The sequence below is a fragment of the Cygnus olor genome, chromosome Z (assembly GCF_009769625.2).
Source record: "Cygnus olor isolate bCygOlo1 chromosome Z, bCygOlo1.pri.v2, whole genome shotgun sequence".
Lineage (NCBI taxonomy): Eukaryota > Metazoa > Chordata > Aves > Anseriformes > Anatidae > Cygnus > Cygnus olor.
The window spans coordinates 62,866,446-63,010,624 of record NC_049198.1 but is presented as its reverse complement, the minus strand read 5'-3'; the positions used below and the strand labels follow the sequence as shown (position 1 = coordinate 63,010,624).

The following is a 144,179-nucleotide window of genomic DNA, read 5'->3' as shown; positions in this document are numbered from 1 at the left end:
TTTCTAGCCCTTATCAAGAAAGCTTTTATTTTTTTCTTCATCTATTTATGGAGAGGGTGGGAGTGAGGGTGTCGTAGCAGAGGGGGAGGGTAGTCTAGTAGGAAAGCATGCATTATTTTATTCTTCCTGATAAGCAAGCAAGTCTTTGCTGTTTCCCAGCTCTTAGTTTGCCTACCTGACTAATTGCTGAGACACTGAAAAGATCTTCAGACAAACTGACTGCCAACATACTTGGAAGACACTGAAATTGGAAAGAGAAAAGGAGGCAGAATCTGCTTTCGATTTCTGGTACTAAAGGAAGAGTTCAGGAAAATAACAGAGAAATTTATGACTTTGAATTCTCTTGAGATGCAGTGTATTTTATTTTATTTTTTAATGAAACTTATTGTAAGAAGAAATTTCCATTTTTTAGTCACATTAATTGAAAATTTTAAAGTTACTTACACCTCTAACTTCAATGTTAATTAGCTTTCTCAACATATAAGAACTTATCTGGAGATATTAATTTATTTTTAAAATATCTATGTATCTTTTAAAATTGGCCCAGTTACACATGTTAGTGTGTATTATTCCTTGATATTTAGAATGCTTTGAGGTACCATACATACATTAATTGGCTGTCTGTTCATCAGTGTGATTAAACTTTCATATTATGCTCATGGTATTAGATTTCTGAGGAACACAAAGCACTGTGACAGCAAACATCAAAAACAATGTATGGGATGCTGCTGATATGACAAAGTGTTTGAAGGGATCAGGCTTGACAGGAGCCATTAATAATGGTCTGGAAAGGTGCCAGCTGCTACTGATGGAAAACTAGCTAATGAAATGTACCCCCTCACTCTGTGTAAAAGCAAGGAAGAGATTAACATATTCTGTTCATAAATTGAGTCAAATAATAATCATATTCTAAAGTTACTGTAAGGGAGAAGAGAGAGGTATTATGGAAGGTGTAAATCTAAGTGGGACTGTTGGAAGAAGCTGGGCTTTGTGGCGTTGCCAGATCAATGCTGATATGATGGAAAGTTACCTGAAGCTGGAACATATGACATGAAATGTTAACATAAAGGTTACTAAGATTATGGGGAAAAAATATTATGCCTGGAAAGCTTTTAAAATCCTTCTCTGAGTGAACAAAGAGCTAGCAGGTCAAAGCCAGGATTCAAAGAGCAGGGGGATGAAAGAAGATACCTGTTCCGGGGACATCAGCAGAAGCCACAAAAAATGGCTTTCATTTTAATTCCAGAAACTTCTCAGCATCACAACTGATGGTTGCTGTGCCACAAAGTTTCACCAACCTTCCTTCCATAATGTGTTAGATGGACTTCTGAGGAACACAGACATTAACTAAAGCTGCCAAGTGGAAAATCCCATGGAATAAAAACAAAGGCAGGGGCAGTACAGTTCCCCTTTGTTCTGTGTGGTGCCACTACAAGATCTGCAGCACAGCTTAAACTAGACGTTGGGAACATTACTTGGTAAGGATGAAACATGTTGCTGAAAACAAATTCGCAGTTCTCCCCTTAGGAAAACATACGTGTTCACACACAGAGGCATGTGATTAAAGCAGAGGGTTGGGATTTATTTATTTATTATTAATAATAATTAATTAATCAATTATTTATTTTTACTGGAACTGTTAAACTTTTTGGGAATTTTAAAATACTTGCTGTCTTCCTTCCACTCCTAGTGCTTTCAATCCCTCCCTGAATTTTGTGGTCACAATGATGCCATTATGCTAGATTCCAGTAAGTATGACACACAGTTCTAATTAAGTCATTTAAAACAACAGTTTTATTGCAAACATATGTGAAGCCAAATGTGTTCTTAAATTATTTTTCCACTGCTCTTTTGTGCAAATTCGATGGTTTCAGTCATTGCAAGTGTGATTTAGGAAAGTTGGAGTTGATGGAACCCGCTGTTTTGTGATAAGAGGATACATTCCTTGTTTACTGAAATATATGCAAAGTTAATAGGTGTTTACAAGGAATATATTCAGTTTCTTAAAGTTTAATTCAAATAAATAAATATTACGAAATACTTCTTCAAGCAGATAACCTGTTATTTTCAAATATAAAAGATCTTGCTTTGTTAATTCAAGAATTAACCTTGGATGGAGCAATGCCAGGCACAGGTACAGACTGGGAGGTGAGTGGCTGGGGAGCAGCCCTGCAGAAAGGGGCCTGGGAGTGCTGGTGACAGCAGGCTCAGGGTGAGCAGGCAGCAAGTCCTGGAAGCCTAGAGGGCAAACGACATTGTGGGGTGTGTTAAACACAGCACAGCCAGCTGGTCCAAAGAGGTGATCCTCCTGTTTTTAGCATTGGTGCAGCCTCACCCTGAATACTGCATACAGTTCTGGGCTCTAAAATACACAAAAGGTATTAAGTTCCTTGAATGTGTTCAGAAGAGGGCAACAAAGCTGGTGAAACATTTGCTATAAGGACAGGCTGAGGCCACTTGGGTTGTCTTGTCTGGAGAAAAGGAGACGAAAAGGTGACCTCCGTGTTCTCTACAACTTCCTGAGGAGGGGAAGTGGAGAGGGAGGTGCCGGTGTCTTCTCCCTGGTAAGTGATGACAGGAGGCATGGGAATAGCACAGAGCTGCACCAGGGGGTGTTCAGACTGGGCATTAGGAAAAATTTCTTCACCATGAGGGTAATCAGACACTGGAACAAGCTTCCTAGAGAGGTAAGTGATGCCCCAAGCATGTCAGTGTTCATTTGTACAATGCTCTCAATAGCATGCTTTCACTTTTGGTTAGAGAGAAGTGGTCAGGCTTGAAGTTGGACCTAAGGATCTTTGTAGGTCTCTTGCAACCTATTCTATTCTATTCTATTCTATTCTATTCTATTCTATTCTATTCTATTCTATTCTATTCTATTCTATTCTATTCTATTCTTATCCTATCCTATCCTATCCTATCCTATCCTATCCTATCCTATCCTAACCTATCCTATCCTATCCTAATTAACAAGATTAATTAAACTGATATTTATGTATTTATGACACAACTATTTATATTATGACACAGCTACTTAAGTATTACCTCAAAGACCTACTAGTACTTTTAGTATTATATATGTTAATACTTTTTTTTTTTTAATATTTAACCATTTAAATTTGAGATGAACTTTCAAAAGCTGTTTAGTAAATATTTTGTTTCTCTAAGCACAATATTTGATGATATAGCTGTCTGAAACCAAGATTCTACACATAAAAAACAAGGTTTTAACAAAACAAAACAAACAAACAAACAAAAAGCTTGTTTAAGTATGAAGCTGAAGCTCAGGTGTAGGTCTGCAAGATGATTTAACCTCAGCATGGCAGCAATGAACTGAAGGCTCCTAAATGCTGTAGAAACTATTGTTCTGTGTTCAGTGTTCAAACTCTCAATTCAGTATTTGGGGACAGGTGAGTATTTGTGAGGCTGGTCATCAACAGTTCGTTTGCTAAATAGGGAGATAGTCTTCATCTCTGCTTCTCCTTCTGAATTCAATGACTTGCTCCAGGCAACACGCCTCTCAAAAAGGAATTTCAAATCTGAACACTTTTTGGAAGAAAGGCATACATGCAAGCCACTTATCCCACTGTAACTCACCCAGAGACATGGGAAGCCTCTATCATTAAAACTGTCTCTGTCTGAGGACATATAAAACTAATCTGTCTTTCTAGAGCTTCTGTTGGAAGTCAGGTCTTTCCAATTCTTGAGTGAATGATCCTTGTGTTGGATTTTAAAAGACTTAAAGAGCAGTTATGTTCTCAAATACCCAGTTGAAATTAGTCAAATTTTGTATGATATGAACAGAACTGGCATAGTTTCCTTCTCTAAAGTCAGAATTGTAATGAATGAAGGATATTAGTGACAAGAAAGAGGAAGAAATCTTATTTGTTATGTGTTCTTACCTTAAAGTGATCCACCACTTTATTATTTGCAGCTCTAGAAATAGCTGTACTTGTTTTCCCAAAGCTGCTCTATCAGGACTCATATCAGTCTTTATCCCTACTCTCCTTAACACTCACATCAGGGTAAGTGCAGCACCCTATCCTGCTTTAAGCCCTGAAGTACAAAGTACAAATTTCCACTGGAAGCCACCAGGGCTTCCAAGAGCAACCTCACAGCTGCTGTTTGCAGAAACAAAGCATGAGGATCCAGTACAGGCCTTTAGATCCTCTCATCTTCGTTGCAAGCACATTCACCGTCTAATGGCATTTACTGCCGGTTTCTCCTTGGCCACTGAGATCAACTGAGCCAGCTTTTTAACCTGCAACATCATGTCCTTATCGGCTGTTCCCATAGAAACTAAATGTTATCTCTGTTTCTGGCAAGAAAACTCAGACACCAGCTCTGCTTGTTAAAACCTGTCAGAGGGCAAAGAACAAGGATATACCTAAAAACGTACATCATCTTAAAAACATCTAAATGGTCTTGTGTTTGTTGAAAATAAGACTATCTTTAGAAAGGTTGTGAACCACTAGTAATTCAAGCATATCTTCACTTTTACATTTTTATACTACATATCACAGTATTCAATGCACATACACCATGATTTCACTAAGGGCAAATAATGCCTGACAAATCTAATGGCCCGCTGTGATAAGGTTACAGCAATAGTGCATAGGGGTAGAACAACTGAAAAGCATTTGTGTCCTGGTTTCAGTTAGGACAGAGTTAATTTTCCTCCTAGTAGCTGGTAGGGTGCTATGTTTTGGATTAGAACGAGAAGAGCGCTGATAACATGCTGATGTTTTAATTGTTGTAGAGCAGTGCTTACACCAAGCCAAGGACTTTTCAGCTTCTCGCTCTGTCCTGCTAGCGAGCAGGCTAGGGATGCAGCAGGAGCTGGGAGGGGACAGACCCAGGACAGCTGACCCAAACTGGCCAAAGGGGTATTCCATACCATCTGACGTCATGCTGAACAATATATAGGGGTGGCTAGCCGGGGTGGAGGGGGGGGCCGGCTGCTCGGGGATAGGCTGGGCATCGGTCAACGGGTGGTGAGCAATTGCATTGTGCATCACTTATTTCGTACACATTATTATTATTATTATTATTATTGTTATTATTATTTTCCCTGTCTTAATAAACTGTCTTTATCTCAACTCACAGGCTTCACTTTCCCGTTTCTCTCCCCCATCCCAGAGAGGGAGGGGGGAGGGTGAGCGAACAGCTGTGTGGTGTTTAGCTGCCAGCCGGGCTAAACCACAACAATTTGATACTGTCCCACACAATATCCTTGTCTCTTAATTGGAGAGACATGGATTTAATGGATGGACCACTTGGTGGGCAAGGAAATGGGTGGATGGTCGCACTCAGAGAATTGTGGTCAATGGTTTGATGTCCAAGTGGACATCAGTAATGAGTGGTATTCCTCAGGGACACTGGTATTGGGACTGACGCTGTTTAAAATCCTTGTTGGTGACATGGGTTATATGGGGGAGATTGAGTGTGCCCTCAGAAAGTTTGCCAATAACACTAAGCAGTGTGGTGCAGTCGACATGCTGAAAGGAAGGGATGCCATCCAGAGGGACTGGGACAGGCTTGAGAGGTGGGCCTGTGAGAACCTCATGAAGTTGAACAATGCCAAGTGCAAGGTCCTGCACCTGGGTCAGGGCAATCCCAAGCACAAATACAGGCTGGGTGGAGAATAGATTGAGAGCAGCCCTGAGAAGAAGGGCCTGGGGGTGTTGGTTAATGAGAAGCTCAACATGAGCCATCAGTGTGAGCTTGCAGCCCAGAAAGCCAACTGTATCCTGGACTGCATCGAAAGAAGCGTGGCCACCAGGGTGAGGGAGGTGATTCTCCCCCCCTACTCTGCTCTTGCAAGACTCCACCTGGAGCACTGCATTCAACTTTGGAACCCCTTGCATAGGAAAGACATGGACCTATTAGAACAAGTCCAGAGGAGGACCACGAAAATGACCAGAGGGCTGGAGCACCTCTCCTATGAAGGCAGCCTGAGGGAGCTGCAGTTGTTCAGCCTGGATAAAAGAAGGCTCCAGGGAGACATTACAACAGCCTTCCAGTACCTAAAGGGGTCCTACAGGAAAACTGGGGAGGGACTCTGTCAGGGGATGTAATGACAGGACAAGGGGGAATGGCTTTAAAGTAAAAAAGTGTAGGTTTGGATTAGATATAACTAAGAAATTATTTACTCAGAGGGTGGTGAGGCATTAGAACAGGTTGCCCAGAGAAGCTGTGGATGCCCCATCCCTGGAAGTGTTCAAGGCCGGGTAGGATGGGGCTTTGGGGAACCTGTCTATTAGGATGTGTCCCTGCCCATGGTGGAGTGGGTGGAATTAGATGATATGCCCCTTCCAAACCAAGCCATTCTATTATTCTATAATTCTACGATATGTAACATATTAGAAAAATAACTTTAAATCACCTGCTAACTTAACTTTCTCATGGTTTGTTTCTTTAAATGCTGGGTGTGGCCTAAATATACCTACTTACATCAATTGTGTGTAAATGAACAGTTACAGCAATTGAGTGTGTAGAAGAGGAGACCTGTGTTCAAGTCCTGCCTAGTTAGCAATAACACTTCTAATGTTAGAAAAGAGTAGCAGATGCTTCTCTGCAAATGCATGCTGTAATCATAATGCCACATGTGACTCAGTCTTGGATTTTCTCTGTAGATAACAAATATAATTACCATAATTGTTCAAACAGTTTTAACAGAAAAAAAGAGTGAAATCACAGCATGATTTCCAAAAGTTTCTAAGATCAGTATTAGGCAGGGTCCACCTGCAAAACATTACATACAATTCCCAGGCATGGACAGAGGTAAACTGCAGAGGCAACTTCTCTGGCAGCAGCAGCTCATTTCCGTCTGCTTTCCATCCTGGAAACAATTGGGTTTATCCCTTCACTCAGTGACGCAACTTATGTCTTGTGACTGTTGTGCATTTCTGGAGCATTGTTTAATATCTATACTCATCTAAGGGCTTGGCCAAAACATCAACCAAAGTAGGTGCTATACCACTATGGCTGACAGATCTTTTGCAGAATAGTCCAACAAAGTGAAGAGGATGGTACAAGCTATGTGACAGACAACAGGAGTAATGCAATTATTAAAATACTTGTAATTAATACATACTTGGAAGAAAGCTATAATACATGAACATCTATATCAGAGTGCAGGTGCAATCTAACACACAATTTTTTGAAAATTAGCTCAAGACAAAGGAAGTCAAAAATACTTTGTATTGATCTAGAGTTGCATTATGGAGGTGACTGACCACAGGTTTGTATTTATTAAACCCTGTCAAAACATGTATGTTAACATCATGCCTTGTGGATAATAAACTTGTCTCAGACCTTTCTATCCAATCAAATCTTACAAGAATTTTTTGAGGTAAGATTAGCACATAAGCATTCAAACTTCAGATACAGTTAAACCAGACCATCTGGGTTTACAACACTGACAATATTACATAGAATAATAGCACACAACAATTATTATTATGGGAAATGATTCATGAAGCCTGAAACAAGATGGAAGATAGGAACAAGCTACCAGAAGCACAAAAATTTCTCTGATTTGCAGCCTGTCTAGAGCTCATATCTATGAAAGAAATAGACCAAAAATGGTAATCCCTAATTGTTCTATCTGTAACAGTTGACTAGTGAGGGTCTTTGACTGTGGGCATGGATGTACAAAAAAAATGTATTTGGTTGTATCAGGTGGAGTGAGAAGTGTTGGATAATTTGCATATGCAGAGCATCATTGTTTCCTCATGTGCAGTACACTTGGTCTGTATCCTAAAGGAAAAGATCTACTGTCTGCTTGGTCCACAAATCTATCCCTGAAACATCCCTGTTGTTTGAAATGGAAGAAAACCTGAGGACCACTGCCATTCCTTGATTAAGGAATTCTCCACGAAGGTGCAGATTCAAGTCTTCTCAGACACCGATTCCATATCGTGTCAGAAATTTTCATGTACGCTCAGCAGTGAAGTGTCTAATTAACCCTAACAGTAGGAAGCCAGGCAAATGTGCAACCACAGCTGTTTCTCTCAAGATCTTCTGATGCTCTAACACCAGACCTGCAACTTCATCTGTGAGTAACAGCCATCAGGTTATATGATACATATACATACGCATATACATATAAATATATGATATGATACGTATCATGACATATATGATGACATATATGATACAGATACATATATGACATTTGACATATATGATACAGATACATGTACATAAGAGATATATGATATGATGAGATTTTAATATCTTGGTTGGGAACCTTGCTCTGTCCAGACAGATTCCAAAGGCATTCCTGGTCTTTTCTCATCTGATACGGATAGTGAGCAGAGTTCAGGTCAGAAAAACTATTCTAGTAATGATAGCTTGTACTCAGCTGCTATCTTCCTCCAGGTCCTATCACAACAGAATAGCGATATCCAGTGACGCAGCTAAAGGTGTCTAACTCCAGAGAAAAATGTGAACAAAGCTTTGAGCATTGTGACATCAACTCTAAGATACCTGACCTGTGGAGAGGAGGCCAGAAACCGCTGTGAGGTGAAGGGAGGGCTCTTTTTTTGTTGCTCATAGAAAAAGTACACAACCAAAATAGAGTATGCTACCAGAAGAACTGCTTAGGACTAACCAAAAGGACATACTAAGGAAAGTGCTGCATCTTAAATCCCATTATTCCTGGGAAACTAGCTGTTTTTCTGAGAATAACCAAGAGGAGTTCTCATTTGCTGGAGAATCACTCCAGAAGGTATGCTATTGTGTCATTTCTTCCAAAAGCAATGCAGGATTATTAGAATTTAACCCAATGCTTAGGTGGTAAGCTGTGGCACATTTTGGCTATAAGTGATCAGATAATTCATTAAGGATTTTGGAGACCCTAGAATCTTCTTGACTTAATTCAGATATACATCTTTTGCCTCACATGTAAGTGTCCTATGAAACCAGAGATGGAAGGTGTGACATAATACAAGATTCATAAGGAGGTGGTAATAGTATGAATTTATAGCCTGAAGAGTAAGGCAATGACTCACTATTTGTCAAAGGACTATCTCTGTATATTATCCAATATTTGAAATAGTATGTTTATCAATTGCCATTAATTTTGATTTAAAGTATATGCTTTTATTCAATAAAGTTTTTTAATATTATAGTTTAGTCATTGTGGATGTATGAATTCAATTTTTAGTGTAGATAAAAATTAATACTTGTGATCACTCATTTTTTTTCTTGATGTGTTATCTGCTCTCAGGTGAAGATAATGTACAAAAGGTCTCCAAAATCATATATCACATATTATATATCAGTTTACAACCTGAAGGTTTAGTATACTCCATAAGCAATGAAAATTCCATCTGAAAAAGAGTAAAGCCAAAAGTAACAAAAATAGATGAATAAAATAAGTTTGGGAGATACTGGTGTAAAAGCTAAAAAAACTACGTCTGATGCAAGAAAACTTTGTACACTTACTGAATAAAACTTTTCAGGTCTTGACTGTGGCAGGAGTAAGTTACATGCCAGTTGGAATAAAATACATAAGTATTTTGGACATCATCCGAACAGTTACATGCCAGGATATGGAAAGCTTCAAGAATCCTATCTTGTCACACAATAGAGCCAACATGTTTTTCCCCTAAAGTCACTGTTTTGTATTTAAAGAAATAGAAGTGTAAAAAGGGAAATGAGCCTGGTCTTAGCCAAAAGTCAGTGAGTGACGACTGTTTAGGTCCTCATATGGTTTGCATCACTTAGTACTAAGAATGTCATCCAAATATATAAGAATATTGGTTGACAAACTTTTTTTGCACGTTAGAGACTATTCCTCTCATCATTCAAACCTACCAGTGTGACAATAGTATCTGAAATGCTTGTCATATGACAAAAATACAGACTATATCTTTAGTTATTTACGACTCCAATCTCTAATTATAAAGTTTTACAAACAAAACCATTTCTGAACGATGCTTCCTCTTCCTCCCTGTATGAATTTAAAAGTAGCTAGGTCTTTAAAAGACAAATTCAGTAATTTTGAACTTGTGCATAACCAACAAATTTAAAACACAACATTTCAGAAATTTCTTCCACTGAAGCTAACGGAAAAGAGATTAACAAGGTAAACACTTGCTTCCAGCACTTTTGTCAGAAGCCACATTAATCTCTAAAATTCTTACTTGCAAAAACTAGGAATCCATATGCCTCCTTTTAAGAATGCTCAGAAGCCCAGATCCAAAATGAGGAATTGGTATCGTTAGGTGCCTTCTCTTTGCTGAAGTGCCTGCCTTCAAGTACAACACATCTCCTGGGGCTGACATACATGTATCAATGGAGGACTATGTTCCTTCTCTTCTCTGGTGGCCTAGGACAGGCTTAGATCACAGTAAAGGTGCTAGATTCAATCCTCTTTTCTGTCTCAGTGGATTCAGTACAGTGTGACATTCATCTGTGTGACAAGGCCTATCCATAAATCAGAGGCTAATTTTCAGTACATTGGGGTAGTGAGACTTAAGCAGTCTTGAAACTTTGGAAATATCAGTTTGCAGTTCATAAACTTCAGTGAAATCATCAGTAAGAGCTTGTGTGAGTTTGATCCTATAACTCTAAGTCTCTTGCTAGGAGTGCAAAATCTAGGCTGCAATCCCTGCTCTTGTGTCTAATTGCCATAGGAACAATTTGTGCAATGTTTAAAATACAGTTACAATATTAAATATTTTCACAATTACTAAGAAAAAGCAACAGCAAATCTACAAACTTAAAACTCTGAATCTGATGGCTTGTCATGTGCATCTTTTGTTAAGATAAAAAGTAAACAGACACTGACTTACCAAGCCTCCTAATGTCTGATTTGGCAGTGCTGTGGAAAAGCAAACCTGAGTCACTTTACCCCAAAAGGCATAAAGGAGCCATGGCAGTCAGTTCTGCACAGACCTCTTTTATATTATGGTTTGAGATTCTTGCCTTTGTAACTTCGCATGTATGAAGTCCTGCCTATGACAAAGATAAAATCAAATAGATTGTTTTATTTACCTCCAATTATAGTACAGTTCATATCTTCTACTCCTCAGCTGAGTGAGTGTAATGATTTGGATTTCTGACATGCAAAAAGCATTTCAAATATAGTAAACTGATGTATAGCAACACCGGATCTTAAGTAGTCAGAAAGTCAACTAACTTCACGTAAAAGCATCACATAAAAGCAGAGGTTTGATAAAAATTTCACCACTTCAGAATCATTGGAGATGGTCCTAGAAATGGGGATGAATTTTTGCCCATTTCTTGAATAAGCATCATCAATAATTACATTTGTTTCCCATTGCAGAAAGTGGAATTGAATGTAAAAAACTCTTAAATGATCCAAGAATTATAATTTTCTGTTTCTCACTCTACTGATTGAAATTCATGTGAATGAATTAAGTCTCTTATGCAACCTGCGCAACTGTAAAAGAACTTGTCTTGGCTTGGGTGTGCTCTGTGAGAACAAAGTCATATTTACGTATGTCCCTTCTATAAATCTGGACAAAGGATGCTTCATCTGATGAACCTTGGGAGCTCAGGGAAGCCTTTGGATCCTGAATAAATAGGATTGAGCATAAACCCCCTCCCTTTTTAAATAAATTTTTCTCTTTAACAGGGATTAGTTGCTTTCTGCAGTAGCAAATGATTAAGAAACCACTAGAAGTTTGGATCCCAAAATCACAAATGCAGGTAATCAGCCCTGCAATCTCTGTAAAATTTGGACTTACACATAAATTTAGGGGAGGTGTAATTCCATGGAAATTTAGGAATGAGGTTAAAGATTCTAATGTCTGTCAAAGCAAGAAAATATCTCCCTTGAACCTTAAAGAGAAGGAAGAGAGGCTTTCAGTAGTAGTCTGAGTCAGGCCAAACTAGCTATAAACTGGCTAAATGGTTGGCTTGATATGATATTTTGTCAGATGATACAGTTTTAGGATTGTGTTTGCTTTCAGGGACTCTAGTTCAAGCAACTTCCAGAAGTTGCAGAACGTTGGTGCTCTCAGATATTTATGGAAGTTTTAGTCAATACTTCACTGCAAACAATGTGCAAAATTGAGTAGAATTTTAAGATGTTTCTAAAATCTTTTGTAGCTCTACTTTTTTATTGCTGTTGTTTTTGTTTGTTTGTTTAATTCAAATGCAAACTTGTCATAGTCACAAACTTACACAGGTAAGTTATGCTAAATGGGGCAATTCTGCATACTGCTGTAGTACAAAGAACAGAACAAAGAACAGAAATTATCAGAAATAAGTGAATATGTTTCTATCAAGTCTTTTAATCTTTACCACGTTAGGTGAAATTTGAACCGGTGTAAGAAATTTAGAAATTATGTTAAAAAATAAAACAAACAAGGTATCTTGTTTGTGTTAAGTGCTTGAGCAGTGGCAAGAGCCAAAGAAAATTTAAATTGCTCTTTCTTTACTTGTCTCTTGATACCAGAGCAAAGTAAGTGTGCTCTTCCTATATACAACTAATGTACATTTTAATAAAAAGTACGTTTTTCCCATCTTTTAGACTGTAAATGATATGTGTGAATTTCTTCTCAGTCACTTCACTTACACTTTTTAAAGTTCTTTTCATAGTAGATTTATTCTGTGTAAAATTTTTTAGAACAAGAAAATTCAATGCTAATTGAACTTAGCATTTTTCAATGCTAAAAAAAATAGCAATATGGGAGATTTATACGGCAGCTTACTAAATATGGTACTTGACATCTGCAGTGAAAGAAATTTAGGTATAGTTACTGGCTGCATGGAAGTATTCAGTAAGACAAAAAGATAAACACATAAAGAGTAAAGTAGAACTGCCTTCTGCTGTTTCATTTCTCATTTCTCCTGTTGCTTACTAAAAAGATCAGAAACCATTCCACAGTTTGGAAACAAAACACATATTCTTGGTTATGAAGAAGTTAAAGCTCTGTCACGGTGTTGTTTTTGTGTTTTTCAGCTGGGATTACAGCTGGGGTTATCCACAGTGCACAGGCTATAGAGCCCATTTTTGTGAATTTTTATCTCAACCCTTGAGCCCTTTTCATCGTATTTTCTCCCTGTTCCTCTTTGAGGAGGGGGAGTGAGAGAGCGGTTGTGGTGGAGCTCAGCCGCCCACCCGAGTAAAACCAATACACACAGCTGCAGAGAATTACAAAATCTCCAGAACAAATTCAGAGCTGAGGTAAATGAGTATGGTCACTTTGAATGACTGGTGGATGAGACTTTTGGACATGCGCCGGACATATTACTTGCTTGAAAATAACTGTCACTGTTTTTCAAAGATGCATTTGATAAAATGTACATACTAGTATTCAGCACTGTAAAACTTATACTTTAAAGACAGGCCATAGGTCCTGAGAGACTGCTAGAAATGATGTGACTTCCATGGAAATTCATTGTAGGACTCTGAAAGGTGATTGTTTTATAGAAAATATCGTTAAAAATAAAAAACATAGTGGAAAATCATTAATGGCCACATTAATAACAGCTAATATTAACATTATATAATAATTAATGGACAATGAATAATGGAAAGATCACGTTTTCATTTAAAACTGACTGAATTTAGAAGTAGAATATAGGAATACTTTCCATTGCATGGAAAATTTTTACTGATGCCCCTTGGTGCTTGAGTCTGTCATATTACGGGTCCAGTTTAGTAAGGCATGGACAGAACAAATATGTACTCATGCCATGGCTTGGAGAACAGTCAGTACCTCAAGGGACTACTTGGCACTCATGCAATCCAGTCTTATGTTTGTCAGTGAGTAATGGATCCTTCCCATTTACGTTTCTGGCTTCTCTCTCCTAGTTTGTGCCATGGCTTTTAATATAATTTGAGTCTGAGGAATAGGGGAGGAATTGGCAGAGATTCATTGTCTGTCGATAGATAATTCATCAATCTAAAACGAAAGCCTTGAATATGTGAACGTTCACCTTTGCTTTACTGCATATGACATAGAAAAAATAGTTTTTTAATCACAGAACCTGGAGTGGCCTTTGAGATGGAGACTGTCTATATCCACTGTAGATTTGCAAATTAAAGAATTTCATGGTTTACTTTTTTATTCTTGCAACTCACTTTTCTGTGTTTGAGTTAGTCATTTAATTTGCCATTTCTGTTGCTTGGACTATTCTGATTACGGTGCTTGAGGACAGAATCCAGACTGTATTTTTCTGCATGCTCCAGGTGTTTGCAATAATGTACTACTGAAGTGAATGCCAGTGGTAAAGGGATATTCTTCCACAGGAAATACTTTGCATTTGACACCAACCAATAGCTCCTTAGGAAAAAAAAAAGGTACAAATTTGTTAGTTGACAGTTAACCAGTAATAAATATATAAATAAATAGAACCTTCAGTACTTCCAGTAAATGATTTTGAAAAACAAGTACAAGAAATGACTAACAAAAAATACTGCTCTAGGACTGCTGTATTGCTGCTTCAACAAAGAAAAAGAAAAAAAAAAAAAAAAGATTTCATCTTGCATTATTCCTATACTTTGGAAACATTAGGATACATCCTTGCCAAAGAGATGCAATAAGCATGGTATAAGCATGTTTTTCGTTACCTTATCCATTTCCTAATTATTTTATATATATATATCTCTGTATTGGTTAGCATTAAGTCAGAGATTTTTGTTAATTCTCTCCACTAGAAGAATGGACATCGAAATGAGCATTTATTGGAGAGCAAAAATATATTCCTGCATCTTTCAAGGGAGCATATGCAGATAGTTCAGTTGTCTTATTCTTCCAGATTAATAGTTTTTTTTTCTTTGTCTATCCTTTGGCTCATTGTTGAATCAAAGCATTGCACAGAGAATTATTTATGCAAGGTTAGAAGACACTTATAATTTCTATAGTACCAACAGACAATGTTCGTAACACTTGGAAAAGTTCATATTATCACATCAGCTTTAGGTACCATATTCTGACTGAATTGGTTTTATACTCATGTCTTATTCCATATACAGTACTCTGTTGAATTTTACATTGAAAAGCAGATCTTCATTATATTAAAGAACTCATAATTGATACATGCTTTTTTGATAAGATACTCTATTTCTTTATCTAGGTACTGAAAGACTGAATTGCAAGTAACAAGTCATTTAAAACCTTTCTTTTGTGTACTTCTCAGAGTGTTTGATTTTTTTAGAGAAATATCAGTAGTAGTTGAAATTTGGCCGTAAGAAGCCCACAGCAATTTAGTGCCTGGGGAATATCCCAGGTGGAGGATGGTTGGCTTGCTATGATTGTTTTACAGCTCACCCAGGAAGCTTGATAGAACTCTAGTCCTCCAAAGAGGACTTAGTTTCAGTAAGCTTATCTTACAACTGCGTAGTATTTCTTACTTCTCTGTTGAAGACGCAATAAATCTTGGGTGAGAGGAGTAAGGCAAGAACTTGGTGCAAACAGTGAAATTACCATTAATCTGACTTCTCTTATGTTTGCTAATTATTAACTGGAAATGAGCCAACTTAATTCAGAATTGTGTACTTTATTTTGTGATCCAGACTTTCTTTCTAAGGGATTTTTTTGTTTGTTTGTTTTTAAAGAAGTTAAATAATATAACAGTGTTCACTTATACAACACATCAGAAAGTACATTTAATTTTTTCACTTTAACTGAAGGCAATCACAAAATCACAGAATTGTAGGGGTTGGAAGGGACCTCAAGAGATCATTGGGTCCAACCCCCCTGCCAAAGCAGGTTTCCTAGAGCAGGTTGCCCAGGTAGGTGTCCAGACGGGCCTTGAATATCTCCAGAGGAGACTCAACAGCCCCTCTGGGCAGCTTGTTCCAGTTCTCTGTCACCCTCACCATGAAGAAGTTCTTTCACATGTTGGTGCGGAACTTCCTGTGCTCCATTTTTTGATCATTGCCCCTTGTCCTGTCCCCACAAACCACTGAAAAGAGGTGGGCCAAATCCCACTGTCTCCCACACTTAAGATATTTGTAAACATTGATAAGATCCCCTCTCAGTCTTCTTTTCTCCAGGCTGAACAGACCCAGGTCTCTCAGTCTTTCCTCACAGGGAAGATGTTCCAGACCCCGTATCATCTTTGTTGCCCTTTGCTGGACTCTTTCCAGAAGATCCCTGTCTTTTTTGTACCGGGGAGCCCAGAACTGGACACAGTACTCCAGGTGAGGCCTGACCAGGGCAGAGTAGAGGGGGAGGATCACCTCCCTTGATGTGCTGGCCACGCTCCTTTTTATGTATGCCGGGATCCCATTGGCCTTCTTGGCCACCAGTGCACACCGCTGGCTCATGGTCAACCTGTCGTCCACCAGGACCCCCAGGTCCCTCTCCTCAGAGCTCCTCTCCAGCAGGTCGTCCCCCAGCCTCTACTGACATGTGCAGTTGTTCCTTCCCAGGTGCAGGACTCTACACTTGCTCTTATTAAACCTCATTTGGTTTCTTCCTGCCCATCTCTCCAGCCTGTCCAGGTCTCGCTGAATGGCAACACAGCCTTCTGGCGTGTCAGCCACTCCTCCCAGCTTTGTGTCATCAGCGTACTTGCTGAGGGCAGACACTATTCCCTCATCAAGGTCATCGATGAAGATGTTGAACAGGACCGGACCCAGCACCAACCCCTGGGGAACACTGCTAGTCACAGGTCTCCAGCCGGACTCTGCGCCACCGATCACCACCCTCTGAGCTCGGCCAGTCAACCAGTTCTCAACCCACCTTACTGTCCACTCCTCTATCCCACACTTTCTCAGCTTTGCTATCAGGATGTCGTGAGAGACAGTATCAAAAGCCTTGCTAAAGTCAAGGTAGATGACATCCACTGCTCTCCCCGCATCTACCCAGCTGGTGATGACATTATAGAAGGCTACGAGGTTGGTTGAACACAACTTCCCCTTTGTTAATCCATGCTGACTACTCCTCCTAACCTTCTTCTCTTCCAATTGCTTGGAGATGGCATCCAGAACAAGCTGTTCCAACACGTTTCCAGGGACAGAGGTGAGACTAACTGGCCTGTAGTTTCCTGGATCCTCCTTCTTGCCCTTCTTGAAGACCGGAGTGACATTGGCTATCCTCCAGTCTTCAGGCACCTCTCCTGTTCTCCAGGACCTTTCAAAGATGATAGAGAGTGGTTCGGTGATCACCTCCACTAACTCCCTCAGCACACGTGGATGCATACCATCTGGACCCATGGATTTTTGTGCGTTGAGCCCACTCAGATGCTCCCAAACCACCCTCTTGTCAACCAGCAGTAAGATCTCCACCTCCCAGACTCTTTTTCCTCCCTCCAGGGTCCAGGAGTCCTGGGGGGGAGTCTTTGAAGACAAGACCGAAGCAAAGAAGGCATTCAGTATCTCCACCTTCTCAGTGTCCCCCATTACCAGGATACCCCCCTCGTTCAGCAGGGGACCCACATTATCTCTAGTCTTTCTTTTACTGTTTACATACTTAAAAAAAAAAAAAAACAAAAAACAACAACAAAAAAAACTTATTATCATTTGTCTCTTTTGCAAGCTTCACCTCCAGGTGGGCTTTAGCCTTCCTTGTCATGTCCCTGCAGGCCCTGACTACATTCCTATACTCCTCCCCAGAGGACAGGCCCTTTTTCCACATTTCGTAGACCTTCCTCTTCCTTTTGATCTTGTTGATGAGCTCCTTGCTCATCCATGCAGGTCTCCTGCCCCCCCTTCCCCGATTTCCTACTCTTTGGGATACACCGATCCTGAGCTTGGAAGAAGTGTTTAAATGTTTCCCAGCTCTCACAAGCACCCGTGACTTCTAGTAATCTAGCCCATGAGATACCCCCAAGTAGGTCCCAGAAGAGGACGAAGTTGGCTCTCTGAAAATCCAGGGCAGCAATCCTACTTTTTGCCTTACTTCTTCCACCAAGTTCCATCTTGAACACCACCATCTCATGGTCACTGCATCCCAAGCTAACCCCAACCTTCACATCCCTAACAAGCCCATCCTTGTTGGTAAGAACAAGGTTCAGAAGCACTCCCAGCCTCGTCGGTTCCTCCACCACCTGCGTCAGAAAATTATCTTCAATGCATTGAAGGAACCGTTTGGACTCTGTGTGACTGGCCAAGTTGCTTACCCAACAGATGTCTGGATAATTGAAGTCCCCCATGAGAACCAGCGCCCGGGATCGCAAGGCTACTTCCAGCTGCTTGTAGAAGTCCTCGTCGACCTCCTCCTTATATGGTGATCTGTAGTACACCCCCACAACAGTGTCACCCATACCAGCCTAACCCTTAATTCTCACCCACAAGTTCTCCACTCATTCTTCACCCTCCCCCATGTGGAGCTGGGTACATTCTAATTGCTCCCTCACAATATTTTAGTCTCTACCAAAATGAAGAATAACTTTGTAGTCTGTAATGTAAAACAACCACTGTGACTTCTTCAGCATAATCATCAAAGAATTGTGTAATAATAATAATAGCAATAATAACAATAATAAAAGACAACCACATCCAGTTAAATATGGCAGCCTTTTGGAAAGAGATTAGAATATGGCAGCCTTTTGGAAAGAGATTAGCCCACTACTCTTTTTGGACAGGAAAGGTAAAAGATCAAAAACGGTGGTTAACTTGCATTTGGAATGCAAGTGACATTGTACTATAGTTTAACCTCTTGTTTTACTATAGTGTAGTATAAGCTATTGTACTATAGTTTAACATATGACTAATATTGAAGCTTTAAATGAATATTATAATCAGCACATGTCTAATATGCATGCCTGTGGCAACTGAATGAAGCTTTCTGCCATGATTTTGTTTAGGATTAAAAATACAGGCTTAATGCTTCAGTACTTCCCTATTTTGTATATGGAATATTTCCTCTAGGGACAAAAGAGGGATATAAAATAAATCAAGGTTTCATTTATCATATTCAAAACTAGTTAGTTTGCCTAGGTAGCTTTTTGTCTGGTAAATTCTTTAATTTTATTTGGAAAGTGTGAAAATGTTTAAAATAAATTAGAACATACAGATATAAAAAGTTTTGTTTGATACAGAAGACTTTCAACTTTTAGCTTTGGTAAATGGTACAAAACTCAAACAAAATACCTTCAACAGGCAACAGGAAATTCATTTTTAATTCATCTGAAACACTGATGACTTGGGGAAAGTTCTATATGTACATTGTTCTACATATACAGAATACACGTATACATATTCACATATGTGATATATATGAAGTTCTCTCTGTATAATTTGCAAAGTGCTCATTTGGTTTATATTCTTCTATACAAATAAGTATGAAAGTTTTATGGTAGTGTATCTGCTTCTCCCAGATGGTTAAACACTTGGGGTGCTTGTTTTTATTTTTTTTCCCTCTCGTTTTTTTTTTTTTTTTGTTTTGTTTTGTTTTTTTGTTTTTAAGAGAAAAGTGACTAAATTTAAAGTAATTACATTTCTGTACTTCTCATATGACTGGTCTGGCTGATTATCTTGAAAAATGATTTCTGTGATTCATGTACGTTTTACAATTACTCGTGATTTCCTGCATAGTTTCCAACCCTCTTTGTGACTCCACACATTAAAATAAACAACATAAATAAAACAGCATGATCAGATTACTGCTTTTGTGTGGGTGCTCAGTTCACTCTATTTGTAATACTGGATTATAGGATTTTTATTATTTTTTTTTCCAAAATGAAAAGTGCCATCTACTGAATCACCAATATCAAACTTTGCAACATCTTGAGATATTTTCCTGAGAGATGTCCTTTCCAATTACTGATCAGGCCAAGCCTTACTCAACTTGTGAGCTTTAATGAGATCACAGCTTGCAATGGTGCAGCTGAGCGCCACATTGCTTCACTAAGTATTCATTTAATGTGTGTTTTGTTTTTGTTTGGGTGTTCTTTTCTGGATTAAAAAGTGTTAGTGGAGGGTCAGTGAACTGCACTTTGAAGGTCCAAAAGAACTTCTACTTCCAAAATAACTTCATCCCCCAAGAGTTTTGTAGAGAATTCTTGTGCATCCTCTTCATTTTGCCAAGGGCCTACAGAGGTCAGTAAGAAAATCATTGTAAGATATTAGCCTTTTTTTCCTGATTATCCACTTCAGATGCGATGAGGATACAACCAGAAAGACTTCAAAAAGAAGAAACTGACAGTACACAGATAAATAGCATTTACTTGCAGAGATAGAAACAAAAGAAATCAAGGAATAAGAAATCATGTAACTTTGCTCTGGGACACTGCCTATTGCTAACTGAAACACAGCTTAGCATGTTACAGAATTTATTAAAAAAAAAAAAAACAAAAACTTAAAATTACTCTCAGGGCTTTACTCAGGGTAAAATTACTTTAGTCAGGTCTTAGGACTGTGAATTTTGTTCGTTTGTTTGTTCTCCCTCAGTGACAAACAGCAGTTACTTGGATGAACACAAAATATCAGTCATTATATACACCTGCATAGCTCATAGAAGAATGCCACTACTGAAGTGGAGAGATTGGTGAGGTGGGCACAATTTATATCTTCAAAAGTTTGGAAAGTCTCCAGACATGGTCACAGGATTAAGGAAACCAAGTGATTATGGGTAAAGTCTTCTCATGACTTCAACTAATGTGATAGAAATATTCTGTTGTTAAAGTAAAAATATTTAGCAGTAGGAGTTGCCAAAGCGTTGTACTGAAAACATAAACAGTAAGTCACTGTGTAGGAAAAATATGTCTAATCATGAATGTTCAGTTAGGTTAGACAAAATTTATCTGTAGGAAATCTGTTATCAGTTTTGTCACAATGCTGATGATTTCTACTACAGAAATGTAGCAGAAATGAACCCTTATCTATTTAAACCTTGTTGCATATAGGTGTATACAGTATACTATTACACAGTATCCTTAATTTCTGTCAGAAAATAGACTGCCTTCTCTAATTATAAACTGGATGTGTGCTAGCTTCTACAGAGATAATTTCACTAGTAGCTTTTCATATGTTTTTTCCTGCTAAAACAATGCCTTTGAGGAATAGTATTCAAACAAATTAATAACTTTAAATTCACTCAACAACTTGTGCGTTGTTTTCTTCTCAGCTTAGTGGTGGCTTGTCTGGAGATTCAGACAGCATTTCTTTGCTAGCTTCCAAAATCATATGATATTGTTGCTCATACAGAAACTGTTAAGCAAAAATAACCAGCACTGATGCTTTTGAAAGTCACTGTTAGTAGAGCTTTTGCTATGGTGAGATGAAAATAATTTACCATGAGACTTGAGGGAATTCAAAAGGAAAGAGTATTATTGAAAATGGCCTTCTTAAAATTGTTTAAAAGTTCGGAGAGACACCAAAGGAAAAAAATATTTTCTAATATATGTTCACTAACAAATGATTTCAGCCTAATGCTGCAGGTTTTGTAGTGGTAAAAGAAGTGAAAAGATAATTACAAGTAAACCAAGACAGTAAGAGTTGCTGTCAGCCCCTGTTTATTCATATCCCAGTCCCACACCCTTCCCAGAGACAAACCGTTCATCACCACGTGAGATTTTGTACCATGTGCAGACACACTGCTCTGGGCAAGGTTTCTGCTTTTCCCTGTCTTGCTTAGCTAGGCTGAAACATCTGAGGTTGCCCAAACTCTCAGAAGCATTTACAGCATAAAATTCAGTTGCAGTCATGCAGGGTGATCCTCAAAGCTGGACTTGGCTGCATGCCCTCTTCTTTAGGGCAGTGAGGCACTGTCACAGGCTGCTCAGAGAAGCTGTGGATGCCCCATCCCTGGAGGTGTTCAAGGCCAGGTTGGTTGGGGCCTTGGCCAAAGTGGTCTAGTGGGTGGCATCCCTGCCTATGGCGGGAGGGTTGGGACTGGTGATCCTTAAGGCCCCTTCCAACCCAAGCCATTCTATTGATTCCATGGTCCTGTTCATAGCTAGTGAGGTACAAAATACCTAAACCAATTCTTCTTGCCTGAACATGACACCTTTTTGTAGTAAGACGGAAAAACACTAGAGGTGAGGGTTTTCTAACAATCTCTTCCATTTGCACCACAGACAGATCTCTGAATGACACTGGAAAGAGCATGTTCTCAAAAACTGCCTGGGCCTCAACACTGGAGAGAGGCAGGCAGCATACTGGGCAGCATCCCAGAGCTGTTCTGCCTCGTGCACGTCTTTATTTCTGTCTGATGAGATGGACAACCTTTACTTCCCGACTAAAACAGGGTCTCGTGTGTGTTTGCTGGGCAGTAAATATTGGCGGGCACAGACTGAATGACTTACTAGTTCGGCGGCACTCACAAAACACCTTCCTTCTTGCAGCCACCTTACAGCAGCTATCGGGAAGCCCAAAACACCCTGAGGAGCCAGGACGGTCCCATCCCCGGGCAGAGGTGTGGCACCTCCGGGTGTGTGGCATCCCCAGGCTGCGGCACCTCGGAGTGCTGCCTTTTCGCCCCCCAAAAACGGGCACTGTTGTTGCAATTGAACTGCCCTTCAATTCCTCCGGACAGGAACTGAATTCTGCGCCGAGCCAGCTTCCAGAAGCGTCCCAATTCGGGGTGGTGGCGGTGGTACGGGGTGTTTTGGCCGTCACCGATTTTCGGCCGGGCAGCCCGTGTGGGGTCGGGCGGCCGATGCAGCACCGTGCCCTCACCCAGCCGTGCCGAGCGGAGCCGGGCCGGGCAGGCAGCGCCTCCCGCGGAGCACCCTCACTGCCTCCCCCTCCCGCCGGGAGCACGGTGGGGGCGACACCGCGGGCGGCGGCGGCCGCTCCTCCCCCGGTCCCTTCTCTCCCGGGCCGGAGCCGGAGCCGGGGAACGGGGCTGGGGGCCGGAGCGGAGCCGAGCCGGGGGCGGGCGGGGCGAGGCGCAGGCGCGGCGCACGGCGGGCTGCAGCCGGGCCCCCGCGCCGCTCCCGGGAGCCGATGGCAGCTGCACAGCGCGGCCGCCCGGCAGAGCGCGGCGCGGCGCGGCGCCCCCGGCGCGGGATGCGCGGGCGGGCAGGCGGCGGCGGCGGCGGTGGTGGCGGCGGCGGTGGTGGCAGCGGCTGCGACAGCTCCGGGAGTCGGAGGGACGGCGCCGGGCGGCTGGCGGCCGCCTTGCTCGCCTGACCTGCGTGCCCCCCCCGTGTCCGCGCCGGGCTGCCCCGAAGGATGTCCGCCCAGTCCAAGGGGACCGCATCCTCGTCCTCGTCGCCGTCCGAGGGGCCGCCGGCTGCCTCCAAAGCCAAGGTGAAGGAGCAGATCAAGATCATCGTGGAGGATTTGGAATTAGTGCTGGGGGACCTGAAAGACGTGGCCAAGGAACTTAAGGAGGTGAGAAGCGCCGGCAGCGGGGAGCACAGCTAACGGACCGACGGTCTGCCCCCGTCCCCCCGGGGCTCTGCCGCCGCTGCCCCGGGCTCCTTTCGCCACTTCTTCGCGGCGGTCCCAGCAACTAGTGGCCGGGCCGGGCCGGGCTGGTGTGGCCCCCGGCCGTGCCCCGGGGGGTGGCGGTGCCCCGGGGGTGTCCATGCCCCGGGGGGGATGTCCGTGTCCCTGGGGTGTCCGTACCCCGCTGCGGCGCCCGGCGCTGCGGGACGGGGCGGGCGCGGCTGGAGCCCCGGCGTTCCCCCCGCAGCTGCCAGGCGGCACTTCCCGGGGACTTCCCACCCTTTTCAGCCGGGAGGCCGGGGGTGCCCTGCGGGGTCCCCGCGGGGCGAGGAGGGTGCCCAGGGAGGAATGGGGGGGCTGCAGGACCTCAGCTTCTCGGCGGATGGAGAGGCGGCAGGAGCAGATCTCCTCCCGCCCCAGCGCGTTTAACTTTTGGCCGCCCGGTGTAAGTCCGTGTGCACCCCCAGGCTGCGGCCCAGTGCCGCTCCGCCGGCTGCTGAGGGTTGGGGAGTCCCTGCTGGGGACCCCCGCAGCCGGCGCCCTGGACTGGTCGGGGTCCCTACCCGGCCCGGTGGCCGCGGTGCGGCGGGTCTGCCGCTGCCTCTGCAGGCTGCACCGGGAGCCCTGTTCGTCTTGTCGATCTGGCAAGATTGCCTTTGTAATCTTTCCCTTTGCCCGTGGCGAGTGTCTTCTCCCCTAGGTTAATCTGCAGGCGGGGTGCGATTACCGCAGGGATGTTCGTAAGCAGCGAAATGTTGTAGCAGGAGAAAAACAATTTGGCTGTCCTTTTGGAGATGTGCACGTTATCTTGATTTTGCTACACAACTAGTCGACAGATGGTTGGATTATGCACCAAAATTCAAGTCCAGAATCTCTGTGCGTTGCTTTATAATCCTGGATTTGACATTTATAAGAGGCCGTGTCTTTTGCTATCAAATATTAGTTTTCTATTTTAACAACATTGTCAACAAGTTTTATACAACAGACTTTTGCCATCCGAGGCAGGCTGAAATTCACCCAGTGCTTCATATGATGTTGGCAGATACATAAACACACGGCTCACTAATCACAGCTGTTAGACTTATTCCCACCCACAACTCCAGATTTCTCTTCTTTTTTTCGAAAATATAATTTCTTAACGTGCAGCTGTCTGCACTGCTTTTATATACATATATATATATTAAAGTGGAAGTAAACATTGTTTATAGAGCAGTTCTTTAAATGTTCTAAAGTCTGATCGAGTAAGCTGGCTTCTGTTGCTGCAGAAGCACATTTTTTGGGACCTGGAATTCCCTGCACATAATCACTCCCAGCTTTCCTCTAGTGAGCAAACAAGATCTCTGTAGGTGGAGGTCATGTGTCATCGTTTACTGTGGCATGTTTTATCTAAGCAAACTGGTTGACTGCATCTGTGAGAGAGAACTGGGTTTACCTCTGCTTGATGGGGAAACGGCTTGTCTGGAACTTTTTTTCCCAAGCAGAAGTGAAATGTAAAAAGGAAGTTGTAGAAAAACAGTGCTGGAACTCTATGAAGTCGTATGTATGTGTTGAAGGGTGGTTGGATTGCCGAGAGCATCTGTTTTGAGAGCAAATAGAAATATTTCTATAAAAGGGGACTTAACTCCTGTTTGTAATCACACATGAGTTTCTGAGTTACAATTTCTTTATATATTACACAAAGGTGATACCCGTGATATTGTGACCAGTGAGGGTTGCATGCTATCTGCTTGTTTGCAACATTATCATTATGTATTACATACACTTTGTATGACATTTATGATCTGCTGGAGTTTGCCATATGAGTACCCCCAGCTGTCAGCCTTTTATAGTACGGACTAATCCTGTACAGGGCTTCTTGATGCATCTGAAATGTGTACCTTTTAATGTGGAAGTGAGGCAATTGATGATATTATAAATTACTAATCATGCTTTTTTTGTAGTTTTTTGTAGGTGTTAGAATGCATTTGCAAATGTTTCATTAAAACATGCAGGAAGAGTTGGTCTATCGTTGGTTTTGGTGTATTATACACAGAAGTAAATCTGTCCTATTTCTGTGGTTCTGTACTGTAGGACCAGGCAAGGTGGTAAACTCACCCAAATTGTGTACTTCTCAAAATATTTAGGCTATACTTTTTCTTCATGGTATGTTTGCTGCAGTCAGGCTTTTGTACTACCTCTTCAGTTTTTTTTTTTTTTTTCTTTTCCTATTAGGAATACAGTATTCTGAAAATGGCCTTTCCTTCTTTTTAAATTGCTATTATGTTAAAGAGACTTACATTCTGTTTTACTGGTAGGTTATGGGGTAGGGTTATAATTATTATTATTATTATTATTATTATTATTATTGTTGTTGTTGTTGCATGTAGTTGCAGTAATACTTAGTTGTGATATTGAAAATGCATCATTTATAGAACTTTTTTTCTGATTCTGTTTACCTGTTTTTTACTCTTAATTACCAATTATTTATTATGCAACACTTAATATATCACTTCAGGCATTGGGATAAACTGGATGTCCTCTCCCAGTGTCTTTTAGCCTTCATTTGTTAAGTTTTATACTCAAAGTACCATCAAATTGTAAGGTAGTTTTATTGCTTTAGAGTGAACAGTTTTATAACAGTAAGGAGTATGGCTTACACGACTTGTATGTCATTACATTTAGCTTGTTATTGTTTACTCATGTTAATGTTTTTGCATCTGTCGTTTGTTCCAGAGCTTTTTTTCTGATGGCTGCTGCAACCAGCTTTTGTGTTTAAATAGATGCTGGGGAGGGGAAGTGGGGGGAGGACAGACTGTTAAATTCAGAGGCCTGAAGTTTAGAAATTTTCTGTAAATACATATGACAGAATCATGTGGATTAAAACAAATGCGTGCTAAGAGTTCTCACGTCTGAGAAGTGGAACATCTGCCTCTTCTCCTTGTTCTTATTGGTCTGCTTAATCTGAGGTGCCCACAAAGACTGGAGGTGGAGAAGTGATGACTGAGGGGCATGTTAGATGTAGGGGGGCTAAGTGCAGAGTTTGAGTTCATGTATGGCTAGTCCATAACTGTACTCTCTAGGGTGCTGTTAACTATGGAGAGACTCAACCACTTCTGTCTCCTTGCTAAAAAGAAACACAGGGTGGAAAAGAAACACATACCAACAGTGGGATGTGCTTTTGTGCTGGAAGAAATTACTGTTCAAAATGGATTTGAGTAGCCATTATTTGAAAAATACTCCAAAGAAAAATCAAAGAAGTGCCAGATAATTGAGTAACACTGAATGTTTCTTTAGTCCAGGCTATTTCAACATTAAGTTGGTGAAGCCTACTCCGGAGTATTGGATAAAAGACCTTTTTTTTTTTTTTTCTTTTTTTTTTTTCTTTTTCTTTTTCTAGAGTGGGTTTAGAAAGATGGTTATTATTAAATGTTGCTTTGCAAATTTATTTGTCAAGTACCTAAGCAATGAGGTGATAAGCACTACAGGAGACCAGAAGATGTGTGCTAGTTAAACTATTTTGAGTGTAAAATGCACAGTGTGGCCCTAATTCTCTGACTGACTTCAGAAGGCGTTGTAGGTAGGGGGTGTGCTTGTGCACCTGAGGATGCTAGGGAAAGGAGATCACATTTTTAAGGCTTCACTGCTTTCACATTTTACGACATTAGGCATTTCTGGATCCTTGCTCTTGTTTACATTAAGGAAATACTTCACCAAATCATTTGATAAATACTTCTTATTGTAATGAAAACTCATCGTGCAAAACAAATTCCTGGAAGTTATGTGTGAAACATTTACATGGCTTTTAATTGGCTAAATAAGCTTCAAACTTTTATCAAAAGGAAGCAGCTGTGGATCTGTTGCCAATATTTAGGATAATCCAAAATGGAGGTGCAGGAGAAACAGTAGCCCTAAGAGGCATTGCACATGCATCAGTAAATTTCCAGTCTCTCTTAGTCTACCTCCTCTGCTCTAAATCCTTCTAAAATGTTTTGCTGAAAGAATGAATGAATAATCACCCCTCACCTAACTTCCCCTTTTATTTTTCATAAATATGTGATATATAAAACTTTGTTATGACTTAAATAATGTTTTCTGAGTGATGGTGGAACTATTAGATGTAAAAACAAACAAAAACAACAACAACAAAACAAAAAGAAACAAAATTAAAAAAACACACAAAGTTTTTTGCAGGGGTAGATGACCTGTTTCTATAAGCAGGCCAGTCATATTTTTTTTAGGTGTGTGTGGGGGTAATGTATTCCCTGATCTGCATTTTTTACGTCTGGCCTGCATTGAGCATACTATAATTTTGACACCAGTGTTTTTCATTCCTTTCTGGTTTCTGTGTTCAGCTGGTGATCCAGATGGCAGTAAGGCTCTTCAGGTTGTTCTGTGTTCATCCAGAATCTAGGAAGCTGCAGATTATATCCAACAAGAGGATTAGAGCAGTGGCAATCAATCATCTATCAGTTTCTCTGTTGTTCAGGCAGAAATACAAACAGCTGTACAAAAACATTGTGGGTTCATATTGTAGCATGAAGTGTGCGGGGTTATAGTATAAGTATGGAATATACTGCATAGAGTTCTGGGGCTAGGCAAAGCAAAGCAAAACATTTTAATCCCTTCCTTCTCCTGCCCATTCCTGCTATCAAGGAGCTGTAGCTCCTTCTGCTAGGTGGTGGCAACTGAAGGAAGAATTTTTTGGGCATGTTTCTTCCTGCTGTTAGAAGTCCCACAGATGCAGATGCCCTTCTTACATATGGATTCTGGATGCTGGCACTCTTGAGTGTTACTTTTGGAGTGGGTCTTGCTTCAGTGCATATGGATTTTGTACATGCGGTCAATAAGGTGCGGGGGGGAGTATCAGTTCGGGGGGGTGGGGAATGAAGCTTTCTTGGTATTTTTGTGGCTGTAGCTGAGCTTGTGGTCCAGGTCAGAGACCAGCACTAAGTGCCGTATGGCAGATGGCATTGCCCATTCCAAAACGTGCTTCTCTCTACAGCAGCAGACTTCTCTGATTTCTCACTGCAGTCCTTAGTGACAGATGCAACCGTGAACCCTACCTGGATGTTTATTGTAAGTGCAGAGTATGATTCATTATGTAAGAGAAGCACTGCACACAGCTTTGTTGTGATCTGCCTGGGGTCCAAATGGGGCCATAAATAGTCACTGCAGGTAAATGAATCATAGTTTTCCTTTCCCTTTATTTCTTGGGGCCTATGAAGCATATATACAGTTACACACAATAAAAAAAATAAAAATAAAAATAAAAATAAAAGCACAGATGTAATTACATAAAACTCTTTTGCAAATAGTATCAACAATACTAATAGGGCTAAAAGGTAGCTATGAACCTTAAAGAATGTTTTGAGGTTGTCAGGACCACTTTAAAAGCTGATTTAGTACTAAGTAAAGTTGCTCTGTATCTGATTTTTAATCAAAGCTATCAATAATCTATTGTGTAACACAATGAAAGGAATAACTAGCATAAATATAGAGCACTGCTTATTAAAATCAAGAGACTTGATGGAGGGAAGCACACTGTCAATTTGTGCTAGCTATTTTGTTTTTCTAAACACTCATGTCAGCTACTTCATTCCCTTTATGCAATACTAAGCTCCTGATAGTAATGTGCATTGTGCAACCATGAGCTAAATAGAGCATATATAAATTCAGTTTTCAAATAAAAACAGTACCACAGTGAAAACATGTATCTTTGTGCTAAAGTATGAACTTCACACAATCTGTGCACTACTGACCGTGATACAGAAAACAGGACTAGTGAGGCAAGAACTTCAGTCTGTTGCAGTCAGACGTTTGACGTTGACTTCAGCGGTAACAACAATAATGTCATGGAGGCAGAAGTTATTTTGGGTCTGCTTCACTTTTGCTAAAAGTTCAAAATTCAGAGGAATCAGTTGCTGCCATGTATTTATATGAATGTGTCATAAAAAATAAGGACTTGGCTGAGTACCGTTATTTAAGTTTTGCAGATTTTTGCTGGTTCCCTCTGAAAATGAAACAATATCTCTAATATCTCTCTTCCCATTACTCACACACCTCATGAACTTCTGGAACAGCCTTCCCACTTCCATTCATAAACTTGCAGCCAAATTGCTGCTCACAATCGATTTATACCCAGCTAATTAATGCTCTGTCTGGTGGAGGCGGGGTGAGGTGCACATGCTCTTTTCAAGTTTAAAGAGTACTATCTCTTAGTACCTACTTCACAATATCTTTGTAAACAGCATCACTATCCTCTTCTAGTTTTCATTTTGTTTAGAGTTGCAAAATGTTGTAGGCTTAGTCTTCTCCATATGTTAGTCCTATTCTTTGAAAGGCAAGTGAACTGAATGGTCAGCAACCTCACAGCTAACTCATGTGTATCCTGTTCAGATGTCCCCATCCCCATACTGGAATTTTCAGCAGGAGTTATTGTTGAGAGGTGGACAGAGTGAAGGGGTCTGTTTTGCATATCGGCTGCTGTCCTGCAGCAGATATTCAGTCATGCAGGTTACATCAGCTTTGTTGCCTGTATATATATATGGGTCCTTATGTTGCTATTAGGTGTTTTTTTTTTTTTTTTTTTTTTTCCCCTCCACAATAAGTAGCAGATAATGTGCTTTGTTGTCTTAAGGTAAAGGTCTTGAGGTAGCATTTCACTCAAATGTCAGTGTATGGTACATGTTACCATACTGCTGAATTTTTTTTTGCATTAGCTGTAAATGTGTTAAGCAGTGCAGTCTATACATGCCTTTCTCTCAGCTCGTGTCCAGCTCTGTACATCACTGACTTTGGTCATTCTTGCAGCTACCTGCAATGCTCCAAAATGCCTTTCCTTACTGTACCTAAGAGAAGAATGAAGACAGAGGCTGCTTCCACAGTGGAAGAGCTGAGAATATCCTCTAGCAGATCTCTGACTGCAGCTTTCCTTGGTCAGTTGCGTGTGTGTGTTGAATTACTGGGGGTGGGAGGGCTTGGTGGCTGTTGGCATTCTGGTTTAGTTTACGGTTACTGTACTACAGCTGATTGCAGTCGTGACGAGAAATTGCCTCCAAACAGGAGGAGTAGTACTGTCAGTTGTTGCTTTTGCAAAAATAATGGTGTGTTCATATGTCTTTAAAGGTTAACAAACTCATCCATTGTTTCATGCAGCATGTGCCACATTACATTACGAAGACAGAGCACTGGTGTTGAATCACTTCCAGATTTCATTGTAGATTATTTCTCAGTAATGTGAAAAATCCTCCAATGTTAAAACACCTTTTTTTTTTTTTTTTTTTTTTTTTTTTTTTTTTTTTCTCCTTAAGTCTTTTTGGATAACTCTGCACCAATTATTTCAGTTTGTCATCCGTGATGGTATTATGTTCTTCCCTTAGTGTGGTGTGTTCATGATTCTTTCTGTGATAGAATAGCTTCAGAATAGCTTCAAGGTAGAAGCAGAGTACAACATCCTTACTTGCACTATAGTGGTTTATGTGGTAAGATAAGGGGACAATTTTTGTACATCTGAAAATAATGGGGGAAGTTTAAGATTTGATTAAAGTGAGGCCATCTGCATGGGGTTCCGGAACTTAGATGGGAAACCAAAAACTAGGTTTGGCCTTCCCATTGAACTGCAGAAAGTGTGCTAAGTGCTTGAAGTGTTTATTCAAAACTATCTTGTTTTGATATCTAATAACATTTGTATTTTGTTGGAAAAGACATTTGCTAAAACAGGCAGCTTATGTGACCTGAAAGATGTAGTTTAAGGAAATAAACCCAAACTGAAAACATTAATAAATAAACAGTTTGGGCTTGCATCACTATAATAACTGACTGATTTGTACCCATGTAACTCAATATCCTCCCTGTATAAAATTAATGTGGAAAATCAAGGTCAGCATGTTGTTTCGTTTTGTTGATCGTAACAAAAACCAAGTATAATTCTTTTCTTGCATGCTTTGTCATTGAGATTCTTTTTTGTTTGTTTGTTTGTTTCTGTTGTTGCTGTTATATGCCTTCTACTTTTTCTTCAATTTTGTTAGAAATGGGTAAAAAGAATATGTTCACAGTATTAATTCTCTGAATTCTTGTAAGTGCGTGTGCTAATGAGAGTAATTGTCAGCTAAAATTACTACTTACAGTTCAGTAGTTATTAGAGAAATAAATGGAACATATGTATATAGTTTTAAATATCTTAGAATCACAGACTGGTTGAGGCTGAAAGGGGATCTCTGGAAATCATCCAAACCATTCTAGAAACACCTAGAGCAGGTTGCTTGGGATCTTTTACAATTCAGTCTTGAATATCTCCAAGGATGGAGAGACTACAGCCTCTCTAGGCAACTTGTGCCAGTGTTGAATCACCTTCACAGTAATTTTTTTTCTTATTTTTAAGTAGAATATCCTGTATTTCAATTTTTGCCTGTTGTCCTTTCATTTAGCACCACTGACAAGAGTCTGACATTGTCATCTTATTCCTTCCAATCAGATATTTATACACATTGAGATAAGATCCCCCGAGCCTTCTCTTCTGCAGGCTGAAGAATCACAGTTCTCTCAGTCTCTCCTCATGTACCAGATGTGCCAATCCTTTGGTCATCTTACAAACTTGCTTCAGTGTGTTCATACCGCTCTTGTGCTATGGAGCCTAGAACTGTGCACCGTACTCCAGGTGTAAAATAATCAGATGTATATTAGGTAAAAGTCCTGTGTTAGGAACATCAGCTTCCCTTGATAAACATTTCTTAATCTGAAAGTTTAAAATTAGTTGGAAAACATTCTCTACTTCTTCATTAAAGTTGCAGTAGTAAATGGTTATGGGCTTGTCATTGTCTGGGATCTGAATGTAGGTTTTACCTACTTTCAAAACTAGCAATAAATATTTGCAGTGTGAATACAAAGGATGAATATAGTGGATGCAGACACCTGTTGTGGTTTAGCCCGGCTGGCAGCTAAACACCACACAGCCGTTCGCTCACCCTCTCCCCTCCCTCTCTGGGATGGGGGAGAGAAACGGGAAAGTGAAGTCTGTGAGTTGAGATAAAGACTGTTTATTAAGACAGGGAAAAGAATAACAACAACAATAATAATAATAATAGTATTAATAGTAATAATGTGTACGAAATGAGTGATGCACAATGCAATTGCTCACCACCCGTTGACCGATGCCCAGCCTATCCCCGAGCAGCCGGCCCCCCCCACCCCGGCTAGTCACCCCTATATATTGTTCAGCATGACGTCAGATGTATGGAATACCCCTTTGGCCAGTTTGAGTCAGCTGTCCTGGGTCTGTCCCCTCCCAGCTCCTGCTGCACCCCTAGCCTGCTTGCTAGCAGGACATAGCGAGAAGCTGAAAAGTCCTTGGCTTGGTGTAAGCACTGCTCTACAACAGTTAAAACATCAGCATGTTATCAGCGCTCTTCTCATCCTAATCCAAAACATAGCACCCTGCCAGCTACTAGGAGGAAAATTAACTCTGTCCTAACTGAAACCAGGACAGATATCCACCCCTTATTCCATACCATTTATGTCATGCTCAGGTTACACTCTTTCCAATACCTTCTAATTAATCACCATTTTCATCTATGATATATAGCAATCATGGTAGTGATGACATACAGTATTATATGATAATTAACATACTACAATTCAACTTATGGGCTATTCTCACCCAGTATTAGGTCCCCTTGAGGTACACACCGGACCTCCCCATTCTTTTGCATTACCCACCAAGTGCATCCAGGTCCCTGAGCAAAAGCAATCCCACGAATGGGTTTGCCTTTTCCTGAGGCGGGAGTAGCCCAGACTGTCTTACCCAGCATGTTTCTTACGTGCACTACAGGAACTTTATCCCCTTCTACAGTGCATAACAGGTTTGATTGGGCAGGTCCAGCTCGGTTGGCAGATCCCCTAGTATTGACTAACCAGGTGGCCTTTGCCAAATGTGTTTCCCAATTTTTGAATGTCCCAGCACCCATTGCTTTCAGTGTAGTCTTTAACAGTCCATTGTATCGTTCAACTTTCCCGGAGGCTGGTGCATGATAGGGGATGTGATACACCCACTCAATACCATGTTCTTTGGCCCAAGTGTCTATAAGGTTGTTTCGGAAATGAGTCCCATTGTCTGACTCAATTCTTTCTGGGGTGCCATGTTGCCATAGGACTTGCTTTTCAAGGCCCAGGATAGTGTTCCGGGCGGTGGCATGGGGCACAGGATATGTTTCCAGACATCTGTTGGTTGCTTCCACCATTGTAAGTACGTGGCGCTTGCCGTTGCGGGTTTGAGGGAGTGTGATGTAATCAATCTGCCAGGCCTCTCCATATTTGTATTTCAGCCATCGTCCTCCATACCAGAGAGGCTTTGACCGTTTGGCTTGTTTAATTGCAGCACATGTTTCACAATCATGAATAACCTGTGCTATAGTGTCCATGGTCAGGTCCACCCCTCAATCACGAGCCCATCTGTATGTTGCATCTCTACCTTGATGGCCTGAGCTGTCATGGGCCCATTGGGCTATAAATAATTCACCTTTATGTTGCCAGTCCAGGTCCACCTGGGCCACTTCAATCTTAGCAGCCTGATCCACCTGCTGGTTGTTTTGATGTTCTTCAGTAGCCCGATTCTTGGGCACATGAGCATCTACATGGCGTACCTTTACAACCAGGTTCTCTACCCGGGCAGCAATATCTTGCCACAATGCAGCAGCCCAGATGGGTTTGCCCCGGCGTTCCCAGTTGTTCTGCTTCCATTGCTGTAGCCACCCCCACAGGGCATTTGCTACCATCCATGAATCAGTACAGAGATAGAGAACTGGCCACTTTTCTCGTTCAGCAATATCTAAGGCCAGCTGAACGGCTTTCACTTCTGCAAACTGACTCGATTCGCCTTCTCCCTCAGCAGCTTCTGCAACTCGTCGTGTAGGACTCCATACAGCAGCTTTCCATCTCCGATGCTTTCCCACAATATGACAGGACCCATCAGTGAACAGGGCATATTTCTTGTCATTTTCTGGTAGCTTGTTGTACAGTGGGGCTTCTTCAGCACGGACCACTTCCTCCTCTGATGATATCCCAAAGTATTTGCCTGCTGGCCAGTCCATAATCACTTCCAAGATTCCTTGGCGACTGGGGTTTCCTATTCGAGCCCGCTGAGTAATCAGTGCAACCCACTTGCTCCATGTAGCATCAGTTGCATGACGTGTAGAGGGGACCCTTCCTTTGAACATCCAACCCAGTACCGGCAGTCGGGGTGCCAGGAGGAGCTGCGCTTCAGTACCGACCACTTCCGAAGCAGATCGAACTCCTTCATATGCTGCTAATATCTCCTTTTCGGTTGGAGTATAGCGGGCCTCAGATCCTCTGTATCCCCGACTCCAAAACCCCAGGGCTTGACCTCGAGTTTCCCCAGGTTCTTTCTGCCAGAGGCTCCAGGTGGGACCATTCTCCCAGGCTGCGGTGTAGAGCACATTCTTTACATCTGGTCCTGTTCGGACTGGCCCAAGGGCTACTGCATGAACTATTTCCTGTTTAATTTGTTCAAAGGCTTGTCGTTGCTCAGGGCCCCATTCAAAAGCATTCTTCTTACAGGTTACTTGGTAGAGCGGGTTTACAATCAGACTGTAATTTGGAATATGCATTCTCCAAAACCCCACGACACCTAGGAAAGTTTGTGTTTCCTTTTTGCTAGTTGGTGGAGACATAGCTGTTATTTTGTTGATCACATCCACTGGGATTTGACGACGTCCATCTTGCCATTTTATTCCTAAAAACTGGATCTCTCGTGCAGGTCCTTTAACTTTATTTTGTTTTATGGCAAAACCGGCCTTCAGAAGGATTTGGACTATTTTCTTCCCTTTCTTGAAAACTTCCTCTGCAGTGTCACCCCACACAATGATGTCATCGATGTACTGCAGGTGTTCAGGAGCTTCCCCCTGCTCCAGCGCAGACTGGATCAGTCCACGGCAAATGGTAGGGCTGTGTTTCCACCCCTGGGGCAGCCGATTCCAAGTATATTGGACTCCCCTCCAAGTGAAAGCAAACTGTGGCCTGCACTCTGCTGCTAGAGGGATGGAGAAAAATGCATTAGCAATATCAGTTATGGCATACCACTTGGCTGCCCTTGATTCCAGTTCATAGTGGAGTTCTAGCATGTCCGGCACTGCAGCACTCAGTGGTGGCGTGACTTCGTTCAGGCCACGATAGTCCACTGTTAGTCTCCACTCACCATTAGACTTTCGCACTGGCCATATGGGACTATTAAAAGGTGAATGAGTCTTGCTGATCACTCCTTGGCTCTCCAGTTGACGAATTAGCTCGTGGATGGGAATCAGAGAGTCTCGGTTGGTGCGATATTGCCGCCGGTGCACAGTTGTGGTAGCGATTGGCACTTGCTGTTCTTCAACCCTCAGCAACCCCACAACAGAAGGGTCCTCTGAGAGACCGGGCAAGGTAGACAACTGTTTAATGTCCTCTGTCTCTAAGGCAGCTATGCCAAAAGCCCAGCGGAACCCTTTTGGGTCCTAGAAATATCCTCCTCTAAGATAGTCTATGCCAAGGATGCACGGAGCATCCGGGCCAGTCACAATACGGTGCTTTTGCCACTCATTTCCGGTTAGACTCACTTCAGCCTCCAATACAGTTAACTGCTGGGATCCCCCCGTCACGCCATAAACACAGATGGGCTCTGGCCCTTTACAGCTTGATGGCATTAGAGTACATTGTGCACCGGTGTCTACTAAAGCCTTATACTTCTGTGCGTCTGACGTGCCAGGCCATCGAATCCACACAGTCCAATAAACTTGATTGTCCCTTTCCTCCCCCTGGCTGGAGGCAGGGCCCCTCTAGTCCTGGTCAGAATCTTCGTTTCTGTGTTTAAAGGACTGCCTGCTAGAAGTTGGAGCAGCAAACTTTTCAGAGAACCCCTTTTTCCTGATTGTTTTCTTTTGTAACTCACGTACCCGTGCCTCTAGGGTCGCAGTAGATTTTCCATCCCATTTTGTCATGTCCTCTCCATGGTCACGTAGGTAAAACCACAGGGTGGCGCGGGGTGTGTACCCACCATATTGTCTTCTTTGCACGGATGAACGTTTACCCCTAATAGCCGAGACACTGGTTTGTACAGGTGGGGAAGAAAATACACTCTCTTTAAGTTGGTGGACCTCTTCAGAAAGTTTCTCCAAAGTATTCTCTTTTAGTTGGTGGCCACTGGTTCGTTCAGGTGGGGGGGAACATAAATTCTCTTTAAGTCGGTGGAACTCTTCAGAGAGTTTCTTCACAGCCGAGACGCAGGCCTGTAGGGAAGAGGAGAGACTTTCTTCGTACTGCTGGAGTTGTTTAGCCAATTCATCCACTGTGGGTTCGTCACCATCTTTCCAGGTTATTATTGCCAATGAGCTGGCATATGATAATGGTGCACTCTGTACAAACTTCCGCCACATGGGTCGTGTACACTGGACTTCATCTGGATCTGTGGATATTTGTGCGTCGTCTAGGTCCTTATAAATTACCTCCCGTACGGCTAATTCCCTCAGGTACTGAATTCCCTTCTCCATGGTGGTCCACTTGACTGGTAGACATACAAGTTCTTCCTTGAAGGGATACCTTTCCTTCACAGCTGACAGGAGACGCCTCCAGAGGCTGTGAGATCGTGCTCCATCTCCAATTGCTTTGTCAATGCCTGCATCTCTAGCAAGGGATCCCAGCCGCCTGGCTTCCCTGCCCTCCAATTCCACACAATTGGCTCCAGTGTCCCAGCACCGGAGCAGCCAGGTGGCAAGCTGCTCACCTATACAGCGACCAAAATCTTTTCGCACATCTTGTAGCTCACGCTGGTATAGGGTTCGGGTAGTTACTGTTGATTTTTCGACATCCTCATCCTCATCTTCATCCTCCTGCACATTTGATGGCCCAGCCTCGTCTTCTCCATACCTAGACCTAGCAGAAGACTGTCTGCGTTCTAAACGACCTGAGTCTCTATACCATTTTTTCACCTTGTCTACAGGGGCAACTTACACTGCTACAGCTCGCTTCTCTGACCCAGCTACAGGGTCTGCCACAGGGGTTGGAATACCCTCTGCAGGGGCGACTTGCACTGCTACGGCTCGTTTCTCTGACCCAGCCACAGGGTCTGCCACAGGGGTTGGAATACCCTCTGCAGGGGCAACTTGCACTGCTATGGCTCATTTCTCTGACCCAGCCACAGGGTCTGCCACAGGGGTTGGAATACCCTCTGCAGGGACAACTTGCACTGCTACAGTTCGTTTCTCTGACCCAGCCACAGGAGTGGGAGCGGCTGCAGGAGCTGGAGCAGCTGCAGGGGCTGGAGTGGCTGTGGGAGCTGGAACTGGAACGGCTGCGGGAGCTGGAACTGGAACGGCTGCGGGAGCTGGAGCTGGAGCGGCTGCGGGAGCTGGAGTGGCTGCAGGGTCTGTCACTAGGTTGATAGTAGCATCAATTGCAGCTCGATAGGCACAAGCCGGACCCCAGCACGCTACAGTGATTTGTGTCACTTTGGAACTGCCAGAGTCATGACACCTTTTTTTCAAGCATTCTACCAGTTTTTTAGGATTTTGCAGTTGTTCAGGGGTGAATGTCCAAAACACTGGAGGTGCCCACTGCCCTAGAAACCTGCCCATATCCTCCCACACTCCCTGCCACTCGCAACTATCCCGCCTCAAGACAGATCTCCGGATGAGATTCCTAAGTAGTTGTTTAACCTTAAACAAAACCTGAAGCCATTCAGGAGACATAACAACAAGAACATGCTGGTCTGAGTATCCCAAGGATATTCAACATCTTGGAGAACTATCGTAACTAGCTCGGGGGATAAGAGGGTGGTGAAGGAGAAAGGGAGAGTGAACAGGTAGGAAAAAATATCTTCCCCTGTCCCCTCCACAGATTGGCTCCCTGATGAAAAAAGGCAATAGGTGTAATTGCTTTATAGGTGTAATTGTAATAGTTTCTGAGATATGGTTTCTGAAGTATAGAGTCGACGACAGTGCTGAGTACAAATACCAGGTTAGAGTCATGACCAGAAATCTCATCATTTCATAAGCCATCGTTACACCACACAGTACCATAACAATCTTAAACCAGGGCCCGGAAAGGATAAACAGCGCGACAGGGAGCACATACAGAAAGTAACGTGCTATAAAACTCAATTTGGGAAACAGGCACAGCAGACTTGAGATTAAGGCAATCAACATTGTGACTAGCAACTATTAAGCAGATCGAATACTTATACCAATTTTAGTTTAACACACTCTGGTCAAATCTGTCGATATCTCAACCCTTCGGGCCCCACGTTCGGCGCCAAAAGGGCTGTTGTGGTTTAGCCCGGCTGGCAGCTAAACACCACACAGCTGTTCGCTCACCCTCCCCCCTCCCTCTCTGGGATGGGGGAGAGAAACGGGAAAGTGAAGCCTGTGAGTTGAGATAAAGACAGTTTATTAAGACAGGAAAATAATAATAATAATAATAATAATAATAATAATAATAATAATAATAATAATAATAATAGTATTAATAATAATAATGTGTACAAAATAAGTGATGCACAATGCAATTGTTCACCACCCGTTGACCGACGCCCAGCCTATCCCCGAGCAGCCGGCCCCCCCACCCCAGCTAGCCACCCCTATATATTGTTCAGCATGATGTCAGATGGTATGGAATACCCCTTTGGTCAGTTTGGGTCAGCTGTCCTGGGTCTGTCCCCTCCCAGCTCCTGCTGCACCCCTAGCCTGCTCGCTAACAGGACAGAGCGAGAAGCTGAAAAGTCCTTGGCTTGGTGTAAGCACTGCTCTACAACAATTAAAACATCAGCATGTTATCAGCGCTCTTTTCATCCTAATCCAAAACATAGCACCCTACCAGCTACTAGGAGGAAAATTAACTCTGTCCTAACTGAAACCAGGACAACACCAATAGTTTAGAGTTAGTTTTTATAAATGAGTGTAGTCATATGCATACATATGGAATCTCTGTGTAACGTTAGGATGTGATCAGGGGAGCAGAGTGGCTGCAGCTTTTTTTGCTCTTAAAGGAATGCCACTCCTTTGTAACATCTTTCCATAAGACTATGGATATGTCCTTTTTCCTGCCTCCAAATTAAATTATCCTGGCAAACCCAATGTAATTATGCAAACTTTGTGAACCATTCAGGTCAAATTTGGTGCCAGCCTATGTGGTTTCACTGAGGGCAAATCATGCCTGAGAAATTTGGTGATTTTCAATGATGGGGTTACAGTGTTGGTGGATAATGAAAGAGCAACTAACATCATCTACCCGGACTTGTGCAAAGTGTTTATCACCATGCTGCCCAATATCCTTGACTCTAAATTGGAGAGACATGGATTTGACAGGTGGACCACCCCATGAGTAAGGAATTGGCTGAATGGCTGCTCTCAAACAGTTGTGGTCGATGGTTTCATGTTCAGGTGGAGATCAGTGACAAGTGGTGTTCCTCAGATGTCGGAACTGGGACTGATGCTGTTCAACATCTTTGTCAGCAACATGAACAACGGGACTGAGTTCACCCTCAGCAAGTTCGCCAATGACAGTAAGGTCAGTGGTGCAGTGGACACACTGGAGGGAAGGGATGCTATCCAGAGGGACCTGGACAGGCTTGAGAAGTGGGCCTGGGTGAACCTCATGAAGTTCCATAAGGCCAAGTGCAAGGCCCTGCACCTAGGTCAGGGCAATCCCAAGCACAAATACAGGCTGGGTGGAGAATGGATTGAGAGCAGCTCTGAGGAGAAGGACCTGGGGGTATTGGTTGACGAGAAGCTCAACATGAGCTGGTAATGTGTGCTTGCAGTCCAGATAGCCAACTGTGTCCTGGACTGCATCAAAAGCTGCGCGGCCAGCAGGTCAGGGGAGGTGATTGTCCCCCTCTACTCTGCTCTTGTGAGACCCCACCTGGAGCACTGCATTCAGCTCTGGGGGCCCCAGCACAAGAAGGATGTGGACCTATTAGAATGAGTCCAGAGGAGGGCCATGAAGATGATCAGAGGGCTGGAGCACCTCTCCTATGAAGGCAGTCAGAGGGAGTTGGGGTTGTTCAGCCTGGGGAAGAGAAGGCTCTGGGGAGACCTTATAGTGGCCTTCCAGTACCTATAGGGGTCGGTCCTAGAGGAAAACTGGAGAGGGACTCTTTGTCAGGGGGTGTAGTGATAGAAAAAGAGGTGACAGTTTTAAACTAAAAGAGGGTAGATTTAGATCATCTATAACGAAGAAATTTTTTCCTATGAGGGTGGTGAGGCAATGGATCAGATTGCCCAGAGAAGCTGTGGATGTCTCATCCCTGGAGGTGTTCAAGGCGAGGTTGGATGGGGCTTTGAGCAACCTGATCTTGTGGGTGGCATCACTGCCTGTGGCAGGGGGGTTGGAACTAGATGGTCTTTAAGGTCTGTTCCAGTCCAAATCATTTTATGATGCTATGATCCTACTAGTCCCAACTTTTCTGCAGGCCTTTCATTTTCTTTTCCTAACCCCTGTCCTCTTTTCCATCATAACAGTTTCTGGTGCTTATGCAACTTCTGACCTTTATTCATGTCACTGTCAGCAGCTATCAGAACAATGTTTCGGGCTGTTAAACATGCATGTTTGTCTGACTGTTCTTGAATGCTGACTTAGGAAGATCAACATCAAATTTCTTAGGTTTGTCTTTAGAATTTCAGGTGACTCTCTGGCATTTATCTTAGTAACAAAATTGTTCTCTTTGTGCGTCTTTTGCATCCTAGTAGGAGATTGTACCATGTAGGATCTGAAAGCATTGGTATTGCTTCTTTCTTAGTTTCCAATGAACAAATGTCATAGAATGTGAGTGTTTGGATTTGTTGTGGTTTAGCCCGGCTGGCAGTCAAACACCACACAGCCGTTCGCTCACCCTCCCCCCTCCCTCTCCGGGATGGGGGAGAGAAACGGGAAAGTGAAGCCTGTGAGTTGAGATAAAGACAGTTTATTAAGACAGGGAAAAGAATAACAACAACAACAATAATAACAATAGTATTAATAGTAATAATGTGTACGAAATAAGTGATGCACAATGCAATTGCTCACCACCCGTTGACCGATGCCCAGCCTATCCCCGAGCAGCCGGCCTCCCGTCCACCCCGGCTAGTCACCCCTATATATTGTTCAGCATGATGTCAGATGGTATGGAATACCCCTTTGGCCAGTTTGGGTCAGCTGTCCTGGGTCTGTCCCCTCCCAGCTTCTGCTGCATCCCTAGCCTGCTCGCTAGCAGGACAGAGAGAGGCTGAAAAGTCCTTGGCTTGGTGTAAGCACTGCTCTACAACAATTAAAACATCAGCATGTTATCAGCGCTCTTCTCATTCTAATCCAAAGCATAGCACCCTGCCAGCTACTAGGAGGAAAATTAACTCTGTCCTAACTGAAACCAGGACAGGATTATAAACACGAAATCATATGAGAATACTTCAGTTAATAATTATTTTCATTAGCTGACTTAAATCTTAGCAAACAGAGTCTTTACTATTGTGATAGTGTGTAACCACCAAGGTTTTTTGACTGAACTGAGAGGTTAACAGTAGCTTGATTAGTATCCTGGAAAATATAGTGTAGTAGAAAGATATGAGACAAAACAGCTGCATGGAAAACAAACAAAAACAAAACCAAGAAACAACACAACAACAAAACCAAAAGAAATGCAAAACAAGCCTCAAAACATTATATTGCTACACAGAGCAATCTTTAAAGTAGGGATGGATGGATGGATGGATGGATGGATGGATGGATGGATGGAAGGATGGGTGGATGGATGGATGGATGGGTAAGTTGTGCAGCAAAAAGTCATAGTACTGCAGGTGCTGAGGATGTTGAGTTAGGAAAAAAAAAAAAAACCACAATTACTGTGCCAGAAGGAGAACTTTTTACTTAACACAGGCTTTACATAGGCTGTTTCATTCTTCAGGTTGGCTTGAGTGATTTTTTTTTTTCCCCTACTTCTAAGGTGGTCTACACTGAATAAATTTGATTTGACTTTAATAAAGCTGTTCCAGCTTATGTTAACTGAGACACTGGCCTTTTGTCATTAAGCAGTACCAGTCATTCGGGAGGTTTCCATATGGCTGTGAGAGAAGTTGGTGTCTGATTCATGGGACTTGTGTTCTTTGTGTCAGGAGAAATTAGAACCCTAGTGCTTGTGAAGATAATAATGTGTAGGAATCACAGTGATGAGTATCTAAGGCTTAATTTCATTGTTTACTAAGGAATCATAGTCTAAGGTTGATTAAAGCTAGACATACATAGTAATTTTACATTTAGATGCAGGGTAGCTGATGGAAATGTCTTTCAAAATCTTCAGGAGAAAAAAAAAAAAGTCCTTTAAAATCATAAAAGTCATCAAAAATCCTTTTGAAGTCTTCTGTTCACTAGCGAATCTTTTCTGAATATCAGTTGCAAGATGGTAAGTGTTGTATGAAGCCATCTTTGTGGTAAACCTGCATCTTAAGAATGACTGCAGTATATTGTTTCTAGGAGATGAATGTTTGGCCGGCATCTTCACACTTCAAGTTTCTTAAAAAGAAAAAAAAAAAAAAAAAGAAAAAAGGAGGAAAGAAGATCCCACTTTTCTAGTACTTCAACAGAATATTTAATATTTTCTCCCTAATTTGGTAGTCTCCTGCAAAGCTACTTCTGGCTTTGAATATAAATTATTTCAGAGATTGACTGTTTAAAAGACATTAATCAATCAAGGACATAAAATAGAGTACCAAACGCAAAAGCTAATAAATAGCTCTCTAGATGAATTCTTTCTTTGGTAAACATGTAAACAACCCTTACTTGATGCTTTGTAATTTTAAGTCAGGTGTTATTAATAATAAACTTGTAAAAAGGATGCAGGATCTACATTTTTGAAGATCTTGTTCTTCATTTGCTAAATATGAAGCGTACTTCTGTTTAGTTTTCATCACTTCTGACAGTGACATCTTATAATACAGCATTAATGTCCTAATACTATGTGACAGCTTCTCAAATGATTTTTGTTTCTTTTATAGCTATCTTTTGAGAAAGTGGCAAGCCTCAGAGGGAATTGAGAATGTTACAAAACCTTAATTTTCTGAAAATCTTGTTCTAAAGTTCTTGTTTTAATAACTGGTTTGTACAGGCACAATACTTCTCCCAAGTTCATCTATTACTTCTCAGCTTAGTTTAGTTTATTGATGAAAAAATGAGGTATCATTGTTATCATTGTGAATTACAGAGATGATATGTCTTTCTTCTATGCATGGTTTCATGGACATAATGAAACAAAGTCGTCTGTTGCATGAATGCTAATTCACTATAATTACATCTTGATCAAGTGGGAAGAACTATTAGATTTTATGCTAATTAAATGTCTGTTTTGAACAGATTAGATTGTTACCTGGCTTTTTGTAGAGTAACCATAGTCTTGCAACACTACAGAGTAATTGTTCTTTGAAGAACTTTGTTTTATACTTTTGTGAGCCTGTGTGCTTAGAGGAAAATACCTTATCATCTTTCTTTTTTTCTAACATAGAGCAGTAGCAAATATATGTACATTTAAGGTTTTCTTCCAGTGAAGGAGATGTTTTTGTAGTTCTCATGCACTTCCTAATATGGACTGCCATGCAATAAAGATTTAGGAAGCACGGTAAAATGTTTTTGTCAATGTAAACTGTTTAATCTGGGTAAAAATTCCTTAAATATGCAAACAAACAGTGATAATAAAATTTTGTTACAATTTCAGTAGTAGTAGACATTATGAGGTGATTCATAACAAAGCCTTTTTTTCTTAGCAGTATCCTTTATCTTTGATTTCCTTCTGCTTCTGATTTTCATATTGTATTTGAGATGCAAATTATGTGTACTATAAATTAACATACAAAGAACACTGTGTTATTGTGTCTATAGACTACTTACAAAATTTTTATCTCATGAGTTAATATGCGCTGTATGTAATTGTCTCTGTTCATGCATGTATGTCCTCTAGTGGAAGCTCTGTAGAAAAAAATAGCTCTGAAGAATGAGATTTCTTTGAAAGAATGGTTGTCTTTAAGGACATCAAAGGGGAATAAATTATCTTAGTGTTTTCTGTACCACTTCTGAGAAACAGTGAAACTGTAAAAACTCTGGAGAGATTGACAGGCTAAGTTGAGTGTTTGCAAGATGGGTAGTGCGGTCTTCTGAATCGCTGTAGTATGTGTATTATCAGGAAAGAAATTGCAGTACGTGCATTATTGGGAAAGAAATCTGGAAAGTGATTAGTCCACTTTCCTAAATGAGAAAGCAAACGTTACACTAAATTCAGCAAGATTTTAACAGTTCTCTTATTATAAGGGTCTGTGGTGTTATTCTGCAAATAATTTACCTGGATGAATGTTGGTGCAGTGTTACCAGCTTGATTTGCAGATTGCTTTGGAACTCTGCTTCTTGTCCTTGCCTTATGTAACAAGATTGTTCATTTTCACTAGAGGCATAAAGGAATCATAACTAAAAGTAGGAATAAGAATTACTAGTGAATTTTGTTCTTTCCTGGAAAAACCTCAGGATGTCTCAGGCACTGGGACTACTGGGATAGAATGAAGGACTCATAAAATACAGGACAAAAGAAAGGAAAGAAAGAGAGGGATGCTGATGGCCAAGGAGGCAGGTGTCACTTGACTGTTTTTTCCAGTTAGAAAAGAAAGATGAAATTAGAGCAAAAAACTTTCCAGTCACAAACTCAGTTTATGATATTATCTAAAATGCCATGACTTTTCAGTGTGGTGGTCTATGTTTTATGTAAGAATAGATGACTGGGAAGAAAAGAACAAACTGTCTATGAATCCAGGACCCTTCTGTTGCAGGCAGATCATATAATGTTTGTTATAGTTTATCTAACTCCACTTTAAGTATATCTAGCTTTTTCTGTTTTTCCTTGTTCTTTTCTTCGTACTCTTCCCAGTCAAAGTTTATTTCTAACAGTTGGTGTAATAGCTGGGAATCTTCCCCCCCTGCCCCCTCCCCCCCCCCCCCCATTTATTCATTTATTTATTTATTTATTTATTCCTGGTGTTCCCACTCAGCACAGGTAGTTCTTGAGTATCTCTTCCTCTGCCTGTAATTCTACTTAGGTACATTGATAAAAGCAGTTAGACTCCTTTATTAATTCAGACTCTCCCTTCTTTTGAGGAAACGGAGTCTTTCTGTCCCTCTTTTGATTGAGGTTAGTCCTTCTAGAAATGTACACAGTACTGTGGGGAGGTCTGACCAGAGCTTTGTATAGTGTTTCTTATGTCTGCTAATTTTTGATAATTATCAAAAAATTATTTCTTTTCATACATCCTGAAGTTGCATTTCCATTTTGGTACTGGGTTGGCATTAATACCCATTCAGTGATCACCTTGTCCACACGGGTCTATGCATTACTGAACTTCCAATTTGTAGCACAAAGCTGTTTAGTTTGTCCTAGTAGTTGTGATCTTGCATATTGCACGTTGGAAATTTTATTCCTCTTTCAGACGTAAGATTTACTTCATCCTGTGTGCATTGCCTTCTATCTCTGCTGAATCAGCAGTTTTCCTCAAAGCATTTGCAACTTTTGTGACAGGGTGATTAATAAAAAGATCGTATGAGATTAGGCAAAGAATGGCTAAGGAGTTTCAATGTTGTTTCCTCTGGAGCCAAATACACTGCTTTTCGCATATCTAGAAAATCAGTTAGTGTATAAAGTAAGCAGCAATCTACCTTGGCGGTGGCTTTTCAAACACTCAAACACTCTGCAATTATGCTGTGGGATGTCTTGCCTCTGTGTAGTATGGTGCATATGTTTTTTTTTGTTTGTTTGTTTTTGTTTTTTAATGTCTGTAAAACAACAATGGACAATATTAACAAGAGAACAGTCACTAAATGCATAGAACTGCCTAGAAGCTGACTAAATGTATAGAATGAAGCACATGCCCTGGGCCTCAGGTGGCTATAACATGGGACGGTGCTTAAGGAGGGTACTTGCTGTGCTCCTGTCCTGTAGCATCCGTTTCTGATCATTGCTGGTGATGAGATGACAAGCTCTTGTCTCATCCAGTGTGCCCATTCTTATGTAGTTTATCATAGTTCAGCCAATTTTACTTACTGCCTTTATCTCTTTTTCATGTTCCCCAAAGTTAAAGGGTTTCTGAAGTTAAGTTAAATATAAATGTAATATAATACATTTTTCTCTGTCACCAGCTATCTCATTTGAGTGGCAGGATTAGCAACTCTTTCTGCTGGCCCTAGAGATAACTCTGTTAGCATTTCCAGAACAGCAGATCTGAGCTCATCCCATGCTGCTCACCTTGGCACATTGTTTCTAAGCTTTAATTTCTGTCTCTTGGTGCTTGCATATTCATAACTGATAGGCATAAAAGCCAAGTAGTTCAACCACCACTCTTGAAAGCTAATACAGATTGAAATTTGAGGGCCATCTGTCTTTAAATTATACTGACAACCATATTACTTCATTTTCTTCAGCAAATCTGAAGAATCTTTCACTTCTTGATATCAGCTGTAAAGTCAAATTCAGGTTGTTAATGAATGTATCATTAAAGAGATCTTCTTTACTGTTCGGTCTTGTTTTAATGAAGTCTTGGTGGACTATTCATTTCTGTGTGCTCTTTGAGGTAGTTACCAAGTTAGCTGTGGAAGTTTAGGACTATGATGCTGATTGTTTTTGCAGTTTTACTTGAATAATTTGCCATCCCCCTCCTTATCCAGATTCATGAGCTCTTCAGTTAACCTTGTTAATCAGTTCCCTATATTCTGCCAGTCTTTTTTTTTTTTTTTTTTTTTTTTTTTTTTAAAGTAAAGACCTATTTCTCTTTGCTCTTTCATTTTAAAGTAAGCGTGTCGATCTGCTATTGTTTTATGCGGGGCTACTGCTATGATTGCTCTTTTTGCAGGGCCTGAAAGAAGGTCTGGAAACAGTATAATCTTTTATGGAAGCAGTAACTAGTTGGGAAGGATATTTATCCTTAGGAATACTTGCGTATTACCATTAATGCATGCAACTTTGCGTATGTTACTGGATGTACTTGAGTTAGGAGGAGATGGGAATTGCAAGTACCAGCCAATGAACAGTGAAGCAGATTCTGCAGGTTTAGTTTGTAACGTAGCTTCAAAGACTAATAGTTACCAAACACCTTTATAAGACAATGGTTGTACCACAGTAGTATTATTAAATGATTGTTACAGTAACTTGAATGGCAGATATTGAGACTGTAAAGAGATGAGCTATACAAGAATTCACGAAATGACAGAAAGTGATGTTGGTCTTCAGATCCTGAGTAATGTCTGTACAGTCTGGCAAGGAAATTTAAAATGTTAGGAATACAACTTTAGGATGGGCTTTCTCTGAAATTACTCCTTGCTGTTCCTATTTTCTTTCCCTTGTACGAGCTTCTCCTTATTCCCCTTAAATTGCAGCTCTTATTTTTATGAAAGAGTATGTCCTCTGTGATTTTTTTATATGGTGGTAGTCTCGTGTTGCTATTTACAGACTTATATGTGTTTCTTTCGAGATTTTTGTTGTTAATATTTTGTTCATTGGAAATTAGAACATTGTATTATTTCTGTGATGTGCTTGATTAAGAAAGCACATATTTTAGCTCTACTTTTTCTCTGCCTGTTTCCTCAGACCCGGATTATTTTCCAGAAACATATTTCAAAAGATCTTTTCCTGTATTATTACATTTTACAGGAAACAAAAGCTATTTGCATTACTTAAGTTCTGTCCTTGTTCTAAGACAAAGTGATGCTTCTAATTAACTACTGTTAGTAATAGCCTGGCTTAGTTTGTCTTGTGGCAACCCCTTAATTCTCTCAGCATGGGATTGAATTTTTCATAATGCTTCCTGTCTTTCTCGACGGTTAGGTTCATCTGTTATGAAACTATGGCCATGGTGTATGACCCTGGTGGACTTGGAATGTCTTCTCCAGCAGATTTTTTTTTCTCCCCTCTCTGCTGTTGGCTGACCTACGGTAGAGTTTTTCAAGCTCTGGGAAATGTTATATCAAGATACCCAATTAAAAACAAGAGTGATAGCAGCTGAAGATAGAAATTTAAGTGGTTTTCTTTTATGAGGGAGTAAAATTAAATGTCTGTCTCTGCATGCTGTTAACAAACATACTCTATTAGTGAAGTAAAATAATGTCTGAGGGACTGATTTGCTGTAGCATGTTGTATAGTCATGTCAAAGAGCACTGTTCAAAATGGCTCGGTACATTCTAAAGGGCATTAAATACAATTTTGAAGAGCTTTCTTGGATATGCTGACTTAATTTTCCTTCGTCTCCCTTTGCAGACAAATATAGTCTGTTACAGATAGTGTAATGCATTGCTAGATTGCCATGTTCTTCCCATTAGAAAATATCATCCTTTATTATTTGTAACTTTTTGTGTTAAGGCTAAGTAGATTGGAGAGTTCTATACTAAGTTCTGCATCATGCTGGTATTTATTTTTTTCCAAACTTTATTTTAGATTTAAGCGGTTGATCTAGTTCAGAGCAATAAGCATTGGAAAAAAACTAATTGTTTTGATCGTGCTTGAAAGTTGTTTTGACCTTTTCTTTCTGTGTACTATCATAGGAGCATATGCTGTATTTTTTTTTTAAATTGAGGAAGGCTGTATGATGTGACCAGGGGTGTAAATGCACCCTATGATTTGCACTAACAAGTCTGAGTCCAGGACTCCAGCTTGCAAGTCAAAGAGGATTTCTCTTTTCCCCTCCCATGGGTAAGCCAGGACACTTTGCTAAGTTAAGTTGGTGGAGATACACACACCTGAAATGGAAGGAGAAGGCTGGGCAGCAGGTTGAGAATAAACTGAGGTGAGGATGACACAACGCACGTAAACTCTATGCAGAGTTTCTTTTAGTGTGTAAAGGGAAACTTGGCATAGGGGAATGGGAAAATGACCATAAATGAAAAAATGAGATCCTGATATGGCTAAGACCAGCCAGGTGAATGAGAGGTCTGGAAAAAGATGTCATATTTGAGAGGTTTGGGTAGAATCCATGTACTATGTCCCTTTTCTTCAGAGCACTGAGTGAAAAGGCTCCCAGGCTCTCACAGTCTCTCCTTCCTTCTCTAAATGTGCAAAACCCTCTACTAAAAGGTCCAGCTGCTGTGTCAGGTCCTGCATATTATGGCTGTCAATTTTCTTGTTCACTTGTGTACCAGTGGTCTTATAATGATCCGCACGACTCAGCTATCAGCATGATGCCAAATTAAATTTATTTTTTTCCTTTGTTGGTTTTCTTTTAAATTAGGAGATGAAACGTAAAGAAAATTAGTATTTATCTTCAGAATGGTTTCTTTATTGATTTTGATGCAGTTTTCAGTTGCATTCCCTTAACTGTTTACCTTGAGACACTGCCTTACTTACAGTATTTGGTGATGGTCTATGCTTGCTGTGTAAGTAGCTGTGTGATACTGTTATTATAATTACTTGGTGTGGTAGCCCATGCCTTATACACAGCATGATGTTCAGAGATTTTTTGAATGGAGGGTTATTTTCCTGTTGGGCTGTTTGGTGATAAGCATCATTATGATCCTAGAAAGTCTCATACATGTTTAATGAATTTATTTTCACAATACATCTGTGAGGTGAGGGGGTAATATCTCCCATTCACAGAAGTAAGCCTGAAGAGTGCCAAATATAAAACACTACAGACATTGTTTTTCAGTGTACTACGCACTTCATAGCTGCACTGACTTCATCTGTAATTGTTTTTTCTTTGGCAAGTAAGATACAAGTATTTCAAGTCAGATACCAGGAAATAAGGAATATACAACCACAAGGCAGATACAGTTTTGATACCACTGATTTCATGCAGCATCACATGGCTGTGTGATAGAGGCATAGGTAGAGTAAGGGTATTTTTGAAACTCATTTATTAAATTAGCCACTGGATCATCTCCCCCCTCTCTTAGGCTGTGGATTAAGTTCAAAATATTGCGCGTCCAGGTCTGGAATAAAAAGTATATATGCTAGGGGTTCCCACTAAAATTGAAGGAGCAGTTTAAACGTATCAGTTTCTGATTTTTAAGTGTTAGACTTCAGAAAGAACACCAAAGAACTACGATGTTTATGCTGATTTAAGTGGCCTAAGAAAACTGCATCATTTGTACTGAAACTAATGTCTTAAAATGAATCCCTGACTAAAATGAGGGCACTAAAATAATAAGTTATGAGATGGTTTATGTAAAATGAATCAACAGCTAGCTAAAATTAACTAACTGAAATATGGAGAAGTGGAATAGTGTGTCTATCTGTAAACTGCTTTCAGCTGAAGTGCTGTCATAATCTGTGTGCCTTAACAGAGAAAATAGCACCAAAAAGCTGACTGTATTTTCAGGAAGAGATTTCAGCCTGTATTTTCATTATTCTATGTTCTCATAATTCCTTGTGCACAGCCTTTTGCAGCAGGATCTTCTAGTGCTCACATAATGCTCACTGATCACAAAGGCATCAGATATATGCAGCTAGTTATTTAAAAGGTATTTCAGGATCTGTGGAGTCTAATCAGTTTATGGAAATTTTTTCACTTATGATTGATTAAAATAACTATAAACATTAATTTTAAATGATCTGAATTGCACAGTGTTATTATATCAACTGATTTGTACTGTTGAGATATTATTTTCTCTCCTACAGTCTAAATTTATATGTTTCCTGGTTTGAATTTCAGTCTTGTTTTATCTCATTGCTCAAAGATAATCTAAATTCTTTTCATTAGAAAATTAGTCATGCTCTTGAAGGGCACTCTTTTTTCCCATGTTAACTTTGATCAATAATCACCTTTAAAAATACTCTGACACTCAAAGAGAATCTTTTATTCCCTAATTGTGGGTGATCCTTGTTACAGTATATACATTTCAGAAGAAAGTGTTTCTAAAACACTCTGAAAACAGATTGGTTATATTTTTTCACTGGAATTTTAATTGAGCAAAGCCATCAAGGATCTAGGGTAGATGCTCTTTAAAATTGTAAATTGAAATCCATAAAAAACTAAGTGTATTGCAAAAAGGAAATTCTTCCCAAAGGTGAGCTAACTACGTAATGTGCTCTACCTTTTTTTTTTTTTTTTTTTTTTTTCCCAGGGCACATTTAACTTCCTTTTATTGGACTAGTTATACATCTTAAAAACAAATAAATAAATATATAAATGAAGCTATTAATTATATGTATTAAAATGGAGATATGAATCTCTTTAAATGGTCTCTCTCTGATGTTCCTTTACTTCTTTTTATGGATGTTGTCAGCATTATCTTTCTTATTATAAAGATAATACAGTCTCCAGCATAATACACCATTAGGGATGATGCTGTTTACCAATGACTCAAAAATATTTTGTGTTCCTATACTGGGGTGTAACATAAACCTGAAGTCAGTAATGTACCCTGTCTCACATGTACTGAAAAGCTCATCAGAATGTGGAATGACAGGAAAGGGGAAACCTAATATTTTTGTCTGTCCTGGTTTTGGCAGGGATAGAGCTAACTTTCTTCCTAGTTGCTGGTATGGTGCTGCTATAGATTTAGGATGAAAATAATGCTGATAACACACCGATGCTTCAGCTGTTGCAGAGCAGTGCTTACAGAGACAAGGACTTTCCTGCTTCCTGTACCGCTTGGCCAGCAAAGAGGCTGGGGGGCGCACAAAGAACTGGGAGGGGACACAGCCAGGACAGCTGGCCCAAGTGGGCCAAAAAGATGTCCCATACCATGTGGTGTCATGCTCAGCAATAAAACTGGGGGGAGTTGACGGGGAGGGCCACTGTTGCTCAGGGACTAGCTAGGCATCAGTTGGCTGGTGGGAGCAACTGCATTGTACATCACTTGTGTTGTTTAATCTTTTTTTTTTCCCCTTTGTTTTTGTTTGTTTTGTTTTAATTTTTATTATTATTCTTTAACTGTCCTTATTTCAACTCACAATTTCTTGCACTTTTCAGTTTTCTCCCCAGTGCCATGGAGCTGAGGGCAGGTCAGAGCGGGGAATGAATGAAAAATTGTGTGGCGTTTAGCTGTCTGCTGGGTTAAACCACAACTGTCATATTTAGAGGTGTCATTATTAGATTACTTATAGCTAAAAATCACATAATCACAGAATGATAGTATTGTTGAGGTTAGAAGGGGCCTCTAGATGCCTCTGGATGCAAAAGGAATCTTTTTCTTCCATATTCAAGTGTTCTTACAAGACACACAGGATGTGGAGCCAGGAAATTTTGGAACCAGGGTCATCTGCAGTACGGGATTATTTTCTGATCTGGGACGAGCCCACCTTCATCACTTCTCTGTTGGATGAATGAGAAGTGAAATGCCAGCCTGTCTTCCAAGAGTTTAAAGACTCATTCCTCTTTGTAAAGGACTTTGAAATCCCTTTGCATGCCACACAGACGCTTGTCCTAAGGCTTGCCTCTGTTTTGAGTGTTCCCACCTCTTGTCCGTGCCCCCTTAATAGCCCTTTCTGTAGCTGAGTTGCCCTGGGTGAAGTCAGGCGACAAAGAGAAGACAGAGCAGAAGTGTCAGTACAAGAAAGAAGAGAGGATTGGATGCAGGCTGATGACATATCCACCTCAAAAATAGAACAAAGTTGTTTACCTCAGTTGGGGCAGATAAGCATCCTTGTAAGCAATGCTGACCATCAAAGGAAGGGATGGAAAGCAGGGAAAAGGCTAGCACTGTGGCAGGAGACAGTGAATGGCTCCCAGATCTGCAGATCCATGGGACCAAGATGCCATCTCCCTGTACTTCCCTGGGGACAAGGTGCTAGGGCAAATACATATGTGTGATGGCTGTAGGACTGGATGGGGCCACTGGTCCCTGCCGGCTCCCCAAGGGCAAGTGGAGGCAAAACCAAAGCCTGGGCAGAAGCCTCCACCAACATGGGACAGCAGGCACCCTATGTCCCCTCTGGCATGGTACAGGTCCTGGCTGTCCCAGTGGCTGTAGCTGAGCAGGTACCTGGGGTATGGGCACCCCTGGAGCCAGCAGCAGAGACCAGCAATGCTGCACAGAAGGGTCTCCTTTGGAGATGGAGGGAAAGCTGCTTCCCCTCCCACCTGTGCTGTCATCAGCATCTGCTGTGCTGCAGATCCATGGCTGCAGCAGGCTTTCCTGTGGGAAGAGATGCTGCTGAGGTGGCCCAAGGGTGCCATGCCCCACATCTGGCTGTCCAAATGAGACTGGACAATGGTGAGGTAGGGAAACGCACCAGCGAAGTTGGGAGGTGAAAGCAGCCCTGTGTGCTTGGCAGCATCAGCTGTGTTATAAGAGCAAGACTTTGTGCTGTAGTCATTGCTTTATTTCTTTTTTCTTAAATTAAGAGTTTCAACCCTGCTGACACTGCTAGAGGGGTGTCCTCCAGTGGGACTGGGGAGAGTCCTGGGGTGTGCTTGCCCTCCTCTTTGGGGCATGGCAGGGCTCCTTGGGTGAGTGCTCCCTGTCCTGCCTGGGAGCGGAGGGGCTGCGGCTGCAGCCCTGGCCAAAGGGACCTGCCACCTCCTTCCCTAGCTCCTCGTGCAGCTCCTCCTGCTCTGCAGGGATGGGGGCAGTGAGGGGGCATTCAGGGCATCCATGAGGAACAGCGTGCAGTGTGCTGAGGAGCTTGTCAAGTTGGTGTCTGGGAGGGCTGCTGGAGGTGCTTGGTGCACAGTTTGTCCATGGTGCTGTCTTCCTGCTCTCTGGCAGCGCAGGAGTCCTGTTGGCCCAGCAGCCTGTGGGCCTCTTCACTTCAGCTATGCCTAATTACCTCCATAAGCCAGTGCACAAAGGTCATGGTATGGTACTGCAGGGTGCGCTCCAGTGCCTCACCCACAGCCATCCAGTTCACAGAGGTAGAGGGTGGAGATGATGAGACTCTCCACTACAACCATCTCCACTCTGCCCCTTAGAGTTCTCGGAGTTCCTGTCACAGTCAGGGCAGAATGGGCTCAAAGATGATGAGTTGCTTCTGGAAAAGGGCTGCCCATATGTTAGGGTGGAGGCTGCCTAGGGGAACACTAAGCACCATCCCCACTGCCCCCTTCTTGGTTCAGAATGGCATCAGTTGCAGAAAGGACATTTGGGATGCCCAGCAGCCATGGAGGCTGCCAGCATCTGGGTGTCCAGGAGCTCTTTCTGCACTGTTGGTGGCAAATGATGGCTCTCTGGGGGGCATAATGGAGTATGTGAAAAAGTTGTGCTCCCACACAGAGATCTTGATGGCCTTGATTTGCCCTGTGCAGCGTGGCAGTCTACTTTCTGCTTGGCCCTCTTCGTCAGACATCCAAAGCAGAATGGATACAGACGTGGCAGGACAATGGCCAGGTTGTCACTGGTGTTGTGGCAAATGGCACAGGTCCAGTGCGACAGCATGACCAGGATCAGTGTGCAGTGCAGCAGGCTCAGGAGAGCTGAGAATGAGGAGCTCCTTCCGTGTGCTGGAGCCCCATCCGGGAAAGGGTGTCACATGCTAGAAGAGAGAAAGCAGCCACAGTCATTTGCTGCAACAACAATGGATGGAAGAAATGCCCCAGTACCTCACCAGGAAACCCTCCCAGCCCTGCTGCAGGTTTATCCTGTGCTCCCCAAGCCCCAGTGCCCACCCCATGGCTGCTGCAGGCCATGTGTCCCCATGCAGCTCACCTGCGCTGTTGCAAGCATGCCCTGCGGGGCCCTGGCTGCCTCAGGGCTGGGAAAGCACAGGAGATGGTTGCAGGGATGGGCACTGACAGCTGCTGCCAGCAGAGCCACAGCACAAAGCACCCAGCCAAACCTTGCTCCACCTGCAGGCCTTGTGGGCATGCTGGGCCAGGCTCTGCTGGTGCCCCAAGATGTCAGGTTATGTCACCACCGGCTGCCTGTCCCTGCAAGCCCTCGTGGCGCTGAGCCCCAGCTCCAATGTGGAGCTGACCTAGGCCTGGTGTCCCTGTCCGGTGTCCTCTGGGCACTGGCACAGTATGGCACTGCTCAGACCCAAGGTCTGTGCTGCTGGAGTGATGAGAATAGGGTTTGGGAAGGTAGTGGAGCCCAGGCTTCTGTTATAAATTACTCTTAGTCAGAGAGAATTTGAATTAAGTCAATTAGTTTATTGAGTAAGCGATCAGCAAGCAAAACAGCGCTGGGCGGCTGGGGAGCCCATGCTCCTCCAAACGGCGCGCAGCTTCCCCCTTTTGCAGTCCCCTTTTATCATCAGGCTCTTCCGGGGTTACGTGGCTTTCTTCTACGTGGCTGCGTCAATTGTTGCTAGGGGGTCGTCTCTGTCCCTCCTTCCAGGGTTACGTGGCTTTCTTCTACGCGGCTGCATCAATTGTTGCTAGGGGGTCATCTCTGTCCCTCTGGTGGTCGCACAGATGAAGGCAGTAGTAGTAGTCTTCCTCATTTCCCTCTCTCATCTCTCTCTCTCTTCCTTATTTGGTTATGTTAGTCCTCAAGACAGGGAAGTAGGTTATCCGTTTAGCAATCTAGTATTTATACAATGTTCCCTTAGCCATGTATCCAAGACATCCTGTTTCTGGGGGATGTCTCAGCATTTCAACCACTGTTTGAGCAACTCCCTTTGTTCCCTTCTTAATGTAGCAAAATAATGAACAAACATTCTTATTGTCAATCACAGCTTCTCCCTCTCAGATCTCCTTCTGCTCCTGGAGCTCCTTGAGAGCAGCTGCTCTTCGCAGTGCAGTAAGGGGACATGAGGCAAGATGGAAGCCAGTGCCAAACTCCTCCCACCGGGCTTGTTGCTGGGCTGACAGGCAACCCAGCCCCAGCCCCAGGCCCTGGAGAAATGGCCGCAGGGAGAGGCCAGACCTTGGGGGTGACTGTCCCAGCTCTCCTCTGGTACAGAGACAGCGCTGGAGGGGTGCTGCAGTCAGGGCAGCTCAGGGTAGGGAGAAGACAGAAAGACCTTAACTATGAAGAAAGTTATCTTGGCCAAAACCAATAAACAAGGGCACAAGGCTGTATTCATCATGGCAGCTATCAGAACCCCCAGGTCTTCTTCTGCCAAGTTGCTTTCCCCACCTGTATTGTGTGCCTGGGGTTGTTCCTCCCCAGGTGCCAGATGCTGCACTTCCCCTTGCTAACTTCATGAGGTTCCTCTCAGGCCATTTCTCCATCCTATCCAGGTCTCTTTGGATATATCAGCCAGTACTCCCATTTTTGTGTCATCTGCAAAGTTGGAGAAGGTACACCCTGCCCCATCATCTAGAACATTAAGATGCTAAACAGGATCAGACACCGTATTGTTCGTGCCTGGGGTAGACTGCAAATGGCTGTCCTCCAGCTAGACTGTTCTCCACTGATCACCACCCTCTGGTTGGTGCGGATTATGCCTTTAGTCAGCAGTTGAAACTGAAAAAAAATGATTCCAGTCTTTTGTTGATTTTACTAAATCTATTTTTTTTCTTCCATTACATACAGTCATGCACAAATAAAGCTGCTCCGTTGTACCTGTTTTCTTTTTAAATTTGGTTTCTTTCTGAACTTTTAGTTACGTCTCTAGGTAATCATTGCGGCAGTGTTGAAGATCTGGCTTTTTCAGGGTTCGTTTTGAGCTTTCTTGCCCAACTGTTGCTGTCCTTCCATTGAATGTGCATATGTTCATATGGTAAAAATACCACCTCTTCAGTTGCAATAGATGAAGGAGAACGTGGAGATTAAATTCAGTGGGAATTCGGGATTATTATTGTAGGAAACATCCAAAACAAGTCTTGGTTCAGTCTTTAGACTTGGGCTCTAATAGGTACTGTTTGGAAACCATTTTAACTTGTAAAATGGCTTTTATATCTCAAATGAAACACTGAAATTAATTATTTTTCCTTGCTTGACCTAGTTGTAGGTTTTATTAAAAATGTAGTGCATGCCGAAACACCTCCTGACTAAGAATTTTGAAAACTAAATGCTGTGTAACATTATAGCCTAAACTCAGCTCCACATTTTTGTACTTGGTTTAACTATATTTCTCTGACCTCACCACGGTGCTGTAAAGATAACTGCACTAAAGGTTGTAAAACGCCTATATAATATGGTAATGGCGGCCGTATAAGTACCTCAGATAGATGGATAGACAGATAGCATTAGTGCATTAGAGGGTTTCTTGAGAACACTAACCAGATTAAGTACCAGTGTTCTCTTATGCAGCAATGTTAATTGCCAATTTTTGGCGGTTGTACAGGTGCTAATTACTTTTTAATAGAACCAATGGAAGAAAATTTTCCACTAAGCTTTTATGGATAATTATTGCAATTTTTTTTGCCTTTTAGGAGCTTGCAAGTTTGCTCTTAGAGCGTCCATCAGATCCGTCTTGCAAATAAATGGTAGCATTACATCACGTGCAAGATGGTATAAAGCTACTGAATACAATCCCTGTCTTTGTAAATGATACCATTTAGAATCTGCTCCCTCACTGAGCAGATAGTTTATACAGATAATACATTTACGTGTTGCTTTGTCTTGTTCAAAGATGTCTTGCTTGTACACTGTGTTACATAACAGACATCTGCAGGGACTGTCCACCATACCCAGAGCTTTTGAAATGAAGGCTTGTGACTGAGCTGAATAAATATACAGGAGTTCTAGGACATAATGCACTAAATTTGCCAATGTTTATTGCCAAAGGCTTTCAGGTTTTGTTCTTTCTATGGCTCATTCTGTCATTTTGTTGTTATGTTGTGCTCAAAAATAAAAAGAAGAAATTACTGTATAAACAGTATCAATAAGGATGAGATCCAAGTATGATGATAAAATTTAAATCATTTAAAAAGGTGAGTGTGTTATTGACATTGGTCTGAAGCAGGATTGACATCATCTTATATCACCCTTCTGTCAAGAGGTTGTTACAGTTCATTGGCATTTTAATGTAAAACTCATCTTTCGTAATATTTCATAAACTAATATGCCATGTCTTCTGTGCTGCAGAGTTAGGCCAAACACTGGTGGTTTTGGCTGCATAACCCACTGTGGCTTCAGGCTTCAGTACTCCCCATCAGCTATACAGTAAAATAACAGCTCTTCCACTTTATGTGAACTGTAGGAGATTCCTTGAAGTACATGACCTACAGATTCAAAAGGGGGTGAGTGATCATGCTGGTTAGATTCTAGTAGTGTATCAGATTGTCCTTAGGATGGCAGATGCAAAAGCATGGATGTTTTGGTGGGCTATGGGCCAGTAGAAGCAATCTGCCACAGGCAGTCCCTTTTGTGGAGATTGATCTCTGGATCAATCGGGCATACGAGTCCTACTGTCACTCTTGTCCAGCATTGTACTCTAAAATCCTCCTCTGGCAAGTGTGATCCTGTTTGAAAGATTACTGGGATTTGGACAAAACTTTTTTTTTTTTTTTCTTAAAGTGTTTACTGGAATAAGTGTCTAACCATTGCATAGATTTGGGCAGTGAGAATGTTGGTGTTTTAAATATTATGTGTAAGATTTTTGTTATTAATGTTGTGTCTCAGGTAATAATTTCAATCTGTATACCTGAAGTTATAAATTACATCATTATATGAAGTGATGATTACAGAGTAAGAAACCTGTGTTTTAATTTTAAACTTATTTCAAATATTAGCAATTGCTAAACATGGTTGAAGCAATTGTCACTTAGAGAACCCATTAAAAAGGTCTTTTTGGTGTTTGTGTGCCTAAGAATAATGTGTTTATAATGTAGTGTATGCTTATTCTCTAGAGTCGTACAGTTGACTTAACTGCTCACTACTGCTTCTTTCTTCCTATGCTTGTCATTGAGGTACACCCCACCTCCCCTCCCCAGAATCTTCTTTTCCTCTCAAGCCTTTCTGCCTTTCCCACTGTCTTTGAGACTTGGTGATTGAATAGTTAGTGTAGCCAGCAGTACTTCATATGACTTTGATTCACACATTTCAAGTGGTTTAAAATGGCAGCCCCATAACTGTTTTAATCATGATGAAAAAATCTTTGTGTTCTCCTGAATTTCAAACAAATAAAACTTGAAGTTTCATGATCTGCTGCTCTTTCTGGGCTCTTTTCTAGAATGATGATATTTTAATTAGCTTGTACTAAAATATTCTATTGTTTATTGTAAGCTAGTAATTTATGCACTTACAGACAGAGGAACAGATGAGAAAAAGCAGGAGCAGTGTTGGGAGAAGAGGCGTCTCAAAAAAGGAGGACTCTCTTAACAGTTGGAGTGGATGGAGTTTGGCAGAAACATCATCTCTGTGGAGTTATCCTTAGCTTTGAGTGTAACCTAATTGACTGGTTTTCTGCTCTCCTACTTGTAGAAGCTGCTACAGATGGTTCAAACCAGGTGAATAAGCTATACAAAAGCGTTGGGAAGATGATCAGATCTAAAAAGTGCCATTTTCTTAGGGTGGGTACATGTGAAACATGGAGCATGAAGCAAACAACAGGTATCAAAAAGGGTAGATGGAAGAAATCAGAGTAACAGTGAGGGCATTTGGAAGAGTGTTGCCAGCAGGACAAGTGAGGTGATCCTCCCCCTCTCCTCAGCCCTGGTGAGGCCACACCTGGAGTCTTGTGTCCAGTTCTGGGCTCCCCAGTACAAGAGGGACGTAGAACTACTGAAGCGAGTCCAGTGGAAGGCTGCTAAGATGACGAGAGGACTGCAGCACCTGTCGTACAAGGACAGGCTGAGAGAGCTGGGCCTGTTTAGCCTGGAAAAGAGACTACTGAGGGGAGAGCTCATCAATGTGTATAAATATCTGAGGGGAGGGTGTTGAGAGGATGGAGCCAGTCTCTTTTCAGTTGTGCCCAGAGACAGGACGAGCGGTGATGGGCACAAACTGAAGCATCGGAAGTTCTGGCTGAATCTGAGGGGGCACTTCTGTACTTTGAGGGTGACAGAGCACTGGGACAGGTTGCCCAGGGAGGTTGTGGAGTCTTCTTCTCTGGAGATATTCAAAACCCGCCTGGATGCCATCCTGCACAACGTGCTCTTGGTGATCCTGCTTGGCAGGGGGATCAGACTAGATGATCCTCAGAGGTCCCTTCCAACCTTGCCCATTCCGTGATTCTGCGATTCTGTGACAAGGCATGTCTCCTTATAAGTCACTACACATATTCTAACAGTTCAGTCCAACACTTCCATTAATTTCTGGCGTGTGGGTTAAATGGCTAGCACAGGCAGCAATAATGGGATTGTCCTCGGCAGTCTTCTATTCTTATAACTCTTACTCATTACCAAAATATTGCAGAAAGCTGATGCATGTAGCTCATTCATCAGAACAAAATCCTGAGTGTGTGGTGACTGTTGGTAGTGTGATGCAGTCCAAGGCGCTTTGTTCAGTTTCAGAATCTCAGTTAATAGCCCTCGTTGAATGTTAGAGCTGCCCCTCTGTATGTTATCAGATCTGCTGATGCCACTGTTATGCCACTGCCCCTTCAATGTTGGGGACAGGAGTGCACCAGGAAATTTGCTACACACAATTCCTTATTTCAGATGTTATTTGCCATTAGGACACAAAAGATTTTGTGTTGGATTCTTGGAAAGCAGGATTCTGCTCTAAGGTAAGGAACAGTGTATGTACAGAAGGGTCTTAATTCTGCACCATAGCCTGCATGGTATTTGAAATGAGTTTGTCATTCATTTAGAGCTGGATTCAAAGGCAGATCATTCATAATTCAAATGGAGATATGAAACAGCTTATGGTTTTGAGGAGAAATTATTCCCGCCATTTTGCCCTTCTTCTTGAGCTCTACTTCACTCCTTCATTCCTGACTCCTCTAACAAGAGTGGTGCAGGGGGATGGAGAATGGGGGTTGTGGTCAGTCCTTAACAGTTATTCTGTGCCTCTCCGGCTTCCTCACACTTCTCCCCTGCTCCAGTGTGAGTCCTTCCCATGGGATACAGTCCTTCACAAACAGCTCCAATGTGGGTTCTTCCATAGACTGCTGTCCTTCAGGAACTGACCAGCATGTGTCCTCTCATTGGGTACAGTCTATCAGGAACAGAGTGCTCCACCATGGGTCCCTCATAGGCTGCAGTCCCCACCAGGCAGCCTGCTCCTGTATGGGCTTCTCTCCATGGGCTGCAGCATGGGGTAAGTGTCCTGACATTGTCTTCCATGGGCAGTAGGGAGACAACCTACTCCACCATGGACCTCTCCATGGGCAGGGGAATCTCTGTTCCAATACCAGGAACACCTCTTCCCCCTCCTTCTTCACTGACCTTAGGGTCTGCAGGATTGCTTCTCTCACATTTCCTCACTCCTCTCATGAGCTGTTCCAGCATATTTACCCTTTCTAAAATACACTTTCCCAGAGGTACCACACACTTGGTTGATGTGCTCAGCTGTGCTTTGTGGTGGGGCTGTTGGAAACTGCTGTGTCCAGCATGGGGCAGCCCTGGCCTCTCCTCACAGAGGCCACCATACAGCCATGTTGCCAACACCCAGATACCTACACACAACATAAAGGTCTTTTATTGCAAAGTGTATAAGGAGTGTGTGTGTGGGGGGGGGGGGGGGGAAGGAAAAAAGGAGTGTATGTTGGTATGTTATTTTGATTAATAGATGACTAATTCTTATTATTTTTTCTTTAATAGAAAACCTGTATGCTGAGAACAAGGTGTAGCACATAGTCCTTGTCCTGTCTGAGGAAACACATAATCACGTTGTAGTCTTTAGGTTCTGTGGGTGACTATAAAATAGTTAAAGCTTTACTGTTTTTTTTTTTCCCTAGGATTCTCCATTTACATGCAAAAAATGGAATCATGTCATATGAATGAGATACTTATTTGTTAGCATTATTAGAGTGTGTTTTGGACCTAGTCCAAAACAGTATGAAAACCATGGGTTATTTCCTTTGCTTTGGTTTCTAATGAAAAGTGTGCTAGGTGAGTCGCTGGGTAGCACAGGTTTGATGTGTGATCAGCCTACTTGGTTGATACCTGGCAGGTTTCTTTTTTGTGAGGTTCAAAGGTGTTTTTTTTTTTTTCCTGCCAGCTTTCCATTAGATTGCACAGCCATAGCAAACATGACCATTTTTTTGTAAATATTTTTTTTTTCTTGAAGTTTGACATAGTGATCAAATGATTGCTTAATAAAAAAATTAATAAACTGTTTCATTCAGAGTGCACTAGTGGTTTTTTTTTAGCACTATGCCAGGTTCAAGTCTAAGCGGGCATCGGGCTTTAGGTTTCCATAGGTAAGGGGTAGATTTCAGTGAGTGCTTTGATGCAGCTTCAGAGGGACATATCAAGCTTTCCAGCAGCACCAACTTGATGTTCTTATGCTCAGCAAGAACACTGAATTGTCAATATATTGTGATAGCCTTTACCCTGGAAACCAAGAGACTTTGTTAGGGCATGAATTTTATTCTGGCTTTCATGAGAGGTAATCCAGTCTCCAGAATTGGAAGATTGTGGTAATTAGTAGAAAATGACTATTTTAACAGGTCTGATAGGATGTTCATATTAAGAGCTTATCACTAAACAATATTATATTCATCTTTATAAGAAAAGAGATGACAATAAAAGAAAGAAAAGGAATATATTAAATCAGTAGTGTACACATGTTTCCAAGAGGGTGATCTTAATTTTTTTTTTAAATTTCTGTGACCTCTTGTGAATTTGATAATTGACTGACTTTAAAGAAACCCTAAAATCAGCACTGTAGGGAACAAATATCTAGAGCAGTAGAGGAGGGGAGAACCTACAACTAAGGTAAAGTCAAAGTAACACAATAGAGACATTTTAGAAATAGATGAGAAATATCAATTACAAGCCTTAATATGAGACACTTTGAGCCTCATTCACTTGAGAGATATACACAAAATATTTTATTTTGAGCAACTATGCTGTTCTTGTATTCATTGAAAGTCCTTATCCTGTGAACAGGTGAATGCTTCAGCATGTCCTCAGGGCAAATGCAGATCTAAAGGATTGTGGGGACTGGGTGGGATGAGGGGAAAGGAGTGACTTGACCTCTAAAAGTTCGTTATGTGAAATATTTTAGTTCAGGAGGAAAAGCAGAACTGAAAACAACAGCTGAGAGAGTCTGTACACAGCTGCCTAATTTTGGAACAGGGACAACCATAGTCTGCTACCAGGCTTCCTAGGTTTTATGTAAGTATTTGTACTGCTGCTTAAAACAAAATACCTCAGGCTGGAAAGTGGAATAGTCTCAATCAGTAACTGAGTGGTGAAGAGAAGGAAATCCACAGGCTGCTTCCACAAGTACTTTGTGATTCAAAGTTATTCATGTTATTCAGTCATTTCTCAGTACCATATTATACCAGATAACATAGAAGAAAATTCCCCAATGGCTTGTGCTGTCAGGTTAAGACAGAAATCAATCGGTGAGTATTAATTGGAAGCACAAGAAAACAGTATTATTCAGTATTAGTTCAGCTACAAACTTTCACATATTTTTGTAGGAGGTAGTGGTTTTTTCACAGAAACCTACCTCTGTGGGATATCATTGGAGAAAGTCCATGAATTCTGACTTGTAAATTTAACGTTATGAGCTAATGATGGAAACTCTGTTATTGCCATTCTCCCTGCAAGCCTGAGTGAGAGCATACAGTGTAAAACTGAGAAGGGAAAACAAAACAGGTGATGCTTGAAAAGGAGTTCCAATAAAAGTATACAGAGAGGAACCTCTTTTAAAAATACATGGCAGGTAAGTATTCATTGCAACTCTACTTTGGAAAGTTCTGGTGAAGGCAATTTTTTTTTCCTCAGTGCTTGGGAAAAGGATGTTGTAATAACCTACAGTTGCTGTCGACTGTCTAGCAGTTAGTGATATTTTTCGTAAGCTTTCTACATCCAGAGCACAACAGTGGTTTTTGGCCTGTAACAATTATGAAAACTGTTCAGCAAGATGTGTGACTAAGAGTGCCCAGCATAATCAACAAATGTAATAGATAATAGAATAACTATGTTCTTCTGCTACTGCCCTTTCTCCACTCTGTCTTGAGAAATGGAAGGCAAGATTCTGTTGTCAATGGCAACAGAACACGTCTCTAAGATAAGAACTCAATGCTGGAAATGGTATTGATGGCTCACCTCCTCCCAGTTAATTTCAGCCTTCTCTAGCAAAGCCAGAAATCCTAGTGGACAGATGACATCACTGGATCTTTCTTTTCTCCATTACTTACCCACCACATGACTATCAACTACAGAAACTTCTTATGAGTGGTTGTCCTGGCTTTGGCTGGTATAGAGTTAATTTTCTTCCTAGTGGCTGGTATGGTGCTGTGTTTTAGATTTAGGATGTGAATAGTGCTGATAACACACCAATGCTTCAGTCATTCACACAGGGCCAACGGCTTTCCAGCTTCTGGTGCTGCCCCACCAGTGAAGAGGCTGGGGGTGCACCAGGAGCTGGGAGGGACACAGCCAAGACAGCTGGCCCAAATGGACCAAAGGGGTGTCCTGTACCATGTGGCGACATGGTCAGCAATAAAACTGGGGGAGTTGGCTGTGGGAGATGCTGTTGCTCAGAGAGTGGCTGGGCATTGGTTGGCTGGTGGTGAGTGAGCAATTGTGTTCTGCATCACTTGTTTTGTATATTCTTCTTGTTGTTGGTTTTTAGCCTATTTTTTTCTCCTTGTTTTCGTTTTGGACTGTCCCTGACCAAAGAGTTCTTGCAGTTTTCAGTTCTCTCCCCTGTTCTACTGACAGTTTGAATGTGGAGGGAAGGAGCAAGTGACTGTAGGTTAAACCAGAACAGTAGTCTCTCTACACACTCATAGCTAAACCTACTCTGTTTTTTCAAGTCAATGTCAACCCCATGCAAGCCAGTTTCCTTTCAAGATAGCTGCACTGTCATATTCCCCATTTACTAGCTGTCATTGTTATATCATGCTTTGTGATGTATGTTTGTTTGTTTTTCTTAAAAAAAATTGTAAAACCTGAACCCAAAGTCAAATGCTGGCATTTTTGTCACCCCTTTCATGATAAGTGAATGTCAAAGATTCAGAGATTTCTGGCCATCATCATTGCAAGGGTGTATTTACTGAGCAAGACCTAAAACGCTGTAAAAATCAAGAACAAAGATATTCAAATGTATGATTCTGTATGTATGTTTGATCTTGTCAGTTCATCTTTAAATGTACAAATGCTAGGTTTTATGAGAAATGATCTTAGGACCCCTCTGCCTTAAAAATCAGCAATTGCAACAGCTTGCAAAGTGTTTTCCTGTAGGAAGGGAGCCTAAACAGCTTCTGTCAGGGTTGTTTGAAGTTTTAAAGTGGTGTCATTTGGATGAAGTTGTCAGAGTGGACCTGAGCAGATGTGCCAAGAGGAGATATATGCACTTCTGATTATGTCATGTGTTAAGGGAATGAACATTATAGCATCTAGTGTTTCTGGAGAAGAAATCCTCCTGAGTTCTCCCTTTCCAGCTATATATCTGGTTGTATGTAGCATCTGTTTCAGGGAGACTGTATTTTACTGATAGCAATTTTTAAAAACTATTCTAATGTGTTTTTACACTCCTGCTTATATGACTGTTATTGTTTGATCATGGTTCTCCAAGTTGAAAGGTATCTTGTATGTTAATTGCACTCCTGATTTTTTTGAGGAGACTTACTACTTAAGCTTTGAAAACACTATTTTTGGTGCAGGCTGCAATGAGGTATTACTAGTCAGCTAGCAGGAAGGATGTTTTAAAGTATGTTATATACAGAACAGTATGTCTTCTGGGTTCGTTTATGTGTATGCACAGATGTTTTGCTCAAATCTATTGCTTTTGCCTTTGCAGATTGATTTTGGGGCATGTCCTCCTTATCGGAAGACTAAAAAGAAGAAAGTCTGAAAATTATTTCTTGGACAAACATCAGGAATGAATTATGCTCCAGTGAATGATCAGGGTTAACTGAGGGATTACACTGGCCATTAATGCTGTACATATTTTTTCCAGACCATGCAGGCATAATTTTATTTATTTATTTATTTATTTATTTATTTCTGTGAAACCTGTTTTAAGTTCTTTACTGCTCTAAGTATGTCTTCGAGGTCAAAAGCGTTTTTCAGACTTTCAGTGCATTTGCTGCATGACTGATGCAGCCTGATGTGACTTATCACAACATGACTTGTCATCAGAAAAAAGCTGAGAAAACAAAAGCAAGTTCCTGGAAGCTAATGTTGAGAAAACCAGTGTTAAGGGTAGAGCAAGAGAAATGCATGCTTTTAAGAATGACTTTTTTTTTTTTTTTCTCCCCGTACTCCCTTTCCACGTAAAGAAGCTGTCTAATAGAAACTTGGCAAGTAGTAAATTATAATAAGATCCTGAAACTGGGGATTGTTTTCTAGTGATCAGGCAAAGAAAAAAAAAAGTATGTTGCATTGGCTCTCTCTTTTTTATTTTTTTGTTGTTGTTACTAATCTCTTAATGGGAGAGGAAGATAAATAATTAGCAAAGTAACTGAAAATTAGAGATTTCAAATGCTATCGTAGTCTCAGTGGTCACGTATAGTAATTTCAAGTTTGGAAGCATTCATTTTCGGTAGTTGAGCCTTTCAAGACTGCATTGTCAGCATTCAGTTTTTTTTTCTTTTTATTTTAATAATTTATTTTCTGTGTTTCTGCTCTTATGGCTTTTCTTCTCCAACTAATAAACTTGTGAAAGTCAAAAACAAAGCACAAATCAGAATGTTCTCCATAGTCAAATACTAGTATTTGATCATTATATACATATTTAAGTACATAAATGCATTGAGAAGCATAATTAATTTATTGAGGTTATACTGCTTAAGCCTTTACATGGCAAGATAAGAAGACAGTGATTAAAGGACTGCTAACTACTGCCTATAATGAGTAAAATTCCTTATTTAACTTGGTAAGAGTGAGCTTATCTGAATGCTAAGTATAGTGGAACACTTTTTGAAGTTATTTCAAGGTCTTAAAGTGTTTAGGGAGAGAAATTTTAATGCAGTCACAACCTATAACATCTGTTTTCATGTTTCTGAACATAGCTTGTGCCTTACTCTTTAGTGTTCAATATTATTTTGCTGGTGTCCTACTTTTAACGCCACAATCAAAATAGAGAACAACAGTGGGATTCTTGTATAAGGGATAACTAATAGGAGGCTGATACAGAAGAGCTGATCTTTAAAGTGAATGCCATTATTTTAGCAAGCTACTGTCAGTTCAAGATGAAGAAAATATAAGGAAAATCATAACGAGTCTGCAGGTCTAGCAGCATGACAAAACAAACTGATAGAAAAGAGACATGAAGTGATATAGCATAAATTCATTAAACAACATTTGCATCTGGCATAGGAGTCTTCTTTGTGTATCATACACTGAACATGTAAGATTTCTCTTCTCTTTCAAGAGGCAATGGGAATGAACTGGAACATAGGAGGTTCCATCTGAACATCAGGAAGCACTTCATCACTGTGAGGATGACTGAACCCTGGCACAGGTTGCCCAGAGAAGTTGTGGAGATCTCCATCCTTGGAGATGTTCAAAAGCTTGGACATGTTCCTTGGCAGAAGCTTGGACATGTTCCTGGGTAAAGCAGCTGTAGTTGGTCCTGGACCAGATGAGGTCCGTCCAGAGGTCTCTGTCAATGCCAACCATTCTGTGATTTTGTGATTCCATGAAAATTTGGTGTCATAGGATCTTGAGAGTGCAGAATATGTCAAATTAAATTATTTTTTTTCTTGTGTTTAAAAAAGAACGTTTTAACTCCTAACACCATGAATTGAAAATGAAATGGTTTTTATTACGTCACTCATCAATGTTTTCTAATTATATACTTAACTATAAAGTGTAAAATGCGTATGATATTTATTAGTTGTCATTTGGTTAGAGAGGCAGAAGAGCAGGAAACCTACGACATAGCTAACCAAAAGAGGCTATACTAGAAGTATTTTTCAGTTCAATTTCCTTTCTGTGCTGTAATTTAAATACGTTTACTAGTTAAAGGAATTAAAACAAGTTGGCTTAATAGTATTTTATAGTCCTTTCTAAAATAGTTTGAAGTGAGCATTGAATAAAAGCCTGTGACTCATAAGGAAAAATTAAGTCGCCTCTTTCTATGGAAGAAATTCTTGTTTTGTAAGTGTGTTCTTCTAGCTACTTGCTATTTTTAAGGTGCTCTAGTGTATTATTGGCTAAGAATCACCTTGAAGCTTTAAATAGATTTAGAGATACTAAGGATAAATCTCAGGCTGCTGTTACAGACCAGTTCTTTGACTTACGAACTGAGGGTGCTGCACATCAGCTCCAGAAATCTTACTGAACTGTGTAGATAGAACGGGAAGCATTTGAGCTAACACTTAGACAATCATGTATAAATGGCATGGAAAATTATCCTAACACATATTTATGTATGATTATATTATTGAGTTGGGAAGGTGAAACGAATAGCATGCTGATGTCAAGATGTCATATGGGTGGATTTTCTCATTGTTTATTAGAAGCTTGGAAGGGAGTCTCCCAGTGCGGGTATCTCAGAGCATGCAACAATCAAACAAACAAAAACTCAAAACAAACAAACAAGAAAACTGGTTTGTTTGATTTCCAGTATTATGGTAGAGACATGTCATGTTTGAAGCTGGAAGATATGTTTCATTTTGGCTGGGTTGCTGCTTGTTTCATAGCTGGCAGCTCAGAAAGTTCAGGCAGTTACTCTTCACCCTTATGAATATGCTTCTTTCTGAGCTCTCTCTGACTTCTCAGCGTGGTTGCAGCCAGCTTAATTTGTTTCTGTGAAATAAGCATCAGCAACATGTCAAGTCAGTGACTCCTGAAGAAAAATACCTTTAAGAACCCCATTAAAAAGCATAAACCTATAAAAATGTGTCATCTAGAAATATTTATTTTTCAAGTATTTTGAAGTGCAATTGTTCTTTTTCAGATTGTATTTTGGCTCTGTGCAGAATATATGTGTGGAAAATGGCCTTTTTTTTTCTTTTTTTTTCTTTTTTTTTTTTTTCCTGAAGGTTTCATCTAGCTTGAGGTGGGCATATAAAAAGAAAGGGGAAATGGAAAAACATGACTAAAATGCAAACAGAGCTTTGGAAACAACTTTAGTGGTTTTACCAGTCCAAGTGGTTTTGGAGAGGTAAGCCTCCCATTCCTTGTTTAGAGTTAATATGTGTTAGCACGTGGCTGGCATTTCTTCCCTACATTACCTTTCCTCCCCTATCTTCTGTCTTGCTTGCAATCGGAGAAGAAACAGTAACTCAGGAAATATTTTTCAGCTTTCCAGAGTGGTTTGACAATTTTAATATTGTAATAAGTAGTGTTTGAAAGCTCAGTTTAGGTGCCATCTGCACGTATATCATTTGTTTTCAGACAATTAGGCTAAATATTCTCAGAAGCTACTGTTCTTACTCATTTAAGCTACTGTCTTAAGCTTGTCACTTCCTCATTTTCATCCTTGTTTTCTTTTTCATCTGCATATCAATTTGGGGCAATTTATATCTCTTGGGAGCACTTAACCAATTTCTTGAATGCACTTTTTTTTTTTTTTCTAAATTTCATCTAAATATATTAGAAATTGGAAGGCTAAAAACCATTCTACTTTTCTATTACTCAAAAAAGCAAAATTATTGCTAAAGTTAAAAGCATTTATCTTGAGGCAGAGATCCTTATGCAAATGTCCCTATTAAGCACTACAGGAGAAAGATTTCCAAATTTGCGATATACAAGGTAGGTAAACGGGTTAAACAAAGGAGAGTATTGTTTGAGAGAAGGAGAAAAAGGAATCAGTTTGGAAATCTTTGTGTAATCCACAAAAACAGCTGTCATCTTCCAGAGAGCATTGGAAATGAATCCTGACAGAGTTTCTTGGTCTCCATGTGGGACTTGCTCAGATAGGCATTAGTACAAAGCATTTCTGCTGCGTTCCATGTGTGTTGTCTGGGCTTAACTGATGACAGCATGACCTGACATTCATAAAGACAGTATTGAGTTCTTCCAGGAATTAAGGTGTGCTCTTCATAGAGAACTACCAGTGGACTGTAGGGGAAGAAAGTATTCGGTCAGGCTGGTATTTCTTATACTGTCCTCTGCCTCTCACATATCTGGCTTGGCAGTGTCCTTCAACAGCCCTAGTGTTGTTTACTAATTTGAAAAGGGTGTGATGACACCAGTCCATAGGGAGTTTCATAGAGGGCTTCCTATGTGGAACTTTTCACTTGCAAATCAAAGAAGTGAGCAGACAGACCTTGCAGAAGTTACATCCCAATTCCCAGGACTCCTGGGTTGCCTACATTTTTTCTCGAAAAGGAATGTAAGCATAATGCTTTTCTTTTTTTTTTTTTTTTTTTTTTTTTTTTTTTTTTGCATCTTTACGGTGTGATTTGATTTGGGAGAAATACACCAAATGTTACCAAACATGCAAATAAGTAGGTTCTGCTTAGCTTTCACCTTGTTCCCGGTTTCAGCCAGAGCTCTTTGATGGGGTTGTTTCCAAACCGCTGCTGTTGCAAGAGCTCCTGGTATGCCTGGAAGTCCTGGCAATGGATGGTATTGCCCTTCACCATAAACTGATTTCCTTTTGCCATTGTCATTCTGGGCAGGTGGTTTGTGGGGACAGGACAAGGGGCAATGGGCACAAAATGGATCACAGGAAGTTCCACACCAGCATGCGAAAGAACTTCTTGATGGTGAGGGTGATGGAGCACTGGAACAGGCTGCCCAGGGAGGTTGTGGAGTCTCCTTCTCTGGAGATATTCAAGGCCTGTCTGGATGCCTACCTGGGCAACCTGCGCTAGGGAACCTGCTTTGGCAGGGGGTTTGGACTCGATGATCTCTTGAGGTAACTTCCAACCCCTACAATTCTGTGATTCTGTGATTCTGTGTGATTCTGCGATCCTGTTCTGGAGATATATATGTATAAATATATATATATATATATATATATATATATATATATATAAAATTTTCAATAGTTTCTCTGTTATCAATGTGTTAGGGTCCTGAAATAAGTCTTCTCTGGATGAGGAAGAAAAGGATTAGAGAGGAGATAGACTTCAGTGTTTACACCACTGTCCAAAAGCTTACCAGGAATGTTTTCTGGAGATTTCACAGTGGTCTTAAAATATGTCCTAATTAGTAAGTAAAAGAGACATTTTTTTTTTTTTTGGATTGAATTTGTTTTCTGATACTATCTAGGAAGAAGAATCAGAATTTTTGAAAATGCATCACTCTGCCACTTTTAAATCAGGGAAACAACTGCTTCCTTGTTCAGGGAGGTAAAGTGACCCTATTTCTGGCTCAGAAGTTGCATGAGTTGCAGGGATTTAGATCATTGTTGAATGAAAAGGAAGTGTTGGAAATTTTATTTCCTTCATCATTTGGCTTTTTGTTTTGTTTTGTTTTGTTTTGTTTTATGTGAAACTAGAAATAGATTCTGTCTCAGCCAACTGAGACATTAATGCAATTTCTTGGTCAAATAATTTTAGTGAAGTAGTAACACCTTGGAGCTACATAAATTTGAATATGTAGAATCATAGAATTGCAGAATATTCCAAGTTGGAAGGGATCCTCAAGGATCATCATGTCCGACTCCTGAGTCCACACAGGACCACCCAAAAATCAGACCCATACTGCTGAAAGCATTTTCCAAATGCTTCTTGAACTCCATCAGGCTCAGTGCTACGACCACTGCCCTGGGGAGCCTGTTGCAGTGCCTGACCACCCTCTGGGTGCAGAACCTTTCTCTAACAGCCAGCCTGACCCTCCCCTGTCCCAGCTCCATGCAGTTCCCTCGGGTCCTGTCGCTGTCCCCAGAGAGCAGAGCTCAGCGCCTGCCCCTCCGCTCCCCTCATGAGGGAACTGCAGGCTGTCATGATGCCTCCCCTCAGTCTGCTCTGCTCTGGGCTGAACAAACCCAGGGACCTCAGCTGCTCCTCATATGTCTTCCCCTCCAGACCCTTCACCATCTTCATAGCCTTCCTTTCAATGTTCTCTGGTACTTTTAGAAGCTTCTTATATTGTGGCACCCAAAACCACACCACAGTGATTGAGGTGATGCCGCTACTTTGTTTTCTCCAAAACTTCTGCTTTCTTAAAAGACATTTGAGAGTAACTGTTGTGGTTTAGCCCGGCTGGCAGTCAAACACCACACAGCTGTTCGCTCACCCTCCCCCCTCCCTCTCCGGGATGGGGGAGAGAAACGGGAAAGTGAAGCCTGTGAGTTGAGATAAAGACAGTTTATTAAGACAGGGAAAAGAATAACAATAATAATAATAATAATAATAGTATTAATAGTAATAATGTGTACGAAATAAGTGATGCACAATGCAATTGCTCACCACCCGCTGACCGATGCCCAGCCTATCCCCGAGCAGCCGGCCCCCCCTCCACCCCAGCTAGTCACCCCTATATATTGTTCAGCATGACGTCAGATGGTATGGAATACCCCTTTGGCCAGTTTGGGTCAGCTGTCCTGGGTCTGTCCCCTCCCAGCTCCTGCTGCATCCCTAGCCTGCTCGCTAGCAGGACAGAGAGAGGCTGAAAAGTCCTTGGCTTGGTGTAAGCACTGCTCTACAACAATTAAAACATCAGCATGTTATCAGCGCTCTTCTCATCCTAATCCAAAACATAGCACCCTGCCAGCTACTAGGAGGAAAATTAACTCTGTCCTAACTGAAACCAGGACAGTAACATACCAATTTCAACACTCCTTCAAAAAGTTTTGTTGTATCTATTGTGGAATATCTTGCAGTTATGCAAAATACACAATAATTTAGTGATTATGGTACTTGCCTACAGCACAGGAGAATGAAATTTTTAATCACTGGTTTTAATTAGTAAGCAAACGGACTTGAAAAGAGTCTTAGAGGAAGCACTTTGTTCCCAGCTGAGAGCCCTGCACTCTTGAATACTTTGATCGTATTTTCATGAAAAATTTCAAAAGGTCATGGTTCTCTCCAGTGCAGAAAGGGATTGGAGGGTGATGATGACAATTTTAACTGGCTGAAAACCACTTCCTGCACAGCTCTAATGAATTGCTATAAATCAAGTAGTAGGAGGTTGTGTTAGCATATTGGAGTGCTGGTTTCTTCCATACTGTTTTTTTCTTTCTTTTTCTTTTTTCTTTGGTAGCAAATGAAGTAGAATGAAAATGACAAAGATCCCAGGTGATATCATTAATTCTTTAATTAATATGCAATATGTGTGGGTGGGATGGTGGTGAAGGAAAATATGCTTACACATATATTTCTCTTCAAAAAATATTACTAGCGGCAGGTTAGCAGATAAAAACTGGAGGACATCTGTCTGTGCTAGCCATGTGTTCCTGAACATGTCTTACTCTTTAATCTCTTTTCAGACTATTGCAGAAGTTCAGTGCTTGATTTAGAAAGAGAGGAAAAGAAGGATAGCAACAATAATTCCAATGTATTTATTTTCTGAGCATTGTTTTTATTTCCTCATTTCCTACCCTTGAACTTTTGTCAGGGATGCTGAATACCTCCAGCTTCGTGTTCAGCAAAAGGGAGGCATTTTGCAGATGCTCAGTATTTCTCAAAGCAAGCCATGTGTGATTTGGCTTCATTTTTTTGAAGCATATATGCTGATGGTAGTTTCTGAGCTAGAAATATTAACAGTCATTTTGGAGAAGAAATTTATGTCCTTAGGATAATAAATCTTTTAGGGCTGATGTCCTGGCCTGTTTTAGTAAATGTACTGAAAAAGAAAAGGCATTATAATGCCTGAATGCAAGAGTGGTTTTCATGTGGGTTATTTATTTATTTTTGTAAGGTTTGGGAAATTTGAGATGTCTTTCATTCATCTTCATCTCATCATATCATCTTCATTCTCTGAATTTTTTTTTTAGGAAAACGTGATTTAAAAAAAAAAAGTATTTTTTGTAAAAAAAAATAAACTTTCTCATCTCACTTCAGAGGATAATGACCTTTAACTAAGTTAGACTTCAAAAAGTATAAAAAACTAGGGGACCTGGGTAAAGTAGCCACTACTTACTCCCTTCCTTATTATTTTATTCCCTCTCTCTTTTTTTTTTTCCCTCTGACTAGAAAAAGTAAAAAGACTAATTTAATTTAAACTTGTAATTTACAGGACTTCACTTGTGCTCTGAATACCTAATCAGTTGAAATATGTGTCAATAAAGTCTAAAAATCACAAATACTTAGAGTTCAGAAGTGTTCTGTAGTCTGTGGGTGAATCCTTCTTCCGTTGCAAACGGAGGCAGTGGTGGGCTCTTTTGGTCCCTGGTTGCCTCAGTGGACCTGGGTGTTGGGTATAGCCTAGTGTAAGAACCTCTTCTTTATTGGCTGCATGTTGAAGGTGAGGCAAAAAGCACCTCCCCAGAGAGGCTTCCTAAATGGAAAGAATATTTTTAATTCCTGACACAATGCATCACCAAAGTAACAAAGCTCTTTTTGGCAGCAAGCCAATTGTTTAGAGCATCTGTTACAGTACAAATTAATGGAGATTTTTTTTTTTTCATGGCATGAGAGGAAAATTCTACTTTGGAAAATACTATTATCCACGCTAGTTAGGTACTACCGCTTTCCTTTGCTGTTCTTTGTGTCTCGATTTAAAAGTTTCTTGTGAAAGACTGATGCATGAGAAAAATAAATAAATAAATAAATAACAGTTCAAATTTTCTGTCTTGCAGGTGAAATAAATAAGGTGAATTTTGGTGGATTTTAATCATTTGGAGAGAAGGGTACTCTGGCTGTCAGACCTGGGAGCTTATTAAATCATTATTCGTAACAGACTCAGCATTTAATGATTAACCTTTTGGTGCAGAAAAACTCTGCTGCAGACTAATAAACTGTCAACATAGATGTTAATGCAAGTTAAAACCATGAAAATCCTTGTGAATTGTAATACAGAAGAGTCTGTGTGAGAGACTGATATATCTTCCATACTCAGCTTTTTCTTGGGGTGTCCATGCTGTTCACTAGTACACTAGTACACTGTTCACTTTTGGAAGTAAAGCACCTCTCTTGTAGTTTAGTTTAACTAATGAGATTTTTGGTGGCTGACTGCTGTTTCTCTTGTCATGCAAAAAACTGATACAGATAGTTTCCAGCCATTTTCATATTTCAGTTCGATCTAACAACATCAAGATATGGCTGTGTTGAGCAAAGAAAAGTTAGTGCAAGTATGGGTGGAAAAGGTTAAAGTGAACTTTTAAGGTGGAAGAAGAGTAAAATGTCCTGGTGGAAAAGAGGAAACTACTTTGCCATTTACAGCTTTGCACAGTCTACAAGATCCCACAGAGACTTTCAGGTTGTTTTTTCTTGTGTGTGAAACTGTGGGACAACTCTGTGGTGACAGTGTCATTCATTCAGCACCACCAAACAATGCAATGTTAGGAAGAAGGGGAGAAAGAAGGTTGGTATTCAAACCTGCAGGTTACTAAAAAGTATTTTTAGTAAGTGACAGGACCTTTTTCTTTTTTTTTTTTTTTTTTTTTTTTTTTTTTTTTTTTATATCCTTATTAGGAGCATAAGTAGCATTCGGTGTGGAAGTTTGCTTACCTCATGTTCTACTTTGCTTCTTTGGCTAGCATTTTTATATCCTAGCTCTAAAAGGAATATAGGATTTTTTATTATAATAGGGGATAAGATCTGTAAATAAATAAAGTACTATTTCTTTCTTCTGGAAAGACAGTGTGATTTTAATTTAGAGATTTGGCAATGAAAGTGGGAAAACCGAAATTCCATTTACAAAATATTTAAATGATTTCAGTTCAGGGTTTGTTTCATATCCATAATTCTGAAGCAACTTAGCAGATTTCAGTACTTATCACCCCTATTACTGAGCAGATATACTTGCCAATTAATTTTGTTGTAATTTCTTACTTCTTGGTTGCCATTTTACATTCTTCAGAAAAATCTTGTAAGGAAAGGCATTTTTGGGATTGTTTCTCTGAAAAGATGGAGTATTGAGCCTTCTTAGTTAAATATTTAGTCTTTTTTTTTTTTTTTTTTTAATAAGGCAAGACAGTGAGAAGCTTGGCAAAATAAGCATAACTTAATTTGCTTTCCAAGACGTGAATGCCTCTGAAGTGAAAAGACTGACTCTGTTGCAAATCTAAAATTAGATTACATATAAATACATTCAAAGCTCACAAGCTAAAATTGCTTCATGATGAGTATCATTTTGTTTATACAAAACTTATTTTTAAACATTTTTTATCTGGGCTTTTTTTGTTTCTGTTTTGTTTTGTTTACTTCTAAGCTGCAGTTGAATGCCATCAGACCTTGGAGTTCCGTTCTCTGATGGATTTATGTATTTCTTTATCTTAAATGAAATAAAAGGGAAGGGAAGGGTGGAAGCAACTGGAAAACTTGATGCACATTCCAGTATGTACAAATTTTTGGATTCTTAAGACAGTTTTCCCATGAGGATATTCATACCCAGCAATGGATCAGAAAAATTAAATAGAGAGAGCAGAGCTTCCTGTCTAAACCAGGCTTTTCTACAATGAGTCTGCTCAGTGCCAAACTACATGCAAAAGTTTTCCTGATAATTGTATTTTATTTTCACCTTTACTTTTACTTCAGATTGGCTTGTGTAGCTGGAGACCCAGAAAAGGGTCTCTTTGGACATGTTATCTGTGATACGGGTGCTGCAGGAACAAGTTCAAACCAAGTCCAGGCCCAAGCAGGTATAGTTAAATGATGCTGCACCGCTTAGCGTGGACTTGCTGGCTTACTTTTGAGACATCTGGAAGTTTTCCAAACAAGATGTAGCAGCTGTGTGGGATGAATCACTTCAATACTGATTTAAGCATGATGTTGCAGTGTTTGGTATGAAAGAACCATGCCTTACATTCTCTGTACTGCACTAAATTATATCTTATTAAGATTGAAAGCAATCAAAAATGATGCATCTGGTGGGAGTATGCCCTAATTCGTGCAGCTATACAATGCTTGTTCCAGGCTTGCTCTTTATGGCAAAAGAAAATGAAATACAAACGTGTGTGGGTGATTTCACACCTACCTGTACCATCTTTTTAAACTCCTCCATGATGCAGTTCCTTCCTGTTGATTAATCTTCTTGGGAGTTGGTTAGCTGTTTCATGAAGATGTGTATTGTTAGCATTATTCCACTTAGCAGTGGAAGAAGACAAAGGTTGAAAATGAATTTGCATAGTATATTTCAAGTTCCTTACTTATTCTCTGTTTTCAGCAGATACTCTTTTTTGCTAATGGCCTTCTTGCTTATAGCCTGATTTTCTTTAAGCTTTACATCGCTTATCTTAGTTTAAATTTGCATTTGACAGCTTGTCTTTCCCAAAGTGGTTTCCTTTATACATTTTTGGTATGCTGAAGCAGATATCTGAATGGATTACTCCTGCCAGAGCTTGGTCATGAGATGGATTTAGGGACAGAAAGTGGGTCATGTCAGGCTAGCCTGAAAAAATACAGTGAGGATTTAGATGACCTGGTTTACCCAGTATTTTGCTTTGATTGTCGTTTAGTAAAATAATTCTTAAAACAGATACTAATCAATTTCATCTTTTCTCTAGGTTATACCTTTGTCAAGATAAGTGTCAATTTAGAGGACTCAATATATATTCCATCACAACTCCTTATTTATTAAGAAAGTGAAATAATATCTTTTCACATTTTAGCATATTTCTCTTCCTTTAGTGGCTCGTGTTCAATATGTTCAGTTAATGGGTGACCTATCAGCAGAGAAGGAGCCTGTGCATTTGCAAATATATCTGTTCTTATCCAGGACAGCACTGGTGGCACTTACGGTAGCACAGCAGTTACACAACCAAGCACAGCAGGTATGCTTACAGCAGTAGACTGCAGAACAGACATGCCTCATTAACCAACAGTAGAATTCCTAAGTTTTGTCATTGATTGTTTTTCTGTATTTACTTTGAATGCCACAAAGTATGGATTGCATTTTTGACCCCCAAATAATTATAAACTAAGCCTCAATGAAAAGAATTTCCCATGTAATGTGTTTTGAATATGCAGTTTATATCATTACTCCACCTAGGTAGGCATGGTATCGACTTATAAATTAATTGCTACAGATTTATATGACTGTCTCAAAGATGGCACACCAACAAAATGGTTAGATGAATGCTTGGCCTGCATAAGTCCTTTTATCAAATTAATTGATACATTTTATATTTGCATAAAGTCACCTATATAAAATTAATTAATGTAAAATATTTGTCATGTCAAATAATCTTACACACATAAGGTACTATGTTCTGCCAGAAGTCACTGTAGTTCCAGAGCTCGTTAGCTTTCAGATTTTTGTCAGAATGAAGCTGGTACAAATACTTTATTAACAATTATATTGAGGCATGAGACTAAGTTTACTGTGACCTACCTAAGCACCTAAAGCTCACCGTGAAAAGAAAAGCATATCACACAGCATGTGAGGTTCAAAGTACTGACACCAAAAATTATGATAGAAAAGAGATACTAATGAGTAGGTGTATTAGAACATACTGCTTGATTGAAAACCTGTAGTGTCTCAGAGTTGGATCAGTCAGGGAATTTCTGTCATGCAGGTTCATGCAAATGTCTCAGAAGAGTGAATAAAGTGCTTGCTCTGTCACCTGCTTTGCACTTCTTTAAAAAAAATCAAGAAGAGTGACAGAATTTGTAAAATACTGGTTTCTGTTTAGGTGAAAGGCAGGAGGTCGTTGTCAACCTGTCTGTGCTTAAGGTAAAAATAAAAGAAAGTATTTGAAATATTTTGAGAATTAACAGCACACTAATGCTAACTCTCATATTTTTTTGCTCTGCATAATGTAATATAGTTATAATATAGTTCTATTAATATTTGATAGTAGGAAGTCGTGACCTTTAGAAAACCTGAGTTCAAGCATGATGTAAGGTGGTGTTCAAAGTAGAAGGTTGGTGCAAATAACAAGGAAAAAAGGCATACACTTTGAAAGATGATGTTAACAATAAAGAAAAAAAATGTTATGCCAATGTTTATTTGATAATTAATTGCCAGGGGTAATCATAATTCAGATGACTTGTATGTTTCCTTTCTAATTGCTGTATTATGTTCTTTTTAATACTTGATGACTTTCATGTAGCCAACAGCCTTCCTGAGGATATTTTTGGTGGTATACTTGGCTAAAATAGTATTTTTTTTCCTAGAAGCCTCCTTTATACATTTTTTTTTCTTTTCCACAGTTCTACAAAGGCTATCTATAAATTATCTCAAAGCAAACGTAATATGACTTGCGCACTGTAATCAACAGCACTGGGGGGGGTAGGGGGGAGTGGAGCACTGTGACATACTGGATGTTTCTGAAGTAGGAAAAAGACTAATTAGTTGTAAAGACTCAGTCAGGCCTTCTCTTCTGCAGAGGAGAAATCTTCAGCTCAGACAAATCTCTTCATGTAATCATATAGGTATAAAATCTGAAAGTGTTTTATGCTCACCTATCAATTAAAACTAACACCTATCTATTAAAACTGTGGGATCATACTTTCAGAGGTGGCATACTATTTTGTAAAGTGAAATTGCACTTCATTGCCACAATGACAAGTTTTTATTAAATGAGGAAAATAAAAATGGCCTTGTATTAAAGGTATTCAGCAAATGCATTTCTTTCCACTTCTATGCAGGTATCATTTTCTGTGATGATACTGATGATATAATTGCAATACTCGCAGGGTCACTGTTTCCTGTAGAGAAAACATCACAACATTAAGTACATCTAGCAAGAGGAGCTGACAATGCAAGTAGGATTCTTAGAGTTTGAAACTAAAAATGTGGAAGGGATATGTTAGAAATGATTCACGTGGAACACCGTGTCCAATTTTAGGCTGCTTTTCAAAGGCGAAAACATAAGAGACTTAATAGGATCAGGTAAGATAGGTTAGAATGGTTAGTGCATGGTGTGACTAACTGCCTATGAAATTGAGGATTACAAGTAAGTGAAAAAAATAATCAGGATTTGGATAAAGCATTCAAATTATACATGCTTATGAAAGTGAATGGCCCCTTTTTCTTCTGTTGTCTAAGGAACTGAAATTATTACAGGATACAGTTATTTGTCTGCACTCCTGGTCTTAGCAGCCTCTGCTGCAACTTGTCACTGAGCAGTGGTTTTTATTATGGTTATTTTACTATTACTATTGTTAACTTGTGTGACTAGCTGCTGAAGTTTAAAACAACTAGGTTTTTCAACTTCTGTCATTCATGTCATTCACAGAGGATTCTGGGGAAATCTGAAAAATTGAGGTGCTTTAATGATAGGATTTTCCTCTTCTGTTTGTCTGAAGTTCTTCAAAGCCTGTGTCTGAGAGCAGAGCATCAGATAAAATAGTACAATCGGGTGTGGCAAGTATGAAGCACTTCAGAAGGGCAGTGTTATAAGCATTAAAACTTTCTGTAAAAAAAGGAAGCATGAATGTAGGTGTTAACTGGTAAAAAATCATTAAGCCAAACGTCTCATGTTGGCCACTTGCTAGACTTTTAAGGACCCGCTTCTTGGGCTCTTCAATGTTTTTAAGACCTGTGAAGTCTGGAGCAATTCTGGGTGCTGACTCTCCTGCTGCAACCTCTGGCTGTGCCCAAGTCCCTCTGCCTCTCAACTGGAGACCAGTCTGTCTGCCTCTTGTGGGATCACAGGATAACTCCTGTGAGAAGGGAGCTGGGGAGGTTCCTGGTGCCCACAGCTGCTGCCAGCCGGCCAGCCCTGTGGTCAGACCAGGCCACTCAGGCAGGCAGGGAGCCTACACAGCCCTGGGTAGCCCATGCCCCTGCTCATCTCTACTCCTGGGGAGAGGTTTCCCGGTGCCAGGCCCTCACCCTCCCACCATACCCCACAGAGAAGAGCCCGGCTCCAGATCCCTGGCAGCCCCGTGTGGGCACAGGGGTGCTGCTGGGTGCTCCTGGCCCTGTCCCTTCTCCAGGCACAGCCGGGCCTCATCCCCTGGCCTCCCCACACAGGGCTCCAGCCCCTACCACCTCAGGGCCTGAGAGCTGAGCCTGCTCTCATTCACTGATGTGTGTTTCACATTAAGAATCCCAAAACTGGGCACATAGTCTATGGAGTAGAAGCATACACTCATAGAAGCTGATGTAGTGGCTGACCTCCTTCCTGTATGTACAGCTCAAGTTGCTGCTGGCCTTCACTGTCTCCACTGGTTCAAGCTTAGCATCACAGCTGTTGCTGAGATATAGTCTTTCCTAGAGGTGTTCTGAAGATTTGCTTTTCAGCTGCTTGGAGCAGTGGATTTAAGCAATAGATGTTGTGTCATTTACCAGCATTGTATTATCTCTAGCTGGTAAGAGAAATTATCATAGTGAAAATCATGTATCCTAAATAGAACCCCTTACTCAAGCTCAACGTTTATGTAAAAGCCTCTGAAATCTTTTGGTGTTTGTGAGGGTGTCACTAAAAAGCTTCCCCACATCCTTAGTTACTGAAATTATCAAGAGAAAATAAGTGACTCCATTTTGGCAGTCTTGCAACTTTTCAGCCAATTACCTGGGAAGCATCCAAAGCATCTGAAGTAACTCTCTTGTGTACCTATTCTGACACCTGACAAAACCAGTGCTCATCTACAGGAGCTAACCTCTCATCTAGAGTAAACTGTATTCAACACTAATGAATAATATGGATACCTTCTGCTGAGATCTTGGATGTCAAGAACTGCATATCACCTTTTGTCATAAGAATATTCATAGCTTACGTTCCTTTGTTCAAAGTAAATTGCTTTTTCTCTGATGCTGTGAAAATGCGAATGAATTTGGCTTGTCATTGAAATTGACTGTTGCCTAGTCAAACAGCTAGCCTGGCTTTAAGGGAAAAAAAATGAAAAAGAAAAATCTCTGTTTATCATGGATTGGGGCATTTTTTTTCCTGTTGTCTGAATCTCAGGATTTAGAAATCAACAGCCATTTGTGCTGCTTCTTACTTTTTTTCTCTTTTTTTTTCTTTTTTTCCCATTTTCATGATTACTCAGGCTCCTCTGCTTTCTGTAGCTGTTTTTGTTTATTTGTTTATTTGTTTGTTTTGTTTTTGTTTTTTAAGCAGAAAAATTTGTGATTTCTCTTTTGGGTGTTCTAATTTACAGCTGGTATATCGGGAAGGTGCAGTATCAGTGTCAGAGAGGTTAGTGACAAAAAGAGTGGAAGAAACATGCATTGCTGTTGTAGTGGAGATCTGACAGGGAGCTGGACCTGCTGTTGGGGCCAAAATCACTTTTCTATAAACTGTCTGCCAAGAGCTGCTGAATAAAATTTTTCATTAAACTATGAAACTGGGTTGCCATAAGAGGCAGTTAGGAATTTACTACTTCTGTGCTTTAAAAGCTAGCAATAAAAATGCTAAGATAGTCTTTGCTGTTCTTGCTGTTCATTTGAATCGTGAAGAAGTTTTGCTTGTTGTGGTCTTCTTTCTAAAAATTAAGATCATTCTTCTGCTTGTAATATACTCATGTATTTAAATTCTTGTGTTGTTTATTCTGATGGAAGCTGACAAGTTTTTTTCTAGCTCTTGGAAAACAGTAATGCTCACTTCTTATGTATTTTTTCTGTGTTCAAAGTTCTGTAGAGTCATTAATTAAATAGATAACAGAACGCTTGGTGGAGTTGGATTCCAAGGCTAAATTAAATGCAAGTCTTAAAAATAAATTAAAACAAAAAAAGGATGAGGAAATTACATTGGTTTCATTTTTCTTTTGTTGAGTAGAGTCTTTACAGCCATCACAGCTTTGTTAGTTTTGATTTAGTCTCCAGAGGCAAAATTGAAAATTTACTAATTTTGAGCACATTAACATCATGATATAAAAGGTTATACAGCCTGCAGGTAAATAGAGAGTGCAACATCATGTTTGTAGCATTCTGTGATATACAACAGTTTATTTTCTAAAGATTTCTATTTATTACAAATCACCAGAAGCAAGTATGCTCTGATTAATAAGGTGAACATAAATATAGATAATAAGCTACTATATGTATGTAGTAGATATTGCAAGTATAGCAGTAATTAATAGTAGTAACAATTAAAAGTAGTAGAAAGACAATTAGAGATAGTAAAAATCAGTAACATATGAGCAAATATGGATTGGTATTATTATAGGTTCAAAAAGCTTATCAGTAATACTATGGTAGTGAATATGCTTATTATGAATTATACACTTATCAATATTGTAACATCAAATATAGTTATGATAGGTTATACTTAGCAAATTTATTAAGTTATGCTTATCAATACGGCAGATTATTTATATAAATACATATTTATAAAAATCACCTGTACCAAGGGCACCAAACTGATCCCAGAAGAGGTGTGAAGGTCATCTTGACATCTGAGGGTGTAAATGAGAAAAACAGTTTCAAAAGATTGACTGCCTCCAGAAGTGGGCCCACAAAGTAATGTAAGGAGGGTCAACTAGAAGTGCATCCATGTCACAGGATCACAGGATCAGATGTCGGTCTGGAGTTAGGAGTCAACCAGTGATGGTCAACCTGTTTTAAATAATAGAGAAAAGTACGTGCAGCACAGAGAGTTTCACAGGGAGGGAGAGAGGCTCCCATTTGAGTAAAAATCAGAACGTTTTTATATCATTGAGTCATAACAGGGCATAGGACACCAGAACTTTAGGTAACCAGTAGATGCTGTTAATTTGTCTTCTTCCTCAGACAGCCAACAGATGTTGATGTTTTTCTTTTCTTTTTTCTTTTTTTCTTTTCTTTTCTTTTCTTTTCTTTTCTTTTCTTTTCTTTTCTTTTCTTTTTTCTTTTCTTTTCTTTTTTCTTTTCTTTTCTTTTCTTTTCTTTTCTTTTCTTTTCTTTTCTTTTCTTTTCTTTTCTTTTTTCTTTAAATAAAAAAAATAAAATCCCATGTCAATTCCCCCTTTCTCAGGCTAATTTCCTCTTTTCCCTGACTATTTTTCACCTTTTCAGGGATTAAGTTGTTCCTTAGTTTCGTGTTTGTCTTTATCCATGGTATTCAGGATGTTCCCAGCTCTCAGGTGTCCAGCTGCACTTCATGGACATAGCCTGGACCCTTCAGGGTTGCTTTCTGGTTCCCAGGCCAAGTTCTGCAGCTACAGGGGCTGCAATCCCAGACTGGCAGACATTTATCCTGTAAGTGTTTAGCAGCCATCTTATGTCAGTGCTTTCTCATTGCAGCCCCCCATAAATAGGCAGAGGATACTTCTAAATTCAAGCTGCCAGAACTACCACTCCAAACTAACTTCTACGGATGTTAAGAGTAGCTGAAATGGTGCACTACGATGAACTTTAATGTAATTCACATTAAGTGCACATACATGTGTATTTTAATATTATTTTGTATGTAACGCAGTCATCTTTCTTATCATTTCTTAGTATTCCCAGATATTGTACAAAATGTGATGTTACTTGAACACAGATAGTTTTTTCAGATCTTCTGGTCATTTATCCCAAAGCAATGCACAACTGAGTTACATGTTTGTAAGCTAGTTTCAGTATTCATCTAACTTTGTCCACATTTTTAAATTTTTGAATTCAAAACCAGGAAATTAAGTTTTTATTTTGTTTTGTTTTTACATAGTAAAAATAGTGAAATTATTTTCTATAAACTAGAGAATGAAGCAATTGTTTTGTTTTCATGTAATGTTCATGTTTGTGATTGCTTTAAATTAAAACAAGCAAACATACTATATCTCAAAATGATTTGTTGTACATGTATATATACAGCACTGTTTCATATGGACCATTTATACTCAGTTTAGGGGGGACAACGATCTATGAAGTGTTTTCTTATCACATCATTGTATCACTGTTTATGAAAATATTTCATTTGAAAAATAGATCATAATGGGCACTTTGAAGCTCTGATGCTTCTCCTGTTGGTAATCATGATCAAAGCAGGAATTGGCACAAGATGGTTTAGTCTGTTACATCAGTAATGATTTAAGGATCCCAAAGAGTTCACATTGGTATAAAGGAACCTTTTCGCTGAACCATCATGTTAATGGTCTACAGATATAATTTATATTGCCAACTTCTGCTAAGTTTGTCTTATGTGTATGGGGAAAAGTCTTATAGGATGACTGAAAAAAATATTGTCTGTAAAGAAAACAACTGGAGAAAAAAAAAACACATGAATAATCTCCTTGGTATTTCATAACCATTAAATAGTTGCACATGATCTATTAAGAAATGTAATTACAGTATTTTATTTTGCAATAAATAAAGCTTTTATATTGATTAAAAGACTAAAAAAAAATAGTTAGCAAACACCTATTAAGATAGTCTCAAACTATTGCAGTAGCTAGGCACAGCAAAATGAGGAGAGGGCCGTAAGGACAATTATCTTATGTTGGTGTTTGTAATCCTTGTAACTTTACAGAAGCAAGGTGTTGAAATCGCAAAGTTTGAATGCAAACTGTAGCATATACTCCTGTAATTACCAGCTCACACTTTTAAGTTAGATAATGTATCGATGTCTGTGTATCTGATTACAGGTGCTGCTTGGGAAAAAATGTGTGTGCTCATCATCTCTTACAGCTGTGAATTCAAAAGATATTTAAAATACTGACCACTAAGTGGTACAGTAGGAGATAGTTGCTGAGCTATTTGAAAATGTCAGACTTGCATTAGTATACATGGCTTTTTAAGGCAATTTTGGGACAATTTCAATCTTAACAGTTGAGTTCCTTGGGCAGTTTAAAAACAAACAAACAAAAAAGCATGTCGTCTCAAAATGAGATGGATTAATTAAATCTCTGTTTATGATGTTATCTTTATCATGTACTTTGAGCAAAGTTTTGTGGTCCTCAAAACAAGAAGCATCATGACTGAAATCTGAAGATTTGCCTGTCACAGATATAAAGTCTAAGAAAGTGTTTGGCATAGTAGATACAAAGATTTAGAGAATATCCAGTGGGAGGTTTTGACTAAACCTTTAATATATTCATTAGTTACGGGTAAATAGGAACCTGTTTGATGTAAATAATGAACTGAAGGTAGGTATTTCTGTGGTTTATATATGAACATCTGAATTCATAAAAAGCAAAATTGTGGACTGCGTGTGTTAGGGGCTTTTGCTGATTCTTAGATTTTACGTAATTTCATAGTTCCTGAGCATCTCAGTAGCATCAGAGTCTGTATCTGACTTTTCTGATGTGGAGCTGCGTTGTTACTGTAGCTGGTAGTTCATGGGTTTTGCTGTGGATCAACATCCAGATCTTCATTTACATACCTGTCTAAACAATGATTTGGTAATATTTCTGGTTTTATCTGTAAGAAGGTACTTACCAGTTTACTTAATTCCATGACAACTTGTGTTGTATGAAATACCCATATTTTGGTGTTGAAGAAATAAATGTAAGGTAACTGATCTGAAGCTCAGCTAAGTCATGAAACTGTTCTTGGGTTTCTAGTGACTTAGACAAGATGACTCTACTCCATAGATGGAATCAAGCTAAATTTCACATCTCAGTTCTGTTCTTAGCTGTCTCCTTCTCACAAAATAGAGTGCTTGGGTCAAACTCCTTTGAACAGCACAAATTCTGCTCTGAATGGCAGAAGCTTATTAATCTTTCCCTTCTATGGAGCTCCCCCAAAATGATTAACACCCCCAGATATCTGAGGTTTTTTTTGAGCAAGAGCTCAAAAATATATCCCAAGAAGTCAGGAATTCAAATCCACTGTTCAACTCAGACCCTAGTGAAGTTGTAACAAAGTTAGCGTGTCCACATAAAATATTAGGGACTGGGAAAGTAGATCTAAAAGTCAACAGTAATTCAACTCAACCCCTAATTCCTGGATAAGAACTTCATCATTTCACCTTGAAGATTTTTTTTTTTTCTGTAAGAAAACTGACTCAATGCACAGGAGAAGATGTAAAGTAACATACAAACATTGCTTTAAGAATCTTCTCAGCTTCCACAGACTTTGCTGATAGAGCCCTGGTACGAACAGATGCTCTAACAGATGTCATACTTCTCAGAAGCAAGGAAGTTGATGATTTAAGGGTTTCTTGACTGGCAAATATCACTGGCAGAAGATTTAGAGCATGTAATGCAATACTGTGTTAGCTGATTGCTGTTCATACCCATCTAGATTGCACTTTCAGATTGGTCATTGCCAGGAAATAGGTGATGGACATGATTGTAAGGAAGTTAACAGAAGTAAAATTCATGAACACTAAACACAGACTCCTTTTTTTCTTGATTTCAAGAATCTTGATGTATGTAGGATATAAAACACCTCCAAAATGAAATTAGGCCCAGGTTCTGAAATTCATAGCTCTGCAACCAGTTGTAGAGGTGCTGCCACGTTTCCAAACATTCAGTATTCTCAGTGTGCAACCTATGTGGTTCTAGATCTTAATCTCAGTTTGCAAGTGTCAATATGAGTAGGGCTGAAATGCCCTTCTCCTTTGCCAGGCCCCTCTTTCTACTATTTTGTGATGAAGAGGCAACATGAAGGATGACCTATTCTGTCTTGTGTAGCACAGGCCATGGCCCTACAGACACAAAGCACTGGTTAGCAGGGAGGAAACTGAGTTTGTGGGATGCAGGTTTTAAGTAATGGGTTTTCCTCCTCTTGAGTCTATGGAAGTGGACTGGAGACCAATAATCAGCTCTCCATCCTAATGAAACTTCAGAAGATGGTGAAACTCACGCAGTAAGGTTGCTGCTAAAGTTAGGATGTGACTCCTTTTGGCCAGATTGAAACCTAATCTCGAACACAATCAGTCCAGAATAAGCATTTTCTTCATAAATGAGAAACTAGATATTTCTGCTTCATAAATTAGTTAGATTGGAAGACTCAATGATTCCCTGTCACATGATAACTAATCTGTCTTGTCGACTTGCTTGAAAATCCTACACAACTCAGACCATAGTGGAACCAGGCAGTCCTGCTCTTTGAACCAGTGGAGAAGGCCATTATTTCCCATTCTCTCAACTGGCAGACAAGAAGCTGAAAACTGGACTGCCAGCAAGTGCAAGTTAACCTTGTTATGGCCTTATGTTTAACAGAGAGGTTGTGAGGAGTTTGCTGTGGTTGAGTAAGGACTCAGTCTGTTGTTTCACTCCAGGAACCTTCCGATAATGACAATCCAGTCATCTGCACTAGCATTGTGTGAACAAAGGACAGATAGGTCTTTCCAGCTTCAGGCAGGGCTAGCAGAAAGTTGGTATACTGGGTACGTAAGCCCATAGTGCTCAAAGTAAAAAAAAATAATAAATCTGTTTCTTGAGGACAAATTCACCATCTGAGTGTAACTATCACTTTGATTTACTGAAGAAAGAGCATTTTACTTTGAGAGCAGGCTAACTTTCTTGATAGCATTTGAGACTAATGATGTGTATGTTCTGAAACAAACAAACAAAACTTTTTTTTTCAGGCATAAATCCTCATAAAACTAAAGTGGTTAAAGCATGAACTACAGTTTGAAGAAAAGAAATATGTAAGCATGAGAAATCCATTTTCTTAGAATAAATGAATGAGTATTTTGTGCTTGTCAGTGAACAAATGCAATGAACATTTAAAGAAATGTCACCATGTTGTATCTTTGCACCTTTAACTGATTTCCATGAGTTTAATATAGATTTTTTAATTGCTGCTTTCTCAAGGCAATTCTGGTTTTTAGTACAGCTACAGATGGCATTAATGTAGAACCAATCAATTCAGTTAATTCTGCCAGTCTATTACTTCTGTTCCTAGGAGTCTGCAAGTCAAATGATGTATTTATTTATTTACTGGACATGGTGGAATAAAAGAGCAGCTTATCACAGCATCTGGTGGAGAATAATTCAGAATTTAAAAAATTTTACATTGGTACCACAACCAGGCCATGTGCTTGCTATATTTTAAGAACTCTGATTCACTTGGGAGACCGAGCCCTGGGAAATGGGCATGTAGAAATACAGAAAGAGCAAAGGTGAGATTTGGGGTTGAGTTGACGAGGTCTTTGGTAAAACAAGTAGGTAGCAAGTAGAAAGCTAAGCAGGATGTTAGTAAATACTTGTTTGAAGGTAGGGAAAGGAGGATGAGTGTTACACCTTGAAGTAGCCTCACACTACTGGCAACCTGGAGATGTGTAGTGGTGGAGATATGATGGTGCTATGTTGTGGAAACGAAGAGGTGAGAAAATCTTGTTTGGACAAGGTCGGATCAATAAAGGATGGAAAGTGACAGAGTCAATGGGAACTAAAAGCCCAGTTTGTGCATAGGCTGGGAAATTTGACTGAAAATGGAAAGTAAGGAAAATCAAGTGTTTATGAAAGTACAAAAGTGGGAGAGAACATCATCTGCAAAGTTGCAGGAAGTTTCCCTGTGCATTGTATCTAAGGCCAGATTACGCAAAGGCTGTATGTATACTTAGTTACTGTAACTCATATAAATAAAATTTGCTGAGTACTCTACACTGTTTCCTTAAATTGCAGTACTTTAATTGTGAACCAATTTTAAGATTAAGAATATTGCACAATGGCTTTGAGATAAAAAAAAGAGCATTAGCTAGATTAGACTTAAAATTGCAATTAAGTGTTCCAAGCATAGAACATTTTAAATTGTCACAATGGTGTTACATAACATGTCAGTCATTTTATAGGGAACAGTACTTACACATTCTTGTTTATTACAGATTCTTTCACTAGTGCATGCAAGTAAAAATGTGTTTTCAAATTGAATCTTTAAAGGCAAAAGTTTTAATTCTATAATGAATCAAATGCAGGTCTTGGAAAAGATTATTTATTTATTTATTTATTTATTTTTGCGGCTGTTTTGTAATTACTGCACACAACTGTTTAAATAGAACCTTCAGGTTTTGAAATCCTGTTGTTGTAGATTAACAGAAGATGAGAGGATTTGTGAAAGATATTGTGCCAGACTTGCTTCTGTTCTGTTACTTCTTTCTGAAGTACTCACAAATGGCCAGTACTAGAAACAGGAAACTCTGATGAACTGGCTCTTACTTCGACTGAATGAAATGTCTCGTTAGGCATTGGAACAGGTCGCCCAGGGAGGTGGTCGAGTCACCGTCCCTGGGGGTGTTCAAGAAAAGGTTGGATGTGGTACTTAGGGATGTGGTTTAGTGGGTGATACTGGTAGTAGGGGGATGGTTGGACCAGATAATCTTGGAGGTCTTTTCCAGCCTTAATGTTTCTATGACACTATGACAGCTGATATGAGGTCAGCTTCAATGACAAGGTATTCACTGCCAGTAACTCAGGTAGTTTCTTCATGTTATATTCTTCTACTCGTCCAGATATATCTATGTAGAACATTAAGTGTTTTTTAAAAATAAATGAGTGCAAGGTATTTTAATAATGAATTAAGAATGTTGAACTGAGATTAACAATCAGAATATCTGCCCTGATTTTTCAGCTAATTAGAGATTCAAGGATAGATACATCTTCCAATCCTACCTGAAAAGATATGGTAATTCTATCTGTTTCATATAATTTCTGATCTATTTCAGATTATTCCTATGAAAAAAATCTTGTTGAAATTATAGTAAATCACATGACATTTGTAGGCTAGTGATCAGATTTTTTAAAGCAAACTAGCTGGAAATCGAGTGAGGATTTGGTATCATGAAAGTTTTAATGTAAAATTGGAAAAGCGTATGTGGGAGAAATCTGATAACGTGATTAAGTTCATATTCTTCAGGTAGTTATAAAATGTAGTTTACTGTTAAAATTGGAGAGTGACTGTTCCATGTAGAAGAGCTAGTTCTATGTAACATCTTGAAAAGATCTTACAAAACTGTGAGAGCCCTCACTTATTTGGGGTCTCTTTCCCATACAGGAGCAAAATGGGTGCAAGACCAGTACGTGAGTTGCTGGCCAACCCAGTGCCAAGCCAACCTGCATCCCTAGCAAAGGCTCAGCTGAACTGCAGCTCCATCAGGTGGTTACAGCAGTAAGCATGGGTTTAGGAGATAAGGGGCAGAAAACATGGGCTATGAACAGACACACCAAAACAGGAGGGCAACAAAAGACAATCAGAAGCAATAATGGTGCAGAGCAGAGGACATAATACTAATATAAATCGTAAATTGGATCAGCAAGTTAGAAATCTATTTTCTTGGACTTTTTTTTTTTTTTAATTAGGATATCCTATTTAGTTTTGGTTTTATTCTTAAAGATGTCACTTTTTCCAGTGAATGGCCCATATCTATAGCTAAATCAAGTCTGTGCTGGAAACTCAAGCCATCTGTTTCATATAAGGAATTTGAACTTTATTATGATTGAAGTAAAAGGCTTTCCATCATTTGTTTAACAGAAAGACATTCCCTTCCTCTTGGAAACCTTCATTTTCTTTATAACGCAAGGTGGTTAAAATAGAATCTTGTTTTATTCTTTTAGCATTTTGCTGGAAAGTCTACATTTTATACCAAAAAAAAAGAAAAAAAAAACACAAAAAAAATATTGAATCCTCCCCCTACTCCCCAATCCCAGAAACCAAATGAGGAATTTTCACAAAGATAATTGAACGAGTAAATTTCTAATATTTATTGTCTGCTGGAGTGTAACAACATACACAGCTTCTGAATAAGTCATCTGTCCACATTTTGCAGCAATTTTCAAAAACAGTTGTGGTTTTTTTTGTTTGTTTTTAGTATTCCTTCTTGCCAGCTTCCAGTTTGTGTGTTTGTGTGCAGAGTACCTAAGAGTATAAATTACGAGGAATAAATCTAAAAGGCAAAGGAGAATGTCAATGTCAAGATGTTTGCTGGTGCTTGTTAAAGCCCTTCCTAGAACATCTAGGAAAATGTGCATATAGTGAATGCATGCATTTGCAGGAGTGACTTTAACTGAAGCTATATGGATTCCCAGGTTAGTTCTCAATACCAGCAGACATATTTACTCTTCCTGCTAGACTGGCTAAAGGAGATTGAAACAGCTGAAGGAAGCTTGGCTGAGAAGGGAAGTGAGCTGAGGAGAAAAACTGCTTGCTCAGGCTGGGGAATGGAGGCGATCTGCTCTTTATTTTTAGCCCAAGAGGGAAAATTGCTGTCTGTCACTGCCGCACTTCAACCTGATTGACCAAATTGTCCTTGACTGGTCCCTTAAACAGCTATTGGCATCCTAGTGTCTGTACTGAGTAAAATTTAAAGATGAGGAATTAAAAATGTCTGCTATCTTGCACAAATTAGCGCCAATGGTCAAGATGAGTCAAAAATAAGTAAAACTTAAAGGGAAAACATTACTTAGAATTGAGGCTTTTTTATTTTTATTTATTTTTATTTTTATTTATTTTAGATAGAAGATACTGCTTAATATGTGATTTCTACCCTTCAAAATAAATCATTTGAGATTCTTAGTTTGACAGAAGGAGAAGAAGAGATTTATGCGCACTCATCTATATTCCTCTCTGTATTCATGATGTCATGATTCATTTTTCTTTTTGTTCTTTGGTGCTTTTGATTAATCGGATTCTGTTTAAAGAACATTGCTATTATGTGTCACTTGACTAATGAAGGTGGGGAAAAAATGATTTCACAGACTATGATTTGAAAAGTTGGCTCAGTTAATTTTGACAATGAATTTGATATTGGCCATTAACTTCTCAGTCTTCTTCAGAAAATTGAGTAATCTGCTGGGTGATATGCCCATCTAAACACATTCCATTGTTTGCGATTTTAAATGAAAATTTAAGTTGTGTTTTTTTTTTTTTTTTTGTTTGTTTGTTTCATTTTATTGTTTCTCAATATGTTCTCTCTCTTTATGCGGGCTGCTGCCTTCATGGATGCGAAATAGATACAACTGCTGTGAGTAGGGGTAGAGCCGATAAAGACGTCACGGGTTTAGAGACCCATGCGCACCATGCATGCTTGATGAGGTCTGGAAGCAATTTATTTGCGTTCATCTGACTCTTCCTGAAGTGTAAATTTATCTCAGCTTTTGTCATGCCACGTGACAGAGCAGAGCTTGTATGAGCATATGGAGCCTATCTGCAACACGATGCAGATAGGGAGCTGTAGACCTGAGCACATAGGCTACTAGTGTAACAGTTAGGGAGATTTTGGCATATCTAAGTTGGGATGGCAACAACCAACACGCAGGACAGGGAAACTGAACAGGTCAAGAGAAAATGCTTGTGACGCCACATATATTTTAATACTACCTCTGATCACAGGTTGGGTGTCCAACTTCTTCCTAGTGTGAGTGCTTCCTTTCATAAACAGCAGAGGCATCACTTTGTTTCAGAAAATGTCAGGAAGTGTATGGGAGGTGGTATCTAAAAATAACAGTGATAATTGCTTTCTGCTGGTGGGAGGCTTTATTTTGGAACATAGCAAAAGGAGGAGAGAATGGGAAGGCTGTAGCCAATGGAAACCTTAGCAGGCTTTAGCCTCCATGTGGTGCTTGCTCTGAGTTACTGGGGGTGATTTTTAATGCTGACTGCCTGCACTCACGCTTGAGGTAGAATTCCTTAGCATGGGTATCAGACCACCAGCTGATGAGACATTTGTGCCTTTCTTTGTTGAAATTGCCACTGTCACCAGCCACTGATCTGGGGGTCAGGTAGTGCTGGTTGGGTGGGAAGCAGCTTGCTGTTGTGTGCTGAGCAGCATTCAGTGAAAAAAAAAAACAACAACAAAAAAACAGCAGCAGGGATTCAGGGTAGGTTTATTGGAAGTACTGGGGAAGCGAATAGATGGGAAACTGTGGTATATGAGGAGATATATGTCCTGTTTTAGTCTGCAGGGTTACAGGCCATGGTTGAGACTAGTCTACTCCAGTGCTAGGAACAGACAAGAAAAGAGCTACCTATCTACATACGCATCTTTTATGTGTTAGTATCAGAAAGAATAAAACTGGAAAATACTTGGAATTTTGGCTTAAGTAATAGTATGTGATAGTAATGTGTGCAGTTCAGTGAGATGGAGGTTTGTTGATGTTAAGGGATGTTGAAATATCAAAGCGTGTGTTTTGTATTGTTAAAGAATGCTGTTGGGTTTCTTTTTTGTAGTCCTCATTCTTAGTACCTTTTAAGATGTTGCATGTCTATATGTTTATTGATACCAAGCTGTGTTTATAAAAGTTAGTTGTGCTCAAGTTTGTGAGATATACTTGTTATGATGTTTACAGTACATAACATACCCAACAAATGCTAAAGTGAATAACACAAGTAGTATGGTTCAAAAAGTTAATTTTACATAGGCTTTTGATGTGGTTTAACCCTGCAGGCAGCTAAAACCTTCACTCATGCCCCCTGTCAGTGGAATGAGGGAGAGAATTGAAAAGAAAAGTGCAAGAACTCAATGGTTGAGATAAGGACAGTTTAGTAAGGGGGAAAAAAAGGGGGAGTTGGGAACTAACAGTAACAACAAAAAGAATAATGCAAGTGATGCACAATGCAATTGCTCACCACCAACCAACCGCTGCCCAGCCAATCGCCAAGCAACAGCAGCCCCTCCAGGCAACCCCCCAGTTTTATTGCTGACCATGACACCACATGGTACAGGACTTCCCTCTGGTCCATTTGGCCAGCTGTCCTGGCTGTATCCCCTCCCAGCTCTTGATGCACCCCTAGCCTCCTCACTGGCAGGGCAGCACAAGGAACTGGAAAGGTCTTGGCCCTGTGTGAGCACTACTCTGCAACAGCTGAAGCATCGGTGTGTTATCAGCACTGTTCTCATCCTAAATCTAAAACACAGCACCATACCAGCTACTAGGAAGAAAATTAACTCTATTCCAGCCAAAACCAGGAAAACTCTTTTTACATCAACAACAAAAAACAGAAAAACAAACAAACAACCTTTTGCTACCCTAAATTATTTTCTCAGTTATATTCTGCTCAAGTAATTAAATATTTCAGCTTTCATTTCCTAAAATCAACAGGGAAATTAATATATGTTCTTTTATCATATCTGTGCTCCAAGGCTGGATAAAAATCATGTCTTCTGTGAAGATATCAAATGATTTTGATTACACAAAATTCCCAGTTGATCCAGTACCATGTTTTGTTGTCTTTACTGTTTAATGGAGTCTTCTTTACTGCAATTTAAACTGGTTTCTCTCTCCTCTTCTTTGATGTATGGAGAACATGTTCATTCCAGTTGTCTTTGCAGGGACATCTTGCAGAAAGATGAAAAACTGTTTTCAAATATTCTGATCTCTTTTTTTTTGCTGTTACTGCACTAGGGAGTATGAAGGACTCATCAGAAGGAGAATTATAAAAAAGAAAACTGCAGCAGCAAAGCATAAAAACGATGGTAAGATAGAGACTGCAATGTTACTAAGTTTAGTGACTCATCATTCAGCATAAAGTATTGGTAGTTTGGATGACTACTAGATCAGTCCTGATTGGAAATTGTTATCTGTTGCTTTAATGAAACAGCTTGATGATTTTTGTTTCATCTCCTGTGAGCAGAAATCTGAGCTTTCAGTCCTTTCTTGGAGGATAGAATTTGTTCCTGTTTTGGCAGTTTTAATTAAGAAAACAAAGAATTTCAGATTAAAATCTGAATTGGCCTCTCCATAGGTAAGAAGTGAAGTACATTGATGGTGAAATTTATAGGGCACATCTTCTGTTGGTGTCAATCTTGCATTGGGCAGAAAGACAATATTGTTTCTGGACTTGTCAGTCATGCACCTTTCAGGGGTAATGAAATGCAAGAGAGACTCTTCTGAATCAGGTCCTATTCTGACACTCATTCCAGTTTTGAAATTTTACTGCTATGTCAGGAGTGCCTTGTTTCCTCTCCTAAGATGGAATAACAAACTTTTCCTTCATTGTTGCAGTTAAAACTATTGCTAGCTGTAGATATTCTTAAATCCTTTTACGTATTACACAAACAGCCACACCAGAAGTATGTATCTCAAGTAGATGCATTATTTTGACCCTTGCCAAGCTGCATTTCTTTCATTTTTTTTTTCTCTGATACATATATGTATATATATTTATATTTATTTTTTCTAGCAGATTTATATAGCAAAATGTTGGGGACTGACAGCAGGCCATGATAGGACGAGACCTCATTTTCCACTGTTCTTGACGTCTTGTTAATTAAAAAAAAAAAAAAAAAAGTAACAAATCATGAAAAATAGCGGTTCACAGTAAACAGAATAATTTGAAGATAGCATTATTGATTGCACCAGTGTTAGAAAAACTAATCATATAGCAATCTTTTAAATGCTAGCATGACTTGTTTTGAAGTCTAGTGGCTGTGTCTCTCTTCTGTGAATAATTCTTATTCTAACAACCTCAGAAGTTATCCAGATTTCTTTTTTAGGGATTTTTTATTTTTTTATTTTTTTTTCCTGCTTTGAAAATGTAATATTCTGCTTATGTCATTGCAGAGGTTATGTTTACAGGCGTGCAAGGAAATAGTATTCTCTTTGTGAGACGCTGATACAGAACTGTGCCTTTCCATCCATTCACTTATTTTGTTCAAATAAAATTATAGCTGATACAAATGCCAAAGTAAATTCATTTCTTATGTACAAAATGCTGGCTTATCTCCTTTCCTGTTCTGGATCTGGGACATGGGTGGAGAGAACTAGTAGCTTTTTGCCCTGTTTCCTACAGAATTAGTAAGTAACACGCTGACACAAAACCAGCATCGAGAACAGAAAGCTGAGTTTCAGGTGTGGCCCCTGAGCTCACTTTGCTTTCTAGAAGGAAGAATCTACAGCAGTCGTGCTGCTGGTTTATATAAAAATCAGCTCTGGCATCAAATCCCTTGCTTCTCTGTATTTATGGGAGCGCTGGATGAAGCACAGTGATTCTGCGCTGGTTGAGGCTACTCAGTAGCAAAAATTACTTAGTTATGTCTGCTAACCCACTGACTGAACTGGTCGTAGTATGAGTCACGCAGGGGTTTTTGACATGTGGGTGTAAGTTAGCAGCACAGCAGCCCATGGTACTCCCATGCTCGAAGGGAGGCTCCTGTCCTCTGCTTCAAATTAAAACAACAGCAGCCAAATAAAAAAGAGGTTTTGTTTTCAGGCCATGCAACACTCCTCAGTCTTTTCTTTGCAAACTCTTTTCAGCTGTCCTTGCTGTGATCCTGTACATCTTGTCACTGCCTAAGTTAGCTCTTTTTGTCTGCCCTGCTTCACTTCTGCTGCTCCATCTGCTGTAGTCTCTGAGTTCAGCCAAGAGAAACTCACGGATTGTTTTGAAATTATTTTTTTTTCAGTGAATCTTGCAGAGACCTGGAACAATGAAAATCTGCGTATAACCAGGTTGGATAAGATAACATGTTAGTATTTTTTCTTGGCTTAAAATTTGTAACAGTATTCAAGTGTCCACAAGGAAGTGAGGCTTTCCAAGGATTAATACAAAAATTACCTTAATTCTTTAATTTGACCACCAGGATAGAGTAATATCTGCAAAAGACTGAGACTATCACTGTACCCAAGGGAACTATTTTAGTATGACTTATTACATAGCATAAATATTGAATATACAAAGAAAAAAATCTTTCTCCGATACAGCATCTCTATAGGTGAAAATATCCTTTACTTAATGCTCCTAATATCTTCAAGCATTGATGAAAACTTGTTTCTTCTAAAACTCGGCAGTGAGGTAACTGAGGTTAATGTTTCTGTAAATATCTAGAGATTACCAGTTTTATCTTCTATATTGTATTATGGAAATAGAAATTTAAAGAGGTAAATATATTTATATTATTTACCAATACAGTCCAAAGACATCTTCCATGAAATAGTAGTAAAAGTATTTATTCTTTCACTAAATCTCCTGTCATGAAATACTAATAAAAGTATTTATTCTTTCACTAAATCTCCTGTCCATTTCAATGTATTGTAATTGCTTAAAGCAATTTTTGGGAAAAGGAAAGAAGGAAAGGAGAAAGTCCTATGAATGTGGAGCTGCATTTCTTCAGGATCTGATGGCAGCTAGCTGTTTATAGGCATTTTATAGGCTAGCATTAGAAACTGGGAAAGAATATTAAAAAAGTGGAATCCATGGAGTTGCTGTGGCTTTGATGAGAAATCTTTTACATTGTTAGTGGAGACATTTTTTGATGTAACCTCTTTCTGATATCTTGATTTGTTTTCTTTTTGTAGAAACCTGCTTTGATGACTCCTATATTTACTGTGGATGCCAGATCTTTTCCTCAGATTTAGCTGTTTCTTCCCTGTCTTGTATTTGTCCAGCTGATTGTAGTCTTATCTAAAGGCAGCACACAGCTGGCTCACATCCTAGCTATTTCAGATCACTTCTCAAGCTTGTTGTGATTATTTTGAATTCTAATCCTATCCTACAAAATAACTTAGGTCTTCCCAAGTTGCCACTGTCTGCAGATTTAAAAAGGATATACTCACTTTCTTAATGCAAGTCATTAGTGAAAATGCTGAGTGGCAGCAGACCCAAGAGAAATAACCTGCACAGTCACTTGGTCAATTTTTCCAGTTTGACAGAAACCCATTTCCACATGATATTTTGACGGTGTTTTACTGTGAGTTTCGCTGGCTGGTATAGTAGTATCCCTGTACGAAGTGGTGTGGAGTCTGTAAGTATCTGCAGGCAAGCTTCCTTCAGCAGCATGCTTTGGGAGTGGCAGGAGGTTGTAACATTTTCTTCTTTCCTTGGTCTGTGTGATACTCTTGTCCTACACCTCAGCCTGAGGGGCAGCAGGAGTGACAGGGAGTGGTTTTATAAGATGCTAGGACTGGGAGGTATTTCTGGCATAGAGAAGCCTCCTTGGCATCCTGAATGTGTTACTTCAGCCTCCAGCCTCTGAAATGGGAGGCCTGCACTGAAGACTTCCTAGAAAGGTGTAGAGAACAGCATGGGCTTAACTCAGGAGCTTACAAGGTCAGTATCCAGTGGGTCTGAATAAACATACCAGTGGGTCTGTTGTGACACGTGGCAGTGACATGCAGTAGATTTTATATGGACTTTTTCTGAGGTATCCTAGTTCCCCTCTGCCTTGATTAATGGAAAGTTTGCTTTTGAGTTCCTTTACTAGTTTAGTCCCAAATAAGCAAATGTGAGAAAAAAAGTGTAATAAAACTTAGTTGTATCTTCTGCATGCATGACGTATGTGGGAAAAAGCCAAGACTTATTGCATCCTTGTGTCTTGCTCATCCATTATACCTGATGCCCTGTCACAGAAGCAAATTAGATTTATTTTGACGTGATTTGTTCCTGACAAGTCACCGCTGGCTATTTCTCATCTCCCTGCTGTTTTCTCTGTGTTCACAAGCAGTTGGCTTGACTGTTTTTCCAGTATTTTTGTTAGGAATTGAGTGTTTTCCGGCAATTCTTGCTATTCTGTAAATTTTTAAAGGTAGGTGTTCCGTTTGTCCTGTCCTAGTCATCTTGGATCTTTCCCATGCACCACAGGGTTTCAAAACAGTTATTAAAAAAGAGTTATTAAAAGTCTTGGTCATAGGGCAGGCAATTCCTTAAATGTTCTAGAGAGATTTTTCCATCAGGCTCAGGCAACTCAAAGACCTCTACCTTAGCTAAGAAGATTCCAGACTCTGTAGCTAATCTAAAGTGGATTCTTAACCTTCATATGTTTTAATAGTTTAACAACATTTATTTATTAAAAATGAAGCATGTTAGCCTTCTCAGGGTTTCTTTTTTTTTTTTTTTTTTTTTTTTTTTTTTTTTCTGTTGACTAATAGATCCAGTATTTTCTTGACTTCTATATGCTAGTGTTCTTAAGAATATTTCCTTTGGACTAATTACTGTATCCTATCTACTCTTTGCTGTTGTTTTCATACATACTTGTAATCATTTGAACCATTGTTCAGTTTTTAATAATTTCTTTTTGAGTTTCACCTGAATAAAGGAATCATGTTCTTCTCCATTTGATCTTCCTTTATGATTTGTTTCCTTGCATTGGGATAGATTGAGCTTGGACCTTTTATATTATTTAAGAAATAAAGATTTTTTCCTTTAATCCATTCCTCCCATTAGATCTTGTTTATTGATTCATTTGCTGAAGATGATTGTCTTCATGTGTTTTCCCTAGGAGGGAAAAAAAAGAGAAAAAAAAAAAAGAAAAAAGGTCTGAAAGGCCTGTGGAGGTCACTGAGTCTAACTTCCTGCTTTACCAGAACTGGTTTCAAAGTTCAGTGAGGCTTCTCAGATCAGGTTATTTCTGTTCCAAAGAATAACCTGTTCTGTATTGTGTGAGTAGCCTTTTACATTTTGACCAGCTCCTCCCTTTCATTCTGTATTAAATCTAGCAAAACGTGTGTAGCTTTTTTTTTTTTTTTAATGTCTTTTGTTTAAAAATTTCTAGGAAGATGCTGCAGAAACATTGCCATATTCTTTTTGAAAAGATGTCATTTAGAACCAAGACCCACAGTTAACGTGGTTCTATCTGTGGCTCAAAAAAAGCCTTTGATATGATCATTGCCCCATGCTTGACGGACTGCAAGTTGCTGCTAGGATAATGCTCTGTTTCTTCTCTTCAGACCAGAGATGTGGGTAGTATAAGATGGTGCCTTGTTGCTTTTCCTTCTTGATTCTCTTTCCCTTCTTGAATGTGCCTTGTCCTTCTGTATCGGTTTCCAGTGATGACAATAATCTCACCTATTGCTGTCTGGTCACCTAAGTTACCTAGGTAGCAAGTTTCTAGTGTGCTAGAAAACATGGTCCTGAGCATACTGTAAGCTTCAGCCAACTCAGCAAATAGAACCTACAGTGAGGTGGGATTCACATATTCCTTCTAGGAAATACAGTTCTTTGTTCTTTCATGTTCCTCAGCTTCCTGTGTGCTGCATATTGTTTGTTGCTAATGGCGTGTTTGCAGTGGCAGCCTTACAGAAGCAGAACAAGAGAAAATACAGCAAAGTGGAGTAGACAGCTGTATGTTGCTATATTATTTATTTCTAGTCAAGAGAGATTAAGTTATAATTCATGAGAGGCAAGACATTGGGGTCAGACTTTTCTCAGCAGAAATAAATTGTGTGTTATATATGGCTGTCCACCATTTTTTGGCAGTAACTACTACTTGCCAAGCCAGATGTTATATTCTTTATTTTGTCACTTCAGTTCATAGTGATAACTTTTTGAAGGTGAAATTGCTTTTCTTTGTGTCAAGGATGCAAACCTATTCCCCTATCCTCCCCATTCCCCCTCCAAAAAAAGGAAAAAAAAGATAAAGAAAAATAAATCAGAGGCCAGACAAAACACCTCGGGGACCTCACGTCCACAGAGAATCTGTAAATGCAACTGCATATTACATGCATATTCAGTTACAGTTTATGAACTCAAGGCTGATGTTTTATGGCTAATTGATCTTCTAAAGTAATGAGTCAGTTGATTGTTAAAATACTTAGTTTATATATGACTGTTTCACCCTTGAAATGAATATGTAACCATAGAAATAGACTGTTCGTTTTGCTGGAGGAAAACAGTTTTTGTGTGTGTAGCCAGTATGCTTGTATCCAAATTGATGTATAATGCTTCACAAGTTATTTTAACACAAAATGGAATGTGGCACCAGCGCGTTTATAAACTTGCTTTTGGTGGTGGTACCTGAGTAAGACCTGTATGATAACCTCTGCTGTAGCACGATTTGCATTCATGATCTGTGGACTGTTACAGTCTAACCAGAAAGCCTACGATTAAGCTGAAGACTTTCTAGGCTTTCAGCCAAGTAGTTACGAGGTCTGTCTCCAGTTTACAGCTTTGAGCCTTTACTGTCTCACATTTGAATCGTGGAAATAAAATGTCCTGATAGCCTTACAAAAAATACATAAATTAATTTCCAAGCAACTAGAAGAAATTGTAGGGTGTTTTTATTTTTATTTATTTATTTATTTATTTTTCTGACATGGACTGAAAGCTTTTTCACAAATTTGTTTAATTTTTAAAAATGGGGAAATTCCAGATTCCATTCAGCTCTGAAACAAAGCACTACCATTGACAACAAATCTTGCAGGTTAAATCATGAGTACTGTTTATCATATAAAACAATTCCTATGGGGGAAAAAAAAAATAAAAAAATAAATAGGTGCAGCTAGGCAGACACTTCAATTTGAACATTGTTTTTTTCCTCATCTTTATTCTCCAAATTTCCTTTAAAGATACTCTTCTGAATTCTTAAGTTGTATTTATTTATGGTGCAGTACAGCTTGTCATGTATGAAAAAAGTAATTTCTGTAACATAGTTTTCCATGTAAAGGTGAAACTTGAAATTTCAAAAATAGTTTAAGATTAATGATTTCATAAAGACCAGCTAATTGATAATTTCTGGTTATAACCATTGCTTCCAATTCTAATTGAGTTCTTTCACTGTGTCTCCATTGTTTTACCTTAAAAAAGAGCAAAAAATTAGCCACAATTGAAAAAAGGTATGAATGGTAATAATGCTCAGCTAAAATTTCCTTAGAACATTTGGAAATCTTAATTAGTCTCATGGTGATTAATCTCATGGTGGCTTGAAAAAAAATGGTTGTTTTGCTAGACAAGAAGACAAGGAATATACCACTACAAAAGAAAAAGAAAAACAAGTAGCATCTCCTTAGAAAATTTTATCTGCTTTATGTGACCTCCTAGTAATCCAGTTAAGTACCGTCCTTAAAGCAGGAGAGGTTTCTCTGCATCTGCAGCACGTACAATCTTCCAAAAGAGACCAAACCAGTATTTTTCCAGTGATGTTTCCAGTGTAACTTTTACAATTCTTACTCGGGAAATGCTATATTTTAAAGTGATTTTGGAATTTACATTAAGCAGCTTGTTGCATACAAAATAAATAATTCTTTTATATTAGGGAGCCTTTGCCTATACAAAATACCAGAAAACACAATGTATGAGTAACACACTTGGATGATTATCATTTACACTTTTCTAACTTCTACAGGAGACTGATGCAGTGGCTTATGTGAGAGGCATGTGTGTTAAGCAGATGACAAAGTGGGAGAGGAACCACAGTTATGGCATGTCTGCAGCTGGGAAAATACTTGCTTCAAGTGCGGCACAGCTCCAGGAGAGTGAAGCATTGTATTTTCTTGCTTCTAATGTGACCTTATTCTCCAAATGAAGCTGAAGCTCTGCACTGGGGACAGCCAATGGTTTCTGTTGTATGGGATCTTGGAGTGTAAAAGGGAGTTTGGAAGACCTTGTAAATGCCCAAGCTGTAGGAGTTGCAGTAGAGAACTGTGTGGTTTGATAGCAAGTGAGCTTTGAGTCATCTGCAGCATCTGGTTACTGCATTTATAATAGAGAGGAGAGAAGTTTTAGCTAGAAATGGCAATTTGAATAACTTGAATACACCAGTTTCAGATTGGTTTCTGATATAATCTGCATGCAGAGGGAAAACACATAGGGGTAAGATTTAATTATCTCCCATAGCTTGAATCTCCTGCCTCACCAGTTTCACAGGACAGCAGAGCTGCACGGCATTATCAAAAAAAAAAAAAAAAAAAAAAAAATTTTGCAAAAAGACATTGGTGAATTGTTTCATTATAGTTTAAAATGTGATATTATCTAAATTCTCTTGGTTTTATTCTAGTAAATGTCTAAAAAGCTTACGGGCTTGCACTGTCTTTAGTTTGTACTCTACAAAGCAACATAGTCATACCAGCACAGAGAGCAGTGCAGGTGCAAAACCCACCCAAGTTTTACATAACTCATTTATTAACAAGGGAGATGGTTAGCAAAGACTAGGCTAAGCTGCATGTTACCATGGAGACCTTGTTAGCAACTTTACTTTAAAGCTGGATTGGGTACATCCATGTGAGCTGCAGCAATAACTGCGGGGAAGAATACCCTGAAGGAGAGATGGGATTTTTCATCTTCCTTAATCTTAAGTGCAGTTTTGTCCAGCCCCTTAATGAACAATAATAAAAGCGTTTAGCATCAGTTCTCCCTGATGCTGGTGAAAATTATTTTGTAACAGTATTTCTGCCCACATAAATTCTGGAATTTCACCTGAACAGGTTGTTCTGCTGTCAGTGACAAGCTGCCAGTTCTGTCTCACCCCTGTGTTTCTTCATTGTAACATGCTTTCCTGCGCACACTGGAAAACATTTTCCTGGTCTCCGGCAGGTGTGCTGATGAAGAATAATGCTTATTACACCGTATTTTAGCCCCCACCCAGTATAGCATGTGCCCAGTTGCACAGCTGGCAGTGGTCATGCTGTCCCATGTTCACAGACAGCATGTTCCAAGCTGCAGGAGCCCGCCCTGAATTATAGCCAAGATGTACGTAGGGAGAAAAGTGACCTATTTTAACTCTCTTGAGGATACTTCCAGCCTTTTCACTAGGACTATTCCCTCCTTCTTAAAGGCAAAGCTGGCTTAGACCCCCCACAGTAGTATGCTGAAGGTACGTTTGCTTGTTTTGTACATAGGTAGGCATTACCTGCAAACTCTTGACCACCTTTTAGACACCTCTAAAAAGTACAACTGGAAACCAGTGTTCAAAAGGTCTAATCTCTACCAGATTTGTATGGTGAGAGAGCAAGACCCGCCTTCAGTTGCATTTTGCTCTGTTTGCAGAGAGCTTTAGAGCCATCAGTTAGAGGGTGTGTGTCCTCATCTAGTTCCTTGAGATGGCTGTTTCCATTATCTCGTCTATGACTGAACTGCTGATCAAAATCCTGGCAGTACTCATTTGGTAGGACTGTATAGAGTATGGCTGGGTGGTAATCACACTGGCTAAGTCTTCTGTGCGTAATGTTTATGTTTAAGGCATCAACTGTCTTGATGCCTTTTCCAGCAAGTATTTGATACGCCATCAATTACACATATTTTGAATAGGAAAATGTACTGGTGACAGTATGCCAGACCATGCACTTATGTGTAATCTTTTCCTTTCCCAGGGATCAGAGTTGTGTTTAGATTGCAACTGCAGGGTTGCTCTTAGCTGTCAAAGGACCTTGTCCTCAGTTGTTCAGCTGTCAGATGATTAGTGAAAACCTTTTAAAGAAGATAAGCTTAAACTTGGTATTGGCAAGCTAGCATTTACTACTGTGATTGACAGCCTCATAATACATTTTCCGCAAGGCCCTCTTTTTTTTTTTTCCCACAGAATGCAACGATTTGGGGAGAGTTTTAGCAAAATTGGCTAAGATCTGTACTGTGTCTGCTCTAACCTTTGCAACTGAGAAGCTGAATTGTAGATAATTTCCATCTTTCAGAAACAGTACCAAATTCTTTCCTAGTGTAAAGATTTTGGAACTTGATACCAAGGTAATGACTTCACACAAATTCTTCAAAAACAGTTATTTTTGCAGTTAGCCCATCAGGAAAAATGAGTCTGCTGTGCAGTTGGAGAAATAATGTTGTGCTCTGAAGCAGACCAGCACAATCTACAATGCTGTTAAAATGCTTATGTACACCCTTCTTCCTGCCTCCTCCTTTTGTTGGTGCTCATCCTTCCACCACTGAGGGTTGTGTGGTCCCTCAGGTCATTGCCTTCAGTTTTGGTGGGTTGTGCAGGTGCAGCAAACTGCCAACACCCTCATCCTGTGCCATGAGGGGTGCAGGTTTCTTCCTCCTTTTTGCCAAGGGAAGTGTGGTATCGATGGTATCTTCTCCCTCACTCTGAGGTCTTAGGGGAGCTTCATGTACACTTTACAGCAGGCTCATTTTCAGTGGTATGTAACTTCACTTTACATCTGAATTTGCTGTCTGTGGTGGATTTTATGTATGCTGGTTAGCTGATCTTTGTTCCCATTGTTGTTCCTCAAAAATGTTTTACCCAGTTCCAACGTTTGCAATGTCTTTAACTGATGCCTGGGGAGCTGCTTATGGCCATGAGATCTCCACTGTCATCCTGTGCCCCCTCTCGTAATCATTCAGTGCCCATACTCTCGAGGCTGCTGTTGTTAACACAGTGCTTTTTTTTGCCCCCTTTTTTTTTTCTTGTCCTTATACATTACATCATTATGCCAGTGTCATAAATATTTAATTATATGTAGCTTGTTATTACTAGCTATATAAAAACCATGGTTATACCACATTGTTATGCAAAGGTTATTATTAGTAAAACATAATAGGTGGTACACATCTAGGCATAGAAAACAAATTGCTTTTACAGCCAAAACAGCTAAAATGTATCTCCACTCAAGCCAAGACATACTCACGCAAACCTTGACAAGTCCGGAGGCCTTTCAGAATCAGTATGAAATCAATGACTAGCAATGGTGATACTGTAGTCACAAGGCTACAGGGCAACAATACAAAGCATATGCAATGCATATTTCATATGATGAGTAATTTGTTATATAACAGTCTTAAAGAATTCTTAGCTGTCAGGAGATCTGAATTAATATGAAAGCCAACTGTGAAGAAACTGAAAAAGCTGATAGAGGTCGGGTAATAAAAGTCTCACAAAATCTCTCTGCCATTTCCAGCATGCAACTCAACATCAAAGACACTAGACACAGCAGATGTGCATCATCAAAGTTACATTTTTTTTATTAAACAGGAAGAGGAAAAACACATTTGATATGAAAAGAAGTAGATCTAAAAAAGCCTTATTAATATTGGCAAAAAAGCGGGGCACCGAGATAAAAACAGAAAAAAAAAAGGATAGGAAACTGAACACAGAGAGACTAGAAGTGCTTGAAGGCAGGACAGCAGAGTGGTGAGTAAGTCATTAGCTTTCAAGCTAGCATTAAGACAAGACTGGAAAAAGGCTGGTAGTTACGCAGACCAAATTATACACCTGGTGACTAGTCCATTTCTGCTGCACCTTAGATATGAGGAAGTTGGAAGTCTTAATGCTATAAAACACAGATGAAGAGTGCGTTTATGTATTATTCTGTTTGCCAGCCTGTTTCTATTCTTATAATGCAAGTTTAAGTTTATGACTTGGTAGAATTTCTTTGTTTTAACTCTAGTTTTTCTGAAACTGCTAATGAGTTCAAGTGAGTATGATCATTACAGGCACTCTGCTTTAGAGAAAATGGATCCAGAGCAGACATTTCCTGCCATATTGTACAGCTGACAGTGTGATTGGTATTTCTGGGATTCTGAGGAGAGTTTTGTCCTGCAGCAAGTCTTGTACTCTGTGTAGATGGCACAGAAAAAGCCTTGCAAGCGTAAGCAAACCCTCAAGTGTTATACTCTTACTAGCCCTACATTTACTAATCCTAAACCTATCTTTTTAACGCCCTGGAGGGACTAAAAGTAGTGATGATGAGTTTATGCGTATGTCTTCATTCATGGAGACTTTCAGTATCTTAATCTTCCTTATGTTATTTTTGTTACATATTTTCAGCTGCAGTCTTTTCATAAGTATGTTAGAGCAAAATTAAATTACAAGGTCCCTAGTGTAAGTAATCTTAAGCATGTCTTATGTAATTGTAAACTTAATTTCTCATTATATACTGAACTGCATAGATGCTGTTATGCCTCTGTGGGGAGGGAGAAATGGAGAACCAGGTCTAGTAAAGAAGAGATTAGAGGTGGCAGAGGACTGAGCAGAAAATTTGTACTGGGTAGCTGAGCAATTTTGTATGCTTCTTACACTAAGTTAGTTTGGTATAACTTCAGTCTAGTAACTTTGTATACCAATATATTTTGGTGTAATCCATGTTAGGGGATTGGAAAAGGGTCCCTGAACTTTACAGCAGATAGTGGTATCACAGGAACAAAAGCAGTACTTAATAGAATAGTTTCCTTTTTTTTTCTTTTTTTTTTTTTTTTTTTGTATGCATCTGTACTATTAAAATTGTTTATTAATGATTTTAGTTTATAAAAAATATATTTCATTTATTTTCTTCATGCTGATTATAAACTCCCAGAATGTGTTTGTTGTTGTTGTTGTTGTTGTTGTTTTCATCTGTCAATCATAACCAGAGTTTCTACATGGGATGAAACTTGAATCTCATTTGACCATCCTCACCATACAGAATTTCTGAATTGTTTTTCTCCCATGGTATCTCTGCCTTGCCTTTGTTTGGTTCCTTGCTTTTCTTATGTTAAGAAGAACAGAATTTTCTTTCTCAAATGAATATAGCCATTTAAGGATAGTGTCCTACAGCAGATAAAGCATAATGTTAAAATTACCATTCTCTGAAAGCCTTTTAAGGAAATTGTGCTTTCACTGAAATAGGGCATGTCTGAATTGGGAGGAGCTGAACTATAATAAAACAACTTTTCATCCAACAGTACTTTAAAACTGAACTCGCATTGTAATAGTGGACCCACTAACATATTATAGGAAAAAAGCTTAAATGCATGGGGTAGGGGAAAAAGGCAGATAGTGCCACGTGTTTTTTCTTTGTCTGCAGATGAGAAACAGCTAACCAGACTGCACTAAAGGAGTCACATTTTAGCCCAGCTGTAAATGGGGCAGGCATACTTGCACAAGACAGTTGGTAACACTTAAAAATAAAATTTACACCTCTCATATCTGAAAAAGTCTAACCCAGAACCCTAAGTTTTGATGTGTCCATATTATTCAGGTTAGCTGATGTTACGTGAATTGACTCTTAGTTTGTCTCCCCAGACAAATTAGATGATTAGACAGAAAGATAATTATGAAATTGTCTTTCAAATCTATGGATTCCTTTATATGAGAAAAAGACATTGCGCATGAGTTTGAAGAATGTAAGGTAGAGAAAAATGTCTTTAATGAAATGCAGGAACATTGTTTGCTGTAGATCTTCTAGGGGTGGAGCGTAAAGTCTCTTGACCCTTTCCTGCACCAATGGGATGAATTCTGAAGATCTTGCAGGTGATTCATCACAGGTTTCCTACTCCCTTTGTTATAAATTACTGTTTTTGAGACACCACTGCTAAGTTGTTGTGACTCACAGTTTTCTTCAATAAAAGCGGGAAACAGAATCAGAATGCAATATATTTACTTTAAAGGGTTTTATTTTTTTCATAAACATTTTCTTAAAATATTAATATGGGAACAATGTTGGAGAACATTAAAAAAAAAAACAGCAAAACCTAGTAGCACTGTAGCTGACATCTTCGACATGATTAAATAAATAATTTTTAGGTTTCTGAGATGCTGGCTATAAAAATGCAATTTATTTCAGGGAAAGCAGACACTAATAGCATTTAATGTTTCCTTGTCTAAGTTCAGGTAATAAAAAGCCTTGCTAGTCTTGCTCTCAGACTAAATTTTGTCTTTGAAATTAAAGACTGGTAGTTCTAAGCCTTCCTCAGGAATTCTTGTGTGCTCTCTTTGTTATCTTTCTTTCTATTTTTAATTATCCAAAGTTTATGGAAAATGTGACAAAATGTAGTTACAAAACTTTGGAAACCGGTTATTTAATAAAAATAAAGCTATCTAAATGATGCGAGATCTGAGAGAGTGTGTGACAGGTTTCTTAAAGATCCTAAAATGTAATTTAAACTTAGGTATAATTGCGTATGATGGCTCTGGGTGGTACGATTAACTGTGAGAGTTCTCCAAAACAGTAACTGTAGGGTTAAAGGTAGAAAAGAATTAAGTAGTAATACCAGATTATTTAATAACCCTGAAATGAATTTTTAGGAGTCTAGCCTACAGATTTTAAATGATCATGACATAAGCCTTTTCCTTCAGTGTCTCAGTATCATTAAATTGGAAATGTGAGAAAATGATAAATCCGAACTGCCAAAACATGAATGTGTTAAAGCAGTTAGGAACTTTCTCCCTGTAAATCAGCATCTTCCAGGGGAGGCTTTCAAAGGTTGAAATGGGATAATATTCCAGTTGCCATGACAGTCCAATGAGGTTTGGAAGCCTAATTACCTTGAAAGCTTTGCATTTCACATTTTGGCTTATTTCAGCTGCAAATGAAGCATGTGCTTTTCAGGAGAGAAGATGCTGAACTGGGGAATCACATTGGCCTGGGAGAATGAGAGCTTTATGATAGCCTCAGAGTAAATAGAGAAAGGATAGAACATGTTTCTGGTGGAAAGTATAAGAGAAGAATATCAAATTAAAAGCTCAGAATTTTGACTCCTACCCCATTCACATCCATTTAATGTAGCAGTATTTGCTTGAGTTTTATATGCGTTTTTTGTTTTTTTTTTTTTTGAACACAGAAATTGTTGTCTTGCTGCATCGTGCTTCTTACTGAAATTACCCAATTTTGTGCTGCATACCAGCATCCTGTGAAGCTGTATTAATAGAATTTGTCTGAAAAACCTATGTTGTGTTTCATATATATATTTTTTTCTGGGAATACAAATGGATAGAGACGTTATAAAATGTGTTTGACAGTCAGGAAAAAGAAATTCGGACTAACTCTCAGGGGACATATCAAAGCTAATCTATTAAATATAGTATATTATTTGAACCATTAACACTAATATGTTGTTTTACCACAAATATTAAATGTATTAAATCAAGAGACATGCAGATAATGAAATAAGTTGCAGAAATTTTTTTTTTTCTTTTTGAAAAATCACATGCTCACAAACGGAAGAGCTGCCCGTGACTTGCACGCATTCCTATTCAAAATGTAAGGAAAATATTATTATGCTTTTTTTTTTTTTTTTTTTTTATGTCAGCACCTTAAGATTGTAACTGCTGAAAAGCTGATCAACACTAACTGGTTGAAAATTTCCAATGCTGACTGCATCTAGCAATTTCTGTATTCTTGAAAGAAAAGATATATGTCTGTACTCAAGAATTTTTTGTAAATGCAAAAAGAACAGATGGATATCGCTATGCTGTTAGAAGTACATTGACCATGACTGTACAAAACTGTACTTTGAAATTCCAATAATACGCCAACTTATCATACAAATAATTTTTACTGTAAATTATAGAACATGAAACAGTATATTAGCAAGATATTTTTAAGTACTCAATAAGTTATTGATGTGAAATGTGAATAGTTTAGTTTCTGAACAGTTCCAGAACATACAGAACCTACAAAACCGTAGTACTAAAATAAAATAAAACAAAACAGAACCCTATTTTGAAAAATGGAAAATAATATCACTAAAAATCATTAACACTGTATCACTTGTCATTGCTACCCAAGAATTTCTCTTTTTCAAAACCTTTTGTGTCTGTGCCATCCTTAGAGGATCACGCCTAAGGGTTTTACCTTTACAGAAGAAGTTCATTTTTCTTGAGATTATTTGTTGGATAGCGGATCTCTTTGCAAGTCTTTGCAAGCAGCAGAATTTCTTAAAATAATACCTAAACTCTGCCTGTTGTACCAGGACTGTCACGTGCTCAAGGGTACTGAGCACTTGATAGTTACAGGGATTGTTTCTTAGTTATGTAGCATTCGAGTCATATATAACAAATGCTGGCAAAACATGTTACAAACAATATCTAGTAAAAGCGTGAAAGCTGCTGAGCATTTGGGAAGCTCTTTGGCTTCATAATACCTCTGAAGGTCTTCTGTGTGGTCAGCAGTGCTCTCTGAGGTCTCTGCTCGTGAAAGCAATTCGTAGGAATACTGCTCTTGCAATTGCCTCTCTTGTTCCTGAGGGAGGGTGATGCTGACTGCCTCTGTAAATCACATTGGTTCTCCTACACTTGGTGCTTACTGTTGTTGTTGTTCTCTTTTTTTCCTTGACAAATGCTACGTTGATAAATTCAGTTTGGCAGGCATGCTTGAGGAAGAGTCTTTGTATTTATCACTCCTTTATAGACATGACTTATTTTTCTCAGAATCAACAGCTGGCACCACTCCCAGTCTCCTCTATCACTCTGTCAAATTACTCCTGGTAGTACGCATTGGTTGTAACTGTTTTTAAACTTAACGTTGGGTTCCAGTCACGGACAGATACCTGAAGGCAAGCTGATTTTTCAACAGTATTAAAAAATACCATTGAAGCTAGAAGTGGCTTGTAGTGCTGCAGTGTGTTTGAGAGCACATCTGGGCTTCCTGTGTCCAAGTTTGGGGTATCCCAGTGTGAGAAGGACATCAACAGGCTGGCCAGAGCCTGGAAGGTCTCGAGGTGATGGAGTGCATGGGATGTGAGGAGTCACTGGGGCAGCTGTGCTGCTTTCTCCTGCAGAGGAAGACGAGGGCGGGCAGGGTGTCCCTCGTGAGCATCTGCTGCTGCCTAATGTGAGCTGTGAACAAAATGGAGCCGGCTTTTCTCAGACATAGATAGCAATGTCAAGGATAAGAGGCCACAAATTACAAGAGAGAAATTCTAAATGAGTGTTAGGAAAGGGAATGTTACAGCCAAGATGGTGAAACTGGAGCAGTGGCCCAGAGATCAGGGAGTATTTACATATTTTTAAAAGTCCTTCATTTATTAGACTGATAAACATCTGAGGAATATTGTAACCAACCTTAGAATTTACTTAGAATTTATTTTTAATTGAACCTTGGTGAGGATCTTCAACAAAGATAGTTCTAGGTAAATCTTGCAGTACCTGTGGTATTATACTCAGGAACCAATACTGCTTTTAGATTTTGTGATTGTATGTCCTTTTCATATTTTCATGAGCAAATAGCCTTAGTGAAGCTATTTAATTCAATGTATGGAACCTGTTTTCCTTCTTGTCTCTAAAAAAACAACCAACCAACCAACCAACCAACCAAAAAAAACTGCAGATTTTTTTTCAGTTACTAAGATAGTCTTTCAAAACAAGCACATTAGAAGCCAGTTGAATGCTCTTTGATAAGGAGAAAATTAGACTATAGTCAAAAGAAGAGAATATGCCTGAAAGATATTTTCATATTATCTGCTAATAGGGGTATTGGTCATGCGCTAAGAACTCATGGATATGGGTTCAGGCATGCGAGAGTTCCTATGCTGTCAAAATGAAGTGGAAAAGAATTAAATTTCAATATTGAGAGATTGTGATCATTTTGAGGAATAGCAATACAGGCACACTGCTATACAAGATACTTTAATCATCTTAAAATGCGAGTCTACAGTAATACTCCCAGATTCCTTGATTATTTTTTTTCTCTAAGTCTTAACACATATATGCTGTTTCTATCCACAGGGCTGAGAGATAAATTATGATCTTCATATTAATGCTTAATTATACTTAGAGGCTACGTTACATTCTGTGCCAGACCACAGAAGACAAGTAAAATTTTTTTAAAAGAGACATCAAGTCTGATCCTCAGTTGCTGTATGTAGTGAGTTATCATTAGGCTAAATGAAACAACATTGATTTTAGGGAAATTTCTTCTTTATTTTATGTTGTTGTTTTTTTTTTTTGTTTGATTTTTTTATTTTTTTTTTTTTATTTTTTACTTTATTCAATCGTCTGAGAGGGAATGTGGGAGTCAAATTTTTATCTGTGGCAGAATTTAGACCCCTTCTGGCATCTATGGGCCCCACTACAGGTTGTCTCTTGAGCTCTGTAAAGTAGTATTAAGTAAAAATAGTTTTGTTTCGTTTTGTTTTGTTTTTCAATGAAGATGATTGTACCAATTATTTAGAAACAAGGAAACAAAGTCAGGAGCTGGGTTAGGTCCAAGAAATGTATAGTCCAATATCCAAAATATTCTAGGCAGTGCAAGCCTTAAAAAAAAGGCTTTTTCCAGTCAGTCAGAATGAGTTTTATCAGTTTGGGTTGGCTAAAGAATGATTAGGTTTATGATTGACTTTAAATGCGGAGTGCGGTAACACTCCAAAGATGCCTTTCAAATTAAATACTTTTTGAATGTACAGAGCATCAGTTCTTGTTATAATAGCTGACATTGAGTGTATTTATCCAAAACTGTAACCCAAACTTTATTCAAATTTGATGCATTCTAAATTGATACATGAGAAGAGTTGTGGTTGGTAAGGTTATATCCAGCTCAAAACCTGTTTCTAATGGCAGTCAGCAGTGAATATCTAGAAAAATGCATGAGATTAATCCATTTTTGTTATGTGATTAAAGGTCTTTTAGATACTACCTATTTGTACAAAATGCTGTCAGTGTTTTCATCTCAACTGTTCAGAGAGGAAGACACTGCTATAATATCACAGTTGAGTGGCAGAATTAAAATTTAGTTTGATTTTGTTTCTGTACCGGGGTGCAGCCTTAACCTCACTAGGCTTTCTACTGATAACTCTGTCTCTTCTTACTATAGTATAAATTAAACTCAGGCTTGTCCCCTGCCCTCTCTGTTGAACTCTCCTCTTGTGATTATCACAGCTTGTTAGGATCCTGTGTGAGACAGAACACTGGATCTAGGTCACTTCCACCCTACTGCAGTGTATGTAAAGGAAGCCAGAGCCTATAATGTTATGGGACACATTGCTTCTTACAGTGTCGCAGCACAGTACCTTACATGGAGAGCCCTGCATTTATCAGCATTGCTTCTTGAGCATTTAATGTTAATAATAGTATTAAAACTATATTTAGAAGAATAAAGCATTTAGCAGAACTAGTTTGTATGTGTTCTGTTCTTACGGCTTAAATACTTAGAATTTCGTCTTTTGTCTAGTTTCTGTTCAACCAGGCAGCATCTCCTGCCATGTTGATGGGAATGCTTCTCAGTAACAGTTACCATGCACACACAAACAATCAATCAATCAAACAAACAGAACAACAACAACAAACAAACAAACAAAAAAAAACACAAGACGACCCACAGTTTTGTTGTGGATGCCACAGATGTATCTCACCAGCACTGAGCAGCAGGGAAGGATCACCTCCCATGGCCTGCTGGCAACACTCTGGCTCATGCAGTCCAGAAGGCTGCTGGATTTTGTTGCTGTAAAGGCAGACTGCTGGTTAGTGGTCAGCTTGGTGTCTGCTATGGGCCCCAATTCCTTTTCTCTGCAAAGTTGCCTTTCCCTCCAGTTAGCCACCTGGTGCCAGAACTCAGGCACTTCAAGCCTTCTTCGTCCCATCCAGTGTCAGACTTGGCTTCAGTATCTTCAGGGGTTCATGCCTGTGAAGCTTACAGGGTCTTGGAAGGAGGCATGATACATTTCTTTCTTGTCACCTCTGATGCTGCTCAGGCTTCTGACCTCCTGCTACAGCTCCTTTGCTTTGCAGCACAGATGGCTCACCAGTGCACACCTCCAACAAGCACTCTAAAGGTAAAACTTCCCTGTCGTCTCCACCTCCTAGGAAGCTGGGATTTCTTCTGGTATTTCATACTGGTTTGAAGAAAAGTGAAGAATGTGTTTAAGACCTTTCACCTGAATTTTTTTCCCACTGCCTTATCATTGCTTTATAATTGCATGTTTTACCTTGTATTTTGTAATTTGTAATAATTGTGAATGCATGTTTGCAAAATTTGATAATTGTGTGGTTTCAAGACTTTCTCCATTTGTCAGTCTGTGAACTTTGATTAAATGTGTTGGTTCTTGGTTTTCTGTCTTCAGTCTAAATTTTTCAGCTTTCACAAAAAGCTGCTAATCTTTTATTTGTCTTCTGTGGACTTGTCACATTGCTTGTCACAGTGTTGACTACTGGTGCAGGCCAAGGAGGTTTCTGATTTTAGACTCCTTTCTAAGAGAAGTAACTTAAGTAACATGTAACTGGATGAGAAGGATTTTTCTTATCTGACAAAAGGAAAAGGACAGGAGTTCCGTCGTTTTTGAAGGGGAAGAAAAGCAGATGAACTACAGAACAAAGTGGGGGAGAGAGAGAATGAAAAGAGAGACTTTAAAAGAGAAGTCATGCAGAAGAACAAGGAGAAAAGGAGAAACGGGCTGCTTGGAAGAATCAAGGCTCAACCTGTAAATGTACTTCAGGACAGATAGGAACAGAGATAAGAAATTACATCTAGGTCTTGTGTTTTTCTCATCCATATATTTATACTGCTCCTTAAGTCTCAAAGCTTGTACTTACGCATTGAGGGAGTATGTCGGGTTTGGGGAAAGGAAACAGTAAAAGCCTCTGGTATGTGAATGGTGCTGGACAACAAACCAAGAACCAGGGATGGGAAGCTAAGTGTCTGTGTCATGTCATCAGCTGAAACTGAAGGAAATGTCCATTATTCAGCCCCAGTACAGAAACCCAGTGGATTTCAGCTGCAAGGAGATCTACTGTGGCTTGAAAATAAGCTTCCCCATTCATGTAAAATTAAACATAAGCAAATAGTAAATAATCTGAATTTATATTACAGCCTGTTTTCCTCTGGCATCTGGCTGAAATTGCATTCTACTCTTCTAAATCCATTTGTTAGGGTGCCCGTAGCTATGAGAAGAAATTAAAGTTGTTTAATGTTATTTGATGAGAAGTTCATGCCTTTAATTCTAGAAACTGGAATAGCTGACCTCTCTGTAGAGGTCAAATAATACATAGTGCCAAATAATAAATTGTATCAAGGATGATAATTGCTGTCAGGCCCCATTTATAAATATATGTGCTCAGTTATATCACTTGAAATTTTTAAATTAGAAATGCCTTTTCAGTAAAGAGATTCATGGGGCATTTTATTTCCATGCATGAAAAATTAATTGGATAATTTTACAATGGCATACAAAGATTTTTGATTCTGATGTAAGCTAAGAATTCCTTCATTTTGAGTTACAGTGTTCAATATAGTTCTGACTATCAATTTTTGCATTCCTATTTAGTCTGATAGTCCTTTAGGTTGATGTTCACATTTCTGAATGCATAGCCAGCCTCTGAGAGTAGGCAGCATTCCTGAGAGGTTATTTCCAATTAATATTATTTTAGAAATCTGAGTTTAAGTACATTCTTTTTAAGAGATGAGAGAAAAATGAGTCTTGCCTTTTCACACAATATAAGGAAAGCAATGCTACAGGCAAAATAGGACAATGGGGAAAGACCAGCTCTTTCTTAAGAGGTCTCAGCCATGCAGATACAACTGTTGTTATCTTACGATCAGTGCCATGTGAGTAAGGACTAAGATACCTATTCAGTCAAGTCAGTTAATGTGAGCAAAGATTGTACAGTTTGAAGTTATCTGTTTGATTTGTTTGAATGCTTCAGTGCTCTTCATATCATTTAATATGTCGTGCTTTTCCTACCACAGACCACAGTGGTCAAAGTATCAGTCTCCAGGTGTGTTAAATGTTGTGTTTCTTTTCATCAGGTTATTGTGGTACTTGCTTTCACATGTAGTTGGAGTAACAGTGATACCTATGTTACCTAAAAGTGACAGAAAGTACATGTTAAACATCAAAATGCAGTATTTTAAAGTTTCTACTTCTATAGAAGGAGTAGAAACTTTCCTTACTAAAATTTTAATGCTTTTTTATTTGATTGGTTTGCAATCTGATGCGTACATTACGTCAAGGTATTCTGTTCTTCATTTCATGGAAAAGTTGCCCAGAGGATTGTATTACTTAATTGTGACACTTAAAGATGAATAGTTTTATGTTAGAAGCTGCTTTGCTCTACTAACTGAAAACAGGGGACAACATGAAAAGGAATAACACATAATTGTAAAAATAATTGTTACACTTAGCAGATGGGAATTCTTAAGAGGCTTAGAGCAAATAACAGTTGAGATCACTAGTTCTCTTTTTTCATTTTACCAAGGGTACATAGCAAATATTTAAGGAGGAACACATTTCTTACCCTCTGCTGCGCAACAAAGAAATGGAAGAAACACAGAAATTGTGTTTATAGAAGTGCTGATGTTTGATTGAGAGAGTAGCTTGAAACTCACCAACTGTAAGATGAAGGCAAGGAAATTATTGTCCTTCCAGAATATGTGTGGAAGACACCTGGGGGAGAAAATTAAACATATTCCAAGCTCCCAGTGTCTTTATCTCTTCATGTCATCAACTCGTGTTTCATAAGGTTTTATAAAATAACATTTTTCTGGTCAAGTTTCAAAAGTATCGCCATAGAATCCCAGGCAACAGTGAGCTGTGTAAATTGTTCCCCAGTCCCTGTGTCTTCAATCTGTAGATATGTAGCATTTTAAAATAAACTGGAGTGAATGCTCCCTTGCTCTTCCCTAGGCGCTTCATCATTACTATTCAGCTTTGCTATTTTTACTTTTTCATCTGTATGCATGAGGAAATAAGTAATTAGAGCACTGACATCCTTTCTATCACAAAGACTAAAAATGAAAGAGTTATGATAAAATTTTGCTCCTTTCTAAAATTATTCTGTAAGATCCAATGTGACAGGTGTGGTTTTAAATTCAGTACATCCAGTCGGAGATGACACAGAAAGGCACTGCTGACCTCTCAGTCCTCCCTCACATAGCTGAAACTGGCCCTGTGTTGCAGTTGCTATTGCTTAAATGGCAAACCACGTGGATTTGGGGAAAATATCCTGTGCAATATATCTGCAACAAGGTATACATTTGTGGAGCTTGATTTACATGGCTTTTTTTACATGGCTTTCGAATGTGAATTTAAATCCAAAAATACTTCCTTGGGATTATACGTACTGTATTTCCATGTATATTTTTAGGTATAAGAAATACAAAATAATAGAGTGAACATTCAAAAAAATGATTTTGTATATGATGCCTTCCTGTGTTTTCTTTTTAAAATCATCCCTAGTATAATACTACCTTTTGATATTTCTGAGACTTTTTAGGCCTGACATTTATTCCAAACAAAAGGTAAAATTTCCAAGGCCTCTGCCTTATTGCTTTACATGCATGAGCTTCATAAAAAATACTGTTATTACTAAGAAAGAGTACCAGTGAATTGTTTTTTGGACTTGAATCTGCAAGGGAAATGGCATACTGCTGTTGCACATCCTAGCAAAAGGAACGGCTCTTAATGCACCTGCAGGTGTTGTTTTAGTTTCTTTAGGAAGAAGAAGAAGTAATTTTGTATTTCTTTGAAAGAAACAGGTAGGGACCTCTTTCTTGGTAAATAAGTGGTACTTCCCTATTTCAGACTAACATTGGGGTGGCTTTTCCTGATTATGAGGCAAAATGTGAATTTTCAGTGGTGGAAGGAGCTGTGCATGCTTTGCCTTGGGACAGAGGACAGCATTGAATAGAATAGTCTCTGGATTGCTGTTACCTGAAGTGTTAGGGAATTTCAGGCAAAAAGTATGCTATGAAGGGTTAAAGGGTCTTAAATTAGACTCGTTTGTCATCATTCAAGGATATTTTATTTTAAAATATGTCCCTTAATTAAATAGGGGCTGTATGAGTGAGATGAGCACAGTGCCTTGGATTTAGATTTCCAGTGTTCAATTGTTCTGAGGCCCAGTTTTACATTAAAAGGCTCCCCCGAGAGAGAGGAAAAATTAGAAACCTGAAAGGAAAGGGCATAGGGATTTAAGTAACTTAGCACATATTTCTGAGAGGAACATGTACAATTTTTTCTTCTAAAGTTTAGCATTCAGTATTAAAAAGCTTGCAGGTTGCTTTAAATAAAATTTTAAAAATCCCTATTTTATTTTTTCCATATCCTCCTTTCTATTAAAGAAAAAAAAATGGCAGGGAAATTAGTTTGTTTTGTGCTAGGAAGTCACTTATTCTGAAGGCAGACAATTGAAAGTTTGTGAAAAGTATAAGCATATGTTCACTTCTTCATTGAATAATTGTATTCCCTTAAGATGTGACTACATTTACAGGAACGAAGGATACAATAAATAAAGCAAGTGTACTATAAGGAGTGCTATTCTTGCATCCAAATGGTATTTTTTGGACTATTTATTTAATATGATTTTTTTTTTCCTGAATGTGCTGATACTGTAGATGAACTGAAATGGCACATACTTCATCTTGATGAGCTACTTGTATTACATTATATCTGAACAAAAGTAGAGTATCAGTTGGTAATTTTTAATTGCATGCATGTATATTTGATTCTTCAATGCTAGCATCTTAATTTATACCCAGACATGTTCTTCCCTTTACAATGGACACCTGTCTCAAGGGTGGATGTGCTAGAGAAGAGTTGCTGATGGGGACAGCTGGACACATCAGTTAAGTCAGTGTCACACATTGTCTTATTTCTTGACAATGCAGCTTGTTATTCTTTCTGTTGAAGTGTCCAAAGGAGTGTCATCTGGAGACGATACTCTTGTGTGAAATTTGTTCCAGTTACCTGCATTTCAGTTCTCACGTTTTGGTTATTAATTCCTCCTGTTGCATGTTTTCACATTTATTCACATAGGAGGACTGTGTGACTCTTGAATTCTCAGGTCAAGCATTAAGTTATATTTCTTTAATCATATGTAAGTAGTTACCCAAAGACCCAGCTTTATTCAACAATTAGAACTCAAGTTTCTTCCTTTTGGGGGGAGGGATAAGAGGATAATGTACGGTCAGAAATTAACAGGGTAACCTAGCAGTTTCTTAAATTATAGTATTGTTTGTGTCACTTTTTTTTTTCCTGAAAAGTATTTAGTAAGGGAGAACACGTTGGAAATGTTTATGCTGAAAACTTTCCAGTTCTAGTTTAGCTTTTCTAAAGAATGAATTTCCTGAGGAGGAGTGCAGGAAATCTTCAAGAATGTCTGATTTTAGCCAAGACAAGAATACCAGATACTCCGTGTCTTGAAATTGCATCTTGATACTTTCATTTAATGATCCTCACATTTTGCATTATGTATGTGACTAATCTTTACTTTGGTGATGCTGAATAGGAAAAAGATTAGTCATTCATACCAAAGTGTTGCTGAATAGCAGTTTGATTTGATTATCTCTTCCTTCAGCTTTTCCCAGCTGAAGAATCTTAGTCTACTTATCCCTTCCCTTCCCTTCCCTTCCCTTCCCTTCCCTTCCCTTCCCTTCCCTTCCCTTCCCTTCCCTTCCCTTCCCTTCCCTTCCCTTCCCTTCCCTTCCCTTCCCTTCCCTTCCCTTCCCTTCCCTTCCCTTCCCTTCCCTTCCCTTCCCTTCCCTTCCCTTCCCTTCCCTTCCCTTCCCTTCCCTTCCCTTCCCTTCCCTTCCCTTCCCTTCCCTTCCTTTCCCATCCCATTCCAGCCTGCCATTCTAGTTTGAAACAGGCAATAACACCAAGAATTAATAAAAGATTAGTCTGAGTTGGTTTTTCCATGGTGGGCAGTAATCAAGCATTGCTTCTGAGTAACAAATTTTATTCTGCATTTGTAATGTGAGTGTTTAAGGGAAATTCTATTCTAATATTCTTAATATTTCCGAAGTTAAATACATTGAATTTTCTTTTCATGAACTTTCATGAGTAAATAGGTCATTTATAATCACAAGTATTTATGAATGAATAAATGCCTGTTTGTGAATTCAGAGTACTGATCTAAACACGGAATTGCAATAATTTATGCTGTTACCATAAAACTACTCATGCAATAATCAACACTGAGTTCTGACCTCAGCCTGTGAAAATCAAGCTTATTAAGTCATTTGTGGTGTTCCTGCATAACATTTTACTGCATAAGATTTTGTTAGTGCTTTATGCTGCAGTCTGCAGTGCTTTTTACAAGCATTCCGCTTGGTTGACCTCACTGCATATACTTTCAGTGTTTTCTGTACAATTAGATACACAAAGACAAACCCAGAAAATTTTCTAGTTTTGTTAACTCTTGTACAGAGCAGGGCTGTTCCTTTCCTCTTTCCCTGTTTCCTGTGCTGGGGCTGTACAAATTCCTCTTGTCACAGTAAATGATTCATCCCACCATACTCCTTCCTCTTCTGTTAACGTTTGAAAGGCACAATTGGATTTCATGTTTTCTGGCAATTAATTAGGTTTATAGTCTATCTGGGTGTGTGCCCAGAGAACTGCTGGTGGTGCAGGTAGCACGTGTGAAAGTGTGGGTTTCCTCCACATTTCAGCTGCTACACCAGCCCCACCAGTATCCCCCCACATCAACTTGTTCCCTCTAAATCCCCTGATGATTTCCTTGAATTTATTCAGCGGCCTGGTCCTTACAGAGCAGATCTGGGAATTAGACTGGGGTTGCTTTATGTAAGGGGATACTTAGATATATTTGGTGTTTTACTAATTTGAAGACTTCTTTTTGGAAGCTATTCATTTCAAAAAAACAATTTAGCAACTGTTTCTTTATAGGTGATATCAAATGATTTAATCTGCTGCCTCATCAAGCAGGTTATGTATGTGCTATACTGGGCTCACTCAGAAAAATGAGATCATATCTTCAAAAAGGGTTATTTTATTTTGTTTTTCATTACTGCAGTGAAATAATTTCTGGGAGACCCTGTGTTCTGCACCATTACAAACATAAATTTTTTTCTTATGTTTCATTCTTTGTTAATTGGTGTAGTTATATGCATTGTGTGCTTCTGTGGACTTTTATTTTGCAACCTTTTGCACAAAATTAACAGACTACACGATGTGTTTATGTATATGTTTGTCTGTATGAGAGTGTTCATAACAAAGTATGTATACAATATGCATATAAATGGAAAAATAAATCTGTTTTAAGAAAAAGTGCAGCTGTCATACACTGGAGAAATGAGGCACAAGTTAATGTTTTTAAAATGAGGTAGTGCATTCAGTAAGGATGAAATGCTCTAAATGGTTTACTCAAACTTTTGTTTTGAAAGCAGTTCAACTTCCTGGGAATTGACAGAGGAACACAAACTGTATCCTTGGACATGCCCCAGCCCATCACCAGTATCTCAGCCAAGGGGTCTGTTTGATGAAGCAAGTTTTGAGCTTTATGCCAGCACTCTAATACTCCTGTGAATTTCCTGGATCTGCAGTTGCCTTATGTGATGCAGGAGTCAGGTCAGGAGAATGTGGTATACAGACAGTCCTGGGCTGTTTGTCCCCGAGGTTTTTACCGTGTTGCTCCAGGACGTTAAAGTCAGGAATGTAGGATATGCTGTGAATCAGTGGAAAGTCAGTCATCCTTGGGTGGTTACATTGTCTGTTGGGCCAAGTGCACTGAAACAGAGGTCCAGATCTTTTGTTTATAAATGTCAACTGTTTGATTTCTGAATTCAGCGTAAAGCTTTATTAAAAAAAAAAAAAAAAAAAAAAAAAAAGCCTGTTTTTTCTAAACTGCCTGTTCTCTTTATTATCTGGGATAATTCGAGCGTGAATAGTGAATGCATGTTTATAATATTTTCTGTAAATGTGATAATCATTTTCATTTTCATTCATGTCACAAATGCCATTTGACCATTGAGATGTATTAAAAAATTAACTAGTGTTTGGATGTCTCTGCTTGTCAAAGGAAATAGTAATCACTGTTCTGAGTACTCTTTAGTCTTGTTCATGTAAATCTTCTCTGAACGGTAAGAAGCTTAACAAAGACATAAACCCAGATAATAATATTTTCCAATAGACCATTATTTCTAGGAGCAGAAGTATAATGTTCCAGTGATCATTTTTCTCTCATTCTCTAAAGAAAAGTACCAGGGCAAACACTTACATTGACAAAATAAATATTTTTACTGATGTGTGAACTTGAATAATTCTGTGACTTCTTTACAAGCAGGTACTCAGTCCTTGGGAGTGAATAAAAATAGTCCATACCGAGCTGAGCTTTCTAGAGCTGTCTTTTCTATCTACATAAAATCTGCCTAAAATGTATTTACTCTCTTGCTTTCTGTTACATAGCATCACTCCTGTTAAGTTGATATAAATTTGAAAATAAAGTTATGCAGCAGCAGGAAGAATTACAAACAATTACAAGCATGAAAAGACGTTGTGTTTTTCTTTTTGTGACTTTCATGTAGTCAGTCAAAACAAAATTATATCTTATCATAAGTAGTATTTAGTGCAAATATATCTGATGAAGAGAAATCAAAAGCAATATTGAATCTGAACCCATTAAACCAAGATAATGGAAATACATCTTCTCATGGAGAAAGTTACTTTATATGATAAACAGGTCAAAAAATGGCTGTAATTCTTTGATGATTGTTTATCAAACCAATGTATATATATATGTGTGTATCTTGAAACAATGTAATTTTTAGGGCTTTCAGAAAAAAAATAAAAACTAATTAGATGGCCTGCTTGTTAGTCTTTGTTAGTACAAACCATATTTTTAGAATTTTTCTTACCCTTAAAAAGACAGTTTTCTCATTTGAGGCATCAGAATTCTTTTCTGTAGGTTAAGATTCAAAACTCAGTAAACACGTTTAGAGAATCCTCCCTCAGAACAAAGCCTGAGCTTGAGCTGTGGGTTTGTAAAACACACTGTTATGTCTCTAGACTTGATAGACTGGCAATGCAAGGGAAAGTGTAGTGAGGTGCCAGTTAGGATAGGATTATCAGTTCCACCTCCTGGGTATCTCAGCAGAACTAATGGAAAGCAAAGGATGGTGGCCAGAGTTGGGGTTTCCTGGGTTGTGGGCAAAAGTTTGCAGACATTTTGTTGCTCTTGCTGATGCATCACGGACCCTGAGACTGGAAGTTTCACCTTACATGTCAGTTCACATGAATACCTTCTTGAATTTACTCCAAAGCTGTAATAAAGTCTCCTGCCTTCATTAAGGCTGTTGTTTTGGTGGCAGCAGGGGCTCTTCTATCACAGTGGCAGCATAGCCTAATGGAGGAGCTGGCTATAGAGCAAAGTGGAGACCACAAGCCAGCAAGAGTTACCCTTCGCTGGCATGGTGCTGCTTGCTCCATGGCTTGGATGGCAGAAGAGGTCAGGAAGGAATCTAAATAATGTGGTTACGCCAGCAAAACTCTGTATCATGCAAGTGGTTCATGCAAGTAGTCTGAAACTTGGTGCTTGATGTTGCCTCTATGCTGTTACCGGACTGTTGTGCTGGTACAGGTGCGATGAGTATGGTAAGGAGGTTTTGGTCTGTGAGGACTGCACACTGCATTTCACAGCCGCTTTGCATTCAGGCAGTGAACATTTTTTCCCGTTTCTAGCAGTAATGGATTCCTAAAATCCTCAGAAGAGTTTTTGCTCAAGTTTTATTTAAAGATTAGCATGTCTTCTAGAAAATTGGCTGTTCAAAGTCTTCGCTCTATCATCTTGTTGGTAACGTGCTTACAAAAGTGAGGAAGAGATTACATGGATATATTGTTAACTGGCTGATATGTATAGTATCATTACTTTCAGATGGCTATAATCACTCTATGAGTATTTTCTCCGTTCAGTCCTTCTGTGTTTCTAAGTATCAGACATCCAAAAGAAGCAGGTACATTATATTCTTTCGTACAAAGATGCATTCTTGCATATTCGTCTTACTGTATATTAGAAAGAAAGAGGAGTGTCTGCCATCCAGTAATAAACTCATTGCTTTGAAGGTCATGACTTGTGTAGCTTTGAAACACTGAGCATGAAAAATGAAATTAGGAGTCAGCATGTTTCTTACAGTTTGGTACTACTAATGGTTACTAAGCTTCGGGAAATGCGAATTGCTCTTGCACTTTTACTTGCTATGTGAACACTGCACATGCATGGTGCTATTGAATATGAAAATTTTAATGGCTAGTTTAATATTACCAGTGCAGTTACTTTGGTACCTCACAGTGGTACAATCTGGAATACTGATGTCTTGGCAACTGTAGCTAATTACAAATCTCTGTGTATAGACTTTATGAACATAGTAGTTTGTGTCAGCTAATGGAACAGGAGCTCAGTGGAGAAATAATTAATTTTCTGTGATTATTTTATATTAATGAGGTGATTTTTATTCAGTTTAGCTATAACTGCTTTAAAAGTTGACTGATGGAAATGTCAGACATGCTTTGAACTAATACAGTTTTACTTTTGCGTGGCTCAAATGTTAACTATTTTGTACTGGACCCATTGCTGCAGAGAGATTGTTTGGCAAAAGATAACAGTGAAAGATCTGAAGAGCAAATAGGTGTGTGAAATGTCAGACATTCAGATCATGAAAAGCATGTTTAATTTTGTTCACACATTTAATCAAAACTATGTAGGGTCTTAAAAATAGTGTGATGAAGGTGGACAGTGTAAAGGAGACTTGCAATATCTTCAAATAATAGATTTCAGGAGATCTGACAAGGCACTGTGTGTCAACACAAAATAGAATTTAATTTGATTTTCATTGAATGTTGCTTTGTTGATCAGAGTATTTCATTGCTCATCGATAGAAGACTGCTATGTCTTCATTTCTCATAACAAAAATAATTTATTTCTCCTCTGACTTCTGATTTTGTAAGTATTAATTTTTTACCTCTTCTTTTGGTAGAATGCACAAAATGAAACGGTGGAGTGTAATGTCTGGGTTTAGTAAAGCATTTGGAATACCCAATCTTTTTTTTTTTCTTTTTTTTTTTTCTCTATGTTTTTCAAAGTTTTCAAGTTACTGAGAGAAGGGACTCCATGTATAAAGGTGTTGAACCAGGCAGAACGCTGGAAAGAAGTAAAAGCAAAAATACTCTTTTTTTTTTTTTTTCCTTACCTAATAAAGATCCTGTGTATTTGGAAGTTGGCATACTTTGTTACAGCCATCAGATGGACTCGTAAAAATATTACTGCTTGCTTCTTTCTGTAAGTAAAAACATTAATCTGGAAGTTAGATGCAGTTGGATGTCTAGCTAAGGTGAGTTTATTTTTAAATCAAAGTCTTACATATAAGAAACAGTAAACTCTCCCAGTTATGAATTTATTAATTTATGAGATTATGAATTTAACAATGGCATCCTGCCTAAAATACAGATTCTCTTTTTTTCTCAAATGATTCATTTCCACAACCTGGATCTATTAGTTTATATTTTCATGCATTCCCTTTTCTCAAAGGGCAGGGTTTAAATAAGGATTAAAGGTAGCTGTACTGCTGTTAGAGACAATGGAAGAACTGTATTACTGCTGATTTTTTTTCACTTTTTTTCCATTTTTTTCAAATATTTTTTCAATAACTTTTTTAATTATTCAATTATTTCAATTATTTTTTTTTTCAATTATTTATCCTTTACTATAAACCACTGGGAAAAAGGTAATTCTTCTTGCTGCCCAGATATCAACTGATTTTTAATATATATAAATACAACAGAAAGTGTTTTACTTGATTTGTAAGTAGCATTCCAGCATTTTTCTTAAATTATTGTGAGTCTAAGGTTTATCTTTTGCATGTGAGATGTGCTAGAAATTTTGAATTGCATAGGGCAGCCCACAGAATGCAAGCTTATGAATAAGCTGAGCAATTTTTATGCTGCATTTGCTTCATTACCTTTCTGCTGTGAGTATGCGCGTACATGGATGCAACATGTGTGTATTTTTTAAATTTATTTCTGTGTAATATCCACATTTAAATGAAAGCATGTTCGTGCAGCTTGTTGTTTCTGCTGGTCAATGAGATACCATACTAGTCCTTATTTTCATATATTGGAAAACATGCTTACCACAAATTCTTGTAGTCAGTTGTGGGGGAAAGTAGTATTTTCTGTAATGACTTAGAACAGATAATTAAAGCTACATTTTTCAGTGTGCTGTGTAGGCAGTGAGCACATTGGTCTCAGTGCATATTGAAATTCAGTGCCAGAAATTGAATGACCTCAGTTCGGGAAAGAGCTGTGTATACTTAGGTGGGCAAAATTGTGTTGGTTTGGAAAGAAAAACTGTAGGCAAAGTATACTTGATGGAGAATTTGTGAACAATTTTATGTCAAGAGATATTAATGTTTTTCTTACTCTTGGTATATAAACACTTATGGGTACCAGAGAGGGTTCAGGGTTTCTGTGACCTAGGAACAAACAGGCAAATCAAACAAGGACAGACAGGACCAGATAATTCGTAGTGTATGATTTAAGTAACCTTGCAAATGGACATTGAAATGGATAGAGATGGATAGATAATGGCTTCAGAGAGTCATAGTGATTTGACACACACTGTGTATCCCTTTATTAAGTTGCTGTAGGACTTGCTTGCTTTATTAATTTGCTTGCATGTAAACCGGGGGCACCAAGCCAGACAGTAACACAACAAATGTAGCCTGGGAGAGCAATAGGAAACAGTGTGAGTGTGTTGGTGGGGACTTCTTCAGGCTGGTATCTTACTGACCTTTTTTTATCCTCTCAAAACATGGTGATTTTGAGATGGATAATTCTATGAAAGCTGAAATGTGAAATTCTTCTGAACCTGATCAGTAAGTTTTATCTTTCAGTACTGAAGAATAACACTGCTTAGCTGCTAAGGCTGTTTTGCTGTTGCTTTGTGTAGCTTCTCCTTATCCTGCACCCACTATATCCCTCTTTTGTGTAACAGGTTCTGTGGGCTCCACTCCTGTATGAACTTCAACCCGTAACTCATGCATTTAATATGTATATTTACTTTGGATTTATTTGTTTATTTAAAGAAAGTGGTATTGCTGTCTTCTTTAAGTTTGGTATCTGGGACAAGTGACTTAAATCACTTCCTGAGAGATTAGACGGGTATAAGTGGTATTTGAATGTCAGCAAGATACAAGATATAAGTAGTGCTATGGGTGTGATGATCAGTGTCTGTGAGGACATGGCAAGGGCTTGGCAGTCAGGGACAGCATGGCATGTTCAGCTTTTCCACTGGGGACGTTTAGTGTTACACACCCTAGTACATCATATAATTGTATGTTACTCATGAAAATATCCAATTTCTAGAACTGCTTGCCATAGCTATTATCTAAAACACATCTTCCACAATATATAGTTCGATTTGGTGAATTTTGAGTTGGTTTTGTTAGTTTGTTTGTTTTCTTTCCAATAGATTTGTAGAGCATACCATATAAGGAAATGATAATGAAAGGCATATTTGATTTTTTAACATCTGCACTTGAAACTTGAATATTTAGAGTTTCATTTTTCTAGCTGTGGAAGGAACCTATTGCCCAACAATATTAGCAAATGGGATTAGCCAATGTTGTTTTGCTGTAACATAATATGTTGAACAATAATGGTAACAAGTAGTGCATATTTGGGGGAGGGGGGAGGTGTCTGTATACAACAGAATCGTAACTCCTCTGTCAGAGTGTACAATCTAAATAAGGAAAAGCTAAAGAGTAAGACGATAAGCAGTGTTGCATAAACTTGAAGCATCTTTCTTAATTTAACACAACACCTATCAATATTTGTGATTTTTTTTACAGAGGTGTTTTTGTCTTAAGTATTCTGATATTAAGTAAAGTAGAACTAAGAATAATCTTTGTAAGTTCAACTTCTTTTTTTCTCGTATGTTCTGTCTAGATGATAGTTGTGGCATGTCACGGTTATGCTACACAGAAACAAATGATGAAATCAGACACATACTTAATACCATACTTCCATAAACCTTGCATGTATAGCGGTTTTTTTGTTGTTGTTGTTGTTTTGTTTTTCACTAATAGACCGGAAAACGAATTAAACAAATTGTCAATTTGTTTGGTGCTATCTGATTATGTGATATACAGCAATAGCAGATGAGTTTTGATGAGTTTTGTGGTAAAATGTTAATGCACGTACCAAAGGTCTGTTGTACATAACCTCTTTTCTTCTCATCAGCCATGTTCTGTTAATAATGGGGCTACATTTTTATTTGAAATCAAGCCAAACCAGGATGACCTTTATAGCATAGTGAGAGAAGCAGGCACTTGATCTATCTTCCTATTGCCTCTCTGTGCACCCTGCCAGCAGCACTGGAAAAATCCCACTCTTTACATGTAAGGACCACTTCAGCATAATAGGTACAAAGCATTTCATTCCTGCTGTGACAAGACCTGCAATTATCAGAAAGGGATTGGGAATTATAAGGACTGGACGTGAGGACTCTTCAAAGCAGATTAGTAATGTGGGTGGCAATCAAAGAAATTATTTAGTACTTGTGGGATTGCGTAATTAACCTGAGCAGAAGTTGTTTTGAGAGAGAGAGAGAGGATGTATTCATGTCTTGTAAATTCCAGAAAATAATGTGAAAGGAAGATCCAGCAAACAAGAAGTTGCTCTTCCCTCTCCATAAGGTTTGGATCAGACTTTCTTCGTATTGCCGTAGTCACCACAAAAACAATTATTATCCATAGCTTTACGTATTCTGTAACTTTCTTATTAGCGTGCTAACTCAACTGAAAATGCATAGTAGAGAAGCCAAAAACCAGAACAAACCTTCAAAGGCTATGTCTCAGCTGTTTATGCCAAGGTATGCATCACTGACCTTATCTTTGATGGAAATTTGCAGCAGTTACACTGAATCTTGATGGCAGTTTGCTGCCCTGCATGGCTGGGACAGGGGTTGCTCCCCCCAGCCCCTGACCCCACTCACTGTGTTTTGCAGATCTGTTTGGAAATTGTTTTCTACTTTCTGTATCAATATAGTCTACTACTGCAGTTTCCTGCTATAATGCAACTATTTATTTACTGAAGTAAACAGACCTCTTGAATTTCACCTTCAGCCTTTAATTAATGCTTCTGATAAGTCATACTTCTACCCTTCTACTTCTACAACTAACTACCCCCAAGGGAAATGTGTGCCACAGATGCGGAGGGATCTGAACTGAGTGCACAGTAGAGGGGCAGGACCACAAGCAGTGAAAATACAGCACCACGGTGCTAGATACAACAGATGAACAAACAACTCTTTGATACCTCAACTAAGAATGATTAAAAGCTAAATTCTCGTTTAGTCACTCAGCAGTACCAGAAATGTAAGCACATTACAGACCTAGTGGGCCCTCATGTCTTTCTGTAGGTGAAGTATTCCAAGCAGTTAAATTACATCTCTGTTTTCTGAGTGTTTTGAATGTGGGGGTGTCTTAGCCTGTGCTTGCATCCCAAGAGAAGGAACTGCTCAGTGAACTTGTATTGACTAACACAACATAAAATCCTTGTGAAAATGAAGCTGTCTGGTGTGTATGCATATTTAAATAGGTCAAGTAAGTCTGGATTTGACTCCTTGCTTTTGTCACAATGTTCATTTTACCAGATTGCAGAGAAGCAAAGTGTTTCTGTTTTGCTATATGATAACCTACCTGACATTTAACCAGAAATGGATTTGCAAAAGCAGGTAATAGTGCCAAAAACATGAGCTAATGGTCTTATAAAGACAAAAATTTATTAGTTGTTGCTTAAAAAAACCATCCGTAATATTGCATTTTGGCACACTTTGAAACAATTACCTCCTTCAAAAGTGCTGGAAATACCTCAGCTGCAGAGCTTGTAGATGATCTTTCTCTCTGCCTTTCTCTCTGCCTTTCTCTTGGGATGATTAATAGTACAAATACTATATCTGAACACAGAATAGTACCTAAATCTTGCAGACATCTTACAGAGTTCATTTGCAAAGCCCAGCAAACAAAACGTGTATCTTATTGCAAACTTCAGCTCTAAACTCTGCACCTTCACCTTTGCTCTCCATGTGCCTTTAGTTCCATAGAACCTTAACTTTATGGTTCTATGGATCCTTGTGGGAAGGGACCCACAAGGATCATCAAGTCCAACACCTGGCTCCACACAAGACCACACAAAACCAAATGTTATGTTTTTTGTTGATTTTTTTTTTTGACTGTAAGGCAACCAGAAAGCATTTCTTCAAGCTCTGAAAAAAATATTTTGATGAAATTCAGTTTAACTATAAAGTAAGCAGCCATCTATATTAACATGTACCACTGGATTGTGTAATTTTGAATAGTTTAAACAGCCTCAGCGAGGCTCATATGGTATTGTGAACACTGTACTCATCACTGAATCATTTAAGTATATTTTTAATTGTAAAAAGTAGCTATAGTTTACTTTTAACCTCTGTTTAAAATACATACAAAACAGTACTAATGGCCCAAAGGATTCAAATTTATGTATATGTGTAAGGGATTAATTTTTTTTGACAAGATAATATTGTTACTGGCTTTCTTCATATAATTAGCTAATTGAATTAAAAATGCGGTTCAGACCAAAGCCACGGAAAGCAGAGACAAAATAATCATTTGTAATGTTTTGACTTGTATGACATATACAGAACCAAGGATGAGCTAAAAACCCTAACTTTTGTATTTCCCTTGTGCTCATATAATATTTACTTAAAAGGATATGAAAAAAAATATTATCCATAAATATTAAGATAGAATATTCCATGGATTTTAATTAAAATCTTTACTTATTATGTGATGCAGTGTGAGCAGAAATCATTTAACTTGGAGCAACTAATAATTAAAAGGCAAGCAAGTATTCATTTCTAACCTACAAGGTTCATAGCAACTGCTCTCTCTAGTAACAGGGTTCAACTGATTTGATGCTATTATTTATTAGTGCCACTATTATTTATTAGTTGTATAAGCTAACGACGGGCTATCTCCTGTTATTTATTATGTCTAGTACCTCCAGATGGAAAGTGTCAATTGGAGTCTGAAGAAACCTCCACTAGGATCAATATTACAACATCTTTTTTGTTCTCTCGTTCTTGGAGCAGCATCTGCAGCACATTTACTTCAAGATGTGGCCAACATGGCTCCCCTCATAGGGGGAGCAAGGGAGAGAAAACTGCTCACCCACCTCACATCATAGGAACTCTCAGCTGAAAGACTTACACAACTTCTTAGTAATCACCATCACTATCAATAACTATTTTTATCAAGACAGGTCCTTCAACCTACTGCTTAAGCAAAAGTTGTTTCTTTTAATGTAACCATATTACGTTAAAGAGTATTTCACAAAGAGTATTTCAGAAATATCTGAACATAAAAAGCATTCTGATTCAGGGGGTTATTTTGTTTTTCACTGTAAAAAGTGGAGGATACTGTCACTTCATCTTAAATTTGCTTTGAACTTTGGATTTGTCCAGACTTTGAATTAGAATGAAACTTAATGGATTGTGTAATTTTGGGTAGTGTTTTGAAACGAGCAGACAAATGGGAAATGCGTCTATTAAGCTAAATCTGTCAGTTCTCTTCAGATCTGTTGGAAATGTATTATAGTCAATGTCCAACACTCTTAGAATTACTACTTCCAGATTAGTGCAAATTCATCACGCATTGCATTTGTGCTTAAATGTGGCTTTGAAATTGTCACAGAAATGGTGGTGAAATCTTAAAATATGGAGGCCATATAGGCTCAGAGTAGTTTTTTACTAATAAAATCTTTTCAACCAAAAAAATCCACCAGTCTAACACATGGTCTCCAAAAAGATATATAGGCTGTTCTTGGGGATCATCTTTTTGTTTTTAGAATAAAAGGATGCTCAGCATTTGTTTCTGAAGCTTCTTTTAGACTGCCAGAGGAAAATAAAAAATACTGGTTAATTCTCTGCCTAGCGTGGTGTTGGTAGTAGGTTTTGTTTGTTTGTTTTTCCTCTTTATTGGAGAAGTCTGAATTCATTTATTTATTTATTTATTTATTTTCCCAGTGCTGTAATATTACAAGTCTGTCTTGGTTTGGTTTGGTTTTAGTAGTTGTTATTAGTGTGTCTGAATAATATATCTAGGAAACTGTTTATGTGTTTAGTTGTATGTTTTTTCTGATCCTACAGGGGAACATACAGTCTCCATGGTGAGCATTAATAGCTTGAGGATGCTTGTACTTTAAGGAACTTCTACGTGCTGCCTACATTAACAGTTATGAGCTTAGAGAAATGTTTAGCATTCATTTAAATTAGCATTAGGTATTAGACAAGTCACTGTATTTGTAATCATTATGAATCAATATCTATAGAAAAAAGATTGTTACCTAGGAACGAATATCTCAAATATTTTATGGTGCTGCATTTTTAGCTGTTTTAGAAACTTTCATTTAGAAAACATTGGAAGTAATGAGAATGCACAGACTAGCCATTCCTTAGTTTTTGTCTGTATCCAGCCATTGTTCAATTTTATTTTCTGTTTTTAGAGAGAAAAACAGCAGTTAGCAGCAGCTCCTAAACTGTTATTTTAGAATGTATGTGTTATTCAGAGGACACACTGAAGTCTCACAGCTCCAGTGTTCTGTGGATGCTGTATTTTAAACAAAAGAGGTTTACTGTGAAGCACATACTCAGAGGTTACACTTCAATTCTCTTGTCTCTTTTACACAGAGGCCTTTTCACTTATGTGCAGATATAAACATTGAGTGCTGATTAGCAATTTGTCTTTTAAATTTTCTGTTTTATGATGATGAATTTAAAAAGATGTGTAAACAGAAATCATGGACCAAATGCACATTTGCCATGTCCAGAATCATCCTTTTTATATTTTTTTTTCTTTTCTCATCCAGTAGAGTAAAACTTAAAGTCTTCCATCTTCATGTTTCTAAAAATATAATTTATAATTCCATGAATTCAGGAGAAAATAGACTCAAACCAAATAATAAAGTAGTTGTACAGTCTGCTTGTCATAGTCTTATTCCAGCCATTTTCAGAGATAGGATATGTGGTAGATTATTATGTTCTCAAAATGAAAATGAACATTATTGCATTACTTTCATGAGCTTAAATAGTCACAGAAACTGTATCTATGCTGTCAAACTGAAATTTGAAGAGTAGATAAAAAAACTTAACTTCAGTTTGATGATAAAGAAAAAATTATGGCTTTCCCTTTAACCTGCAGCTTTCATTGCGAGTCATATGAATTATTATATATATATTTTTTAACATTTATTTTGTTATGTAGTTGACATTCCTTTCTCTGGTACTTAAAATACCTTTTTTTTTTTTTTTCTGAGTAGATGTTCACAGCAAACTGTGCCAGATTAACTTGCTGCTTTTGGAATCTGTTCTTGAAAAACTGTTAAACACTGCTGCCCATAGAGAGTGCATATCCTATCTGTTGTTTCAAATATGTGGACTGATTTGCTTTGCTTAAACAGTCTGGGCAAATGCTTCATCATGGGCAAGATAGGGGAGCAAAGGGAGGTTGTAGCTGATAACACAAAGCAAGAGTTGTTTTTTAGTGTTGTCTGAGGTGTGGTCTGGCTTTCAGCCTGGGAAATGAGCTATGTGCAAAATCATTGCATTCCCTTTCCAAAGTTTATACAAATGTTGTCTCTGTGTCTTTAGATGTGACATATAAACAGATTTAATAACCTTTACTTTCTTGAAATTAATTACCATCCTGTATTTCCAAACAGGAGAAGATGTGAGTATTTTACTGGAGGTATAAAATTCTGTTACATAGGACAGGTAAGAGAGTGCTGATATTTCAGCTAGCATTTTAAAACAGCTTTTTTTGTTGTTGTTATAAGTATTCTTAGAGGTTGATTTTCTTGAAAGCAATTTTTTTTTACTTAATTTTCTTAGGGTTTTTGTTTATTTATCATCATTTTATCAGAGTTCATTTGTATATGACAGAAACTATAGCTGTACTGTCCTTCATGCTATGAGTATGTGCCACAAACCTACCTTTACCTCTTCAAAGATCTTCCAAGCAGCTTCCTTAGTAGACTCCATCCCAAAGTCTAAAGAGAGAACTTACCATTGCTATGCAAGATCTTAAAGAGGCACCTGGAGAGCAGGTCACTGGTCTCTTTATTTCCTTCTTATTCTTTCTTGGGAAGGAAGCTTCTTCCTTTTAAGATTTTGAATATGGGTTTCCCAGTTTGCTTTCCCTGAAATGCTACGTGAGGATGATGACAATGAGTTTTCATGGCCCTATTAGATTCCCAAGATTCCAGCATATTCATAATTTTCGATTTATAAATTACACCCAGCCTAATTTGATCCTGAAACTATTTCAAAATCTCAGGGAATGATTGAGTAAGGTCTGTAATTGAAAATGATGAGGGTGTAATGTACTTCAAAGGGTAATACTATTTTGCTGAAGTTACTAATGTATTCTTTAGCAAAACCTTTCTGGTGACAGTTAACAACTGAATGTCTGAATGGTTTTTGTTTGTTTGTTTGTTTTTTGGGTTGGGATGTGTGTAAGCTTGTTTAGGAGGGTATTGATCTTTCAGATACTTAACGCTGACAAGTCTGATGCTGTCTGTGCACTTTGCTGGTGCTGCACTGTGGGTTCCTGAGCCTGGGATGCTACTGTAAGCGTCATCCCCCAAAATCTGAATTCAGAATCTTCCCCAATGTGTGTATTAACACACACACATACATGAACATATGAATGAACATATCAGGCTCATTCCTAGCACTATGCTAGAATAGCATAGTATAAACAGACACAATTCTTTACTAATACAGCTTCAGATGTGAAGATGCTGCTGGATGATATACTAGAAAATATTTATTATAACTTACTAGTGGTTGAAGAAGGACTGCTGGGTGTAGGCAGCTGTTTGATTCTTTTTTTCCATGTCAAAGAACTCCTTGTTCTACAGACATTTGTTATGGTGTTTGGTATTTGATACATTTTTATCAAGTATTTGGTGTATGATGAAAAACTTCCAACACTGAGAGACCTTTCATAGCTGTTTTTGTTTTGTTTTGTTTTGCAAAATAGCTACAGTTTATGTATTTAAGTGTTATGCCGGTCCATGAAGCATGTTGTCTGTAAAAGCTCCTGTGATTTTTCTCAAGCAGAAAGGGGAGTAGGTGGTATATTTCTGTAATTACAGGGACAAACAGCAGTATATTGTGGATGGTAAAAATTTATATGGATTCAAGTTGAGGTAGACATGTTGATGGTAGTGAAATAGGTAGGGATCTATTAAATGGAAAATCTGTTAAGACGTCCTTGAGATAGAAATTGTTTGAGGCTGGGATAAAATTCCACAGAAATATTTCTGTGTGACTTTTCTATTCCTGTGGTCTTGCCTAGACATCTGTTTTTTATCATTTTTTCAAACTATTGTACTAAGTAGATCATTTGTCTCTCCTTGTGTGGCTCTACTTTTCATTTCTATTTGCAATTATTGGGCTCACACAACTTTATAAACACATTTCTAAGCTAAGTTTGGTTCAATTTCCCCTTGGCCTGGAAGCTGCAGTCAGTCACTGGGAATGAGTGAGAAGTTAGTTGTGGGAAATGCAAAAGGTATGGACGACTGAGGCTGGAATTATAAGCACCTGAGAACAGGGTATTCTTGTGATGTTATGCAGCTAGCAGAGAAATACTGGCACTCTCAGTGTTATGAGGGACTTGCTTTGGCTTGGACTTAGCTCCGTGATGGTTCAGGACTTCCAGGTAAAGACTCATTTGGGGAAAAAAAAAAAAAAAAAAAAAAGTTTTGTATGCATACTTGGTTATATTGAATGTTAATTTTTGTCATCAAAGGACTAACTACTCTGTGGGATGTAATGACCTAAGATGATGGGAAGGTAAAGTATGACAGCTTGTCTTAGAGATTCCTATAGTAATTATAGCAAGTGACTGATTTCTTGTAGGATTAGAGAGAGTCATAAGATATTGGAGCTACTGATATAGCATGTTTCCAGTTCTTTACATATAGGTAAGAATGGCTTCTTTCTGGTAGACTGGATTGCAGTTCTAGTGTTAATTACAAGTTTCTTCTAATAGTTTATCTTGTACTTAATTTTTGTACATACAGTGAAAAATTATCCATGTCAAACTTTGCAAGTTTTTGGAATTGATACAAATTTTTTTTTACTTCTTTTCATTAAAAAATATCACCTCATTTTGTTCATTTTACCAGTATACTAATTAGTTCAAAGAAAGCAAACAAAAACTTGTGCTAGGCTCATGACCTGATGTGTCTTTTGTTGGTTTAAAATCAAGATCCATATCTGTCTGTAATTTTCTCAAAACTTCCACGAAAATGTCATATCAAATCTCATATCTTTACACAGCTGAATTGTAGTACTAAATAGCAATATATGGATTATAACTATTCTATCTCAGAAGTAATATCAAAGGTAAGTACCATTTCCATTTTGCGTATGCAGCTCTTTTCAGAAGTACTAGCTTGTAGAGGTGCAATTCATTTCAAAAATGAAATCTTACTCATAAAATCACATGAAACATTGAAGAACATACAAAGCAGTGAAAATGGATGGTTGCCTCAGAAAAAATATAATTTTGAGTTCTGTGAACTTAAAATCTTATGAGTTTTTAAGGGTATATTACTTTATTTTCTGAAAATTAATTTGCTCTTTATTCAAGATTTGAAAAAAAAATAAACATTTTTTTCTATGGTGAATTGCATGCAGCTGGTGGTTTACATATTCGTTGAACATCTATACCTTACTGCCTTGTTTTCCACTGCCTTTAAAACAGAAGAAAACCTGGTGGAACATTCATTGTAAAGAGATGATAAAATTCTCAGTAGATCAAGTATACATTTTTGGATGTGTATTGCAGAATCACACAAAGACAAGTACTCCAAATAGTGATTGTAGCTAATTGAAGATACCCTTTTCAAAGATAAGGTTAAAAAATAAAAGAAATTGTTACTTCCTATGTCATGTTCTACTAGTTATATTCTTATGATGATATCCTGGCACACAGTAAGAAATTGGAAGTTTTGAATGTTGGTCAAGTCGAGTTAGGATATTCACCCAGAAAAGTTCCTTACCACTTAGAGGAGTTAACAACCAGACAAAATTTGTAAGTAAAGATCAAGAAATAGAATTGTTAGGCCAGCCTGTGCAGCTTTTGAGAATCACAAGACATTTTTTGATGACATTCTCAGTTACATTAAACAGGGGCTACAGTTTAACTTTAGTGAGAAAGCAATACGTAATACTCTCTCTATATATTTTAAGAAATTTAATAAAAAAGTTTGATGCACTACAAATTGCTTGTAAAGTCAGTATATTCTTCCTTTCTTTCTTTCTTTCTTTCTTTCTTTCTTTCTTTCTTTCTTTCTTTCTTTCTTTCTTTCTTTCTTTCTTTCTTTCTTTCTCTTTCTTTCTTTCTTTCTTTCTTTCTTTCTTTCTTTCTTTCTTTCTTTCTTTCTTTTTCTTTTCTTTCTTTCTTTCTTTTCTTCCTTTCTTCCTGTCTTCCTCCCTTCCTTTCTTTCTCTCTTTATTTTTCTTTCTCTTTCTTTCTCTTTCTTTCTTTTTCTCTTGCTTTCTTTCTTTCTTTCTTTCTTTCTTCTTTTTTCTCTTTCCTTCTTTCTTTCTCTTTCTTTCTTTTCTTTCTTTCTTTCTTTCTTTTTCTTCTCTTTCTTTCTTTCCTTCTTTCCTTCTTTCCTTCTTTCCTTCTTTCCTTCCTTCCTTCTTTCTTTCCTTTCTTTCTTTCTTTCTTTCTTTCTTTCTTTCTTTCTTTCTTTCTTTCTTTCTTTCTTTTTCTTTCTTTCTCTCTTTCTTTCTTTCTTTTTCTTTCTTTCTTTCTTTCTTTCTTTCTTTCTTTCTTTCTTTCTCTCTCTTTCTCTCTTTCTTTCTTTTTCTTTCTTTCTTTCTTTCTTTCTTTCTTTCTTTCTTTCTTTCTTTCTTTCTTTCTTTCTTTCTTTTTCTTTCTTTCTTTCTTTCTCTCTTTCTCTCTTTCTCCCTTTCTCCTTTTCTCTCTTCCTCTCTCTCCTTTTCTTTCTTTTCTTTCTTTTTTTTTCTTTCTTTCCTTTTCCTTGATATATTTTTCTTTTTTTTCCTGTGGCGAGTTATTACATCCTTTTGACCACCTAGTAAAAATTACATACATAGTACCAATATATCCTCCATACAATGGTGGTTGCAGTGCAGAATTTCTGTGAGTCTAAGTAGTGTAATAGTGTAATATAAAATCCATAAAGTGGGGCAGAGTGAGCTGACATCCTTGTGTATTCGGTAGTGTCACACAAGATCCCACAGAGCGAGCAGGGGAGAATGGGGCATCAAATCTGGTTAATGGCTGAGGAGCTCCTCAGGGTATAAGAGGATGGCTCCCTATTCTTGCACTTGTGAATCAAATCCCGTTTTATCACTGAACTGAAAAACAGACAGATTCTGCACAACTAGAGCAGCTTTTTTGTTTCTAAATATTGTCTGTCTGACTCCCTAGGAAGTGTGTTGTGAAATGGAGTCTATTTTTCTTTTGACTTGCAGTTTTGTACAACGTCAGTGTTGTTTTGGTCAGTAATTGTCTGTTATTTTTTCATCTCATTTGAATTTTTCTTTCTGGGCTGAAAATTAAACAAAACAAAAGAACATAACTGTAAACAGAATCACAAACTGTGGTGGGAATTAATTTGGACAAATAAACTGTGTTGTCATGTCAGAGCCATTTTATACTATTTTTATGCTTTACAAATGGACAGGTGACAGAAAATTTCCATTGTGTACTACACAGTTGCCCAGAGTGCAGGAGATAAACTCTATAGTGATTTAAATTCAAGCATGGTTCATAGGGCCAGACCCTTACTCCTGAGAAAATCTTTGCATTGCCAGAAGGGCAGTTTGAATGGGGACAAATTTTCTCATCACCAGGATCTGCCATTTTGTGACACATGTGATGCATAATTACAGCTATGTCCTCATATCAAGAGTGGAATATCAACTTTAATGTCTCCACTTCAAAATAATAAATACTCATTTCTGTTTCTCTAGAATTACATTGCATGGAGTACATTTATATTGTACAGTGTGGAACAGAAACAATCTTTTTGTTGCACACATGAGGCCTAAGGCAAATAGGCTGTTACTTGTGGCTGGTGCTACAGAAATAAAGGAAATAAAATTATTAGAAGTTTGTGCTTGTGCTAAAATAACATTAAAATATATATTTTTTCTTCTTTCTTGGGAATTTCATATTGGAAATTGTGAATTAATTGTGAATTAATTTTATTAAGCTAATGTAGACTTAGTATATTGTCCAACTAATCTCCATGAGATATACCTATAGATAACAGTGCAATAATAACATCAGCAGTCCATTGGCTGTCTTTTTCCTCACATATGCAGTGTTGGTTTCTATGGTATTAAATGGTTATAGATACTTTGAGGAGAGTGCCATGGTAGAAAATAAAGGAAAATAAACTGAGTTTTTGTTGAAATAATCCAGTTGCAAAAGAAACAAACCAAATGTTAAGCAACAAAATATTGATGCTTAGCATTATCAGATAGTGTAATATAGGCCAATCTACTGTCACATGCAGAAGCTTTCAAATGCTTCTGTGTTGAGCAGCCTTACAGTTATGTCTTGCGTTTCAGTCTTCCCTGCAGCTGTTTAATGTCTTTTTTTTTGTTTCGCTATTTTCAAAGGAGTTTCTTGCGATTGCACCAACCCATTCCGTAGCTCTAACTGATAGTTAAAACAAACAAACAAACATATATTGGATTTCAGGAGAGGATTCAATAATATATTTAGCCACATACAGACAGACCCTAATACTGACACAAATCCACACTAAACTTGCTTGAATTTCATGCTTAGTGCACGTATCTTGAGTGTACTGTCCTTGTTCCTTTCATTTTGAGAAGTTTTCTATGCCTTGCTTACATATGTAAAGTGAAGTGATAATGTGAATTCTTTCTTCTGTAGGCTGGATTTCCTGCTATGAATCTTACATTGTCTTATTACAGACTTGGTTTGTCGGTCTTTATTTTGAAATTTCCAAAAGTAGTAGTATTCTGTACCCTGGAGGAGATGTTTGGATCCGAAGATACCCATAGAGTTCAACTGTACCTCATTGAGTCACCATCCCTGAAGGTCTTTAAAAGACATTTAGATGTAGAGCTTAGTGATGTGGTTTAGTGGAGGACTTGTTAGTGTTAGGTCAGAGGTTGGACTAGATGATCTTGGAGGTCTCTTCCAACCTAGATGATTCTTTGATTCTGTGATTCTGTATCTTACAGATATGAGGTATCTAACATTTAAATCCTAATTATTTGGGGGGAGTATATCTTGTATGGGTATAATTTGTTCTTTTGCTTTTTCGGAGAGAAATCGAAATGCTAAAATGGAAAATTAAATGAAACAAGGTCTTTGGCTTAGAACTGTAAATAAATGAATAGTTGTTTTGGTCTTGGAGAGGAATCAGATTTTTTTTTTCAAAGATATTTTGGCAGATTTCTTTCTGAACCATGGTTATCTGCATGTTTGCTTTTCATAAGAAGAAAGAGGGTACTGTTCTCTATAAAGTAAACTAAATTATTGCATGTGAATTTTTATGGATTTACAAATACACAACTTGCAGTTACAGTATAAAGAGTGGAATCTAGGGAGCTCTTTCATTCTATTGAGTTTTTGTTTACTTTTACCTGTGTGCACAGGAGTAAGTTGACCAAATAGAATTGCTGCCTTTGGAAATGGTTTTTGGTTCTTTTTTTTTTTTTTTTTTTTTTTTTTGTGATTAACATGTGGCTGTACTCCTCAAAAAAAATGGCTTACTTTGAAATCAATAGTATTATGACCAAATTAATGAAGGTGGAAAGTAAAAATAAAAAACTGAAAGGGGTAAGAAGTATTGTGGCAAATCTGGAGGCACCCAGCCTCACGCTCTCCTTCCAGAATATCACACACGCACCATAGGGCCCCCAAACAATGGTGTGAGCTTTTTGTTAGTGAAATGAAGTTAACTAGTAACACTTCAGCTCCTGTGATTATTTTATGTATATCCTGTGAGACAATACTTACTTCCTGTGTTGTGGTTATCTGTAGTTTAAAACTAGTCATTCAACTACATATAGAGTGAAAGGCAGTTTTCAGGAAGGCCTTTTGACTCTTATATTAAAAGTTTTGGTCACCTAGTAGACACGGTCAGTTGCATATCCTATATAAAAGTGACTAAATAAAGGAATCTGGAAGACTAGAAGAGATGAGGCTTTGTAAAAATGAACAAAACAGAATTACAGGTGGTAGAGGAGATCTCTATGTGAATGAATGGTTGAGTGAATGAATGGTTGTAACTTCAAAAATCAAGCTATTTTTTGTTTTCTCTGCAGCAAGTGCTATTTCAGGACTACTTCAGAGGATAACAGACCTTAAGGAAAATTCGTAACAGCAGATAAGGTAGTCTGAAACAGGAGGGTAGTTGCTCCTCATTACCCTAATTATGTTAAAAAATAGTGAGCGAAGGGTGTATCAAACTTAAGATTGTAAGTGTGTAATACCACTGATACAGTGATGTGTATGCAAATCTAGATTATGTGAAAGGTCAGAGCTGAAAAATACTCTGCAACAGATTTAGATTCAGAAACTGTCATGTATAAGCTGTAGTTAAATAATTCAGTCTCCTCCTGCACTGGACGGCAAAACATATTACTGAAGGATTACTGTTCACATACAATGATATTGCCAAGTAAACCCTAGAGGGAAAGAAATGGAATTTCATTCCAGAGTGTTTCAAATTTTATTTCTTCTGTATTCAGTTGTTGAGCTAGCAAACTACCCATCCCATTGTTAAGTTGGCAAAATAATAATAATAATAATAATAAAAGTGGTTAAAAAGATTGTGTACTTCAGATCTGGGAAGGAAAAACTGTTTCCAGAGTGTGCTTCTGTTCTGTGCCTTTGCAGGGACAAGCTTTTCTCACTGTTTTCTCTCTGGCCATTGTGCAGGTGGTTGACCAGATCGACACGCTGACATCTGACCTGCAGCTGGAAGATGAGATGACGGACAGTTCCAAAACAGACACACTTAACAGCAGCTCCAGCAGCACAACAGCTTCCAGCTTGGAGAAGGTCAAGGTGCGGGGCACTGCTCCCCTCATCAAGCCCCCTGCGCAGCCCTCCACTATCCTCACCGTGCTGCGGAAGCCAAATCCTCCCCCGCCTCCACCACGACTGACGCCTGTCAAGTGTGACGAGCCTCCGAGGCTGCCTCCTTCCACCAACCCTGTCAAGACTAATGGTACCCTGCTGAGAAATGGGCCCAACCGCATCCCAAATGGAGATATGTGCTGTATACCGAACAGTAATTTGGACAAAGTTTCAATGCAGCCTCTAATGCATAGATCCGAGAAAGAGCGGTGTCCTCAGCCAGGAGCAAGGGAACGGGTACGATTTAATGAAAAAGTGCAGTACCACGGTTATTGCCCAGACTGTGATGTTCGGTATAACATTAAAAACAGGGAGGTGCACTTGCACAGTGAGCCTGCCCATCTTGTGGGAAAGATGCTGCATCAGTGCCCTCCTCTGCCGCCTCCACTGCCTCCACTGCCTCCATTTCCCCTAGAAAATGGAGGGTTGGGGATAGGTTCCAGTAATAGCTTTCCTCCTCCAAGACCCTCGACTGTGCCTCCACAAACTGCGCCAAAACCCCAGAAGACCATCTTGAGAAAATCAACCACTACAACAGTGTGATGTATGCCACTTGAAAAAACTCTTTGTTTTTTCCTAAATATAAACATAAATAGGTAATGAGCACTTTCTACTTGAGCAATAAAAAGACCCAATGTATTACTCCCTGTGTCCAGTGAAGTGGCATAAAAATTACATGGTAAGTACTGAGAGGAGTGCTTGTTGATTTTACCTGTAGTCGCTGTAAAATGTCATTATGGCAAAGGGTACTGAAAAATGCACAGGATTCAGCTCATGGGTTGTAAACTTCTATTGCAGTTTCATATCTGTAGCACGGTTTAAAAGACAGAAAAGAAAATATGGAGTTTGAAAATATGGAGTTGTGATTTGTGATAGATTTTCACTGGACTTAGTGGAATAACTAATGCTGCTGGGTTAGGGAAACTTTCTGTTTCTAGCTAGTATGTTTTAAAATGTTATTTGATGAAGCAAAGTGGAGTGCCGGATAATGACTTTTGACTGAATTCTAGCAAGAGCATTTTTCTCTGCCTGATTGCTTGAGCAAAGGCATTGTGTGTGGAGCTGTGCAATAGTAGGCAATCATCAGGCAGCTTGATC

General features: G+C 39.0%; 1 protein-coding gene across 3 annotated transcripts; it reads left to right on the top strand.

Moving 5' to 3' along the window:
* The first annotated feature begins 22,908 nt into the window (after positions 1-22,908).
* On the top strand, positions 22,909-143,723 carry PRR16 (proline rich 16). 3 transcript variants are annotated; one of them, XM_040540953.1, is made up of 4 exons: positions 23,082-23,215; positions 95,199-95,269; positions 97,199-97,244; positions 142,881-143,723. In XM_040540953.1, exon 4 carries the CDS (start codon positions 142,932-142,934, stop codon positions 143,622-143,624), a length of 693 nt encoding a protein of 230 aa, XP_040396887.1. In that variant the 5' UTR covers positions 23,082-23,215; positions 95,199-95,269; positions 97,199-97,244; positions 142,881-142,931; the 3' UTR covers positions 143,625-143,723. The 3 variants fall into 3 exon arrangements, with proteins under 3 accessions (XP_040396885.1, XP_040396887.1, XP_040396886.1); XM_040540952.1 differs by having other exon boundaries at positions 97,199-97,261; XM_040540951.1 differs by lacking the exons at positions 95,199-95,269; positions 97,199-97,244 and having other exon boundaries at positions 22,909-23,215.
* Positions 143,724-144,179: the final 456 nt, after the last annotated feature.

Excerpts from the sequence above, each read along its gene's own strand:
- PRR16 (XM_040540951.1), top strand. The coding sequence starts at position 23,054 with ATGTCCGCCCAGTCCAAGGGGACCGCATCCTCGTCCTCGTCGCCGTCC. Across the intron at positions 23,216-142,880 it reads TGGCCAAGGAACTTAAGGAG|GTGGTTGACCAGATCGACAC; the intron begins GTGAGAAGCGCC and ends GCCATTGTGCAG.